The 144,179-nt window shown below is 38.6% G+C and overlaps 6 protein-coding genes and 1 non-coding gene across 13 annotated transcripts; 4 read left to right on the top strand and 3 right to left on the bottom strand.

The window, feature by feature from the left end:
- Positions 1 to 49,603: 49,603 nt before the first annotated feature.
- trnai-uau lies at positions 49,604 to 49,697 on the bottom strand. Its single transcript has 2 exons — positions 49,660 to 49,697; positions 49,604 to 49,639 (listed from the first exon to the last, which is right to left on the bottom strand). It is a non-coding gene; the product is annotated as a tRNA-Ile (tRNA).
- Positions 49,698 to 55,388: 5,691 nt separating this feature from the next.
- On the bottom strand, positions 55,389 to 58,512 carry hcar1-3 (hydroxycarboxylic acid receptor 1-3). The gene is made up of 2 exons (XM_042010589.1): positions 58,448 to 58,512; positions 55,389 to 56,781 (listed from the first exon to the last, which is right to left on the bottom strand). Exon 2 carries the CDS (start codon positions 56,759 to 56,761, stop codon positions 55,805 to 55,807), a length of 957 nt encoding a protein of 318 aa, XP_041866523.1. The 5' UTR covers positions 56,762 to 56,781; positions 58,448 to 58,512; the 3' UTR covers positions 55,389 to 55,804.
- A 3,704-nt stretch (positions 58,513 to 62,216) lies between these two features.
- On the top strand, positions 62,217 to 65,599 carry LOC121655918 (transmembrane protein 229B-like). The gene is made up of 2 exons (XM_042010846.1): positions 62,217 to 62,275; positions 65,046 to 65,599. The coding sequence occupies exons 1-2, from the start codon at positions 62,227 to 62,229 to the stop codon at positions 65,528 to 65,530; spliced, it is 534 nt and encodes a 177-aa protein (XP_041866780.1). The 5' UTR covers positions 62,217 to 62,226; the 3' UTR covers positions 65,531 to 65,599.
- Positions 65,600 to 65,741: 142 nt separating this feature from the next.
- haao (3-hydroxyanthranilate 3,4-dioxygenase) lies at positions 65,742 to 79,230 on the bottom strand. The gene is made up of 10 exons (XM_042010845.1): positions 79,063 to 79,230; positions 78,806 to 78,884; positions 75,078 to 75,161; positions 74,741 to 74,847; positions 72,610 to 72,699; positions 72,464 to 72,507; positions 72,225 to 72,370; positions 67,575 to 67,643; positions 67,400 to 67,482; positions 65,742 to 66,380 (listed from the first exon to the last, which is right to left on the bottom strand). Exons 1-10 carry the CDS (start codon positions 79,149 to 79,151, stop codon positions 66,308 to 66,310), a joined length of 864 nt encoding a protein of 287 aa, XP_041866779.1. The 5' UTR covers positions 79,152 to 79,230; the 3' UTR covers positions 65,742 to 66,307.
- Positions 79,231 to 89,268: 10,038 nt separating this feature from the next.
- papolg (poly(A) polymerase gamma) lies at positions 89,269 to 111,099 on the top strand. 6 transcript variants are annotated; one of them, XM_042010839.1, is made up of 24 exons: positions 89,272 to 89,652; positions 90,374 to 90,532; positions 92,324 to 92,390; positions 92,527 to 92,608; positions 94,813 to 94,922; positions 95,016 to 95,069; positions 95,350 to 95,461; positions 99,136 to 99,225; positions 99,720 to 99,858; positions 99,955 to 100,027; positions 101,604 to 101,724; positions 101,860 to 101,944; positions 102,575 to 102,628; positions 102,722 to 102,841; positions 102,937 to 103,046; positions 104,009 to 104,130; positions 104,217 to 104,374; positions 104,484 to 104,557; positions 104,714 to 104,916; positions 105,006 to 105,089; positions 105,177 to 105,236; positions 105,354 to 105,457; positions 105,546 to 105,646; positions 108,892 to 111,099. In XM_042010839.1, the coding sequence occupies exons 1-24, from the start codon at positions 89,636 to 89,638 to the stop codon at positions 109,065 to 109,067; spliced, it is 2,475 nt and encodes an 824-aa protein (XP_041866773.1). In that variant the 5' UTR covers positions 89,272 to 89,635; the 3' UTR covers positions 109,068 to 111,099. The 6 variants fall into 6 exon arrangements, with proteins under 6 accessions (XP_041866778.1, XP_041866775.1, XP_041866773.1 ...); XM_042010838.1 differs by having other exon boundaries at positions 104,484 to 104,584; XM_042010842.1 differs by lacking the exons at positions 101,604 to 101,724; positions 101,860 to 101,944; positions 102,575 to 102,628; ... (9 more) ...; positions 105,546 to 105,646; positions 108,892 to 111,099 and adding an exon at positions 100,240 to 100,932.
- A 718-nt stretch (positions 111,100 to 111,817) lies between these two features.
- On the top strand, positions 111,818 to 128,002 carry rel (v-rel avian reticuloendotheliosis viral oncogene homolog). The gene is made up of 11 exons (XM_042011033.1): positions 111,818 to 112,046; positions 112,479 to 112,517; positions 113,483 to 113,622; positions 113,706 to 113,854; positions 114,578 to 114,669; positions 123,395 to 123,535; positions 124,144 to 124,248; positions 124,438 to 124,656; positions 124,741 to 124,806; positions 124,901 to 124,963; positions 125,758 to 128,002. Exons 1-11 carry the CDS (start codon positions 112,040 to 112,042, stop codon positions 126,627 to 126,629), a joined length of 1,893 nt encoding a protein of 630 aa, XP_041866967.1. The 5' UTR covers positions 111,818 to 112,039; the 3' UTR covers positions 126,630 to 128,002.
- A 12,600-nt stretch (positions 128,003 to 140,602) lies between these two features.
- Positions 140,603 to 143,465, top strand: pex13 (peroxisomal biogenesis factor 13). Of its 2 annotated transcripts, XM_042010960.1 has the most exons (5): positions 140,603 to 140,777; positions 141,310 to 142,016; positions 142,394 to 142,516; positions 142,625 to 142,986; positions 143,021 to 143,465. In XM_042010960.1, the coding sequence occupies exons 1-4, from the start codon at positions 140,704 to 140,706 to the stop codon at positions 142,978 to 142,980; spliced, it is 1,260 nt and encodes a 419-aa protein (XP_041866894.1). In that variant the 5' UTR covers positions 140,603 to 140,703; the 3' UTR covers positions 142,981 to 142,986; positions 143,021 to 143,465. The 2 variants fall into 2 exon arrangements, with proteins under 2 accessions (XP_041866894.1, XP_041866893.1); XM_042010959.1 differs by having other exon boundaries at positions 142,625 to 143,465.
- Positions 143,466 to 144,179: the final 714 nt, after the last annotated feature.

The raw sequence follows: 144,179 nt of genomic DNA, 5'->3' as shown, positions 1-144,179 counted from the left end.
AGCACCTTAAACCACCTTCAGTTTTACAAACAGACACAAATTCTGCCTGGTTACCCATGTTCAGATCTGTTACAAGTGTACAATCAGCTAAGGTCATTCACACAAAAGTAGGATTGGGAACACGCCCCTATGATTGTCTTTGCTTTTCATGTGGGTCTGGAGGAAGACTCTTTAGGCTCAACACGAACCAACAAGAAAGTCCAGTTCAAGTCAAACAGTGAGAAACACATATTTGGCAGGCTCTGCATCAACCTTGAAGAAGGACAGTTTCCTCCTGTTGCAGTAAAAAGCGAGTCTGGACCAAGTCCTGACTGCTTTAAACATGTCTGACATTTGTAAAGCTCAACGCTTGAATGCTTGAACTTTTATCTGCAGCTTTTTCTATACAAACTGAAGCCATGGTCAAAAAGAGTCAGTCTCCATTTTACTTGTGCACCCATTCCTCGTGTCAAACAGGTCAACCAGAACTAGCTTCAGTTGTAACATCTTCTTGTCTGGAGAGAGCTGTAATTGAGGACCTGTAGGCTCTCTGTGACCAGTGTTGAATTTCAAACACTCAGCGGTCATAAACTGTGTTTTTTTCCAGGACCCAACTCTGGCGAAATCCCAAGAGGCGACTTGAGACAGGACACGAGTCCAACCAGTGCACCTGATTTGTTTCAGAGGAAGATGGTTAAAGGAATAGCAGTCACTTTAAGTCATGTGCATTACTGTCTGCATTTGAAGAGACCACAGGGAGCTTCTGGCACTCCAACAGAGCACAGCAATGAGAAACAGACTAGATTTGGGGTAGACTGGTGGTACACAAAGAAAAGAAAATGTGGTGGTGGGGGGATGTACAAGAAAAAATTTAATTTCTGACAAGATTTCATGGTTGTAATATAACACCGTGTACAACCTATAAAAATGCCTCATGCTTAACAAAGCACCACTGCAGCCAGAAGCAGAGTGAAATGACAGATTAAACTGAAGTTAAGGCATGAAGAAGAAAAAAAAATGTGAGTAAAACAGCAGAGCAAAAGGCTTTTAAATCAAGCTCAGCTATGCTGTAACTCATTTTGTTGGCTCAGTGGCTGCTTTGACAGCACTTGCTTGGAAGATCCCAGAGAACTTGGAGTTCAGCTTAATTTCCAATGGGTGGATCTGCACCCAAGGGGGACACATTCATGTCCCAGTCTCCCTTATAGGTTTGATTTCCTGCTGTCCAAGCAAAATGAATGGAGTGTGAAAAGACCATCTGGAAAAATGAGAGATGATCCAGAAGGGGAAGAGAAAGGACACAGGGGAGAAAGATGCAAAGTAAAAAGGAGGAATCTTGGGATGTTTATAGCTTCTGTCAGACTCAGAAAGAACTGTCAAGCTGCTGGACTTAAAGGCTACTTTGCAAACTTTAGCTAATAATCCCCAGAGATTCCAGAGGCTCCAAGAGATGGTAACTGTGAACACCTATCCATGACAACATGAGAAATGTCAGTAAATTTTCTGCTTTATTGTGTTTTAATGATGATGTTAACTGGGTACTTTTTGCCAATGCTAGATGTTAACGATGGAGGTCTAAATATTGCTGCATTTTGCTGGCACTTGATGGCAGAGTCAGAAACATGTGGAACAATCCAAGATGTGCGGTTCTTGTGACTGTGTTGGTGCGGTTGTTGGTGTTGTGACTTTTTGATGGAAACATAGAAAAACGCTGCTAAAATAAATTGTCCTGCTCAGGTTAATTTTCAACTAATCAGCATTCAGCCGTTTTGTAGCACCCTCTTCACACAAGTCAGTCTGTGTTAGTTAAATACTCATACCCCTTGCTCTTTATTGGGTGAGACTGATGCAGACTAATATGTAAATGTCATCACAAACATACATTAACTGAGGTAATGAGCTGAGTTATGCAGCTGTTGCATTTGTTACTCATGCAGAAGGATAACTGAAACAATAAAAATATTGAGCAGTTCCCTGTGCATCATAAAGTGATGGTAAAGGAGTACCTTGTGCATTAAAAACAGATGCAAGAGACTTATTACGGAATGAGAATGTGTAGACATTTTTTTTAAATTAGCCAACACAATACTGAGTAGAGATTAACCATGTCCTAAAGGGTGGAATCCACCCAAGATGATATGGTTGTACACTGTTATACATTTTGCTTTACATTCATGCCAATATTATTTTTTTAGTTATATAAGGCCACAGATACATTGTGTGCTGTATAAAAAATTATTGTGATTAATTTAATATGAAACATGATTAGTCACTGGGAAAACACAATCTTTCGTTAAAGAGAATTTTGTGTTGTTTTGGTGAAAATATTGATCAGTAGTTGGGTCACCCATCTGCTATTGATTTATTATAGAAGCATCTACTTTCACAAATAAAGTCTTAAGTAATTGGATGGTAGTAAAATGTGACTGTAAAATGCAAAAAGGGAAGAAAGGCCAAAGGAAGGAGAAAAAATGGGATATATATGAAAACAGACAGAACAAATAGAAGTGTTGGAGCCAGATCATTCCTGAACATTTACTTTAACCTGCTTAGTGTATGAGCAAGTTAGATGGGGTTCACACCATTTAGACAAGATAAATAGTGTTGAGTCAAGTTGCCAGAAAAGTACAGAAAAGTTCAACAAACTGACTTTTAAAAACCTTCAAATAATTGTTCTGGCACTGTTTTTATTATTCTAAGTGGCAAATCCCACCAATCTGGCACCACAGCAGAGCCAACACAAACCACGAAAATTATTGTCAAAATTCACTTGGCTCCATTTTTTGGGCCCCTGGCAGAAAGAAAAGGAAAGGAGGGTGAAAAAGTGGAAAACTTAACCAGTCCTCCCTGAGTTTTGAGCTCCATCTGAAGAGTCTCTAAAGACTTCTGCGTTCATTTGTCATGTTCTTATCTGACATCCATTAAAACATAATGAGGAGCAGATGCCCTGGAGATGGGTTGCTCACCATGACACCCACCCACACACTACTACACACATAGAGTGTGTGTTGTTGTGTGTGCAGCATCGATAGTAAAAGATTTGATTACATAACACTTGTCCTACTCGCTGTGGACCACTGGCAGCTACTCCAGACCATCCTACGTCAAGAGATAGTTGGGCGATAAGTGCATAATGTGCATAAATATACAAATGATTAACTAAATTTGCACTCAAAATGGTATACAAGCGAACTGTTACAAATATACAAATAAGATCAGCAATCAGAATGAAATACTTGCACGCACTCAGTCAGTCACACATTCAGATGCAGTGATGTAGCTTTGGGGGAACGGAATAGCAAATTAGCCCGAGGCTTTGGGAGAGCAACGCCTATAAACTGCTGAGGACGCAGAGTCATCGGCCAAGAATAGATCGTTAGAGAAAAGACGGAAGATGAGAAGAGGGAGAAAGAGGGGAAAATGTGCAGTGTCATTGGGAACAATCTACCATCATGTCTCCTCACCTGCCAAGAAAAACAGCCATCAGCACCAGGGAGACAGAGCAAGAGAAAGAGCGAAACAGACAGAGAGTAATGGAAAAAGAGGAAAAGGACAAATGAAGAGAAACGGGGTCAAACAGACAACGAAAGAAATGGAAAACAAAAAGAGGCAAGAATGAAATGGATGGGATACTGTCAGGGTGATGATGATGTTTACTGAAGGTGAAGGACAGACACTGTGGGGACAGGGCCAAAGAGGCAGCCCGTTTACGTGGAAACCAACTTTGTTATGAGTACAGTTTGTCCTCTGATGTCATTGTGCTGCTTCTCACAGCTGGGCCTTCAGCCACATCACCAGCCTGCTCATAAAATGTACATACAGTGACACACTAACACAGAAACACTATGAAGCTCAGTGAGCAGAAAACACGTGTTCACAGATAATAAAGATATATTTACTTAAACATCTAAAAGAGTGATACTACAACTAAGGCCTCATTAATATATCACCTCACTGCCATCCACCAGTTGCAACACTACCATGAATCCACACAGTGATGATGATGATGAGGGTGATGATGCAACAGGCTCAGTTTATGGAAAGGTAGAGGATCAGCTGCTAAAAAAGCATTGAGAACTACGCCCTTTTCCAAACAGAAATTACAGAGGGTAAGTAAGCTGGATGTCTCTCTCATTCCTGACTCAGCCAACACCGACTGATTCTATCTCCTTCTGGGTTTGGCGACTGCTGACGGATCCTGTCACCGCTGGCAAAGTGGGTCTCCACATGCACATGCACACAGTCACTGACCTGCAACTGCCTGAAGACACACACAAAACCATTGTTTTTTACATCTTTGGATATTGGTGTTTTTTTTTTTTTTTGTTTGTTTTTTTTGCTGCCACAATATGTTTTCTTTCAAAGTGGTTTAAGAAAAAAGGATTTTTCTTCAAAAAACAGCCTTCAGTTCTTTTTTTAGCATATCTTGTATAACAGATATGTATGCCAATATTCAGAGATTTAGTTAAAAAATTTCTGCTTTGCATAGTTCAAACTCCCATTTCCCCCTAAAACCTGAGCAGCTAAGTTGCCATGAGCAATCAGGACCTAGCTAATAGCTACACCTGCTAGCCAAGGCTCTTATGGTCTTTAAGATTATCGTACAAGGTTTTAAGAGCTCAAAATTAATGTTCTATATTTGTATTTATGGTGCATTCCATTTGACTCTGAGGTCAGAAGTCAGATCTGGGAATTAGCAGCCATCTTTACAGGGTGAAGTCAGAGCAAGTGAGTCTTCTCAATTCTCTCTAAGTTGGATATCCAACTTGTTGCATTTCCTACTGGGAACTTGGAAAATCCAACTTCAAAGGACAAACCGAAAACACCACTATATCTCATTTACACCTTGATTCATCTGTTTACCTAAAAAACTAAATGGCTTAATCTGTAAGGAGATGGCATTGCCTCACATTTACTCTGACTGCCATGTTGTGTTATAGCTAGCATTTATATTGGGTTAGTAATTCATGTTTTAGCCATAGAGAGATTCTTTAGAAGAAAAATCTAAATTTTTAAAAGTTCCTGTTGACCTATGGAATAATCAGAACAAAAAATCAACAAAGTCATAATTGCATTGCTCTTTGGTCAGTCAGAGCCACGATCACTAGCAGCTAAGTCAGCCCCTTGTGTGCTGATAAGCTATTAACTAGCCTAGCTGCTAACACCCACAGATATGCCAGGCAAACTAGTTGCTAGGCCACCATGAGTAGCCATGACTTAGCCAATAGCTATGGCTGCTAGCCATCGCTTTTTATCATCTTTTTGACTCTACTGACAATGTTTTTAAGACTGTTGTGTTCATTCATAGCCTGATTCTTTCATAGCTGATTTTTTCTAGGAGGTGACAGACTGTTGTCCTAAAGAAAACAAAAGAAATCCAGAACTGACCCTGTACAAACCTTTTATTCAAAATGTCATCAAAATATTATAAGAATTATGATCTAGAGCTGTTTTTTATGAAAAATTATGTAAAATAGTGCTTATTGTACAACTAAAATTATTACCTTGTTTAAGTTTAGTAATATAAATACATATATAAAAAAAAAAATATTCATAATCTAAATTAATCTCTGGGTCTAGTTCATCCATAAAACTCATTTTGTTTAACATCTAAGAACCAGTTTTTAGTTCATTTTTAAGGAGAAATAACTATACGAAGGGCTGTACTCATATTTCTTTTGCTGGTCCTGGGCTGGTGCAAGTGCCAATTCAATGCTCGGTCATCCTTACAACCCTCTTAGAAACTGGTTTGTTTTTCCATGAGCTAGAGAGCCTCTCCAGACCCACATCATTACATCACTGTTAAAAGTTTGTTCCAGCACTAGTTGTATGTTGTTTGATCTCCCTCCAATGTATTCTGAATGCCTGAGCATGTTGAAGAGCGAAGCTTGTCCTCTCCATGGATTGCAGTGTTTGTTGGAATTTTCTTTCTACTCAGTACCTTATTATTTACCAGACTGCATGTATATACAGAAAGCTGCTTATTTTTATTTATTTATTCATTAACTTTTTTACTGTTGCTGGTTGTAATAAATGTGGTTCTGTGCTACTTGAGCTCTAGTTTTCCTAGCCGGGAACTTTGACTAAAATTGCCTCAGTCTTAAAGGTCTATGGGGTGTGGACCATTCTCACTGACATCACACTGTTCGTTTACGTCGCCACATTAGGTGGCAAAAAGCTAACTGGGACCTGCTCCCACTATAGTGGTAATTAACTGTTTCTCATCAGGGATGGCGTTAGCGGCCTAAACACCTTCCAAACCAGTTCAGCACTTATGAGGTCAGACAGCGATATTTTGCAAAAAACATGCATTTGTTGGTGCTCAAAATCTGTATGAATTTTTCAAATTCCTGGGTAAAAAAACTCCAAAACATCCAACTGACGGCTATATTGCTACCTGATTTACCTTACCTTGACATACTACCTAGGCAATAGACAGTTGCGCTTCACAGGAGCAGAATTAAAAGCAGTAAAAGTCAGATTAGAGGCTTATAAATATTTCATGGCAGGATGGAAATCAGACCTTCAGCTGTGCAAAGTGCCCCAAACAAAGTATTTCCTCTTCATGCCAAAGCCGAGTAAGAAAACAGCAGATGCAGAGAGCGTTAACGAGATGTAAAAATGAGGGATGTCCCAGTGAGTTAAAGTTACTAACAATTACTGTGAGAAAACATTCCTATTTAAACACTGTTTCCTTTATTGAAACCATAAAGGAAAATACATGTCCAACTTTTCATTAAAACTGAAAACTGCCGTCACCGTGGTGATCCATGGTGGAGGCTGAATTTGTCAAATATCCAACCAGCTTCACCGCGGTCACATTTACACTGAGAAACTGGAGAATGTTTTGTTCATTTGCTGCTTCACATAAAACATGAGTTACATATAAACTTATGATTTGACTGTCCTCCCGGTTAAACATTAAAAACGTTTTTGTATTTCTTGTTGAATGAACAAGAATATTTGTTCAAGAATTAAACAAATGAACAAGACCATTTTAAAAAACTTTAATGTAATTTGTAGTCTTCTCTTGTTTGCTTGCTGTCATCTTTCAAGCTTTTTCCAGATTATCTTTCTGCCTTCTTTTCTCAGGAGTGCAGACAAACACAAAGATGGTTGGGACATAGGCTTGTTTTTTACCTAAAAGAAGACTAGATTAACATCAATTACATCTCTGTTAACAACAGACTAAACTGAAGTGTCTGGTCCCGGGGTGCAATAACGTTAAGCCACTGCAGTTTGCTGCATTTTAGTAATGCACTGCCTTAATTTTTCATAGATAAATATATTCAAGATTAGAGCAGCCCACCATAAGTAGACTTGGAAAGTGTAGGAAACAAAAATTTTCAATAAACTTCCCACCGACAAAGTGCTTACTACACAGCTGAGAGCTCTCTGATTTTTCTTGTTTGACAGCAGCAACACATTTAGTCGCTGTTTAGGGTCAGCAGGCAGTCTGGAAAATAAAATCCCATTCTGTCGATGTCGATTGGGGCATCCACAGGAACAGGATGTACCATTATTACCCATAGCAGTATGCCTGCTTTGTTTATCTTTTCACCACCCAAGCACACTGCTGATGGGCAAGTCACATGATCAGTGACAAACCGTAAGAATGGTCCATAAAAGGGTAAGTGTTAGCACAGCACTGCATATGCCATGGTACACATGACAAAATTTATCCTTCTTTGTCCATGTAGAACACCTGTTTTCCTAATATTATCGAGCATAATAATCACTGTTGTGCATCAGTGAGATTTACATTGATAAAACATTGTAATCAATTCTGCCTATTGTATTACAATTTATTAGTCAAAAGCATGATCTTATATGATCTCTGAAGGTACCCTGTGAAATCTGACATGAAAACAAGTACATCCAACTTCATGGTTTGTTTCTCCTCCTTGCAGTTGGGTACAACTGCTGCACAGGAGCATTCAACTTTTACCATGCTTAAGATATTCCAGCATTAATGCAAAGACCAAAGAATATGTCCCTTAATAAAATAATCCCAGACCTGGATGTGCAGCATTGTTACATGATCAAATGGCCATAAACGTGTATATAATAACAGACAAAGATTCAGCAAACTTCATGCTTTTTTAGAAGCTTCATAGCATGCCGTAGTTCTGGTTATTAGCTGTCTCTGTCAGTCAGCAGCCAATGGATAAAATTTACATTAAAGACAACAATCTGATTTATGAAAGCCTAAATAATTCAATAAATTGGATTTATTAATGCTTAAGTTTTACATGTTTTTCCACATGTCTTTCACACACATTCATCACATCTATGATACCAGTCCCAGAAGAAGGCACACTACACTTCTCCACACATCACTTTTACTTATTTTTGGCATCAAAGGACATTAAAATCTGACTACTATAAATATAGACTACCACCTGATCTGCTTCCAATACATCTGTGAGATGTCTGCTTTTCTTTAAAAGACTCGTGTTGAAATATTTTGTACTCCCACAAAAAAAAATAAAAAATAGAAAAATGAAGAAGAAAGAAAAGGGAATCCAAGTCTCCACAGAAAAGCAGGTGAGTCTGCTGTAGGTAAGGCCAGACAAGACTAGGCCTGCTCCAGACATGTATAATATATACTTGACTGGATTTGTTCTTGTTTAATTAGACTGTATGATGTGCAAACAATTAGAGCAGGTTTATTTTGGCTAGTGTGGCACCACTGGCTGAGTCATTTCATGGAAGATGAGGTGAGAGAGATCTTGTGATAATCAGATGTACTGATTGTGTTATTTGAAGTGAAGCGTAAGATCTACAGCCTACTCAAAAACTCAGTGACTGATCTTGGAATAAACTAGTAACTAATAAATAAACTGGTTGTTGTGGCGATGAAAAAGATGATTGTCCTTTTAGGATTCCAGTAACAGCATTTGTAAGGCACTTTGCTCTGACTGCCAATTAGAAGTAAAAATACACACAATAATTTTGGAGTAAATGATATTAAAATAACCTCAACCAAACACTGCGTGGGTACTTTCTACAGGAAACTGAGATATTATGAGTTCTCTCATAAATTCAAAGCCCTCCAGGCTGAATGTTCTTTGAGCAGCAGTGATTGACTGCCGCTCCAAGGGTCATTATTTTCTGGGTGAATGGCTACATCTTTGGGGAGACAGCAAGTAACTCATGCCTCTAGGACCAGGGTTATAAATCTGCATGTGTTTGTGAGTGCATACAATATGTGTGTATGTCTGGGTGTCTGCATTTGGCCTTGGGGCTCACTTGACGCTGATGCGGAGCTCACTCCTGCTTTACCATCAATCATCAATTTCACTTTATAACCACTGGGACTCACCACACAGAGAGAACTGCGGGTCAAGTGAGTTACATCAGTGATTGCTAAAGTTAAACCTCTGAATTCTGCAGCCACTAAATGTTGTTTTCAGCTCTGCCTGTAAAACATACAGTAGGGCTATAAATCAGGTACCAATTTTGATATACACAGGGTATACCAAAACTCTGAACTATGAGCGAGCATACATTATAAATTAATGTATTTAATTAATCAGTGAGGAATATGTACATTTATTATTAATTTAATTTTTCTTTTAAATTGCATTAATTCACAACAGTTATCTCAAAGGACTTTTACACAGTGCTATCATAGTTCAGATATAATCCAGCAAATCTACGATATTATAAATATTAGTCCAATTTATAATAACTGTATCATATAAGCCAGTTAATAAAAATTTTTTTTACTGATATGGAAACCAACAGGTTGGCACTAAATCTGCTCCTTGTCTCAATCCCCCTTCCAGAGCATACATTGGGCAAGAGTAGACAGGAAAAACTCCCTCCCTTTCAGTCCTATAACTGTCACCTACAATTTTTCCTCTTTATTAATAATGTTTGTAAGCCTGAAACTAATCTAGTTCTGGTTTAACAAAAAAAAAAAAAAAAAAAAGACTAAAATATGCCTCAGATAGTTGTTTTTGTATTCATCCAGATGTTTTCTGTGTAAACTTGTTTTTGATCCTGTTCGCTAGCTTAATCTTTCTGTTAGCCTGGCATCTTGTAGCTAGCTAGCTAGGAAACATAAGAAAGTCGGTAACAACTTGTGTGTCTTTTAAAAAGGTTTTCACAGCCACATTTCAGAACGGCTTGAACGACACTTTGTACTTTCACCTCTGTTTTACCCATGCTCATATTGCGTGTGCATAACTGTCACATCACGTGAACATAACTAACTTTACTGGTTCCCACTGATTGTTTAAGACATGAGCAGGCTTGCGGTTTGGGCAAAGAGGATGACTCACTTACCCATAATAACACCCTTTGCTGTGATTTGCCTTAATCAATCAAACCTCAAAAACAACAGGCACTCTTCTCTGACCTTATAAAACTAAGATTTGAGCTTAGTGTTGTTTATTGTATAATGTGTCTGCACAAAAACTAGAGAATTTAATGTCAATGACAGACTTAGCATCAAACTCAGCCTCAATATTTATTTGGATATATATTTTGTTGTTCTAAAGAATCAGAACCTGTTTTTGCTGTCTAAGGTATTTCTTTAAAATGTTTTAGTTCATCAGGGTGTAGGGTGACTCACTGCTCTGCTTCTTTTGAGGTTGGTATTACTCAATAACCCTTGAAGCACATTACTAACATGAGGGAGCATATAACAAATAGATCAAGAACAAACACTACCAAACCAAGCTTGGACCACATTTTTTGCAAATGTGCAAAACAATAAAAAATAAAAGAAACAAGCACTGAAAAGTGACCTTAATTTAAAGTATCACACGATGCCACAATAGTTCATGTAGTGAGGCATGTGCTATTTGGACAGCAATGTATTTCTATAATGTAGCTGATCTAAGTTGACGTTTGACCAATAACCATTCAGATGCATGCTTCTTTATTTTCCATAACTGCACGATCCAATTCAGGGTTGCAGAAGGACTGCCGCCTATCCCAGCTGCCATCAGGTGAGAGGAAGGGTCCATCACAGAGCCAACACAAAGATAAGCTATCACACCCTCAATCACACTGTGTGGAGCTGTGGGAAGAAGCCAGAGTACCTGGAGAAAACATATGATAGCACAAGAATAACATGCAAACGCCACACAAAAAAGCTCCCCATGCCTGATCTTGCTGGGAGCCGAGAGTGCAAACTCATCTGAACATGCCTGTTCAACTAGGAATAAAGATAATATGGCCCAAAACAAACAAATCATAGGCCTATTTTACTTTTCGTCACACTATCATGATAGCCCTTGAGGAAGTTTTTTAATATATAACAAGAAAAACGAAGTTAAACCCATGACCGACAGTAAAACTTTCTGCCGATTAGTAATGTTGTCCAACAACGTAATCCAGGAAACATTAGTTCAGTCTGGGTTCTTGTATTCCAGCTTCCCTTCTGCTTCTCATAGATTTCTACAAAAAGCAGGAAGAGACTAAATCATTGTGACGTTAGCAGAAAGCAAGGCCCCGCTTTGAATGGCTCAATGAAAACCGGTAACAGCAACATCTCTCCATGAATATGAGAGACTTGGGATGGAGGAAAAGCATTGTGACAAGCTCTTGTTATTGTTACGATACAGCAAGAAAAAAGTGAAACATTTTTCTCTTTGCAATGGAAAACTGCTTGGCTGAGTGAACTCCAGCTGTTTTGGTTTCCTCCCTCACCAGGCTCACCCTGCAAGAAATCTTTCATGCAAATTGTGGATGTGGTACACTGGAAACACAATGAACCAAAACTACACTTCCCCTAGCACTGGGACTCCATTGTGGGATCACTTGGGAGGAGATGATGGGTCAGGGGAAACAAACTGAGAGCTAAGGGTATAGAGTTGATAAACAAAGGGCAGTGGCGTCTTGAATAAAGTGTACTACCTTTGCAGCTACTTCAACCACTACTCATCTTAATAAGAAGGGTTCTTCAGATCCTTTAATAAGCATTTCCAGATCAAAGCAAACATTATTCACAAGTCATCAAGTCGTTCTTTTAACAAGCTGCACAATCCTCATAAGAAGATAGTAAGTAAACTTTTATTTATTTAGTACCTATCATGATAAAAATCACAGTGTGTCAAAATGAAATACAAGAAAAAGGGAAATATTAAGCGTAAAAAGTTTAAAAAGATGGGTCCTTAGCTGCTTTTTAAAAGAGAACACTAAGTCGATGGATCTCAGGCTCAGAGGAAGGGCGTTCCAGAGATTAGTAGCAATTGTTCCAAAGGCTCTGTCAACTTTAGTTTTGAACCGGGTTTGCTGCAAAACCAGCAGACACACAAACTTAACACAAACTCTGGGACCTGCTGCAGACATATACCTGCAAAAGTTCCCTGATAAGGTTGGTGCTTGATCGTGTAAAGCTCTACAAGTTAAAACCAAAACTGTGAAAACAACTCTGGTGTGTGTGAGGGGCCAGTGCAGCTGAATGAACAACAGGGTAACATGACAACAATGTTTGTTAGGAGTCTTGCAGTATCGTTCTGTATAATTTGAAGATGATCCAGGAATTGTCTTTACCCAGACAAGTAAACAATGGATTGCAGAAATCCAGGTGGGATGAAATAAAAGCATGTAGGATCATTTCCAATTCATGGTGAAACAGTGTGACTCAGCTTGGCAATACTTTTTAAATGCTAAAAACAAGAGTGAAGCAGAAATTTAACATGAGCATCCAGAGACCAGGCTGAGTCCAGAGTTACACTGAGGTTACTAACATAAGGTTCAACATAAGATGCAAGAGAATTTACTATCTTAGACAGAACTGTATTAGAGGCACACACTAGGGATGGACAATACCAAAACAATTTTCCTGTCAATACAATACTGAAACTTTATGGTACTTTATCGTTGATACCAATACCTCATAAAGTAAATTAAAGTTGTACAGTGTGCATTCATATCTTTAAGACAAGGGCAATAAGGAATATAAAATAATGATGTGTTTGATATGTACTCGGAAGTCGGATTATCCGAGTTCACAGTCAGAAATGCAATGCAAACAACCCATGAAGTCAGAAATCTGACTCAGAAAGTCGGGACAAACTCACCAACCCCGACTTCACCCAGTAAAGATGACTGCTCAAAATCAACAGTTTATACCTGCACAAACTTTATCTACACTAAACAAAAACAAGTTGAAAACACAGTCACAATTTTTCTTATGTGAAGTCATGGTTTATCTTCAATGTCTTTCATATTCTTCTGTGATAATTTCCACTTTTGTAAAGAGACAAGGCAAGCAAATCAAAGAGCTCCCTGGCTCTTCCTGGCAGCGTACATGTTTTGCGAATTTTACAACTTTGTCAACAAGAGTTCTCTTAGCTGGGATGTGATATCATTCCCAAATCCGGCTTCTGAGCTCCGACTCAATCAAACACACCATAAAACATGAGAGCATCAGTTCTTGAAATAAATGCTTTTAAACAAAAATAAATAAGATAAAATACATCTTTTTAAAATAAAAAAAAACATATTAATATAATTATTCACATTTATTAAATGGAAAAAATATGTAAAAGTAATATGATCAATATAATAAAATAAAATGTGCAATAACCTCATTAAACCAGTAAAATATCAAAACAAAATCTCATCATCACTAACAGTAGCAGCATCATCATGACATCTGATTGGCTACCATAATCATGTGACACAGAAGGAATATACTGTTGCTGGTCTTCGCACACAATTTTATTGCCTAAAATTCTCGGAAGTGAAAACAAATGGCATGCTTTGTATCAGCAGTGGTATTTCAATATTCAAAAATTGATCAAATTTAATATTTTGACTGGCAAATATCAAAGTATAGTATTGATACCCCCATCCCTAGCACAGACAAGGACTTCAGTTTTCTGATTGTTTAACTGAATAACATTTTTAGCCATCCACTTTCTAACAGAGTCCAAGCACCTGAGCAACATCTAAACCCTAATAACATCCTGTGGGTTTAAAAGAAATATACAACTAAATATCATCAGTGTAGCAATGATAAGAAATGTGATTAAAATAGTTTAAAATACGCTGAAAAGGGAGCAGACATAAAAGAAACAATAAATGCTCCAAAACAGACCCGTGTGGGACACCATTAATAAAAGATGAGGAAGAGGATCTGAATTTTGTTGCAGAAATGATACCTAGTCAGACAGGAGGAAAACCATTCCAAACTGGATCCTGATGTACCAACCCAGTATTTCAGCCTGTTGAACATAATGTGGTGGTATACACAGTATCAAAGACTGAGGTCCAGTCCAACATCAGTAACACAGAACATTCTCCTGCATCACTACGCATCAGGATGTCATTATGAAACCCCACAAAGCCGAGACTGGAACTTATCAAGAATGCTGTGCTTTTCTAAAACATCTGCAAGTTGCTCTGCCACAAACTTTCCAAAGTCTGAGCAACACATGGTATTTTTTAAATGAGTCTGTAGCTGCAAAAAAAAGAAGCATTAAGTATGGTTTTTATGTTCTGTTTTTTTTTTTGTTTTTTTTTTTTTGTTTTTTTTTTAAGAGGGTAGATAACAACATTTTTTTTAATAAACGGGGACTTGACTGGACACCAGGGAGGAGTTAATTATGCTGAGCATGCAGGGACCAATAGATTGATAAACCTCTTTGAATGAGAATGTCAGTAACACCGACATTCTTAAAAAATAAATAAATACAATAAATAAATTAAAAAAATTTTTAAAAAAATGTCGATAACACATCAAGGATGATGCTTTCACAGAGCCAACTAAACTGACCTGCTCAGATAAAGAAACGGCCTTTCAATGAAGCAAATGAACATGCAGCCAGTTTTCTCCAGCATTCAACTCTTTTACAAGAGAGTGAACACTGTCATTTATCCAGGGGTTTAACTTTAAAACAGGAGGTAGCATGGCTTTGACTGGACAGACTTTATTTAAGATGGACAGACAATAATTATCAAACGGATGTGTCGCAAAGTGAGCATCAGCATAAGAAGATTAAAACCAAATCAAAAGCATCAGAAAAAATAGCAGCAGCAGAGGAACTTAGGATGCAAGAGCTAACGGAAAAAGACAAGTTACAGCAATGATCAGAGATAAAAATGTCCTCAGAGCCAGTGCAGTCAATATTCAAACCTACAGTAAAAACTAGGTCCAGGTGACCTTGGTATGTGTGGGCCCAGACACATGTTGAGTAAAATTAAAACTGAATAAACTGATAAAAACCTCGAGCAAAGAGATCAGTCATCATCAACATATATATTGAAGTCGCCAACTATAATCATATTGGACAGCTTCATGGTGGAAGATAAAAAAGCAGCCTTCTTAAAGAACAGGCTGCTTGGGCCAGATGGACAGTATAACATAGCACAGTACAAAAGATTCTTATTCCCAACTTTACTCCGCTGTAGTTCAAATGTTGAGAGGTGACCGACGTTTGCTGAGCGACATGAGAGACCACCTCCTGAAGACCACAACAACATCTCCACGACCAGATGCCCGAGTCAGGCCGCTGAAGGAGTAGCCATCTGGGCAGAGTTAAGGACGAGTGGTGCTGCCATGTTTCACTGAGAAACAGGAAATCCAGGTTTTTGGAACAAAAAAGTTGATTTGGTCACAGATCGTGCATTAAACAGAGCCATGCTCACTGGGGAGGAAGAGTGTTTTTTTTAGCTTGATTTCTAAGAAAAATATTCACACTGATGAGTCATGCACCATGTTATTTACCAAGATGGGTTTATGTCAGTATAGTAGAAATTACAACAGGGATGTTTCAGCAGGAAGATGACTTTCAAATACTTTGAATTTTCAATAATCAGGTCAGTAGCAGAAGTGGCTCAGGAGGAGTCAGAACAATGTGTAGCAGATGTCAATCACATGGGTAGGTCAGCACAGCATGCTGCAAGTTAGCGACTAACAATCAACAGCTGAATTCTCCCACCTCGACATTCGTTAGGTAAAGCCTCAGAATTAAATGGGCCTTATATTTCCCACCTTGTGACACACCTTACCTGCTGCTCTTCTGGATACACGTTATTTCCTGAAGATACATGCCCTAGTCTAAATCTGTCTGTTTGTTCCTCAATAAATGTGTTAAAATTGCCCTCTGCTTGTTTCTGGTTAAGAGCCTTCTTCTTACCAAAGCAGAACAAGCTGCTCAAAATGCTTTAGTTTTTCAAGACTTGATTCATCCACTAAACTGCAAAGATACTTGTGTATTACATCAAGTCTAAATGTGGTAAACAAAACAAGTATGATGGTTTTGGATTGTTAATGACTGAAATTTTATGTTGTATACTAACAATGAGCAGCCTATAGTTCTTATAGTTGTGGCCAAATGAGAAGTTAAACTGGTTTGAGGCCTGCAAGTTTTTAAGCTGTGAAGTTCTGTTTATTTAATTTATTACTTAAGTACCTGCCAACAATTACCATGGGAAAAGACATCTGAAATATGACCATTCATATTTATACAAGCAGTGATGTATAAAGAAGGAGACTGTTTTAGATCTTCCCAAGACAACAAGCATAGAATCAGCAGGTCATTTTTCATCCAGAATTCATGAGCCAAGAGGTTTAGCGGCCATTATGTTGGTTTATTTACAGAAACACCCTCAAGCTCACCTGCAACGCCCATTTACTGCACATATCATGACCTCACCCTGGGGGGCTCTATAGGTAGCAATTACAGCCACCGCCCATTTGAACCCATCACACAAAAACACAAACAAGCCCGAAACCTTCTTTCTCCTGACAATGACCCCAATACTCACCTCCTGTATCTTCTATTATCAGCCAGGTCTGTATCAGATTACAGATAGTATTCAGGTTAAATGCTGGACTGGGCCTGTGTGTGTATTTGTGTGCAATATGTGTGTTTATTGTCATGATGGGGACCAAAACTTGACTGGATACCAGCATATAGGGACTTCCTGTACATTTAAAAGAATCAAAAGACAAAAAACAAATTGGGGGTCTGTTACATTATAGGGCCTAGAATCAAAATAAATCAAATTTTATTTATAGAGTGCTTTTCATCCATAAAGCAACACAAAGTGCTTTACATAATAAAATCAAATTATGCATGTTAACTCCCATCCCTAGTTACTGGCTCTTAACTGAATGTAGGTATAACTATATCAATAGAATGAAAACATCTGGCTTGAAGCTGCTGTGAGGAAACTGTGTTTTGGGTATTCAGTCACATGACCACAGAGGGTGCCACCACAGGAACCACCCAGGTCAGGGCAGACAGGGGCCCACACCACAACCACAGCACTGCAGTGCAGGAGGGCCAGCCACCCAGACAAAGGCAGTCACCATGGCAACAACCCTGCAGACAGAGCAGGCAGAGCCACCGGTGTGAAGGATCCCCAGATGGAAACACTGGAGTTAAAAAGTAAAAACAAGATTAAATAAACTTATAAACAATAAGGACTGATAAGAGCGACAAGAATAAAAATACAGATAAAGCAGTTCAGGAAAATGATCAAATAAAGTTCATAAAAAACGGTACTTAGGTAAAAAATAAAATAAAACAGAGAATCACATGAAAAGGTGGTATTTAAAATAAATAGAAAAATATGTGATTAAATAAGTGGAAATCAAAACAAAATCTAATAAAACTCAGCTATAAGCTCAGCTAAAAAGAAAGAACCTGTTTTTAAAAAAAGCAACAGTCTCTCCAGCCCTGAGGTTCTCTGGCAGGCTATTCCCCGTAGTGACCATAATTTTCGTTCTGACTTTGGAAGTGGGCTTGGGTCTGGAAAACCCGAGTTCAGGTCCCTGGAGTGCCAACACAGGACCCCTGTGGAGCACGGCCTTTAACCTGGCCTTCCCAACTAGGTGCGAAACATGGCAGCCCCCTGCTCTCTGGTACATGTAGCGATGGGCTAAATGCAGAGCTGAATTTTCCAGTCAGGATAATACATATAAATATGCAGTAAAAATTATTATTATCAATTGTTATTCTAATTATCATTCAAAGTGTAGCTTCTACTAAATAAAATATTTTAACAGTTTTAAGCAGCGTAGTTTTAGCTTATCATGAAAAGAATTACTAGAATAACTTATATTAACTTAAGAATCTGCACAGAAAACAACACGATTCTTATGGATTCAGTTTGTAAATTACTTCTAGTTACTAGTCCAGAACAGACGGGGCAATAGTGTGCAGATCCCTAAGTAGGAGTGTCTCTCTCTAAGGTCAAATATTTGTCCCTGGCAAAGAGCGGCCATTTGGAGATATTTGTTCTTTGCAGTCAGTTTCCAGCATGTTCTGCCATTAACATTTTAATCAGCACTGATTTGTATTTTGGTATCAGAAAGATATCAATTTAAACACATATTTTTAATTCATTGTTAACTCTGACAACATGTTGGTAAACGTATGCTGCAGAGTTGAGTTTTTATGGTTGCCCAGTCAGTCAATCTAGTCTTTAAAAATAATGGTTCAAAGGTGTCTAGCAGGATGCCTGCCTGAGTTTCATATTTATTTATTTTATATATATATATATATATTTTTTTTTTATAAACATTTATAAGTTTTTGTCTCCTTATTGTGTTTTCATGCAGTTACTAACTTAGTGCTGTCTTTCTGGTACGTTTGGTTCCAACAAATCCAGCTTGCTCCGTGTATTCCTTTTCCAATCTTTATCAGTACAATTAATTTATGTAAGTGTACTATTTTGTTAAGTACTTGTAACAATCCACTTAAATTAAGTACCTCACACTCCTGTCATACAGGTTTAAATGATACAAGAAAATCAAGTCAGAACCTTTTATATTTATTTTTACAGATCTATTAATAATTAATTAGATTTATATAGCACTTTTCAAGGCACCCAAAGCGCTTTACATTGTATCCATTATTGGTCCACTCCTCACTCATACCTGGTGATTCTAAGCTACCATGTAGCCACAGCTGCCTTGGGCAGATTGACGGAAACGTGGCAGCTAACCCGCGCCTACACCACCAAACATTCAAATCCATATTCATACACCGCTGATACCAACACTGGAGTCAAAGAGGGTGCCCAAGGACACAACAACAGATGACTGGGGGAGTTGGAATTGAACCTCCAACCTTCCAGTTATGGGATGACTCGCTCTTCCACCTGAGCCACAACTAGATCCGTCAAGATCAAGATGGACTAAACTATGGTAACTAACTAATAATAACCCAAATACAGTACATACAGTTGACATAGAATATTTACATTTAGTTCAGTCAAAACAAATTCTTTCTCAGCTAATTAAAGCTTTTGAAATGTTCTCTATATTTTTATGATGTTCAGCTCAAGTTCTTTTTTTGAGCGTTAAAGTAGGGGACAAATAACGGGATTTTTTTGGGGGGTTAAGGCTTGGTTTTAAAGTCAAGAGCGGAACTCCTCATGCACATGCAAGCTGATGTATGCATCAGTTCGTATGCACGGGACATTTTTAAATATGGAAATGACCACATCTGTGAGGTTAAGGGTGAAAATTTATATGCAAAAATATTAATGCTTGTGCATTTTATTATGTGTGTGTGTGTAAAGTTATTTCACATGAGTTCATACTGTGTGATGTGTGTGTATTAGGGTTAGAGTTGAGCATTCAGTTGTGATGGTTAGAGTAAGAGGCAGGTTGTGTCAAAAGAGAGTTCAAAGGGGCAATATAAACCAGACATGTGTGTGTGTGCGCGCGCGTGTGTGTGTGTGTGTGTGTGTTGTTATTGATTTGTTAAAGAGCTGGCATTGTTGGTGTATGACAAGAGTTCCCCCAACCCAGCTGTTCTGCTTCACAGGCTATGACACACACTTACATACACAGTCATAATCCTGTTTGTGTTTTAAAGTAGATTATAGGCTACTTTGTTTTGCTCTTCTCCTAAATTTAATTTGCAGTGTGTTTAACTCTATCCTCCGTTAGGTCATAGCCTGCTGTTCTGCCTCTGCAATCGAGCTGGCCAAATACAGTCCTTCTATTGATCCAAAACACACCTATAACTACCTATTACGTTGTTATCTTCAGAAATGACCACTAATAGCGAAGCAGTCTTTCACTACATATGATCATGAATCGCCTCTTAGTGCAGCTTTTGATGATGATGATTGAAGATGACACCCTCCTTTCACACTGAAATCAGATCTTGCTCTGAGTTTTTAAAAATTACTTTGTTTATGGAAAGCTATTTAGTTCACAGGCGAGCTGGATTTATGTTCATGTGCTGGTCTCTATCAGAACAGAAACATCTCCACTAAAAGCCATAAATTGTCAAAGACAGAAAAGAATATATAAAGAGGAATTTGACTTAAAGTGTTTACTCAACAATTTTGTTATCTGTCATGTCAATAAATATTTCCTTACAATAACCTTTTCTGTCCAGCTCTGATGCATGACAGAATAACAGCAGTCCGCTTGCACACCAACCACTTTATTAAGTCCACCCCTTGCTATGACAGCATCACACAGTTGCTGTATCCATGATGAAAATCTCCCGTTCCACCACATCCCAAAGCTGCTCTACTGGACTGAGATCTGGTGGCTGTAGAGGCCGTTGGAGTCCAGTGAACTCATTGTCATGTTCTAGAAAATAGGTGGAGATGATCTGATCTTTGTGACATGGTGCATTGTCCTGCTGGAAGTAGCATCAGAAGATGCTCCACTGTGGACATAAAGGGATGGACATGGTCAGCAACAATACTCAGGTAGGCTGTAATGGTTAAACCAGGCCACGTTGGTACTAAGGGGCCCAAAGTGGGCCAAGAAAATATCCCCTCACACCATTACACCAGCAGCAGCCTGAGCTGCTGATCCAAGGCAGGATGGATCCATGTTTTCATTATGTTTCCACCAAATTGTGACCCTACCATCTGAATGTGGAGCTGAAATGGAGACTCATCCGACCAGGGAATGTTTTTCTATCTTCTATTGTCCAGTTGGTCTTCTGCTGCTGTAGCCCATCTGCTTCAAGCTTGGATGTGTTGTGTGTTCAGAGATGCTGTTCTGCATATCTTGTTGGAACCAGTGATTATTTAACTTCCTGTTGCATTTCTGTCATCTCCAACCAGTCTGCTCATTCTCCTCTGACCTCTGACATCAACAAGACATTCTGGTTCAGACAACTTTAGACCATTCTCTGCAAACCCTAGAGATGGTTGTGTGAAAATCCCAGTAGATCAGCAGTTTCTGAAAAACTCAGACAAACAACCATGCCAAGTCACTTAAATCTCCTTTCTTCGTCATTCTGATGCTCAGTTTGAACTTCAGCAAGCCGTCTTCACCATGTCTACATGACTACATGACTGAATGTACTGAGGTCCTGCTATGTGATTGGCTGATTAGATATTTTTGTTGATAAGTAATTGAACAGGTGGACCTAATAAAGTGGCCAATATATGTTTGTTGCTCTTCTGCTTACCATCTTTCTGACTGTAGTTTGATCCAGTTACATGCATAGTTAGCATGTTCAGTCTGCACAGTTACAGATATTTAGACTCCATGTTGTCGTACGCAAAGGGACCCAGTGCACCTTCAAAGACCAGTGAAAATGACACAGTTTACTCAAGACAGGCCTTGAGCCTGAGCTCAAACTGTGAATTGTCTTTAAGACCTCATGCCAGCCATGGAAAAGGGGTCTTTATGTTTTGCTAGTTTTGCTTGCTCTATTGCTGTTTTCTAGATGTGATTAAATAAACCCCTGTTTAGTGCATATAATCTCAAAATTGAAAAGTTAATAGATGATAAGACATTAACTTCTTTGGGTGAACACTAAAGGACAGTCCGATAGAAGCAGTGATTAAATCTACAAACAAGATAAACACTGGCAGCGCTTTTACGCTGAGTGTTAACAGACAGTCCACATACCAGTGTAACAGGCCTGCTTCCATTGAACAGTAAAGGAGTCCTGTGATCTCCTGCTGCAGACTGGTGGGACTCTCATCTGCTTCTACAAGAGTGTTGAGCGATGGACAGATTGGAAGATTGGGGGCCGGATTCCTTGGATATTATCACACACAATCATGCACCTGAGATCACATCACCTGCAAAAGATGCACACACACACATGCAGATTAGACCTCCCCTTCCTCCATTTGTCTACTCCCACAGCTTCACATTCTTTAATCTGTGTAAATTGCAGACATAAATCCAGTGTTTAAAAAGAGAATACCCTGCAGATTCAAACTAGTCTTGCAGTGTTAGGATTTGTTTCATTGCACATGAATAATACAACTCATGTCAGTAAATAGTGACCTCACATAAAAGTCTATGACTATAGGATTATCAAAATTTCCCTCCTAGCAATTCCAAAGTAAATATATTTTTAAGCCAGGCTTATCCAGATGTTGCATTCAGAGATTTCTCTGCATCTGTTACCAATACCCAAACAGTAAAAAAAATAAATAAATAAAAAATACCCAACTTTCTTTTCAAGCCTTTGAAACTCATATAAACATAGACACACCAGCACCAGAGTCTGGAGGCGGGCATCCCCTTGTAGGCATTTCTGTGGGCAGCTGGAGCTCTTAAGTGGTCAAGGCAGACGCAGACCCAGTCAGAAAGAAAGCTGCATGGAAATCTAAGGCCCTCATTAGCACAGATGATTCAGCCCCTTTTCACAGGACCATGCTGTGTATGTGTGTGGAGAGATGAGGGGGGATGAGAGTAGACACGAGCTGAAGTATTCCTGACAATGGAAAGGTTGTTAACCTCTATACTTTCAAATAGTACTTATGGTTAATTTGTTTCCTGAGTAAGAGCCAGGAGCTAATGGTATTATTATACTTACTGCTACTGATGTCATGTTTTCCTCATCTGGGTTGTTTTCATGTAATCACTGGAACATGAACAGTTTTAATCACAGGTTGAAATTTACATGTGGTTACAAATGGTGTTGAGGTCAGAGTTCAGGGAAGAGGGCTCCAGGTGACCACAAATGTGTTAGAATGGGTGCATGGAGGTGTGTCTTACTGGTAGAAAGGGTCGAAGGGTCAAATATTGTCATTACAGACAGAATAAAAAAAGACAAGGCTGTTTAATTTCCATCCATCCAATTTTTATACCTGTATAATCCAGATCAGGGTCACAGGGGGCTGAACTTTTATCCCACCAGGGCAGAGGTGTGAGACACCCTGGTCTTTGAGAGCTATTAAAACTTAAAGGGGGCACTCTTAAGCCTGGTACACACATAACGATTTTTGGGCTGTTTTTGTCCTGATTTTGCCAAATTCTAGATTATCGTGAGATTTCCCTGTCCAATCATCATTTGGTCTGTGGTGTGTTACGAGCCGATTTGTCCCGATAATTCATTCCGAAATGGGTCGTAGCCGACAATTGGGAACATTGAACATGTTTAATATTTCAAAGCCAATTTCTAAGGGAATGCCGACGACTCGAGCATTGTGACTGTGTGGATGGTGACATGGTACAGAATGTAGCCAATCAGAGAGCGAGCTGGCTGGGGAACAAGGAAGTAAATAAAGTCCATATTCACGCCGTCTCCAGTCTGTTATTTTTTTCAGTTCTGGCTTTTTCTGTTAACAATAGTTCCAAGACCACCATCATTCCCTCGTCCTGTATATCCTCTTCCATGCTGTGTGTTGTGTTTTCCGATTGTTTCTATGTTTCTTCTTCTTCTTCGTTTTTTGTCGGTTGTTGCTATGGTTCTTCTTCTACGTTTGGACGTTTGTTCGGCTCGGAGGACTAGATTGTAGATGAGTTGCTGGACAGCATCGTCATGTGTGTGTTGTTCTGTGATTAGATTTTTAGAGCACAGCACACACAATACGATCAAAACTAATTTTTTTTATCTTCACGATAAAAATCTCATAAGATTAAAAAAATCGTTATATGTGTACCAGGCCTTAAAGCAACACTACTGGACTTCAGTAGATTTTTTGCGCTTTGGCATTCCCTAACGAAGGCTAATTCAGCAGCAATGTTGCATCTTGTCTCTTCTCCTAGCTCTCTCCGGCCAGTTAAAGCCAGTCGGTATTGATTTTTGTCTTTTTATTTTTCCCTGTAAATGTTTCTCTTTCTTGTCCTTGCTTTCTCTGATAATGTCTTCTTGGGTTTCTTTGCTGAGTCAGCCACTGTGCCTGTTCAAAACACCACTGTGTTGACATCCACTTGCTGGTGTGTGACACAGTGCCATAAAGTAAAACATAGCTGTCATGCGATGCCCTGGGTTGGAAAAAAAGGTTGTGAAGTCAGCCTCGGTATGCTGCAGGGCAATAGCGACTCCATTTATGTGCATAATGAATGTCAGTGAGCCATCAAAATAAGCCAAAAGCAGTTTTAAGTTAGGAAAGTTAGGTATAGTTGCATTAATCCTGTTTACCCACCTCAACTTTGCATGGTAGTTTGTAGGTTTAATGTTGGCTGTGTCTTCTTGATATGATTGTTTAAGTTGTTGGATATTTTATAAAAAATATATATATATTTGAGTGTAACAGCACAATACTTAGTCATCTTCAAGGCAGTGCAACAGACTGTACACAACTGTGTACAACAACACAAAGCAGTAGAGAGGAAAAACTATTTTTACCATTAATGAAAAACCCCAGTAGAACCAGACTAAAGAAGAGCAGCAATCTCCCTGGACCAGTTGGGGGTAGAGAGGACAGGAAAAAGGACTCAAAAAGCACCATAGTTCTAAGCCAGGGATATCTGCTGAGAAAAAACAGAGAAACACAAGTTAATGACAATAATATTGCCAACTATTTATACATAGAGAATAAGAGTAAACAGTGAAAAGTGAAAACTACTCACATGCATCATAGGGCATAGTCTAAGCTTTTAGCAGCATAACTAGAGGGGTGGCTGAAGGTTACCGAGGTTAGAGAGGGTATTTACTATGGAATATGGAACTATGACATATTTGATGGTAAATGGTCTGTACTTATATAGTGCTTTTATCCAAAGAGCTTTACATAAACGTCACATTCACCCATTCACACACTGATGGCAGAAGCTGCCATGCAAGGCCCTCAACCACGACCCATCAGGATAGGTAGGGGTTCGGTGTCTTGCTCAGGGACACCTCGACATGAGCCCTCCGGGCCGGGATCAAACCAGCAACTCTTGGGTTACAGGACAACCACTCTACCCACTGAGCCATGCTGCCCATATTTAAAATATTTAAGCTCCAATGGAGCTTGGTCACTAACAGGAAATGTGAGGTATATGAATAGAATTTTAAATCCAATTCTGGATTTAACAGGGTGCCAATAAAGAGAAGATAAATCTGGAGTAATGTGATCACATCAGAACCCTCGCTGCAGCATTTTCAATCAGCTGGAGGCTTTTCAGAACATTAAATCAACTGTTCATCTATACTAATAACTTATTGTTGGACTTGTCAAAAAATTTAATAAATGATGGAATAAATGTTCATTTAACTGGTATGTGGAAAAAATGCATCACTTCAAATCTCCTTAATTCATGTATAGATGCATTGATGGATGTTTCTGTTTTAGCTAGCCTAAACAAGCCCAGCAATGTAAATAAATATCTGATGGTTGAACTTTCCTCAATACATGAAGTTTACCAGTGCCAGTTTTTTCATCTTTTTTCTTTTAAAGCCTCCTTTTCTGCATAAAAGCTGTCAACAGTTCATGAAGTTCATTGTTGAAGCTAGAAAAGCTACTGTAGTGAGGCTGTAGGGACTGTGTTAACCACTTTTTCACTGTATATGTGTTGGCACTTTAAAGGATCCTTTTTTCTGGTACTTCAAAAAGGCAAAAGCTTTATTATCATCCGTGGATAATTGCTGGATGACTATGTCTCTTCTCATAAATCAAGCCATGGAAATCCAGAAGAGAGAGGCTCTTCATCTTGCCCCATCCGTGCTGGAGGAGCCTTACTGACCCTTTAAATTAATGCAGCCCTGGTAACGATGAAAAACAGGGTGCAGCGTCTCAGGTATCTTGAAGCCACACACACCCTCCCTGCCTGCCTGTCTGACCACCTGAAGCATTCCCCACATCTCTTGTTCCCCTCCACCCAAACCTCATTAAAAAAGACTGAACCTTCTAAAGGAAACACCCACTTCCTCTACATTCCTGAAGATTTTCCATACAGAGAATAGTAAACAAACCTGTGAACAAAGAGGGTGGGTGGGGGGCACAGACAAGTTAATGTTATTTCCTCTGCATAGTAAATCAAACTACAGGGCAAAGAGGAGGAGAAGCCGATTTCTTTTGTGAGTGGATGGAGGTGGCGGTGGCAGGAGTAGTGTAGGGAACAAAGGCCTGCATCACTCTCCTCAGCCTCCCACTTACCTTTCCCAGCTGCCTGGTACACACACACACCCCACACAAACACACACCGCATGGCACCACATGGGGAGGAGACAGGAGCTGGCAAGGGGGAGGAAGGCTTCCTTATCAGTTTTCAGCATGGGAACTTCTGTGTTGTTCACTGACTCGTGTCAAAACCCCTGCTTGAACTTGACGCATGAGGAGGGCTTTTGTGCCTGCAAAGGGAGAGAGAAAGCTGCAAATCTGGTGAGACAGGAAGGAAAACAATCTGTTGTTAACTGACAAGCACAAACAGTCAGTCAGAAAATTACCCCCAAGAAACAGATGCTTAAATGAAAAAATAGATGTTTGACTTATTCCCGGTGCATCTGATAGACAAGCAGAGGTCACGTATGTAAAGCATTATGTGTGTGTGTGTGTGTGTGTGTGTGTGTGTGTGTGTGTGTGTGTGTGTGTGTGTGTGTGTGTGTGTGTGTGTGTGTGTGTGTGTGTGTGTGTTTGGCATTTTGCATTTTCCCCAAAAGAACAGGTGAGTTTTTAAATATTTCCAGTACCGAGGAGTCCCCCTGGCTTACAGCCGTTGACTTTTAAAAGTGCGGATTTGTACAGTTGTCAGACACTTCCTGTTGGCGCGCACACACCAACATACAAACTCCTGTTCTGTACAAACCACCGGGGCTCTTAAAAAGTCAGTTTCCTTCTTTAAAGGTCACTCCACTTCGCGTTGGTAGTTTGAGAGGGCATGTAAATTTGACTTCCACAGATCATCCAGAAACAATGAGGCCCTGCTCTTTAACCTTAGACCTCAGATCTGCAGAAAATAACGCCTGCGCTCATATAACACAGAAGGCTTATTAAAATCCTGTTCCAGTGTCATGAAGGCCAGAGCAGGATGTGCAAATGACTCATCCTCTTTCCTGTTATCTAGCAAGGGCCTACCAAATGTGAGTCCTGACCTGCTGCTTGTTCTGATGATGTGTTTTTTCCCCCCTTTTTCTTAACACAATCCCTCTGGCAGAGGCAGGCCTGTAGTTGCAGATCCTGCCTCGGCTTGCACACAGGAATGTACTATTGAGAAAGCGCTGCACCGCAAACCCTCCCAGCCATTCCAACCCGTAATCAGATCCAGCCTGTCATCCCCCATCCCGTCTCCAATCTCTAACTCTCTCTCTCTCTCTCTCTTTTTCTTTCTCTCTCGTCAGTCCATCTCTCTCCCAAAATGACAAGCACACATGCAGGAAAGAAACACCCACAAACAGAACAAGCAGTCAGACACCCACACAGAATCACAGACACCAATTTGTAGACATGTAAGCTTGAGCAAACATGGTTCTAAAGTCACTGGTATATGCTGCTCCACTGGGAAAACAAACACTCTGGGCTAAGAAGACTGAAATAAGAAATCAGTCCTGTAATTTAAAAACAAATAAGCATAATATTGATGACATTTCTGTCATTTTTGGTTGAAATATGATACAAAACACAACAAAACAGACAAAGAAATATTTAATTCAGGTAAATTCAATCTATTCATTCCCAGAGTTGAGTCTCAACATTAGCACAAGTCAAAAAAGTGTCAGTATGTGGAAAATTTGAAATAATAGCAACAAGGAAAATTACATTTGCAGTCCTATTAAAATAAAAACAATACAAGCTGACGTGAGTTCTCAGCTGCCTGGGTACATACAGCCTGGCTCATCATGCCTCTGCACATCCGCAGGGATTGATGCATGACAGAAGCTCGCCCTCATCAGACCAGCACATCAACACACAGGGTCAGAGTTTCAGTCAAAATAAAAGCTGATGTGTAGCTTTCTCTGTCTGTACGGGCTCACACATCATATTGGTGCACAGTGTGCAGCCTTAAACACACACCAGGTGTAAAATAGAGAGACTTTTGGGATGGACTTTGCTATACAGCATCTTTAATTCTAACAGTCCAATTGGCTAAAGAAATCGGGAAACTATTAGCTCAGCTGAGCTAGCGCACTTGCTAGATAAGCTAACTAACACACTTGTAATTTTAATCAGTTGTTAAAGTCTTGTTATCTTCGTTCTTTAAAAATGTCAGTTTCTAGATGGATATACCAGGTTAGAGGAAGGTCAAAGTGGCAATTTCCCACAGCAGACAACAACATATAAGAACACCTACAAATATCCTGAATTTTACTCCCAACTTCCTTTTAATTAAAATCTTAATCATGAACCCTTGTTTGGTCATAACACCAGAAATTATTATATCAACATCTGAAATTATGTTGCTTCCAAAAATGGAACAGTTTATATATCTGATTATCAAAGTGGCAGTTGCCATAGTGACACTGATCATGTTAACATCCTTGATGGTTTTCTTGTAAAGATTAATACCTTCAATCTAACCTACAGTTTTACATTTACCAGTTATTTCAGGGAATTGTAGCAGAAATAAGGCAATGTGCGTGTTTCCACTGTGTATGCGTGGGTTCTTCTTGCGGGTGCTCCAACTTCCTCTCACTGACCAAAAACATGCTTGTTAGGTTAATTGTGTTTTCCTAAATTCTCCCTATGAACATGTGTGAGTATTAGTGGTTGATTGTCTCTGTGTCTCTGCGATGGACTGGCGACCTGTCCAGGGAGTACCCTCTCGCTGCATACTATTATATTAACAGTATAAATTGTTTAGCTTTAAACCCTTCATTAAATTTCTAAACCACTTAGTCCTATTTAGGGTCGCAGGGAAGCTGGAACCTATCCCAGCAATTATCCGGTGGTTATAATTCTTTCAAATATATTCAATAATGTTTTTATTCTATGCAGTCATGTATAACACATTTTATGAGTCACTATATTGATAATTATGTTTTTACATTTAGAAACTGATTAAAGATATGATTTCAAAAATATATTTAACATTTATTTATGAGTGTTAAAACCTGCTATGCAATTTCTGTCCTGTAAAGGAGGCTCATTAGTATCTTTTCAGTAAAACCGGAAGGAGCATGTGCAAGTTAAACACACATGTTTGCTATAACTACAGCACAACCCTGCCTTCAAACAGTGGGCATGTTTTAAATTTTCATTTTATGCGTGGCTACTAAAAAGAAGTACAAATTTTTTGGGGAGACGGATTTCAAATTTTCTTGTGGAGCAAAAGCAAATGAACTCACAAACATAAAGCAACCTGCTGCCTGTCAGACTGCATCTTTTATAAAAATTTGCTACTAAATTTTTCATATGTTTTGAATGTCAAATGTGATTTACATTTCGGTCTGGATCTGACATCTAATGAATGTGCCTGTTTACTTCACCTACTTTTAATATTCCACTGGTTGCCTGCTGAATGGATGGTTGTTGTGGGAAGACTTGTCTTTTTCTGATGGGATATTTCACAGATGATAGTTTTCTAGCTTACATGTCTAAGTTAAAGTCGGTGTAGCAGTTTATTGTTTCTCTCCTTTAATCTGCAACCACCCAATCTCCTCATCTCTTTCTACCTGACTGGATGTGACTGCTGCTTCTGATCCTTCCCTCCTCATCTCCTTAACTCCAGACCTTCCTCTTTTTTCTGCCTCTTTCTGTCTTTTCACTGAGGCGGGATGGGGAGTATTTCTTTAAGCTCCTTCCTCTCTCTTCTTCTCAGGAAACTCTGACTGCTGGGCTGTTTTGTTGGCTTTCAATAAACTCTTGGATCCTGTGCCTCTCTGAAAAACCACAGCTTCGATTACACAAAATGAAGCACCACACAACCCTGGGCAACCGAAAGGTGTTTTCAATAATTACTTATTATGTGTGTTTGGCGAATCAGAAACATCTGCGGCGAATTTGACTGAAAGAGCCCCAAAACATTCCTAAAATAGGAGTGACGCACGCAGGCTCTGAGACACACAAACACTCTGGAAGGTTACACTGCGCCATTGTCAGTATGGGTCTATTTGTGGGCTGTTTTTTTAGCTGGCCACAGCTGAGGAAATGAATATCAAATGTGTTTCTGCTTCTATAAATCAAAACCGTTTGCTGTGTTCTGACTTTCTTTTCCCCGTTTAAAGTCAATTCACTGGGGCAGTGTGGATTACACTTACACCCCACGGCTTAACTCTTTCCTATGATACAGTCACGGAGAAGGCTCGGGAGCTGGAGGTTAATAAGATGCAAGGAGTATATACAGGAGCTGGTACACTCCATATTTTTTTTAGTCATTTGAATGTGTTTCCTGTATGACAGAAAGCCTGAGAGAGAAACATCCAAAACAAATAACATTATGATACAGAAGCATTGATGAGCCCTGCATGCAGACTGCTATTCAACATTCAACATTCTCATGATTGTGCATTTGTGAACATCAACACCAGCCAATATGAGAGAGGCCTTTAGCTTCTCAGAAATTAGTCTCTATGAGTCTTTATGACTTTGTTGACTAGAGCGTTATCATGCTGGAAAGGATAAAAGTGATCTTAATTTTCAATCATTTTGTCTGATTGTATTGGTTGTCAAACTTTGGATTCTTCTTTAAAATAGATAAATGAAAACTTTTTCAACTTCACTAATATAAAGTTCTTACAAATGTGCTTTGTTCATGTCATGAAAAGTGGCGAGACAGGTCTCCGTTCCTAACCCTTTAACACCTAAATTTCTTAACAAATATATAAAAACAAAATAACTACAGTAAAAAGAGAAAAAAATCAGGAAAATATTAAAAAAGAAAGACTAAATTAATTGAAAAAAATTTTTAAATATATAATATAAAAAGAAATATATAAATACTAGTTTAAAAAAAACTCCAATAACAAATAAAATTAGTTAATAAGATAAAAAGAAATAAATTTTTTAAAAAATCCACAAATGCTTGATTGGAAAATTGTAACACGTGTGTCAAAAGGCTCATATAAAACTGTTTTTCCATCATTTCAAACCTTAAACTGTTAGGACATTAAATTGTTTTACCAGCAGAACTTAGTGTGGTGGTTAGAACCTCACAGCAAGAAGGTTACTGATTTGAATCTTAACCAAGCAGCAACTTCCAGAGGTAAAATGTGAAGCCTATGCGCAAGTGCAAAAAAATTGCAGTTCACCCCTCATCCGCTAGGGGCTGGCTCCAAAACCGAGTCAATCCCCATAGACTCCCATGTTAAAAAGACTTCACAGCAGAATGAAACATGTTTAAAGCCTGGTACAAAAATCCATTTTACCTTCATGACAACTGTGAGGGGATTAATTTTTTTCTAACTCATCTGTTTGGACGTTATTTAATCTTGAAATTCAGCATAAGTAGGGGCGTGTCCTTTTGATTGACAGGTATCCAATATCCACGGCAAGAAGGGAGAGTGCAGCTCAAACAGGTTTTTAGCTGGCTAACAGTGCGCCTTAGCTTTAGCCCACCTACCTTCATTAGTCAGTTAGCTCACGTTAGATCTGAGTTGGCTCAGTTAACTCTTAGCTACAGGCAGCTCAGCGTTTGATGGGTGTCAGTCATGCACCCCCACCTTCACAGTCCCCCTCTCAGCTACACCTCTTTGCCCATTTTTGGAATTTCTGGGAATGAAGACACGTGTGACGCTGCCAAGGTGGCGACGGTGGGATCTGCCCAATGAGCTTCAATTCAGCTCTTCAAAAACTTACGGGTGATGTCACAGAGGCGCTGTCCATCTTTTTTTTATACAGTTTATGATCTTAACTGAGCTCTGAGAGGGAAACATGCTTGTACATGCGGGTACTGAAAATGGATGCAGATAAGTAGTTTTTTTTTTCAATAAATAAATAGAAAAATGTGATAGTTTTGTCTCTTTTCATGTAATCCTCTTTAGCTGTTCCGGTGATGTATGGAAATGTTATATTTCATGCCTAACAGTGAAAATTACTCTAGATTATATTTAATATGAATAATATAAATCTTTAAGGTAGCACTACTGAGCTTTGACAGATTTCAACATGTTGGCACCCCCTAACGACGGCTAATTCAGCAGCCATCTTGTATTCTGTCTTTTCTCTCGGATTTCTCTACCCAGTAAAAGTCAGTCTGATGTGGACTTTGTCTTATCTCTTGCTCTGTCACTTTCCCCTTTTTCTTTTCTTCACTTACTCCAAAAATGTCCTTGGGTTTCTTTATTGAATCAGCCATTGTGCACACCCAAAACAGCCAGTATGTTGATATCCAGTTGCTGGCATGTGATACTGTGCTGCAAAGCAAAATGCACTCATCACGTGATGCACTTGACTGGAATGTAAAGTTTTGAAGTGCATTTTTTTCAGCCCCATGATGCTGCAGGGCAACAACGTGCATAAACAATGTAACTGTGGCATCAAAACAAGTCAAAAGCATGGCGTTTTTATGTTGGAAACGTATGTTGTGTTGCTTTACTTTAAAAAAATGTTGTTTGTTTTTATTTATTTATTTATTTTATTTTTTGCAAAGAACAGAATTTCAGCTGTTGATAAATCATTTCTGGTGTTATGCCATAAGACATAACGCCAGAAATTATTTATCTCATGTTAAGATTTACAGATTTCTGAGTATATTTTAATGTTTCTTATTAACTGTGTACCCATGTTAGCTCAAAATCAATGCAGTCAATGGATTCTTCTGCAAGAACAAACTAAGTTAAATTGTGGCCGTTAATTGGATTGTGAGAGACCGAGGCCAAGAAAGTAGAGAGCAAAGGAGGTTTTTTAAGAAAAAGTCTTTGACATTTAATTTTACAAAAAAATAAATAAATGAATAAAAATACAATTCCTAAGTAAAAGTTCTGGGCCCATAAAAGAGGTCAAATAAACAGAATGTCAACATAAGGAACTGAAAACTAACTGACACACAAGGGAAACTATATACTCTGGCTGATCAGACCATTTTGACACAAGAGGGAAATACATAACATAACTATCTTCAGTTAACTTAATAAACTTAATTAATTCACAACAGAACTTAAATAATTTAGACTCATAACTCATCAGGGAAACAGAAATCTAAATAATCATAATTCTACATAAAGAATAAAGTAATACAAAACAATAGAAAATCTTGTTGTGAGGTGGATGAGTCCAATTACAGTAGGCTGCAGCCTCATCAAAGGAGCTCCACCTCAACTGGGACTCTCTTAGCAGGCTTGGGCCTCCCACACAGCAACTTCCCCAGGAACTGGTAACTCAAAGAAAAAGCATATTAACTGAAAATAAACCAAATTAACAAGGTGACAAGAACAAAAAGTGTGCACCCAATTAGTTAACCACCCTGCCAAACTTGCTAAGAAAAATGTGAAATATAAAAGAAATGGTAAGTATTACAAATAAAATGTGTATTGAATTAACTGAAAAGAAACAAAAGGTTACCAGACTGGGCTCAATGTGTGTGGCTGCCTAAGCGGCCATCACATGGATATTGCCAATATTAACCTTTAATTAAAAATACTCTAAACTGAAAGAATTTATTGCAGGTTTTTCTTTTCTTTTTCTTTTTTTCTTTGATTTGTTCATATTTCTTGGAGTGTCAACAGCTTTAGAGAGGAACATGTGTTAGAAGAATGTAGATGCTAATCTAGAAAGCTTTAGAGTAAGCTAACATCATAAAGCCAAGAGGCTAACACTGCAAAGCTAACAAACTTGCTAACTTTCAACTTGCTAGCCTTAGATGTCTCTTTTCTCTTTGAATAAGATAATGCATCACCATGTGTTAAAATATGAGAAAGAAAGATGAAAGAAACCTGATAAGCCATAGACAGAGTAAAGCTAGTTGAAAGTTAAGAGTCAGAGAATCCAGTTTTTGCAGGAATAGATGGATGAACATCACAATGCCACTTTCTTTTGTTATGAAGCCATTAATGGTTAATAGAAGACATAATTGCTGATCTTACGGGGCCCATTGTGGCAATGAAATACTATATTTGCACACACATGCAGGTAAAGGAGGGTGGAGCACAGAAAGTGCCGGAGGTCCTCCTGCTCACAGCTTTACCACAGCCTTTCTGGGATTAGAGGGGATTCAACATTGTCCAAATCTTATTCTAACCTACCATCCAGGCCAAACCAACACACACACTCCAGATCAAGCTGCAGGACAAAAGACCTGGCTATCTGTTGGTTTAACAGGTCTGGATGCTTGCTAAAGAGGGATTGGGAAGGCCTGCTCTGATGTCCAGAGGCCTGGGAGGGTGAGGGAGGGAGGAGCGAGTGAAGCAATGCCAAAGGGGAATGTGTGTGATTGTGTACGCCTGTGTGTGTTTAAGTAGGGCAGGGTGGAGAGGGGTCACATAAGGCTACGTATGTCAGTGTGTATGTTTGGGACAGTGGAATGTGAGGGAGGAAAGGGGGGACATTCAGCAAGGGACATCCCATTAATACCAGAGTTAATCTCCACCCTAGGCACTGAGTATGTACACACACCCGGGCATACAGACCGACAAACACACAGACAGCCAGACAGACAGTAGGCGGAGGTGGGGGTGAGAGTGTGTAAGTTCAATGTTTTCATTTCAAACTGAAATGGAAAGGAAGAGGAAATGTTTTCATTCCACGTGAAATAACTAACACCTACAGTAGAGCTGCACTGACAGAAATTAAGCTTACGCACACTAATCAGCATAAGTGGCAGCAGCTGTGGATGCTGGTGATCACTGTCAGCCAGTAATGATGCATGGTCGCAATACTGGCTCAATGAAATTAATGTCTTTTTTGTTTGTTTGTTCTTTTTTTATCCAGTACACAGTGCAATGAATTATAGGATGTGTGTGTGTGTGTCTTCCTTCTGATGGTTCTTGGAAATATTATTTTCCTAACAACTCCTGATATTTTTCTTTATATTTTCTTAACTTCTTTAAAGCACCTCTAATAAACTTTAGCATTTTGGCATTTAGCATTTTAACTTTAGATTTTAGTACAAACTACAGGGGGATCACACTCCTCAGCCTCCCCAGTAAGGTCTATTCAGGGATGCTTGAGAGGAGGGTCCGTGGGATAGTCGAACCTCAGATTGAGGAGGAGCAGTGTGGTTTCGTCCTGGTCATGGAACAGTGGACCAGCTCTAAACCCTCTTCAGGGTATTTAAGGGGGCATGGGAGTTTGCCCAACCAATCTACATGTGCTTTGTGGACTTGGAGAAGGTATTCGACCATGTCCCCCGGGGACTCCTGTGGGGGGTACTCCGGGAGTATGGAGTGCCAGACTCGCTTGTACGAGCTGTCCGGTCCCTGTACGACCGGTGTCAGAGCTTGGTCCGCATTGCTGGCAGTAAATCAGAATTGTTTCCAGTGCGGGTTGGACTCCGCCAAGGCTGCCCTTTGTCACCAATTCTGTTCATAACCTTTATGGACAGAATTTCTAGGCGCAGCAGAGGTGTTAAGGGGATCCGGTTCGGTGACCGCAGGATTGGGTCTCTGCTCTTTGCAGATGATGTGGTTCTGTTGGCTTCATCGGGCCGTGATCTTCAGCTCTCACTGGAGCGATTCGCAGCCGAGTGTGAAGCTGCTGGGATGAGAATCAGCACCTTCAAGTCCAAGACCATGGTCCTCAGCCGGAAAAGGGTGGATTGCTCTCTCCGGGTCTGTGATAGGGTCCTGCCCCAAGTGGAGGAGTTCACGTATCTCGGGGTCTTGTTCACGAGTGAGGGAAGGATGGAGCGGGAGATCGACAGGCGGATCGGTGCGGCGTCTGCAGTGATGCGGACTCTGCATCGGTCTGTCGTGGTGAAGAGGGAGCTGAGCCAAAAGGCAAAGCTCTCGATTTACTGGTCGATCTACGTTCCTACCCTCACCTAGGGTCATGAGCTGTGGGTAGTGACCGAAAGAACAAGATCGCGAGTGCAAGCGGCCGAAATAAGTTTTCTCCGCAGGGTGTCTGGGCTCTCCCTTAGAGATAGGGTGAGAAGCTCGGCGATCCAGGAGGGGCTCAGAGTAGGGTCGCTTCTCCTCCGCATTGAGAGGAACCAGATGAGGTGGCTCGGGCATCTGGTCAGGATGTCTCCTGGACGCCACCCTGGTGAGGTGTTCCGGGCACGTCCCACCAGAAAGAGGCCCTGGGGAAGACCCAGGACACTCTGGACGGACTACATCTCTTGGCTGGCCTGGGAATGCCTCGGGATCTGTCCGGATGAGATGGTGAATGTGGCCAGGGAGAGGGAAGTCTGGGTGTCATGGTGTATAGCTGGCGCTGAGATTTCCCAGCCGTCCCTGAAGGCATTCTCCCTCCAGCACAGCTCTGATTGCTGATGTGCTCCACCTGAGCTATGCACTTTAAATACCAGTGTGTGACAACTCTTCCCTGCCAGATCGTCTTGGTTTATCCTTGCACGTTTCCAGCCCTGATATTCTGCCTGACAACCTGTTCCTGATCTCCGACGCGTTTTGACCTGGATTTCCTGACTGCCCCAGTCTGGTACCTCTGTTGTTTGGATCTTTCTGGAACTCTGATCTGTGGACTGCCTTTAAGGATAGGATTTGAATTACGGAACTTGTTACTCCCCTTTCTGGATTAAACTGGAGGATTTGTCTGGACCCTTCTGAAGGTTTTAACCTCAGTGGAAAACACAGTGCTATTTTACCGTCAGTCCAAACTAACACTGTTTTCTAGTTCAACAGTTCCAACAGCCCCCCGTGGAGTTCCAATCGCAGCCCTCTCTGTTCTGTTGGCTTCCACCTCCTCTGCTGGTTAGCGGACTTCCCTGTTGGCTCCCATCTCCTCTGCTGGTACGTGATCACTATACCTCGCACATTCCTCCTGATCACTCTGGTTCTCACCTTGGTTCTCCTACCCTCACAGGCAAGCGGACTGATTATCCAGATTCTCCACCCCGGGAAATATTCTCATCTCTATAATAAATCTTATTCACCCAGTCCTCAGTTCTGACTTTTATTGTGGTCCAGTTTGCTGATTCGTGACACTGGGTTTCCTTGCTTAGGCAGCTGTCCCCGCGACCCGACTCTGGATAAGCAGCGGAAAATGGATGGATGGACTTTAGATTTTAGCACTTTGCTGCCCCCTAACAAAGGCCAATTTAGCATCCTTCTTGCATCCTGTCTCTTCTCTGAGATCTCTCCACCCAATAAAAGTCAGTCTGATGTTGACTCTTATCTCTTGCTCTGTCACTTTCTCTTTTTTTTTACCCTTTCTCTTCCCCTTATAATGTTCTCATTGGTTTCTTTACTGAATCACGCGTGATTCAGTACAGACTCATCACGTAATCATGGCGCAATGATTGCGTCTGTATTGATTTCCAGTTTCTGGAAGACAATAAAAAATAATACGGTAAGTGCATCAAAGATCTGTTGGTACTCTCTGTTCATCATTTGTACCGAGTTACAATAATTGAACAAAGTTTTATGGAGGGCTCATTTACCATAAGCCATTTCCCAAACTCAAAACTTTTAAATGCATATGTGAGTGCGGACAGTCAAATAAATTCCAGATTCCACCTTTAAACTGCTTCAACCACACTGTTGTCAGATCTCATAAATTTCCCCTAAAACATGTTCTTTGCATGATGCCTAATGTGTTTAAGCCTCGGGTCTGGCTAACATGTGCAAGCGAGCATCTACTTGTGCTGTACACCCCAAACCAAACCCTCTCAGCCTTCATTTATTAGGATGGGCATATTTACAGCTAATGTTGAGCTGTAATTGGTGGCTTCACCACAACTGATAATACACACCATCAGCTCATTGCTCAGTAATTAAACTGGAAATTATCTGCTGTTGTGTGCCACTGTGTGAAGTGTGTTGGTTATTTCTCATTATTGGGTATGTTGTGAGAATGTTTATGCAAGTCTGTGTTTGTTTTTGTGTGTATATAGTAGGAAAGGACAGAGCCTCTGTGATTCAAGGCCCCATGCTCGCTATAGCCCCAGCTCCTCAAAGCCCAGAATGGCAACATTAACAACCCCCTCAGCACTGGAAGGAGTGATGTCAGCCTCTCCCCTCCCTTCACACACCCTCACACAAACAACTGGCACCCCCTGGGTTGTTCACATGAGACACTGGTGCAGCATACTGGCCAACCTTAGCCGCACACACACTCAGACACAGCTTCCTTCACTTTGCACTCCAGCCCTTCCTCCACTGAATAGTTACATTCATAGCAGTCTGCATTGAAACATAAAACACTATTAATAAAACAGCAAGGCCCTGCTGAGTGACACCTGCCCAGCCCTGCCAATGTACACTTAGGCCTGCTCCAGCAAGTGTTATCATAGTCTGCCCCTAAGAGCAGTGTCATTAAAAAAAAAACATTAAGGTTAAGACATTTGGGAGAAATAAAGATGGCTGGCTAGCTGTACTGTACTGCAGCTTTAAGGCAGAGCAACAAGTAGGATAGTATTTACAGCCAGGTGTGAGAGCATAGACTGCAGGCTTTAAACACCCAGTGTGGAGCATCAAAAGGTGATAGCCAGCCTGTTTAAAGGGCAGAGAAGAATGGTGCTACATAGCAAGCCAGTGGAATAATACCAGTGGGAGCACTTTAGGAAGCTGCTGCAGCATGTAGCTGGTGGAAAATAAAACTCTGCCAGGCTACTGGACGTGCCAGAGTAAGAAGAAATAGAAGAAAGAAGAATAAGATAATGAGGATGAGAACAAAAACCAGACTAATAAAAGAAAAATGGCAAAAGTCATTCATCTCTGTTTAACTGTGTTAGCCTGATGAGTACAGATGCATGAAATGATAGCTATTAGTTACCATTGGTCAGGTTACATCTCATCCCCCAGATCAGCTACAAAATCCTGGTTCTAGCCTTTAAAAAGCCATTTTAGAACACATTTTCATTTGAATATAACCCCTTTGAACAAAAACACTCCAACACAGACAAACATGGAGCCATAGTTGTATGTTTTAGATTGCACAAGTCTTAGCAGTAAGTGATAAGCAGAGGTTGCATAAACAAAAATGCTAATAAAATGCCATCCTGCTAAACCCATTCACTTAAAAGGCAATTCAATTTCTGCATCTCCTTATGTGTGAGTCCTGAGGGAAGTCTGAAGGGTCCATCGGGTCACTTTGTGGTTGACTGCAGGAGGCCATCAGTTCCCATTCAGACAAAAACAATTGAAGAAGATGACATTGACATTTGTTTTGAGGAGGGATTGTGCAGGAGAATGGCCTGCAGACATACCTTTTGCACATGCATGGGAAGCTTCGGGAAAGCTGACCCAGAAAGTAGTATAAAAAGAATGAAGTACACATCCATTTAGTTTAGTACAACCTTATATGTATAGCTCCAATTGTCGACAACATAGTCTCAAAGCTCATCTATAGACACAGACTATATATATACATATTTCCGACCAACAGTTAGGGTCACATTAAAAAAATATATTTTTTAGAGACTTCAAGAATAAAGTTGTAATATTATGAGGCATGGATACCGGCTTAGAAATAAGATGTGAAGCACAGGTTAATAACAGCGTCATGCATCTATACATGAAGAATAACAATAAAAGAGGAAAATGTGCAGGAAGGGGCTCAGTGTATCATGGCATGCCCACCACCAGGCTAAGCTTATAGTAGCATTCAACAAGGTTAAAAGGATAGTTTTAAGGTTGAGTTGGTGACAAAGTACAAAACTCTATATAACACATTATAAGGCACAGAAAGACATGGACACTACCCTGCTGTGGACACGAATTCTCATGAAGTATGAAGTAACCGGACCAGAATGAACTTCTTGTGTTTGCCAACTTAAAGACACACTACATAACTTTTCCTTAAACCCGACATTCCGGACTCGATTGCTAGTACAGTGACATCTACTATGTGCATTTCTGGAACTGTCGCAGCCCAGCAGCGTCCAAAGGATGTGGAACTACACTAAACAACTTTTTCCTCAAGAATGTTAAGTGATATTGCTGCTAAGTACTGTTTACGCACCGCGTCACGTGATAGCAAGCAGACATCAACACACCGGCTCTTTTGAACTCAGATCACGACTGTTTGACTCTTTGCTGAAAAAATATGACATCATCAAAGAAGAAAGGAAAAGAAAGTGAGAAAGGTACAGAGCAAGAAATAGGACAACAGTCAACATCAGACTGACTTTTACTGGCCGGAGTTTCCAGTACAAAAGATGGATGCCGAATTAGCCATCACAAATCTGCAAAACTTATGTACTGCATCTCTAAGGAAACAAACAAATTTCTCTGTTCTTGCGAGGTATGTCACAGAACTAAAGATAGTCTTAACTAAGCAGCGTGGCTCAGTGGGTAGAGTGGTCGTCTTGTAGCCTGAGGGTTGCCGATTCGATCCTCGGCCTGGAGAGCTCATGTCGAGGTCGCCCTGAGCAAGACATTGAATCCAAATTGCTCCTGATGGGTCATGGTTAGCTCCTTGCATGGCAGCTTCTGTCATCAGTGTGTGAGTGTGTGTGTGAATGGGTGAATGTAATGTATGATGTAAAGCACTTTGGGTATTATTACAGGAACAGTAAATAGACCATTTATCATTTCTAATGGAAATATTCCATTCCATTAACTAATTCTGCATTAAAATATTTTGGTAGGCTTAAACCTGCATAATACTCATAATTTCCTCTGTAGATCAATGAGGTGAATCTGGGAATTCAGTCCGATATCCGATCCATAAATCCAGTCAATATGGCAGCCCAATACCAATATTGAATTGGATCTGTCCAAGCTTAATTAAAAAAAGAATGTTTAAAGCCTAATCTGAAAATCAAAAAAGATGTCTGCTTCCTGAACCCAATCTAGGAGCTAGTTCCAAAGAGACAAGCCTGATAACTTAAGGTTCTGCCTCCCATTAGACTTTTAGAAACTCTCCAAAATCTTTCATTTGTTTCACTCTCAGTGATGCAAAAACCATGTACTTAGTCGTACAAGTGTTAAAAGTGTTTTTGTTTTTGTGCTAATAGAGTACAGTAGCAGGATCAGTGACATTGTAATAATATGACTATGTGTAATTTTGTTAACTGATATATATACTATGCTTATTGAAATCATGCCCCCTGAAAATATGATATTACTGTATCAGTCTAAAATACTAAAAATAAGTACTGGTTGGATGGATCCTGAATGATAGCTGTCATCTCTAGTAATGTTGACTTTATCATTTCAATAATGACATACCAAAATTCTCAAATTTATCAAAACATTTGCATTGTATTAAGACAAAACTTAAACAAAGCTCCTGAAATCTTGATAGCCATGGTCAAATCTTTGACTCGTTCTTTTAGAAAAGTAAAATAAGCAAACAAATGGCAAAAGAAGAGCTCTGTTATTAAATGGATGGAGCCTGACTCTTAAGCCTTAACTTCGGTGGGAAACTAAATCACTTTTTCAATCATTTCAAGGCTGGCTTACAGTATTTTCACACACCGCACGTCACTCTTCCATCCATCAGCACATAGCTTTCATTGAAATACATGGGATATTGTGAGGTTTTCTTTTTTTTTTCAGATCACAGATTTTGGCATATTACAGAGGCTGAGCAGCACTATGCAGCACCTGTAAATCCACTTGCTTCCCTGCCTCTAACCACAGGCGAGGACAGGGGGTGGTAGGGCTACAGAGTTTTCCCAGGCTCAGCCAAGGTGAGCATAAAGGCCGCTGTGTTCCCCTTCTCACTGCATCTCCTGCTCGATCTCTTTGAACTGGGCGGTCATGTCAGCGGCTCCCAGCCCCCGGCCACCATACCGCCCTTTATGTGCCCATGGGGGCCGATAGGCCGGGCGCCGACAGATCCAAACAACATACAGGACTAACGCTCGCACACAGACACTCATGCTAAGTTGTAGGCAGACAGACTATACAGACCAGGACGCTGATACTGGCATGTGTGGAGCATATGAGATTAAAAGAGGCAAGTGAAAAATGGAGCACTGCATGTATTTTTTTCTGTAAGTAAAGCCCAGCAATACAACAAAATCTCAAAAAGTGACCATTTAAAATCCCCAGACAGTGTGCTAGTCAAAAACAAGCTACTGCTAACATACTGCTGCATTAGCTGCTGTAGATTTTAAAACAATAATTCCTGCTGTGCAGTATTTAGGGAAACCTTGCAGTTCAAATGTTCATCAATAAATGTCATATGACAATTAATGCAGACAGATGTAGTGTTTTAATCTTTTCTAAGAAACCATGGCTGTTTTCAATGGCAGTGTCAACTACTGCGGGTAGTGGTTATTTCCCTTCGTGAGGTCACAAAGGGAAAGATCTCAGACTCGCCCGTTTGAGCACACAGTCACTAAAAAGTGGAGCAAGCAAGTGAGAGAGGTGACAGAATTATCTCATTTTTGGGCCTCATGCACAGACTATGAGGACACATATGACTGTTGGTAAACCTTTAGAAAGTGACTTTTGCATAATATGGGACCTTTAACAAGTATTTAAACAGGTGGACATATTAAAGTTAATAACTTCTGTCTTATATTAAGATAATAATCATTGAAACTTAAGTTTAGCTTTCTAGTGATGTAGATTTACCACTAAATGAAATCTTGACCAAATAGGGTTTCTCTTCGTACTAAAGAACTTGAAGTTCTATGATGTTAACTTCAAGCTAATATCTAATTGTTTACAGGGTATTAGTTATACTGAAAATGTTCTTGCTCCAAACATTTTGCAGCTTTTACAATCTGATAGTGAAGAGACCACCTGACAAAATGCTAATAGACACTTTTTACAAACATGAAATGTTCAAGTTGTATTCCTGAATGAAAGAGACAATAACAGAAAACTTCACCTGAACATCAAAGTGGAAATCATACATTCAGTCAGGTATGTTAATATATGCGTAGTCACGGCAAGCGCCTCCGTAGAGTCAAATGTATACACAGTTCAAATACACACTTTCCCTCTCCCACACACGAACAGTAAACACAATAATCAGTTTTCTTCCCTTCTTTTCCGGCCACAATGACGTGAAGCTGGCAGCGCAGGTAAAGTAAACACTTACACTGGCACAGGATCAGACAGCCTGCTCCCTCTATCAAAGGTCATCGTTCTGCTATTTATACCATCCATATCTGACTCACAGCGTGATTGTTACACAGCAAAAACAGGCACAATGGCAGCTTATAAATCATTGGGTAAATAGTAGGAATTTTCTAAACTGATTAAACACACCTGTCTCCTGCCATATTGAAGATTATGGTGTTTGTCATGGCAACAAAGCAGGAAAAACACAGGTCACGGTGACTGGGGTTTTCTAGAGGGGGAGAAGTATGTGTGAGGAAGAATATGTGGCAGAAGCAGATGTTCTTAAGAATTTTGAAATCACAATTATGTGTGTCTACACATGGAAGATGTTGATGGGAAAAGACACATAAACAGTCACAGAAACAACTCGGCAAAGAAAAACTGTTCCCTCTTTTTATGTGATAAGTTCAGGCCGAAGAGCATTGCTTGGCTCCAGATCCAGGTCCTCCATCAGGCCACACACTCTTCACTCGTCTTCCACAGGGGCTCTGTGCGAACATAAATCAAACTCCCAGGCCTTCCCCCCTCTTCGCTCTTTGTGACATCTATCTGGATGGGTAGGCGCGTCGTACAGGATGTGGTCTCTCACCAGGCACCACCGGCCAGGATGATAATACTCCCTATGCACTTTTTTTTCTCCCCCTATTTGACAAATGAGAGCCTTAAGCCTTACGGGAAGGCATAGGAAGTTGCAGAACTTAAGGAGTCTCAAGTTTTCTGGAAGTTATGGGACAGTGAAATATTTTCCTGGATATAAAACAAGGGAGTGAGAGCATTCATGTGCACCCCTGACACTGATTCATACAACATGTTGCATGTCTAACCCAAGACGCCATAAATGAAGAGTGAAGTGCTGCAAATCCTTTAACTCCACTGTAATTTCCAGGAAGAGGATGTTTGTGAGCATGTGGGTGACTGGAGTTGCCAAAGCTACCAAGATGCTGAACGGAAGTTTAATTAGGCCAAGAAGGTGCTGTAGGGAAGAGAGCAACTAACACATGGACACTATAAGTGTCTGATTTCTCACGGCTTAGCACAGAGTCCAGTCCACTTATAACTTGGACTGCTGGGTAAGTTATTTCCCCTCAACTCCTGTTGTTGTTGGGGTTTTTTGTTGTTGTTGTTGTTGTTTGTTTGTTTTTGTTTTTGTTTTTTAATTTCCCATCACACAAAGTATATCAAGTATTTGGGCTGCACGGTGGTGTGGTGGTTAGCACCAGCCTCACAACAAGAAGGTAGCTGGTTCGAATCTCGGCTGGGGGGGGGGGTTCAAACCTTGAGGGCGGTGGCCTTTCTGTGTGGAGTTTGCATGTTCTCCCCCTGTATACGTGGGGTCTCTCCGGGTACTCCGGCTTCCTCCCACTGTCCAAAGACATGCATGTTAGGTTAATTGATTACTCCAAATTCTCCCTGTGAGTGTGAATGGTTGTTTATTCCCTTTGTGTTGGCCCTGCGATGGACTGGTGACCTGTCCAGGGTGAACCCTGCCTCTCACCTGTTAATGCTGGGATAGGATCCAGCTTACCCGCGACCCGTAATGGACCAAGCGGTACAAAGAAATGAATGAATGAAAACAAAGTATATCTAGAAATTAAGAAGTTTGTTCTTTTAGGACTGAGGTTTAATAACCTGCTGGAAATTACGTAACCACATATAAAAAAGCAAGCATGTGAGAGAGGTGACAGAATTATCTCATTTTTGGGCCTCATACACAGGCTATGAGGACACATATGACTGTTGGTAAACCTTTAGAAAGTGACTTTTGCATAATATGGGACCTTTAACAAGTATTTGAACAGGTGGACATATTAAAGTTAATAACTTCTGTCTTATATAAAGATAATAATCATTAAAACTTAAGTACAAATCAAACTTTATTTATAAAGGCAACACAAAGTGCTTTACATGATTAAAAATATTTATGCATATAAAACAAAACAAAGTAGGAATACATAATGGAATTAATGGAAGTAGGAAAAACCCAGATCAATTCAGCTAAAATATTTTGTCATCTGAAGGTAAGTAGACTTTCAACATTTTATATAAACCTCACCAGGTTTTGTTTATAAACCTAACTGCGTGCCATACGTAGTGAGCTCTACTGGCACATTCAATAAGTGTGCAGTAACCACTTTATGAGGTCCACCTTGCTAGTGGACTGTTTTTCCATCAGAATGCCTTCATTCTTGGTGTCATAGATTCAACAAGGTGTTGATAACATTCCTCAGAGGTTTGATATGACAGTTGCTGCTGATTTGTCGGCTCCACATCCATGATGAGAATCTCCCGTTCCACCAAAAAAAACAAAAAAAAAAACATCTCCCACGCCATTACACCACCAGCAGCCTGAATTGTTTATACAAGGCAGGATGGATCCATGCTTTCATGATGTTTCCACCAAATCTGAGCGTACTATCCGAATGTGGAGCTGAAATGGAGACTCATCAGCCCAGGAAACATTTTTCCATCTTCTACTGGCCAGTTTTGATGAATGTGTGAATTGTTACATGACAGCGTAACACAGTTGCTCAGTTTGAACTTCATCAGGTCATCTTCATCATGTCTACATGAGTAAATAAGTTGAGTTAACATGTGATTGGCTGATTAGAGACTTGTATTGCATGGGTGTACATAATAAAATGCACAATGACTGCAAAGTGCTGCTTTGCTGCAGTTTTACTTTCAGTCAGTAGATGCTCTGTTCCCACAAACTCAGACTTATCAGTTGCTGCTAAAGATAGTAATTAAATGTAAGAGAAGTTCAGGGTTTACCTTTGGAAAGGGAGTTTAAAACTGTAAATGGCACATCTGGGAATTCCTCTCCAGATGACCCCCTCCCCTTCTCCTTCATAAACTTTGCCTGAAAAGAGCAGTCACATACATAATTAACTTCACCGGAACAAAACATCTGACATATTCCTAAAAAAGCATATTCACCCTTCCTGTCTGTAGGTTATATTCCACCCAATCACACATCTTCCCAACGGACAACACACACCTCTGACCTGAAAGTTTTACTGGCATGTGGTCGAACTAAATTGGTATCATTTCCTTTCCGCAACTTGATAGACATGGCATCAATGAAGTAGCTCCAGGCTTGAGAAAGAAGTGAAGCACCAAAAAAATAAAAGAGAAACAATAATGATAATAATTATACCTTCACACGTAATGAGCAGCAGAGCCCCAGGGCCACAATACATAACAGCTGGGCCTGGGAGCTGTCAGACAGCTAGATAGCGAGTGTATGCTCAGTGCTAACCAAACACAGATGTAAATTACAGCCTGTGACACATAGCTGTGCGGTTAGTAACAAGCTGGGGGCGGCCTTGGATCTTAAGATGAGAATACTGCTTCTTTTAAAATTGAAATGCTTCCCCAAAGTCTTATGTTGCAACTTCAAGAGAATTTGAATGTTTGTACATCTTCTCGTAACGCTTTCGGCACTTGTGGGTAGCAATTATTCAGTTGGCATTGCATTCATGATGAGTTTATTTATCATTAATTTAAGAGCCTTGGCGGTTAATATAATAAGTCAACCTGAGAAGACCTCACAGACCTTGATTTCCTTAAAATGGTTTTTGCTCATGAAGGTAAATTAATGCTGCAGGCCAGATCAAGGCACAGTTATGAGAACAGGTATGGTGCCTTCAGGTTCTACTAACCATCATGTCACCCCATCATACTCACATATTACCACACACTCTCTCACTCTTCCTGTTCCTTCAACCATTTCATCCACTTATTTTTCTCATAAACACAACTAACATCCATGCAAACACACTCCAGCAAGTGCTATATTGAAATCATAACCAACTGAAGGTGTTGCACACAAAACAAAATGAAGAGACTTGTACCTAACAAACACTACGTAACAATGATTTACAGGTTCTGACAGAAAGGAAATTAGACAAAAAAGTTTGGTAGTAGCCCACAAATTGCGGCCCTGTTATGAATTGTAATATTTTGAATGGCCAACATGATCTGGCAAAATATTCACTAACAGTACTACAGCAGCATTCCTCTTTCTATCTGTGTCTCAATTCCTCTAATGTAATAACAAGGCTAACAATTTATCTATTGCTAAATGACAGATGGCAATACTTCAGATGACTGAAGCTGAAATCTGTAGCTTTATATCTTTATGTATCTCTGTATTGTCCTAAATTGAGTGGATATATGCTACCCTTTAAAACTTCAGTACCAGTCAAAACTTTGGACACACTTTCCAATTAAATTCTACAGGAAAGTGTGTCCAAACTTTTGACTGCTGGTGTACATTGTGTTTTAATGGGTGGAAATATGTTTTGGACATTCTAACAGTTATTTAAGATTCAATTTAAGCTGATTTCAGTTAGCTTTAATCCATCATTTCCTTATTATTTCAGCATCACAATTTTTAAAGCCCAATTGGAAGGCCAAAATTTTAGCTGTTGCTAAGTGTCAAAAGGCAACATGCAAATACTTTAGATGAGTAACTGTAGCTTTTCTTTTAGCATGCTAGCTTATGTAAAGTTGACTAAGAACAGACTCCATACTATACTAACACATCAGCTAATTATTTTAGAGGTAGTCTACTTGTTGCATGAAAGTGGCATGAGATTTAACACTTCTGACAATCATGTTTGAGCTAAGTTGAGTGCGTCTGGACTCAATACTAAAAAATCTAAGTTAAGTTGAATGATGGTAGGCTCCAAAAAGGTACTGTGTTAAATGCAGTGTCAACAAGCTCAACAATGAAACTTATAAGCTTAGCGATGGCAAGTTCCATCCAAGCAGCCTTGCTGGTAGTTATCTTGATAAGACCAGGTCTCATGCTGACTTTTTAACAAATGATAGTGGCGTTCAGCGTGAACTCTATAATGTGCTTAGTTTAACTTCAAGTTACTCATTTAATTCTATCTGCATCTCAATTCCTGTTACCCAATGATATACATAGTTATAAGTCATTAGTTGGCATTTTAAATGTTAAGAATAGTTAATTCTTTTCTCAACCTAAACTGTACTTTACCAACTTACACAAGTATGTATTTTCACACTCATTCAAAAATGTACACAAATAAAGCATGTGATTATAGAAGAAAGCAGGGTTCATATTGGGGGCTGAGTGAAGAAATCAGCCATGAGAGCAGGGAGAGAAAACACAACACTGGTCAGATTAAAAGACTCTAATGTTTGGACAAATAGGTAAAAGCCAATGATGGTAGAAAAGGCAATGAAAACAAAAAAAAACTGGATTGAAAGAGACTGGATAATGTGTTGTAAGCTCTCCATCCCATATTTAAGACTTTCATTTTACAAAACAGTGATCTCATGCTCATTGCATCTGGTCTCAAGTGGCCATAATATTGTCATTTTTCAGCAGACCATGTTTTCTACATTAGCTCTATCTGGAGCTTTGACAGTCATCGCAGCTATACAATATCTAGCCTTCCTGTTGAGGTTAAAACTCTTGTCTTTGTTGGAGCATATCCTGTCTACCCCTGTCTAAATACTTTCAGTTTATGCATAAAATATAATATTCCCACAACTGTACTCTTGCACAGTTCATGCATTTTAATGTGCATAAGGGCAAAATGAAAAAAAACGCAGACATGATGGCTTCTTCATTATTATTCTTATATATTCATATTCTGTATGGGAGAGCTTAAATAAAGTAAGATGACAACACATTCACACAGATTACAGAAGAAGAGAGAGGGGGGGAGAGAGAAAAGGCTGAGTCGTTGACTGTTTTCGTTCAAATAACCTCTACAGCCAGTAAGATTCAAGCGCCTGACCAGCTCGTCCAAACTGTGGACAACATCAGCCTCTAGTGGCAGAATAATTAAATACATCTGAAGAAGTTATCTGTTTTACTAATTAAATTCTTTCCACAAACACTACTTAAAACCAATCCAGTAACTTGCGAGGGAATTAGTTTTCAATCCCAACAATAAGCTTTAAATTGCAATATAATGCACATAAGTCTGGTCTTATGCTATAGATTTAAATGAAAACAATATCCAAAGATATCCCTCTTAAAGATGATCAATGAATTTATAAGCATCAAAATTAGACTTTTTAAAGTTATGTAAATACATATTAAATTTCACATAACTAAAGATGTGAGAATATTACACATTCATAAATTAATTTTTATTGATTTATTTATTTATTTATGACAACTAGGTGTGATTGTTTACTTTCCTTTCAGAAAGTGTGTGTGTGTGTATTGAGATAGAGTATTGCTGCCCCCTGCTGTTATGGTACTGAAATTCCATTTAATTTACTCCTCAAAAAATAAATAATGTAGACTGAATATACTACGACATGATTAAAAGTCTTTCAGAAAATTTTGTCTACAAATAAATGACAGAAAGCATTTTTTTTTCTCTTTATTATTGTTGTTAAAACGCAGTCTGACTTGACTGTAATCAGTTAAAGGCCATTATACGCATCGGTTTAGATTTTGTTTTAAGGAAAAGCGCTTTAAAATTACTTGTTAGGTCACAAAGACTTTTATATTTGCCAAACAGCAGCTACTGATAAATCAAAAGAAGTGCTCCAGGTGAGGCTCGAACTCACAACCTCGGCATTGCTCTACAGTGTACTGTCATATAAGTACCGCGCGCTAACCGATTGCGCCACTGGAGCTCACTACATACTGCACGCAGTTGGGTTTATGAACAAAACATGGCGAGGTTTACATTAAAATATGTTTTAGTTTGTTTTTTTTATTATTATTATTATTTATTCTATTGTTATTACGATACAGATAGTTTTACATTTCTCAATAACATATTAATGAAGCGCGAATCACCAGTGTATCCAGCGCTGTTAAAACCAGTCAAAGTAGGCGAGAATTTACAATGCACATGGAAATGTGAGCCCGTAACTCAACTAGATAATAATCTAATCTAACCCACACCCTTTTTTATTTTTTATTTTTTTCTGACCGAGCGGCTTTCGGGGAAAAGAATGGCGAGTTTGTGAAGTCAGATGTGAAAGGAGGAAGTAATTCCTTATGTTTCTACTTTCATCAGTTGAATGTCATTGTCCGTCATTGTAGCCCACAATAAAAACCTACAAGCGACATGAATACCACATGCATATCCTCTAAGACCGTTCACGTTACATCACAGTCTCTCTGCAGGCTGAAAAGATCAAGATGGACTGTCATGTGGTGTATAATTATATCATAGCAATTATTATTATTAGTTGATTACACAATTAATGCAAATTGTATTAAACTTATGGCTGTGATTGAGGCCATAATCATGACTGTTACTGCATCAAATCACTTTGCATATCAGTCATTATTGCACACTCCACACTGTACATTTTGAATATTTGCTCTTCATATGTTGTACACTTCATTTAATTTTCAAAATATGAAATAGTTATATATAAATATGCTATATATAATATTATTATCAAATTTAATGACAATTTATTTATTAATCCCAGAGGGAAATTTTATTGTAGTTTGTTTTTTCACAAAATAAAATAGTAACAATAATAGTAATTAATACTAATAATTAAGAATATATTGTCTTATTTCAGAGGGAGAAGGCTGTTGGCAGGAATAATCCCCTGTATCTTTTTGTGAACACACACTTTACTGTGTAGAGAAGGAATATTCAACTAAAAAGGTCTAGTTAGAAAAAAACCTTTTGGAGCCAAGGTGCGGGAGATCATATATATATATATATATATATATATATAGTCTGTATGTACAATTAAAACATTGATTAAACTGAACTTTAAAACATTAATCAAAATAAGACACATGACTTGTCTCAATAAGACCAGAGGTAAGACCTACAACAAATAAAAACATTCTCCTCCTCATGTTGAGCTTGTGTAGCGTTCTTCTATGAACAATCAGCTTCTGCGGCTCCATTCATCCCCAGCACATAACCAGTAGGGGTGTTGAATTTAATCATACCTATGATGTATCGTGATGTGGACGTGGATGATTCAACATCGATGCAGCAACAGAACATAATCGATTATAATAATATAATATTCTGCTGCTACTTGCCTGTGTGGCGTGATCTAGCTGCAGCAAGAGCCGAGCCTGAATCCATTTTGATACCTTAACTTAGAAAAACTGTAAAACTAAGCAAATATACAGCCAAAAAAACACCAGTATTCCACTGGAAATACTTTCATTGTCTCAGGAAAATCACATAAGACTACACATGAAAATAAAAACCAATAAGTTAGCTGAAGGCTAACATTAAGGAAAATATTATTGGCTAGCTAGCAGTGAGCATGTGTGAACTGACTAAAGGTATTAAAACAACTTTGTCCATCAACAAATGTTTACCTCAACAGTATTCTCTGTGTTCAAATACAAATTGACTAGAATACTTTCAGACAAATGTTTTCTGGACATAAAGGAAAACATGAAACAATTATAAACAAACAGGGAGTTCATGATTATCTGACTGCCTGTATTGATGAAGAAAGCAGCAATGTGCAGTGATAAACAAAACGGAGGATGCAGCACGTAGTGATACATTGTGGAGCATCACTGAATCGAATCGAATTGACAAAATAATAATAATCCAATCAAATCGAATCATGAGACCAGTGAAGATGTTATTTTTTTTTTTTTTTATCAGATTGCTCATGTTCTTTAGGTCTCTTTAGGACTCTAATTCTGTTGACCCAACAGCTTCTCTACTGTTGTGACTTCCCACAACAGACTTACAGAAGATATGCATCATCTTGGTGCAGACTCTTCTTGGTGAAGAATCTCAGCTTCCTTAAGAAGTAGAGACTGATCTGTCCCTTCTTCTAGATGCCTCTGTGTTGCATTTTCAGTCCAGTCAGTTGTCTAGCTGAACTCCAAGGTACTTCCTGCTTCCTGCTCCACCACCTCAACTTATTCTCCCAGGATGTAACATTGTTTTGTTTTCTCTTGTTCCTCCTAAAGTTAACAATTTTCTTTTGTGTGTTCCAAGATGAGGTGATTGTTTCTGCACCATCTTACAAATTGACTGTTACAGTACTCTGTACTCAGCTTCTTGTCCAGTCCCTGATACTCCACACAGCTGCAGAGTAACAGAGTATTTCTACAGATGTCAGGACTCAGGTGTCAGGATTAGAAGTGTGAGGTGTAAAGTGTGAAGAGAAATGGTGAGAGTGCAGTCCCTTGTGGTGTCATAAGTCATGGTTTCTGTTCTGGCTTCTTGTGTTTGGTTTGTCATGTTTTTGGTTTGATCTTGGTTTCTTGTATTTAGGGTCATGTTCTGTGTTTTTTGGTTTCTGCTCATTAGTTCACCTAGTCTAATTTGTTCATTCACCTCACCTGTGTCTCGTTAGTTCCTCAATGTATTTAAGCCACTGGTTTCAGTTCCTCCCTTGCCAGTTCATTGTTTGACTTCTGCTTTCTGTTACTGGTGTTAGTTTGGTTTGTCCACAGGGACGGTTTTTTTGCCATGGGGTGCAATCTATTTGGGGGTGCACGAGCTCCCTCAAAAAAGATAATAAATAAATAAAAATAGCCAGTTTTCTAGACTAACACCTCTCATTTCCACGTCAAGTTAATGGTAGCTGGGGCGGCCCTACTATCGTGTCAACTTGCTGCTGAGAGTCACGTATACAGGTTGTGTGTGTGTTAGAAGAAAAGCCAGGGGTGAGACAGGTGGGGGATCAACTCGCAACTGCAGAGCTTGAGAGCAGATTGAGTCTCACTCTCCGAGCAGAAGCAAGGAGGGGCCTGATCCCAGGCCACACACAGCACAAACTGCCGCTTCCAAATAAATTGTATTTCATTCCTAAAATTAACACATATGTATTATTAAATTTATTGGGTTACAAGAAAATGGAAAGAAAGAAAGAAAGAAAGAAAGAAAGAAAGAAAGAAAGAAAGAAAGAAAGAAAGAAAGAAAGAAAAGATAACAGGAAGCTGCCTGCATCAACGGGAATTTGTTCACATCACTTGACGTCAATCTTGACTCTGGGTTTTTGATGAACGGAAAAGGTGATGATGGTACATCGAGTCAAGAGTGTATCACGGACAAAAGACCAAAGAAACCATCAGGTGCCCAGAAAGAGAAGAAAAAGAAGAAGAGGAGAAACCCTAAAAAGATAGAGGTATGCAGGTCTCTATGAGTGACGTTAATTGTGCATGAAACAGTAGCCTATACACTATTTATCCTCTTGCTAATATGTTGCCACTTAGCCACAGAAGACGACTCTATTTGGTTTTTAGCTTTACTTAAGCAACTAATAAAACTTGAGGCATGAAGTCATGCAGTTAATTTCACCAATAAGCTAGTTTGTGTTTGCAACACAACAAGTGCGAGTTCACATGGGCCTGTTAGTCTGGGAAGTTGGTAAACAATCGTATGATTGTGGAATTTTTAATGCTATTCGTGGGTCTATGCTAACTTAAATAACTTATATAACATTCATGTCAATATACATTGACATGACATTTTGTAAGCTTTATGTCATATATATATATATTTTTTAATAATTTGTAGTGTTTATAGGATGTTAACAATTGATAATAATTTGTGCATTATTATAGTTTATTTTAATTGGGTAACTGATGCATGTGAAGTGTGATCTAACTTACATATTGTATCTTACTTGTAAATTCAGGGTCTGTGCGAGCTCCAGGCCACCCTCCTGAACTATGTCACCTGGATTGTTGGCTTGGGCCTGGTCCCTTCTCTTGGCCCCACACGGCTTTAACCTGTGTTTTTCTTTGGACTTGGTGGGCTGTCTGGTAGGCAGCTCTTGAGGGTTGGGGGCATACTGTCGTGAGTCATGGTTTCTGTTCTGGCTTCTTGTGTTTGGTTAGTCATGTTTTTGGTTTTGTCTTGGTTTCTTGTATTTAGGGCCATGTTCTGTGTTTTTTTTTTTTTTTTTTTTTTTGGTTTCTGCTCATTAGTTCACCTGGTCTGATCTTCTTATTCACCTTATCTGTGTCTCGTTAGTTCCTCAGTGTATTTAAGCCATTGATTTCAGTTCCTCTCTTGCCAGTTCATTGTTTGACTTCTGCTTTCTGTTAGCGTAGTTACTTTTGTTTGTCCATGCCATGCCAGGTTCAGGTTTTTGCCTCCAGTTTTTGTTTTATGTAGTTTAAGTTTAACTTAAACCTTTTACCCGCACCGGTCTGCCTCCCACCTCTTAAGCCTGCATTTGGGTCTTCACGTCCACGGCTCCTGATGTGGCTCTCCATTGCTGCTGACCACCATCTCAGACACACAACCTTTCAGTCTCACAAACTGGTCTGTTTGTTAGTTAGTCAAAAATCCAGGTGGTGGTGGAGGAATCCACTTGGAATTTATGAAGCTTCTCACGTAACAGAGTAGCTGAATTGTAATAACATTACTTGAGGAAATCAAAAAAACATGATCCTCAAATTGCTGCCTGAGTGGTAAAGATGAGGGTGGGCTCTCTAAAGCAGGTAGATGGCATCTTCAACCTCAAGCCCATTAAGATAAGTAAGTTGCAATGGATGAGCCAATAACCATCTCTAAAGGACTGCCATGATGTGAGATATTAGGGCAACTGACTCAGGCTGGTGTTGAAAACGTGCTGAAGAATTCAGCTGAATTCAGTTGTTCTGAGCAGGTTTTCAGAAGCCTAAGGGTTCAGTTTCTCCAGTTGCTTCCTCACCTGCAGGAGACAGGCTGGAGGTAGAGACAGAGGAGGTCTCAGTATGTTCTGTTGTGGAGGTGGATGAGACTGTGTTAAGGTCAATGACTGAGCTGCAGGGTGACAGGTAAGCTGTAGGGAGCAACGAAAGGTGTCTGCAATTATTATGTGCAATAGATTGCAATATTACCATTACCATTGCAACCCGTGTGTAAATTACAGCCATGTGTGCAATAGTCTGTTTACATCTTAAATATCTACACTACCAGTCAAATGTTTGGACACTCTTTCAAAGCGTGTCCAAACACTTATACACAACCTGTAAATCCACAACTTCCAATTATTTTATCTTTCTTTACAATATCAGTCTTTTTTCTGGCCCTGCAAGGGACTGTGACCCTGTCCAGGGTGCACCCTGCATCTCACCTTTCACCTGAGATAGACTCTAGTACATTGGAATAAACAGGTATAGACACTGGATTGGAGATTCTTTATCTCCTTAAAGTCCTGAAGGGCTGCATCTGTAAATGATTAGCCAAAGCCAGTTAGGAAATACTCAATAATTATTTATATTTCACAAGCCACATTTTCTTTTTCCTCCTTTAACAACTAAATTTTGTGGCAGACATTTCCTTTTTAAGATAGTAATTTTCCCTGTCCCAAGTTGTCATAAACATGAGCAAACATGTTCTATAGAAAGAAACACATAGTTAATGACACTTATTGATTTTAGTAATGTTTATATTTATTGAAACAATAACTCCACTTTAGCGTATCTTTTTGCAGTATACAATATAAGGGTTATACTGATAACGTACAACTATGCAAAAGAATCAACAAAAACAAAGAGCATAGGCTCTTTCATTTGTAAGGTTTTAAGGATCTGAAGAGAAAAAAAACATGAATTTGTCTATGCCAGGTTGTAAACTTGCATAAAAAAGCAGGTTGTGAAAAGCTAAGCAAGACATCCACTGGTTCCATAGGAAATAATGAGGGTAACTGTTGCTGTTCATCAATCTAAGAAGGGTTACACAAGCATTTCCAAACATCTCAGACTCCACAGGCCTCAGTTAGCTTGTTAAATGAAGTACCGCATCCTTCTTAAAATACATAATATTACATTCTAATACTTTCAGCTGTTATGGACTCTTGGCTGCTCTGACAATCCTCTTGAACCTAAAAGAAGTTATCAGAGCATCATAAAAATTGGAGCTAGAGAAAACATAGATGACAGGGTCCAAAGCACTGTTCAGATAAGTGAAGCCAATACACACCATGAAGGCCTGAGTCCACAGTTTGTAGGATGTTTCCATTTTGGGATAAAATATTTTGATTTGCCACCCAACCATACCTGTAAAGACACTTGGCATGAAGCAGATAGTGAACACCAAAGTGATCACCATTACAGCTCGGATAGCCCTCCTCACCTTCTTGTGTCTGTCCATGCGTCGTTTTCGGAGATGGCAGGTGATGCCGACCGAGCAGAAGATCAGCAAGGACCATGGCAGGAAAAACTCTGCAATATAAGCAATGTAGTGCACAAGTACTGGTCCAGGGATTTCGTTATAGGAGTGGAAGCTGTGGCACAAAGAGATGTTGCAGTTGGGATCTTGGTGGAGGAGGTTGATGGTCAATAGGGGAATCCGAACCGCAACAACAGCAGTCCATATCAGACCGGCAAGAAGGCTTGTTTGATTAACAGTCAGTCGGCTGATGCAGTGATGCGGATGAACCACCTTGAAGTAACGGTCCATAGCCACAACGGTCATGAAAGCAATACTGGCAGAGCGATTGACAGTCAGCATGAAAAGGTTAATGCGGCACCAGATCGGTCCGTACGCCCAGTGGTCCAAATCTCCTCGTAGGTGGGTGTCAATGCGGAAAGGCACACTCAAGAGGAGCAAAAAGTCAGCCAGAAGCATGTTAAAAAGGAAGATGATGTGGGATTTCCAGCGCTTGATTCGGAAACAGAAAACCCACAATGCCACCATGCTTCCAGGCAGGCCCACGATCATCTCAATTATCAGGACAATCTGAAGGAAGACATTTCCTGTGTGGTTGTTGGCGGACTGGCAGGAAGTCACGTTAGCAATCATTTCTGTAAACTTTGTTGAAGCTTTGAAAGATGAAAAAACAGACAAAGGGGGTTACTTAAACCATCATATTGTATGTAGCAACTAGATAAATGATGCCTCATTCATTTACAAAATGTCTTTTAGAAGCATCCGCTAGCTAAGCATATCCATATGTTATGGAAATGTATTGCATGCATATAATAATAATAATAATAATAATAATTAGGCAAGGTAAATTGTTTTGTATAGCACAATTCATATACAAGACAATTCAAAGTGCTTTACATAAAACATTACAGCAGAGTGCAGAAAGCAATACAAGTGCATTTAAAAAAAATAAAATAAATAAATGAAAATGAAAATTAATTAAATTGATTAAATAAAACAGAAAGAAAAAGATAAAATAAAATAGATAAAATGAAAGAACTAAAGAGTTCCAGTGTGGGGAAAGACAGTATTAAAACATGATCCAGTTTAAAGATTCCGGCTTAACAGAACCAGATGCAGACCTGGCCTCTAAATGAAAACTAGAGAAATGCAGCAGAGAACAGGTGGGTCTTTAATCTGGATTTAAATAAACTGAGTGTTTCAGCTGATCTGAGGCTTTCTGGGAGTTTGTTCCAGACATGTGGAGCATAGAAGCTGAATGCAGCTTCTCCATGTCTGGTTTCTGACTCTGAGAACTGATAAGAAACTGGATCCAGATGACCTGAGGGTTCTGGTAGGTTCATACTGGGTCAAGAGGTCACTGATGTATTTTGGTCCTAAACCATTCAGAGCTTTATAGACCAGCAGCAGAACTTTAAAGTCTATTCTCTGACGAACAGGCAGCCAATGTAAAGACCTCAGAGCTGGACTGATGTGGTCCACTTTCTGGGTCTTAGTGAGGACTCGAGCAGCAGAGTTCTGAATAAGCTGCAGGTGTCTAATTGATTTTTAGGTAGAACCTGTGAAAACACTGTTACAATAATAAAGTAATAATAATAATAATAATAATAAAATGTATGTTTTTCTGGATTTACCAGGTATTTCAAAATCAAAAGGTCAACTAGAATAAAGTGAAGCAAAACAAAGTTAGACAGTGTAGGTGACTTCTCCAAAATGTCAGTTTTGGCTGAGTTTCATTCTTTTCTTAGAGTCCCCAACCTCAGGTTTTAAAAGGTTTAAAAACACTTTCTTTTCTTTCCTTCTTTGCACAGTAAAAACACAGGGAAAATATTAGTTTGCTTAATCCAGAAGCAAACTAACCAGAAGTAATATGATCCAACTTAAATAAACTTTGAAGCATACAAATACACATGTTTACATTTCAGGACTTCATTAGCTGTGTTGACAAGTTTAAAAACCCAGAGTGAAATCTGCCAAACCAGGTAGTCTAGAAATGTTGCACTTCAGGTATTTTCCCAGGCTAAGTTAACCAACTACTGTTGCACCCTTATGTTTAACAAACAGGACAATCTTTATATCTTACTGTGCAAAAAAAAAAAGTACAAGTAGTGTTTGTAACAAAAGCAACTTGCATATAACGTGTTTTCTCAGTCTTTATGTTGAGTCAAAAAAGTATATCTATATCTAGCAAGAGTGTCTACACCTTTTAGAACGCTCCATAGTTCAATTTCTTCTCTAAAATACTAAGATGCAGTTTAGGAAGCAGCAGTAATTTTTAAGATCTAAACTCACATAATGTATGTGGAGTTTGGTACTTACCAGAAGTACCGGATCAGTTAGTGCTCTCAGCAAGTTAAGACAACGTGTGCAAGCTCAGAGTGAATGTGATCTGGTGTGATGAGAGTATGAGGTTCCTATAAAAGCAGGTTTTCTTTGGGCATGTTTCAACAGGAGGGTGATAAGAATAAAGGAAAAAACCTGAGCCGGAAATATTTATTCTATGTGCAACTTTTTGACACTGTTATTTAATATTTGTTATGACCAATTTCCCATAATATAAGATGCAACGTGTCAAAACCATAAAAATTTATCAATGCGAGGGATTTGTACCTAATTTTCTTGCTAAGCATATAAGTGTATTTATTTGCTCATTTAAATGATGAACTTTCACTGATGTATAAACATTTATTGTCATACTGAGGAGACTCATAGGACAATAGGTTAGCACTTATTTCCATCACTGAATCCAGCTCCTCTATCTCAGATCATGCCCAAATCATTTCCCATTAACTTGTTGAGCTATTTATGGTACTCAGATGGTATCGCCTCTTCTAATTAATTGAAATTTCATGTCATCTTATCTTTCTGCATCTTGTCTAATCTCTTTGCATTTAATTTAATCTTGATGCATTTCGTCTCAGCACAAGCGTGACAAAACTAGATATGGTTTCAGCGGCCACATTTGAGACTGAGTGAATGCTAATTTTCTTCATTGACCTTCTTTGGAGGCAGCCCAGTACATAACAAAGCAAAGAACCAACCCTGTTCAGCGCCACCCGACCTTTGTCGGCTCGATAATCTTATGGTCACTGACTCACTGACAACAGTTCAGTCCCCTTTGATTAGCCTAAAGGTGTGTTTGCTAGAATCACTGGACTCTGATCGAGATGTCTACTAATCAACCAACTGTTTTATGGTAGTGCACAAAACAAACACAAACAGCCAACAGTGGTACCATCAGGACTGACATCTGGTCTTAGAAAAACTTTATGGTTATACTGTGTGAAACTGCATGGGTAGAGCACTAAAGCTACTTTTATGGTGTGTGTGTGTGTGTGTTTGTGTGTGAGCATGTGTTTAGTTATATGCAGTCTCCTTCCCTATTTCTGTATTTAGAAACTTGGAGAGAAAGAAGAAAGTTTATTATGTCTGATCATTTAAAACATACTATGACCTAATAAAACATAATAATGAAGTTGTACTTGGACTAAATTAAAAAATCATGGATATTGTATCAGCTTTACTATGCTACTTCAATTCCAGCTATATGCAAATTTTAGCTCAGATACAGCTGCAGTTTAGCATGTGTATTGTTTGCTCTGCTCACTATGTTGTTAGCATAACATGCTAATGTAAACTGTTTAGCTAAAACACATAGTACAAATGAGACACTACATCCATCCATTCATCGATTTTTTTCCACTTATCCAGGATCGGATTGTGGAAGCAGCAGCCTTAGGGCCCATTTGTGCTCGACACAGAAGACATATACGCAGATGGACGGACAGTTTTGTCCATCTTTTGTGTCAGTTATGCAGGTAATTTGGTCCTTTTTCAGGGAGCTGAGCTATTCGTCGCTCGACACAGAAGACGGAGCAATACCACCGGAAATCGCGGGGGCAGTGCTGAGCAAAATAACTGACATGCGACCAGCAAAACAAACAAACTGGAAAAGATGAAGAGAATCAGGAAGGGAAAAAAAGCAGAAGAATGAAGATGAACACAACAAAATGGTAAATGGTTTGTATTTATATAGCGCTTTACTGTACCTGGGATGATACCCAAAGCGATTTACATACATCATACATCACATTCACCCACTCACACAGACATTCAAGCACTGATGGCGGAAGCTGCCATGCAAGGCTCTCAACCACGACCCATCAGGAGCAATTTTTCAACCAGCTGTAGAAATTGTGCAAGCTTTTGAAGAAAGACCATATGCGAATGTTTAGGGCTTGTTGGGTGGTTGGGAACAACTTTGTAGCAATGCCTTACTGCTGCCAAAAGGGGTCTGAAACTGAAATCGTCTCACAGGAGTGAACTCTGAACTCAACACTGCCCACTAGTGGAGAAATTGACTTAACAACTATGGCAACACAAAACACGGATGGATGGCAACGTATGACATTTGAAATGGACGTCGCTATTTACATATGTAAGAGAGCATAAATGGGCCATTAAATGGACCGCCTGACTGCAGAAGCCGCACTGATCCACATGTTAATCTCCCGCTCCATCCTTCCCTCACATGTGAACAAGACCCTGAGATTGCTGAGCTCATCCACTTGGGGCAGGGCCTCATTTTTGGCCTGGAGAGGACACTCCACCATTTTCCAGTTGAAGACCATTGTCTTGGATTTGGAGGTGCTGATTGTAATCCCAACCGCTTCACACTCTGTTGCAAATCACTCCAGTGAGAGTGAAAGATAATGGCCTGATGAAGCTATCAGAAACAGAGACACAGTCCTAAGGCAACCAAACCGGATCCCCTCAACACCTCGACTGCACCGACAAATTCTGTACATAAAAGATTTGAACAGAATCAGTGATAAAGGGCAGCCTTAGCGGAGTCCAACCCTCAACTAACACAACTTATTACCAGCAATGTGACTGCGGTCATACAGACCAAACAGCTCGTACAAGGTGGTCTGGCACTTCATGTCCCCAGCATTCACCACAAGGTTCATTTCACTCTTTAAGGGATAGCAAAGTAAATTGTGCAGTGATTTTAAAACTTCCTCTTAATCTAAAAACACTTAGAGACTAAATTTCTTATCATAGATGTAATAGAGGGTTAATGTCAGCTGAGAAAAGCAGGAGACATTTCATGTGTTTTGCAGCTTTTTAATGGACTTACTGGGTCAAGGAGAAATAGACAATAAACAAAGATGTTCCTTTTGTCAGATTAGTGTTTTTAATGTCGAGATAAGACAAGATGACGCTTGTAGTTGTTTCAGACTTCTAAAAGGTCTGTTGCTGTATTGATCCAGTCATGACTACTTCACAATGTAGTATTTTAAACCAGTATAAAGTCAATTTAAAACAGATCAAGGTGGAGAGTCATAGCTGGCACATCCATCTATTATAAGGAGGATTTAGGATGTTTGAGGGCTCTGTCCTTGATTGTGTCACAACATGGATACACCCTTGCTCTGTTGCCAGTAATGTTGTGACTGTGTTCTCACATTTGGTTTATCAAAATGACCTAAATGACTTGATTCTCCTTATCAAAGTGGATAAATGATGCTTTGTACAATGATATAGAGTCAGTTTCCTCATGTAAGCTTGACCTTCAGCTTGACCTCTTGATCAGAAATATAACTTATACAATGCAAATATCATTTTGTGCTCCACATCTCTTCTTTTTACAGAAATCTCAGGCTATTTAGCTATCAATACGTGTGCATGTCAGCTCCTCTGACACACCCAGCTCTGGCTCAGAGATAACCCCTAATATTATTTACATTATTACATACTGTACAAACATTTGTTCTAGACACACTGTCCAGTTTGCCTTTGAAAACACACCAGTAAAAGTATTAGCACTTTACTGTAGGCATAAAAGCACATTCATGCAGTCAGTGAGAGATCAATACTGCCGTTACATTCCACACACACAAAACACACACTTTTTCCTCTGCTGGTTCAAGTTTGGTACCTGAGTTTCTTCCTCAGTCCATGGCTTCAGCCTGTGACAGAGACATCACTGTCTCACTGATAACATGGAGCAGCTTAATGTTTAGCCACACACACATGCACACACAAAAGGAAGCGGCGGGATTACAAACGCACAGAGACCCACACACTGTCCAGGGATGAAGGGGAGAAAACTAACAGGGGGAGCACAAGGGAGTAATGACAGAGGTGAGAGTGATAACTGTTAATGGTATTTTAATGCTCTTCATAATGAATACACTTTTTAAGGTTTCAGGTGCAATTTGTTATCTTTGCATCTTTATTTTGTTGCACTTTAAAAACAACGTGGCGAGGTTGAGGTCAGTGCTATTGTTAAGCTGTTATTCGTTGTGTTATTGAGAAGAAATGTATCTCAGTGGCTGCCATGGCTGATAACCTTTAATAAATGGTTTTGTTTGCCAGCACAGAGTGAAAACCCGCTGAAGATTTCCCAAGCCTTTAATTAGTTAAGAAGGGCTTTTAGGCTTGTTAATGCACATTAGAACACATACACTGTGTTGTGTGTCCTGTGGACGAGGAACAAGATGGGAATGAACAGTGTACCCCGTAGAGGAATAGTTAATATATATATATATATATATATATACCAGCAGAAAGGATACTGCCTGCCAATATCTGGTTTAGCCAAAATCTGATTAAATTTATATACGATTTTTTGTTTAACATAATGAAAGTCATATCATGATGGGAGTCAAGGCCGATTGTTTTCATTGATTGTTATAGAAAGTTGACATTTTTAAAAACCCTTTTTATTGTGTGTACTGGAAAATTAAGCATTAAGCATTAAGTATTCATTTTTAACCCTTAATCAAGGGTGTCAGGAACAGCTTCCTTTCTGTCAATATATCATATAAATATTCTTTATAATGGATTTGTTGGAATTTGAACTATTTCCTCTTTATAAATGTGAGGTAGTGTGCATTTACAAAACCACAAAAATGAACGAATGAAATGAAGACGTGGTAAGTTACGGATTAAGGTTGAGGTAAAGCCAAACAAAAAGGGAGCAGGTGAGGAGATTACTGAGAAAAACAGAGTAAAAGATGCATGCAAAGGAAACATGCACATACAGGCCATGGGCTGGCAAAAACCAATGTTATTGGAAATGCACATTGGAATTTCATAATTAATTGCTTATTTTCTATATTAATTCCTAATAGTTATCAGACCAGTAGTGGGATGAGTAATTTACTAAGCTGGCAACAGATTGGGTGTAACAGGATTAATGTTCATGAAATAAAACAAAATCTCAATCAGTTGTCATACTTTTACTTTTTCATATATATATATATATATATATATATATATATATATATATATATATATATATATATAAATGATAAAGAACACTGTAGAATGCAACTTAAGCTACATTGAAGCCTTAATGTTTTTACTGTAGAACTACAACTTAGTTGTGTAAGTAAGAAATAACTGCTGGGCAAGGTTGTGAACATGTGTTTGGTTTTGTAGGTAAGCTCATGTTTGTTTTGGGGTCACTGAGAGTCATGAGGTTTCTATAAACATTAAAGGCTGAAGTCTCAAGACAGATATGAGCAATTGTAAAGTCCTCTGGTGCCTGTATGAAGTTGATAAACTAATAACATAAGCTCCAAATGTCTCAAAACCAACTAAATTAAACTGAATTAAACCCAACAAGCAGGACATGTTAAAGCTTTTCTGGCAGAAACAGACAGGCTACTTTTGTTTGGAAGTATTGTTAAAGGTGCAAACCGGAAGATGACGCGCTCTTGTTTAAACATATCAGCTTTTTTTTTTATTATTATCTTATTAATTCAGAAAAAACTTGGGGGTCAACTCTTAGCTAAAATGTCACATTGCTTTATTGAGCATTTGTTCCAATCTACCAGGAAAAAGGTGAAATCATGTTGGACAAATATTAAAAAATATAATATATTTATATAATCTTTTTAAATGCTTAAACAAGCATAAAAAATTAGCAGGAATTTTGAGCAACATATTGTGGCTGAACACCTCATCAGTTACTGTTTACTACTTATCACTTACTACTGACACAGTCAACCTTTCTCTGCTGCCAGTAATATCCATGTCCTTTATTTCTCACCTTGGGTGTGTGATACTTGGTATCTTCTGAAAATGCAGATTCACTAATTGTTTAATGTTGTATATTAGTTTTGCATGAAAACAGCAAGATAAGTATGACAGTTTGTAGAGTTTTGAGCTAAATTTTCAGCCCAGCTTAAATTGTACTAAATTTAAGAACTGATGATGAGGGCTATCTCTGAGGTGAATGACGGCCTATTATCTTTGTTCACTACGAAACAGAGTTGTGTAGAAACAGGTGGCTAATGCTTTCTGTGGAAAGATTTCTGCAGAAATATGTTGCAACTTCAGCAGAACTGCTATTACATGCACTCAACTTCAGCGTTGGTGTATAGCCAGTCTCCTATATTATTAACATGTGGTTCAGTGGAGAACAACTTTATTAACTTCATCTGTATCCAGTGGAGTGGATTAACTTTTTTGATATCTGTAATGCTTTATGCAAATGCTTTTTTTAATGGGTAGTGAAATACACTTTTTGGAAAACCTCCCAAAGTTAATTCACTTATAATCCCCCATGTAAATAAAAATTCTGCTACCTATTAAAAATGTGTTTGTGTCACATTCAAATAAAATATATCAATTTTTAAAAATAGCTTGCAAGCCATGACCTTTCGGGCGGCGTGGCTCAGTGGGTAGAGTGGTCGTCTTGTACCCTGAGGGTTGCTGGTTTGATCCTCGGACTATCAAGCTCATGTTGAGGTGTCACTGAGCAAGGCACCAAACCCCAAATTACTCCTGAGGTCCATTTACCATTTTATTTTGTAACCGGGCCTCATTCACCAAGTACTGAATATTCTGTTTTAAATCATTCTAATGGACCAAAAACATGATAACTTCTGTTTCTTCATGGCAGGGACTGGAGTAGAAGATCCAGTAGAGAAACAACCTCATGGCAGCAGCCCTGCTCGCGCCGCCTCCGTCCTCGTTCGTCTCTATGTGTACGGTCTGCATGGCTGCCTCTGCGAGGTGGCCTTCACTGCCGTGTACGACTGGTGCAGCACCCAGGACCGGAGACTGGCGGGTCACAGCAGCCTGTGGGCCCTTCCAATGTACGCCACTGCTATCTACCTCATGGAGGGCCTGAGGGCCCGGCTGCTGGCTCAGAATCAGCCGCTGCCAGTGCGACTGACTGCCTACATTTTGTTTATCTACATATGGGAGTTCAGCTGGGGTGTAGGACTGAGGCTGATGGGGGCCTGTCCCTGGGATTACTCAGGTTACAGGTACAACCTGGCCGGACTGGTGACTTTGGAGTATTCTGTACCCTGGGCTGCGGCAGCATTCATAGCGGAGCAGTATGTGATCAGGAACACTCTTAGAATAAGACTACACAAATGAACCGAATTATGTGTTTCCAAAATACTTAATGACATGTTTGTAGAAACAATACCCCTCTGCTAAAACATTAAAAACGATACTGCAGCTTTGATTTTTTTTTTTCCTTCACTAAAGTGAACAAATGTGTGGTGAGTTTTTTGTATTTGAACACACTGCATGTCTTATTATATTTCACAGCCAAAAAAGATATGAGTTCATGGGTAGTCTTTGGTGTTTTTCTCTGGAAAAGACCCTTTAATTTACAGATTGCGGGTTAACTAAGAATCTGGGAAGCTGTAGTTGGCATAATATGACTCAGCATAATCTGGCAGAAAAGCAGCGTTCTTGATACAAGTTCAAACTTGCCTTTTTCCTTGGATTTTTGCACCAGGATAGCAAAGTCTGTGGGAGAAAGTCTGTATTTGAAATTTCCTGACAGAGAAAACAAACGCTTGAATCACAGGTTTTTTGTTTTTTTTTTTCCATTTCCTCTATACGGTCATCATGACTAAATTAATGTGAGCTCAGTTTCACAAACTGCTGATTAATACTGAAAACACAAACTTTGCACCAATTCATTAAGTCCTGTCTGCGAAATACCACAGTGCTGATGACTCGTACTTATTTTGAGGAAAATAAAACAAAAAAGTAAGGCTATATGTTAATTAAAGGAAAGGAGTCAGCCAGTCAGGTGGGGGGTCCACAGCTTTTTGGTAGTGGTATGAAGGGGTTCCTCGGGTAAAATAGGTAGGGAACCACTGTTCTGTTTCATTGTGTCTGGGGTTTGGCAGACGAGGATTAGGGTCTCTTTCGCTCTGGATTTTGGACAATAAAGAAGGCAACAGTCCCTTCATCTCTCTGCCACTGATACCTGCAAAAGAAAAAGCCAAATAAAGTGATAATTTTGTTAGGAAATAATCAATTTAAATATTGAATGCAGCATAATGGAGGTTACTGTCATATCACCCCCTTTAAAGGTCTCATATTATGCAAAATTTACTTTCTAAAGTTTTCTAACAGTCATATGTGTAGCCTGTGTATGAGGCCCAAAAATTTGAAAATTCTACCACCTCTCTCATTTGCTTGCACCACATTTTAACAAATGTGTGCTCAAATGGGTGAGTCAGATATCTTTTCTTTTGTGACCTCACAATGGGAAAAAAAAACATTCCCCCTATGAGTGGATACTGTCATTGACCGCTGTAATACATACTACAAAGCTGTCGGGGGAGGGGAGGCACTATGATGATTAAAGAATAACACTCCAGAGCTAGAACAGGACGTAGTGCATGCGCAGATAATGACGTATCTGCTTGCTCCCGCTGTTGATGGTACAGTAGCACCACGTTGTAAAAGCCGTGCATTTTGGTGCTAAAGCTGTACATAAGCCAGGACTGTCTGGAGCAGCACCACAACACACTTGGTCACGGATGCTGTTATTGTTGTTATTTTAGGAGCGTGTTCATCAAACTGACGTCATATCCTCCAGTGGTGCAGTTACGCTGTCTTCATAGTACCACAGATGGTAGAGGTCTCAAATCTATTCACCTTGGTACCTGGTTTCAGACAAGATAGGTTTCATGGAAGCTAATCCCTGGTTTCGTAGGGATGAAAGGGTGGATTGCATCGTGGGGACAGCCCCACAAAAACAGCCCGTTCTCAGTAGAGCTCACTAGAGACACTTTTGGCATGTCTGCAATTAAGGGCCAAGGCTGGATTTGGGGTAAAACACTTTGAAAACAATGTCATTGGACCTCTAATACGCATATAAAATTGTTAAAAAGGTATAATATGGGACCTTTTACATATTTGGCAAGTTAACTTTTTCCTCTAATCATTTGTACATCAAACAGAGGAGTTTCTCATGAGTTGATGGAGTAATGGACTCACTGGCTCTGCTCAGGGATCAGTAAACTGTCTCCTTCAGAGAGAGTGAACTCCTGCTCGGCCACAGTTACTCTTGAAGAGCCCTCCTGAGAAAAAGACAAAGAAAACAACAAAATTTAGCTATGAGGGATCATATAACAGCAATGATGGATTGTTTGACAGAGCAGTATCTACGCACCAGTTGCCAAATCCAGGCATCAGTTTGCTGCACCGATGACTCAGAGAGTCCAGGCCCAAACACCATTACCTGTTGGCACCACAATATTCTTTATACATGTTGTCAGCTGTCAGCATATTTTATCTACTCATGCTGTTTCATGGGAAATATTATAGAATATTTACATAACCATTTCCTGGAGGGAATTTCCACTGGAAAGTGGGGGCATGTGAATATGATTACTTTTAGTTTGATTTTATCAAAATTCTTGAAGTGAGTTGAAGTTGAGTGCTGAAATTAGCAAGTAGGCCTCTTAGGAGTTTCTGCAACTATTAACACCATAGCAATATAGTAGAGGTGCTGTGTATAAAGCAGTATTTCTCAAACTTTTTGAGCCACAACCTTCAAGATAACATGCATTGGTGTTCGCGACCCCCACCCCATGCAGTGATTAAATGTGACATTTCAGATGGGTCATCTTGCAGCCATCCTCTAAATGTAAGGCTGGAAAACTGTCAGAATCATCATAAATAAGGAAGATAAAGTGATTTTTTTGGTGGATTCAGTTCACTGCTGTGACAAAGTAATGCCCAAAATTGGCTTTTTCCCCTGAGATAATGTCAAATTCAGATTTTTAATATGACATGAGAAATAAATTAGTTGTTTATGTGTTAAAAAGTGAAGGTGCTAATGTCAAAGATTTATCTCTTTGTTAGTCTGACAGCCCTGGTAAATATCCCAAATTTATTTGATGAATGTAGGCTATGAATTTTTTACAAATATCTGGTGACCCCCTGAAATTATCTGGCGACCTCCAGTTTGAGAACCACTGGTATAAAGTAAACACTATGTTAATAAGAAGCACTAGGAAAAATTTAAACACCCATGTAGGAATCCCCTGTCAACATTTAAGGGCTCATTTATCCTCATTTTAAATAGACACATTCATGTAAAACATCACTGCCCACATGCATGCGTTACATTGGCATGCTTGTGGGCATCAGATCTTGCTAGAGAGCAGTCCTGAGTTCAGAGTTCACTTCTGAGTTCTCATGTCAGTTTTAATAGCAAACATGAGCCGTTACTCAATACCCAAGTAAGCGAAGTACAAACTTGTTTACTTGCTAGTATGGACTTGGCAAGTACAAAAGATATAAGTACATCATTCTGCATTTGCATTGCAGCTGATGACATCAAGGCCATTGCCCCAGAAAAAACTTTGTTTGTACAAAAAATTGCAGAAAGATACAGAAAGTTTACAGCTGGCATGCTCCATTTGAAACTGAGGAGGAAGAAGTGAAACCGAGGAGCTGGGTACCATACAATGTGATAAAAAAAATAAAAACAATGTGTAAAAATCAAGCTCAAACTACCTGAAATAAAAAGGTAATACTTCAAAACAGAACTTAAAGTTATGAGTCATCTCTTCTACCATCTTTCCATTTAATACATGTACAGACAAGTGCACATATTAAGAGATTCTCAAAAAGCGACATAATAAGAAACCATGCGTCAGTGTGTGGACCTTAAAACTTTGAGGTTTCTTCTTTTTCTTTATTCCTATGCTGGTTGTGTATGAGCTATAATACTCAACGCTGTCCCCACGGTTCATGATGGGACTTCTCTGTTTATTGCGTTTGGCTACGCAGCCTCAAGCTTTCTGAAAACGTAACTAAATACACCCAAAATTTAGAGTGCATATAGAAGCTGAGTATGCATATTTAACATAGATCTTAAATGAGCCGTAAGTGTAAAGTTTAGGTTAGCCCTTCATTAGGGAAAGAACAATTTATTGGACATACAACATGCCTCACAAGCATGAAATCATAGAACCACAATGAGTTCTCCACACCAGTCGTCAAAGATCCGGCTATGTTATTGAGATCGGTCTCAGTTCTGACCACTTATTCCTGTATAACTTTTGTTATTTTAGAAAAACAATGTTCACGTTTTAAAGTCTTGTAATATCCTCTAATATTATTATACACTTTTTTTTCTATGGTTAGAAATTTAGATTTTCAAGTATTTCAATGACTTCCCGATAAAGGGTTAACAGTTTTTAAAAGACAGAAGAAATACGTAAAAAGTAGGAACAAAGGGAAAGAATTTAGTGAACAAAAAACAAACTGAGACCATCCTTTTTAGACTTCTAAATTTCAGCCACATCACACGTTGGAATCTGTGGAAGGATCTTTGTTTGAGGAGATTTGTGTTCTTAATATGTCTGAATGTTTTTTTTCACAGCCCAAAGAAAGGCATAACGGGTTAAATTATCCAAATAGGTTCTTCATATATTATCAGTCCATGGAGTTGACAAATTACTTATCAGGGCGCACCTATTGCTCCATAAATGCCAACTGGCTTTCTGACAAATCGAGCATTTTCCTGGTGGGCTGACGAGGTTTGTTGGACCAACACAATACATTTCTTGGTCTGACTGGTCCATATAACTTGGCAGATCAGTGGCCCAACGCCCACTCAGGTATTTAAACGCCTCACCTTTTATCTGTGGCCCCTGTGTCTGAGTAATTCATTAATCCAAAACCAGTAACTGTATTCCTCCATGTTGTCCATGCCACATGATTATAATAGTGACCAGATGTCTTAAGGCGTTAATCCTCATTTTACGTACGTATGTGTGTGTTTTTAATATTTTATTGGTTTAATGCCGGTTCTTAATTATGTTTTATTAAATGTATTTTAATATTATTATATATTATTATTATTATATTATATATTAATTTTAAATATGTGGTCTAATTAGATTAATTTATTTTAATTGTTTGCTCATTTTAAAAATAAAACAAGTTTTTGTCTTGTTTTTAATAACTTATTTATTGTATATATAGTTTATTATTATTTAATATGCATTTCTTTTTATTCATATTTCATTTGTCTTTACTATAATGATGTTAGGGCACACTGGGAAATTATGTCATTTCCTTTAACTCCTGAAGGCCTGGATTTATTTAAAGTTTGTTAACTTCCGGTTGAGTGAACGCTGGCGTGTCTGTCGTCGCTGCTCACTGGTAAAAATTTAAAATTATTGTCCAACAAATTCCGTTCCATTTTGTTTTGTATGTATTGTTTTTTAACTATTTTAATGTTCTTTTGTACAGTGTCCTTGGGTGTTTTGAAAGGCTCTTTTAAATAAAATGTATTATTATTATTATTATTTAAAAATAAATAATACAGGTGAAAAGATATATAAAAATATAAAGGAAAAAACTGGAACAAAATAATGTAAGTAATTAATATTAGGTAAATTAATAACAGTAAATAAATACAGATTAATAAAAAATAAATACATATAATTACATTAATTTAAAAATGAATAAATGTGAATTAATAAATATTACAAAATAAGTAGATACCAAGAAATAAAATCAAGCAAAGGCCAGAAGTGGTTTCATGCAAATTTGCAATACCAGGCGGTGAAGGATTAAAGGGCCAAAAGTATGAGCATCAAGCTCAGTGAAAGAGTAACATAAACTGATTGTAACGTATCAACAGGAAAAATGTCGATATTGTTCATCACGTGAAGCAAAACAAAGCCTGGTACACACAAAACGATTTTTGGGCTGTTTTTGTCCTGATGTTGCCTCTTCCCGACAATCGCAAACACCCGATCATCGCGAGATTTCCCTGTCCAATAATCACTTGGTCTGAGGTGTGTTACGAGCCGATTTGTCCTGATAATCCACCCTGAAACAGGTCATAGCCGACAGTTGGGAATATTGAACATGTTCAATATTTCAGAGCCGATTTCTGGGGAACGCTGATGACTCGAGCATTGTGACTGTGTGGATGGTGACGTGGTAGAGAATGTAGCCAATCAGAGAGCGAGCTGGCTGGGGAACAAGGAAGTAAACAAAGTCTGTATTCACACCGTCTCCAGTCTGTTATTTTTTTCAGTTCTGCCTTTTTCTGTTAACAATAGTACCAAGACCACCATCATTCCCTCGTCCTATATATCCCCTTCTGTGTGTTGTGTTTTCCAATTGTTACTATGTTTCTTCTTCTTTGTTTTTTGCCAGTTGTTGCTATGGTTCTTCTTCTACATTTTAACGTTTGTCTGGCTCGGCGGACTAGACTGTAGATGAGTTGCAAGACAGCATCGTCATGTGTGTTGTTCTTTGATTAGATTATCGGCACACACCACACACATTATGATCAAAACTGTTTAATGCCTTATTTTTTATCTCCACGTGTGAGGTTTCGAACCGATAAAAAATCTCACAAGATTAAAAAAAATCGTTGTGTGTGTACCAGGCTTAAGTGTTAAGCTGATGTGAAACAGATGACATGTCTGGTTAAGGCTGCATCATCTATGAGCAGATACCTGACACAGGCTTATCTTTTTTCATGTCACCCATTGTGGGCTTTTGGAGTTTTGAACTTGCCATGAGTTCTGCTTATATTCCTCAAGCCGACCTGGTCAGCTGGTTATACGATCACTTAGAAACCTTATAAATCTGTATCAAGCGCCGGCTGATCAGAGCACTTTTAGTATAAACATAGATGTTATCCAGTATCTAAATGCTAACGTTTGCCTAAACAAGCCACTGTATATACATTTTATCCTGGATGTCTGTGTATAAAACTCTTTGTCAAATGTACAAATGTGTTAAACTGAGAACTTCTTTCATTAAGAAACACAACACAGAGCACCTCAGTCTCAAACTGGGCTCCAAACATGTCAATGGTCCTGCCATCGGCGAGGGATGGCCTCTGTTTTTCCAGCCAGTCTTTGACGGAGAATGGCGACATTACATTCATCGTGTTGAGCTGGAACGGAGGCTCTCTGAAAACTTCATCTGTTCATCCAAACATAAACATGGCAACAGTTAAATGTTGAAAGGCCTGCAGAGAAAATCGAAAACTCTCAAATACATTTCGGAACAACCCACTTGGATCAGGTTTTCCTGTTTTGCACTGCTTTGATGCCATAAATCTGCAAATAAAAAACAGAAAACAATGCAAGTAACTTTATGAAAACAAATATCTGAATACAATGGACACTAGGTGTGAAAGAGGGGGTATTGTAGTATCCTACTCTTTGATTATTGGCACCAGCTGGGTTCCCAGATCCTGGCAGTAGAACCACCTCTCAAACAGGGTGTCGGTGCTGTTGTCCACAAAATACCTGAAAGAAGCAACATAAAAGAAGCTAATGCTGATGCTGCCTTCAGTTTTTTAAGAATGAGTCCGTTTGTTTACACAGTGAGTTTTATTGTTGTCTTTGGTCTTAGATGTGAAACTGAAAATCTTTGTACGCAGACACTGACTCAAGATCCTCATGTTAAATCTCTGGTCTGCTTTTGTTTAAACAAAATATTGTTAAGCTAAGTCCCATTGTGTCTCACCCTGAGATGGAAATGATCCTACAAGCTTTTATTTCATCACATATCAATTCTTGCAATTCTATGTACACTTATTTGAGGAAAAAAAACACTGGATCATCTTCAAGTTGTACAGAACTCTGTTACAAGGCTCCTAACAAAATCTACAAAGTATTTTCATGTCACTCCATTAATTCAGCTGCACTGGCTTCCCATCTTCTTCAAGGTTCCTTTCAAAATGTTGGTCTTTACTTACAGAGCTTAATATGGTCAACTACCTATTTATGTCACAACTTCTGCAGCCATATGTCCCCAGAGGTCCCTGAGGTCATGTGATCACAGTCTACTGGCTGTGCAGCAAACACTGCTTAATGGTCGAACTTAAGTACGTTTTTCAGGTTTCTTTATTTTACTGAAGTAGATTTAGTTGTGGATACTTTTACTTCACTACATTTTACAGCAAATATCTCTACTTTCTACTTTACTACATTTCTGCAGTGCATTGTTCTACACGTTACAGTCACATTGCAGGTTTTGTTGTTGGTTTGTCTTAAATTAAATTATTATATAGTTGCTCAGAGCACTGCAGAAAATTCTATCAAATGAAATGGGCCATCCAATCGGAAACTATTCTCTAAACCAATCAAAGTTAGACCCTCCTTCAACGCACCTGCAGCGAGGAGCATGGTGATTAGTAAAAATCACGTCGCATCAGGCTTTGTTGGTGTGGCTGACTGGTCTGCCACACTGATAACTGCACAGACAAAATTATATGTGTTTATCAGCAGTGTTGCCAAGTCTGCTTCTTACAAGTGACATTTGGGCTTGTTTTTCTGTGAAATCTCTTGCAGCTATCATCAGTTGTGGGTTTATGGGCTTTTCTTTTTCAGTGTAGTTACTTATTTGGGCTTCCTCTGCTTCCTTTGTGAAGTGTTCTTGATCACATAATACCATAATAATCACATAATACCACCACATAATTGCAGATTGATGCATTTTGGTAGTTTATTTTGCCATATTGAGGTTTTTTCTTAATATCTTTTATGTTTTTATGTCAGAATTGGATTTTAAAGATCATATTAAGACATTCAGGACTGAACGTTTCTCTATGTCGTGTTCTCAGCAGCTTCCGCAAATGTGTGACAATCTGTTTTAGCTTTGCACTGCCACGTGGAGGCAGTTTTTGGAGAGCAGCAACGAGGCGTTTTTGGGACTCTTCTGACACGCACCGCGGCATGCATGGTGTGGATTAAACCATTAACTAAAACAGCCATAAACAGCTCCGGAGGCAGCAATGCAGCCGGTACGAGGCGCACACACACCCAGTGAAAATTAGCTGTGATAGATGCTGCGCCCCTACTTTGTGCCATTTTACGACTTTGCCAGGCGAAAGAAAATGTAGTTCCTGCCAACTGGGTATAATTTAGAGAATATTCTGATATTATAGTAACTTTCCACCATATTCCAGTTTGTGATAGACTGCATATTAACCCAGATCAGTAAAATATTGATATTTTTTAACATAAAAATGGTATCGATCTGCACATCACTAGTCAATTCTCCTCGTTCATTACAAAAAACGGCTCATTCGCAAATGTCACGTCACTATTTGTTACCCACTCTACAGTGCCTCCCTAAATCTGACACAGTCCTCCTCATTTGTTTTCTCCAGATCTTTGTAGTTACTTTTTCTGTCACTTTCATTTCTTGCCGTATCTCAGAAAAACTACAATTAAGTCATAACTTCACATAACTTTATTACTGTACATGTACTGCCCTTAATTTTCTGCTATTGTCTACAAAAGAGGAAGAAAGGAGGAGCAGAGTGGAGGTATAGTGGGTAACCTCAGGCAGTCAGTCTCTGTCAGCAGCCGTCTCCTCTCCACCACCAGCCCAACAGTGTTCGCTTGTCTCTGTGGGGAGTGGGGGATCCGAGCTGGAAGCAGGAACATCTGCAAGTGGAGAAGACAACGATCTGTCACAGACTGTCATTAAGAAACAAACTGAGGGAGCAACTTTGTCACACAGACATGCAAACAAACATTGAATTATTTTCATAAATAAAGATATCTTTATCTTCATGAGCAGGAACCATTTAAAGTAACAGGCAAAGCTAATGCTTTAAAAGAAAGATTCTGTAAAAATGTGGAAGTATTGGTTAAAAAGAAATACATAAGCTCACCTCTCCCTCTTTGATGTGCACATCCTTGTGTTTCCCATTTTCAATCACCTTCAGACACATGTCCCCCTTCAGCTGGTAGAACAACTACATAAAACAATAAACGAGCCCTGGTTTACATACTATTATTCAAACATGTTGAACAACTTGGAAAAAGTTGTATAAATTTATTACTTTAAGCATGATGTATTACTTATAAGCACCAGAAATAATGTGTAATCAATGGAAAATCTGCCTTGGAGAAATGACCCTTATGACACGTCATAGGTGGGCTTTACCATCAGGCAAAGGCTGGCAATCATTCTGGACCTCAAGCTATCAATGGTAATTTAAAAGTATTTAATCAGTTTATTGCAGGATTATTTTATGTTTCTGAGAAAAAAAAACATACAATCTAAAATGGCAAAATTGTGTTTCATGAACCAAAGATTATAATAGTTCACAGTCCACGAAAATTCAAAGGTGAGCTGTTAAAGTACGATGACGACAAAGGAATTTATCCATCTATCAATACAAGGGTCAATTTTCAGAAAAAACAAGAGAAGTGTATATTTATAAGCAATCGCAAATAATTCAGATGAAGAATGTAGAAAGAAACTAACAGATCCGGGTTAACTTGAAAAATAAAGTGTTTTGTGTTTTTTGGGGGGGTTTTTTCTACATGGAAGCCAAGAAAAAATGTTTTAGCCCACTTCAGACAGCATAAAAAGTTTGCTAAACACATTATTAAAATAGATATCTGACACAATCTGTCACAGAAACAAGAAATGTCAAACATTCAAGGCTTTATATGAAGTGAACCATGGTCACTGCAAAGAATATGGAAAGGATAAACGGCTGGGGCTACTGTGAACCACCAGGCAGGGAGAAAGGTTGTTTCTAGTGTGGATGAGGGAAAACAATTCAAAAGAGAAAGCTGCAAGTCGGTATTAGCTAGATAAGGGTTGAAAAATCGTGAATAGTGAGGTAGTGGAGGGTCCCATGATTTGCACTGGATCCCAAAATGATGAAATCCCCCCCTTTTGACACGCAGACTACCAAAACTGAGAGGATTAAAACATATTTGGACACTCGTCCATGAATTATTATTAGTATGTGCTGCATTTCTGCTCACTGACTTGGCGGTACAGTGCAAGATAGCAGCTTCATTTAAGGTCAACAGTCAGCCTTATCTAAGTATAAATACTTCCAAGCAGCTTCTCAGACTATTTAGTGTCATGAATGTGTTGCTATGACGACTGGGCTCACTAACTTCTTCTCCTCAACTGGCCGAGGCAGACGTCTGGTTTGGCTGGACATTTTCCTTCCTGTTTAAAGAAGTTTTTACTTTCCTCTGCCGCCTGCTACCTCAAGCATGCTGACCAAAAAGGGTTGAACTGAAGAAAAGATTCAACACAATCTACTGGTTTGCTTAGCAAGGTAATTATGTTTTATGAATTAGCTTGTATGAATACATTTATTGTAAATTTGAATAATGTGGATCATATGATGGATTTGTTTTATTTGGATATAATTGGACTGCAATGAACTGGACTGAGATGACTGTCGTAAATTGGAAATATACAAATAAAACTGAATTGAATTTTCTATATTTTTACAGCAAGGAAACACTAGCTTGTTTTGCAAAGATTACCAGGCCATGCATTAGGTCAAGCTAATAATACAGCACCCTCTGCTGGATCACAAGGTAAACCACTTCTAAATGTCTGATGCATAATACTGCCTTTGCTCTGAAGCGTTTAACAAAACTTCTTTATTATTATTATTATTATTTGATTACTGATTTTTGACGTTATCTACATACAAAAAGATAAATAATCTGAATAAAAGTAGCAACACTGATGTCTGTTATACGACTCTAAATGCTCATGGGCAGGGCCAGAGGGTTGGTCTGAGGGGCACAGGCCACCCTCAAAATACTACCCCGAACAAATTAAATATTTGGTGTAAGCAAATCTTTATCTGGGTAAAGTTCAAATGTCCAAGTGCAAGTGAATGCAGCATGTAATTTTAATTATCTCTGTTGTTTTACATCATCACTACTGTTCTTGATCATAATGCAGCATTTATACAGCATCATCTCACCAGCCGTAGGTGATAATGTTTATGTAAAACTCAACATTTTTTGAAGAGGATGTAAAATTCATAAAATGGTAATTTCGTTAGCATCATAGCATAATTTCCTAAGTCATATTTTGGATAAAATGTTATATCTGTCTAATTACACTCACCTAACTCAATTTGCATCATTGCCTAATTAACCTTAAAATATGACTGAGGCAATTAAACTATGAGGCTAATGATATGTGACAACTGTGTCAAGTTAAAAAGCCAATAATGCCGAATAATCATTGATAAAACAATTATGGTCATCAATTAAGTATACGTGATTCTGAAAGCATGATTAAAGCAGTTAAGTGCAGGATTATCCTGAGTAAACAACTGTTGATTACTTTAATATGACTAGCTGTTTGCTTTTACACATTTTGCTTAACTTTTTATATCTGCAATAACTAAATTTAAACAAAAGATGTTAGCATTTATTATTACTCGAACACAGAGACCATATAAGGATCAGATCTCATTTAGTATGATGATGCTAGTGACTGTAATTCAGTAGAAGAAGTAGTTGTTCTTAGTGGGAGACAAACTTTGATGGAAGAAAAAAATAAATTACAAACTATGGTGGACATTCACAAATGGAAAATGAAGAGAGCACTCCTTCAGGAATTACTTTGATCTCTGTGAACATCTGGATTTTCATTCAGCTACATGAGTTTTATTGTTTTCCAGCTCAGTCCATTAACAGCTGTTCACAGTATTTTAATATTTTCCACATAGATTCTCAAAGTTGTTCACACTTCCATCATTGTTTATAAAAGGTTCTTTAAAACAAGCAAAACATCACCTCCGGCAAGCATGTTAACTTTTTTCCCTGTACAGGCTTTTTTGTTTTGTTTTGTTTTTTACAGTCACCTGTTAATCTAAAGCTGCTGTGGAAACCAAGCCAATGAGTGTGTGGCTGATGAGCGAACACTTCACAGTTCACTAACATCCTTCGGTTAGCAACCAGCATCCCTACATATTCCAGTTAAGAGGTGCATCTTCTCTGGCAGACATAGGGGTTTAGTCATGGTTTGAACCTCTATGGTTGCCGGTGGAACTGAATCTCTGGCATGTATTGATAATTTTACTGCTGATGGGGAAAAAATGGAAGAGGAAAGCATCCCTATAAGTGACACATCTGCTCATGTTTACTTATTCTGAAGGATTTTCAACGTAATAATAAATCTGATTATATTGTTGGTGTGCATGTGTATAATCCAGTCCATTTTGTTATATAATCCATATAATTATTGAATTAAAATTCTTGGGACTTCAACATATTACTTAGAAGATCGGACTTTACAAATGGACTGTCCTGAAAAATACAATGAGCAACTCCTAAAAAAGTTCATTATTGATTAATCCTGTTTCATGTGGCTTTCAGCAAATATTGCAAATACTTGGCACTGTAAACTTTAAAGGTCCTGATAGTGATGTAAAAAAATCAGGACCCAAGACAAACTAATAGTGGCAACCAAAATAATTTAACTAAGAGTTGCAACACTGTCATAGACTTTGACCTGGTTACAAGAGGATTGGGTAATCATGTGGGGAAGTGTTTGGGAAGATAATCAGAGTGTAGATGTGCTGAAATTAAGATGAAGTAATAAATATTTCTCTCTCACCTCCTCTCCTTCCTCTATATGATAGTCCTTCCTGGTATTAGGACCTCCAACAAACATAATAAGTAACTGGGAAAAGTGCCTGAGAAGAACAGAAATCAGTAAACCGTGTGGTCACTGCATGTCCAAATACTCTGATTCATTTTTTCATAGCAAAAAAGTTTTTTCAAGTTGAGTTTGTTAAACTGTAAACTGTTGTATAAAGTACTTTGTATTGTTCTCATTAGCAGAGAAATGTGAAAGGAAACCATGTTACTCACATGAGCTTGTTGCACACTGGTGGGAGAAAAGCATTCTTGTTCTCTTGAATCCAGTTTTCCACGTTCACCTGAAGAGGCTGGCTGCTCATTGTCGAAACTTACTGAGATTTGTGCTGCAGTAAACATCTGTAACCGGCTTATTCTTCTGCTGTCTGACTGTGTTAATAATGAAAGTTCAAAATGCAGAAGTTGCGTAACCCATAGAGGGAGGAGCTATTTTCTCTTATACAGGGGAAGGGTTGGCTGTTATAATGAGTAACAGAGTGTTACTCTGCAGACTTCATGCAATCTGTTCAAATACTGATGAAGTCAAGATTTATGATAATTGTGTTAAAGTAAACTGTTCAACCAGGCCGCCTTCGTTTATACATTGTTAGTCTCATAGTATAAGTCATATTTTAAGGTTTTATAGGTAATGATGGACAGTGAATCAGCAGTGTTAGGTAGAATTATGCAGATATCAATATTTGGCCAAAAAATGACTTGGGTTTTTTTTATTGATTAATAATGCTTTAATTCATACAAAAATTAACACAAATTAATCAACAGATTAAAAAAAAAAAAGTAACTAGGGCTGTCAAATGATTAAAATTTTTAATCAGATTATTCACAACTTTCAAAATAATTACAACTTTCAAATAATTTAAAAATTATTAATCACCATTTGCAAGTGTTTTTTGCCTGAAATTAACCAATTTTACTGTATTGTATCAACAGAATAAGTCGATGCTACAAATATATATATATATATCATCTCACCAACCGTTTCCATGGTGATCATTTCTTTCATAAAACCAGCAGATGTGACAACTGAAGTTAAACAGCCAACATTGATGACGAACTCTGATGATCTGGATAAAAACATGTTTTCCCTTTAATCATTGAAGTGTGAGTGTTTGTGCAGCAGTGATAAAAGTCAGCATCACCCAAAGTAAACACCTGCTGGTAAAATAGATCATTGGCTGTTTGTTTTACAAGTTTTTCTTCAAAACTTTTCTAGACCCGCCCCTGCATAGCTGAAGTATAATTTCTTTCTACATCCTTTTGCCAGCTACTGTTAGAGAAAGCCCTACCAAAAACAAAACTTTGGGGTAAAAATGTGATGGCATGAACCATGAACCGCTAGTTTCCACCTTCTCAGCTGAACCATAAACAAACTCAACAAAAGAGAAAAGCTGATCAGCTGATCACCAACAGCCATCGCTGCACAAACGGAGTCGACCAGAGATTAACTAGAGTATACGCGTTGGTGCAAAACACAGCTGGGCTGTCACACGTTTATAAAAAGGAAAAGTGCAGGTGTGGAGCCCTCTCACCGTGAGTGTGTGTTAAAACACCTCCATTCTCCACAGAGGCGACGTCCATGGGTTGCTCTATTAACGCTGTGTTTATTCTCAAATCCATCCATAGGACCACCTGGATGATCTTTCCCATCGTCCATCCTGCCATCATAACAGAGAAATGCCGGATGTAGGGGGCTTGTCATTAAAAATTTTAAGCAATTAATTACATAAATTAATTAATGGCGTTAACACGTTATTTTTGACAGCCCTAAAAGTAACAGTTACTATGAAGTCCAAAAAGGAGCAGGATGAAGTAAAAACTTATTTATTCCTGCCGCCCTTTATGATCCTAATTTTATCTTCCTTACAGTTGTTACATTAACCCCTTAACTGTCAGTTTTCAAAGAATATTTTTAGAAAAACAGTAAATAAATACAGAAAAATATATAGACATGTACGCATACATACTCATGTACTGTCTGCAAAAATACGTACACGTGTATACACACACACACGCACACACACCCACATACATTCACAGAGACAAGGTAATTACATATATACCTCTTTATGTAGTCATGTACCTATCTATATGTTTATACTCACATACCTGCGTATGCACATATATTTTTAGCACATATACATGCACCCATGCATGTACTCATAAACATACGTCTACATATACATTTACATTTCTGCATACTCACACACATGTGCATATACTCACACATACCGATACATTCATATTTGTTTACAGGAATAGCTTTATGTACAGATTTAATTGTATTTGTTTATATACTTTCTTTTTTTTATACTTTTTAAATAATATTTCTTTTAACTTTTTCTTAAACTGAATAATGTTTGGACATTGTTTGAGTACTGAAGATTATTCCATAATTTTACACCCCACACTCTAAGGCACATGTTTTTCATAGTTGTTCTCATACTTCCTCAGATTTTTTCCCCCTTCACGATTAAAAAACATTTTTTATATGTGGTCAGGCAGTGAATTATTTCCAGCTTTATACATTATTATTGCTGTTTGTAACTTCACCAAACCACTGAACTTTAGTGTTTTTAACATTCAAAATATTAGATTTGTATGTTCCTTATATCCGTCTTTACAGACAACCCTTGTTGCTTTTTTCTGTTGTATATTTAACGGTTGCAGAGAACTCTTGTGTTTCCCCAAAGCTCAACACAATAATTCAAATATGGTACAATCAGTGAACAGTGCAGAATATAAAGTTTAGATCCAAATAATGTTTAGATTTAATCAACACTGCAATATTTCTTGCCATTTCTGTCAACAAACTTAATATGTGACTTCCAGCATATTTTGTGGTTGATAATCAAACCAAGAAAATTGTAATTATATACCCTTTTAATTAGTGCATTTCCTATTTTTACTTGTTTCCCAATATCTGTTCTACAGTTTCCAAATAATATAATTTTTGTTTAATTTAAATTCACTGATCATTTATTTCCTTCAAACCATCTTTTTACTTGCTTTATTTCCTGTGTGATTTTTCCCAGAACCTGCTGCATGTCTTCTCCAGTACATAGACTGTTGGTATCATCTGCAAATAGGATGAGTTTCAATGTATCAGAAACTTTCTAAATATCATTTATGTAGAGATTAAAGAGTTTTGACCATCCCGCTGATCCCTGGAGGACTCCAAAAACAATGTCCAAACAACCTGACTTGTGTTCACCAATCGTCACATATTGTTGCCTTTTTGTTAAACAGCTCTGTATCGATTTCAGCACAAGCCCTCTTATCCCATACCACTCCAATTTATTCATCAAAATACCATGATCAACAGTGTCAAAGGCTTTTTTGAGGTCAATAAATACACCGGCTGCAAATAGTTTCTGATCTATATAGTTATTTCCTCTATTAAAGGCATTATTGCCAAGGTGCTAACCTGTTATTCCTAAATCTGTACTGATAATCTGATAAGATATTATGTTTTAAGTCTTAACAGATATTTTTTCCATCAGCAGGACTAAGATCTTGATTCTGTCTGGGGACATTTTGTTGCTTCGCTCTCCCTTCTGCTTGCATTTTTTTTTGCCAATATTCTTATTTTTCTATTCAAGAAATTTATGAGCAATGGCTCCTGGATACTCATTAATCACTGGGACTGTATTTTGTAGTAGATTTGATTGGATACTACTATTTTTTAATATTCTTACAATCCTGTCAGTGTCATGTCATCGTGGCCTACAAATAGCAGAAGCATTTTCTACAGTTCCTCAGGAGCTAAAGCTAACTAGCCGCAAGATGTCTCCCTTCTCTACATATAACTATTACAAACCTCTACAGAAGATCAACATGCTGGAAACAAAGATTCAACGGCTCGAGGTGATTATGGAAGTAAATGGATTGTGTGGAAATTAAACAGCCTTGCCTTTAATAAAAAACAGCAGACAAGATCTTGATAAGACACAGCTTATTAGCACAAACATGGCTGCAGTGAGACAGGAGGACAGTGTACAAGGTAATAACTCTTTTACTGATAATCCTCCCTGGAATGCTCTTGGTGCAAAGCCAAAGAGTAAATCATCTCACAAGGAAATGGGAGGATGAGTAACAGGCAGAGCCCAGTTTGCTGAGATTAGCGATGCAACCAGCTGGCCTGCACTGCAATCCAGACCAAGTACCTCCTCCACCCCTCTCCCTAAAAAGACACAGTCATGGCCAGTTGTCAAAAGGAAAACTAACAAATCCTCTCCCCAACAACCAGACATGCAACTACAGAATGGGTTTGCACCACTGCTGCAGGATTCTGGATCTACATCTGATGACCGGGAATCATGCTACACACCAGAGTAAGGTCAAAAAACAAGTCAGAAAGTAACAGGCGGCAAGAAAAGCAAACAGCTGGGCCTCAGACTCTGATTGTTGGTGACGTTGGTGTGAAAGACGTGAAAAATATGTGTGGAAAACACAGAAAAGTACTGTGCTTTCCCAAGGATATAGTATCAGATGTGAGACAAAATTACGCAAATTTTGGCTGCACACCCAACTGTGAAAACTGCATACTGCATATGGGATCGACTCAGAGACATGAACACCACGAATCGTTTTTCTCCATTCAGTCCTAAAAACCTGGATGAGCTCATTGGCCATCTGAAAACCACCACTTGTTGTCTTGACACCCTGCTAACTGGGTTTTTTAAAAATGTTTTAGGATGCATGGCCTTAGATATCTTACAGATTTTAAACACATTTCTGCTTTCAGGTGTCTTCCCACAGATCCTAAGAACAGCCGTCATTAAGCCACTACTGAAAAAGAAAAACCTAGACTTGTCACTCTTGATCAGCTACAGACCGATATCAAACCTCCCCTTTCTTAGTAAGATTATAGAACAAGCTGTCTTTCAACAGCTACACAACTTCCTGACACTAAATAACTGTTTTGATGTCTACCAGTCAGGTTTTCGGCCACACCACAACACTGAGACTGCTCTAGTTAAGGTCCTTAATGACATCCGCCTGAGCACAGATAGCGGAAACATTTCAGTCCTGGTACTACTAGATCTCAGTGCTGCATTTGACACTGTCGACCATAACATATTACATAACCTAAAGAGAAAACTGGGTTGCACTTTCTGGCACTGCAATTAATTGATTTGAGTCCTATTTAAAAGACAGGGACTACTTTGTGTCCATAGGTAACTATTAATCGGAATGAACCAAAATAACCTGTGGAGTTCCCCAAGACTCCACCCTGGGGCCACTGCTGTTCACCAGCTACATGCTGCCACTCGTTCAAATTATGAAAAACAAAACAAACAAAACAAAAAATGTTACCACAGTTATGCTGATGACATACAAATCTACATAACCATCTCACTAGGAGACTACAGTCCGATCCAACCTCTGATCAACTGCAGCAATCAAATTAAAGATTGGATGTGCCAGAACTTCCTTCAGTTAAATGAAGACAAAACTGAAATAATAGTTTTTGGAGCCAAAGGAAGAAAGATTAAAAGTCAGTACTCAGTTTCAAACAGCTAAGTTCAAAACTAACAACCAAGCTAGAAAACTGAGAGTTGTGATGGACTTAGACCTGAGTTTTAGCTGTTATATTAAGACAGTTGTGAAGTTGGCCTATTATCACTTAAAGAACATATCAAGGATTAAAGGACTGATGACTCAGCAGGATTTAGAGAAACTTGTCCATGCATTTTTCTTTAGTAGACTGGACTACTGTAATGCTGTCCTCACAGGTCTCCCTAAAAAGTCCATCAGACAGCTGCAGTTAGTCCAGAACTCTGCTGGTTGAGTCCTCACTAAGGCCAGGAAAGTGGATCATATAACTCCAGTCCTCAGATATTTACACTGGCTTCCTGTTAGTTTACAAAGCACTGAATGGTTCAGGACCAAATTATATTCAGGATTTTCTGGTTCATTATGAACCAACCAGATCCCTCAGGTCATCAGGGTCAAGTCTACTTTCTGTTTCTAGAGCCAGAACTAAACCTGGAGAGGCAGCGTTCAGCTTTTATGCTCCTCACATGTGGAACAAACTCCCAGAAAACTGCAGGTCTGCTGAAACTCTCAGCAGTTTTAAATCGGGGTTAAAAACTTTTTTATTTGGTTCCTTTTATCAGAAAGCCTGTTAAATTCCCCACACTGGAACTTTATTTTGTGCTTTTTTTTATCTTTTTTTATCTATTTTATTCTTGTTCTTATTTAATATATTTTATTTCTTTTGAAGTTTGGTTTTAATGCACTTGCTTCTTGCACCCCACTGTAATGCTTTTAATGTTTTTTGTAAAGCACTTTGAATTGTCTTGTACATGAAATGTGCTATACAAATAAAATTGCCTTGCCTTGCCTTGCCTTACCTAACAAAATAGGTAATTATGCTATGAGGCTAACATCATTATAAAAGAGCTACACTTAAAAGGTCAGGCAATTTAATTATATAACACATTTAAATTTGCTTTAATTGAAAAGTAATTAATTCTGCTTTACATAATAGAAAACATTAAGAGAAATAGAAACCATACAGAAACTATAAAAAAAAACATGTTAAAACTTAATTTAAAAGGGTGCAAGTCATAATATTATGTATATATATATATATATATATATATATATATATATATATATATATATATATATATATATATATATATATATATATATATATTGATATATATATTGATTTATATATATATATTTATATATATATATAAAATTATATAAAATAGCTCAATTTCAATGTTCAAACACAAATAGCAGTCTAGATGAGTTAAATGATACAGTGCAGATTTCATGCATAGACACATGAGAAAAGAAATGTTATAAACCTGGATTTAAACATGTCAACATTTGGTGAAAATTTGATCTCCACTGGTAGTTTGTTCCACTTGTTTGCAACATAACAGCTTAATGCTGCTTTTAAATGTTTAGTCTGTACTCTAGTTTGGACTAGTTGACCTAAGTCCTTGGATTTAAATTCTCGTTTCAGGTTAGATACAGTACGGGTCAGTACACTTTTTTTAATGTGTGTGTGTTTGTGTGTTTCAACAGGTAAAACAGGAAAAAGTACAAGAATATCCGAACTGTCCCACTTTTGGGGGCCTTTCCGTTGGGGTCTCAATCTTACCAGTCTGACCCAAAACAGTGGAGCTTGACATGAAGCCATCTGTTGACTGGTCACTTCCTTTGCAACTCGGCACTAAAAACAAAGGGACAACAGCTTTATGTTTAAATATATGGTGGAGTTTTTTTTTTTTTTTTGTTTAAAGCCACATGCCAAAAAAAAAAAAAAGAAAGAACACAAACTGCTGGATGTCCACCATTCTCCTCCTTTATTTCTGGGTCACATTCTTCTTTGTTATAGTTCCAGGAAGGCGTCACACAGCTATTATGTCATGCTGTTATGCAGTTGACACATCTATTGCTGTCTGGCCGATATGCTGCCTACCGGTTAAAGGTACAGTTGGCTGTGGAAGTGAAGCAGAAATCAGGATTCACCTAACCAAAACATACTGACCTTGATCCACTGGTGGAAATGGCTATAGAGCCCTACTAAGTTTGTATTCCCTGAACATACCACAGATGTATTCTGGGCCTAACCCGGGCTGTGATTGGTCTTGTAGAGCAGGAGTATTTCACTTTGTTCCACAAGAGGCCGCAGCCCTGCAGGTTATTGACGTTTACCTGCTCCAACACACATGACTCAAATTAATAATTTATTTTGCAGAAATTCATAGGCTGTTCGATCCATTTCGTTTGAATTATGTGTGTTCGAGCTGGGAAATATCAAAAACCTGTAGGACTGAGGTCCTCATGGCACCGAGTTGAATAGCACTGTCGTAGACAATCAGCAAGGTTTTAAATGTACAGTGTGTAAGAATTACTGATATCCAGTGATAACAATGGGCATAACAATTACTTGAAATACCAAGAACAGTTGTGGCCGTCAGTGGTAAAAATTCTTCCAGACATAAACATGTTTACATATGTGAGTGAGTATCCAGTGGGCTCAGTGCAGCGATGACTGCACTATAGGTAACTACTTCAACATTGTGTACATGTGTACTTTACTCTTCTGCATGCTTTTTAAGACATTATTTGGATGACAGGCTGTCCTTTGACCTTCATGTGGATGCTGTGTGCAGGACGCCTCACCAGCACATGCAGTTTTATTGGAAGCTTTGTAGTTTTAATGTTGACAGGACTTTTATGCGAGTGTTTTACTCTTGTTTCATTAAATCCCTTTTAACTTTCTCTTTTATCCGTTGGTATGGCTCCCTTTCCCTTAAAAAACAAGAACAGACTGCAGGGGATTGTAAGACTGAGTGGGAAAATTGCCCTGAATGATCTCTCAGCCCTGTATCAAACCATGTGCTAAACAAGGCTCGTTCAACCCTTGCAGATCAAAGCCACCCATTGGCTCGTGAGTTTCGCTGCTTTCATCAGGGCGCAGGTACATCCTACCAAGAAACAGGACTAACAGACAATTATTCTTCTGTCCCTGCTGCCATTGCCCTGTTGAATAAGTAGCTCTTTTTTTTAACCTATCATAGTCCTTTTGGATATTTATTGTTGCTTGTGTGGTTGTGCACTGACTGATTGTTTTGACTGCTTGCTGTACAACAAATTACCCTCACGGGATAATGAAGAGTCCTTGAACCTTATCCCAAACGATGCTAGCACCTATCAAATGAAGCAGTTGCTGCAGTGTTAAAACTCAAAGAGTTCTCACTTCACACACAGGGTTGTTTCTCCATTCAGACACGGTAGCAAAAATGGTGCCACATAAAGAGGTCTTTCTTTGTTAGAGTTCAGGAAAGTCTTTGTTTGACCAGAGCTTGTAAGAAAAATTTAACCATTATGTCAAGAAAGCAATCATTGTTTTCTTGAGATGCTGTGTTAACTACCTTGTTATCTTGACAAAATGCATACGTTTTTTTTCATGGCCACTTTGGGGTTCTGCACCTAATAAACAATTTTAAACAAATCAAATCTGGTTTGTTCTCCCATATAAGTAAATTGTTCAACAACCATCAATGGTTTTATTGCCATAACGCAATAAAACAATTGCCTGAAAAAAAAAAAACAAAAGCAAAACTGGACAAAATTAGAATGCTAGAATTTAAACTGTCTTCCAGAGAGAGCTGTTTTACATTGGTAGAAGGTCCTTCCACAAACAGCCACAACCAAGCCTGTCCCCTTCAAATACACAGAAAAAGACTAGACATTTAGCTAAGCTGCCTGGAATCCAGGAAATGTTACACAAAATTTAATAATGCCTCACATTTCCTAACCAACTAATTAATAGCGTGCAGATGCTTACAGCTGATGCTTGGCTATATTAATATTTAAAACCTTTTCTCATTTTTACAAACACTGACCTATTTCACTTTGACTTATCTTTACTTTGAAGTGTAATTATTGTTCTTATGAGAGCAACAATGGGTAAGGCATTAACTGGCAGCAAATCAACTTCAAAAAAGACAGCTTCATGAGTTGCACCTAGATTTTATTTTACATATACAGCTGTTTGGACATATTCAAATAATGTAGAAATTATAAGAATATTAGATAGTGTTTGGGTCACCAGGATAATTTTGACATTTTTTTAGTACTGAAATTATAGTTCAGTTCCCTTTTTCTTGAGGCATTCACAACTCTATGTAATGAAACACATGAGCATGCTTCTGTAATTTCACTTCTTAATTTCACTTCTCCTTTAATAAGATGAAAAATAAGGTCTAAAACAATTACATTTCCTTTGAGCAAAACTGTTAATTTAGCCTATATTGTTCTTTTCAGTTTCTACAGTTGCAATAATTTGTGTAATTAGTGGTAACACTAATTCAGATCACTGGCAATTCAGTGTGGCAACATCTATCATATAATCTATTCATTTTAATATAATATCTCTACATTTTCTCAGCTCATCTTATTTTTCATTGAGATGTACTACAGGAAATTACATAACATAAGTTGAAATGGAAGCATTATTATGCTTAGCAAACTTTTTAATTAACTAATAAGATTAAAACATAAATATAACTGTATAATATAAATGTGACATTTAGCTTTGAATATTTTTTTAAATAATGCAAGGACAATATATATATATATATATATATATATATATATATATATATATATATATATATATATATATATATAAATATCGTGTAGATCAAATACAAAATTAGAACCTTTTGGAAACATCTGGGCAACAGCCAACTTAAAGCTTGTGTTAGCGCGCATATACAACTTAGCTGTTATGCTCCATAATTTTTACTCTATGTATCGACATGCCCCTTACTTAAGCCCCTAATAACCCAGTTCGCGTGGCAGGTGTTGCTAATAGCATTTCAAGCTAGCATTCAGAGTTGTGTTTTGCCACAGGCCTCCCTGATCACGTGATTTGGCCTCGGCGAGGCGGTGCCTTTGACGATGGTTGTTCAACGTGGTGCAGACAGACGTTGTTCAACAAACACCTTTCCATTTGTAGTTTAGCGCCTTAATACTCCTATTAAAGAAATTAAATGCGTGTTTAACTGCTATTATCCAAAAGCCTTTTACGTTTTGGGAATTAGTTAGATATGAATATTATTTCAGGACTACAAGCTGATTCGTTATCTTATGAGTAGTGATTCCGGTTCAGTGGGAAGGTTTGAACGGCTCTCTGGAAAGTGACCATTGTTGTAATCAGGTCGAGGCTGTTATCATTCCCACTTGCCGACTTTTCTTAGTTTTTTTTACAGGTTTGCAGCAGAAATTATTGCAAGCTTTTTAGAGTGTCATGAAAGAAATGTCAAGGTAAGTCATGCACGTGGCACTTTTGTCACTTATAAGTATTTTTGTTCGCGTTTAAGACGGTCCTGAAGAATAGGCTAACAGCTAATGTTAGCCAACTGTCACAACAAGGCCTGCAGCCACCGTTCGTTGGCTAGCTTGGTTGTCGTTGTGTAAGTGTCTAAGATTTGTTTTTCCGGATTTAACTGGTTTCACTTGTTGTTTTTTGTTTTGGAAAATGTCAACACTCAAAACCTAAAACCAGAAAAGGGAGTCATTAGTTGAGCAATTCTTCCGTGGCAGCCCGCTAACATTTGCTAACTTGCTAAATTAGCTAATTTGTTAGCGCTTCCAACCTGTTTGTAGCATCACAGCTAATGTTCTCTTGCCTCCTGTTGAGTTTGTATTTTAGTCTGTGTTGATGACATTTGTGAAAATGTATGCAAATTACGTTTAAAATGAAAAATGGTACTGACCTATGATTTCAAAGCTTGTTGATAAAGATAATTCAAACGTTCGCGGTAGTTGAAAAACATGTGAAACTTGTTATTTAAATAAAGATTTATTATATTCATATATATTTGTAAATTGCTTTTTAAATCAAAACTTAGTGAACATTCAGTTTATGTGCACAATTTGACACAAATGCTAGAAATGTCATTAAGCGAACTCAGTAAAGTGATGTTTCAACGTGTAGTTTATTTTTTATGTATTGCCTCTTCTTCTCATGTCATGTTCCTCATAGCACCATGCCTGGTGGGCAACAGCCTCAGAAACACTATGGTATCACCTCTGCCATTAGCCTTGCACCCCCACGAGAAATAGACCATGAATACACCGATAAGCTTTGTGAAGCTATGAAACCTTTTGGGGTGTTTGAAGATGAAGAGGAATTGAACCACAGGTGAGGAACAGAAATGTTTAAATTACTTGTTGTAGCACATAAGACTTTTCATTAAAACTCTGTCAGCAGCACCTGCAAGACACATATGCAAAAATATGAGTACCCATATGAAGTGGGCATCATGTATTTAAATGCCATCTTGTATTCCTGCCTGCTCTAAGGGGGGCTTTTGTATGCACAGACTCCAACTTCAAGACAGTGTCTCTATTTTCAAGGTGTAAGATAAGCCTCTAAGGTCAAATCTCAGTTGATTTCTACTCCTCCTAGCTAAATGCTAAACATATCTGTCCTATCCTATCACTTAAGATTATGTGGAGGTATTTGAATTTTGCAGAGGAATCATATTTGGCTTACTCATAAGCAGATATTGTGCTTTAATAGTGTGACTTTGATTATACCCAGTAATGTCCCATCTTCATAGTAGATTTTTCCCCTTTCTCCACCTCTTACCCTTTCCTGTAGATTTGGCCATTTGTAGCCAAGAGGAAAAAGAAGCAATAACTGCCCAGATAACAGTGGCAATGGGTAGAGGTAATGAGAAAGTAATCCTTTCAAGATGGTGTTGTCCAAGCATGCAACCACCTTGACTACGTCAAGTGCTGAACCAAAACTTAATTTTCTGAAACACAGATGACCTGCCAGCAGGCTGTTAGTAGTTGTCTACACAGCTCTGTTGGGTTCATACGTTTTGTATATAAGTGGGTAAATATGAAACTGTTGCTGAAGAGCAAATAGTCTTGGGATTTGAATTGATTCAGGGCATTTTACAATACAATGAAACAGTAAGTATTCTCAGTGCTTAATACAAAAATTCCAATATTGAGTCAACTTGGCAAAAATACATCCTGATTCCACTGATCTGTATTTTTATGTTTTAAAATATTGGTCTTTATTTATGTATTTATTTCCCTATTCAGGTGTGACCAGATAGTCCACTTCTGTCAGACATTTAGCACAAAAATAATTTCTCAAATATCTTAACAGTGAGGCAGAAGCTGTGCTCAGTCTTTGACACATCCTCTCTTGTAAGAATGATTGGCATTATTAGCTTTTGATTTATATCTGGCATTAAGTGCTTTTTAAAATATAAACTCAAGAAAATGTTAAATGTCTTTAAAACAGCTCATGTTTATTTCTATAAATTGTCAGTGCTTTTATCACTTATATTAAGAGTGGTGAAATAAAGGAATGTGTTGGAAATTTATTGTATTTTAAATCCTGATGTGTCAATACACCTTTTTTTGTACTGATAAGTATAAACTGTTGACTTAATTGAATGGCAGCTCATTGGCGGCAAAACTATTTGAATTTTAGTTATTTTAGCCTTCATAGATTTGTAACTTCAAAGTTCAGCTGGCACACTGTGACTTCATCAGTGGACGTGTCTGTATACTTCATGCTGTTATGATTTAAATGTTTCGTGTTTAGTTCTGCTCAAGTTGATAAATGACTTTTTGTGGTACATCGAGTGCAGTTTACAGTCCCTGGTGTCCCTTTCCTTGAAATAGCTCAGCCTCATAGACTGAACTATTTTTGTCTACCAGAGAAGGTCTTAAACTGCATTTCAACTACAGGAAACCTTTTCCAGTAATTGGTCCCATGTTGCTTGTACAGTAACCAGATCCTTGTATTAACTCTTGTTTTTCCCTCATGCTGACACATGCACATGATTTAATTGCACTATATTGATATAGCTGCAGTCTGTCAAACTTCAGTCTGGATTCTTATAAAAATGTTTATGACTCTGAATTAAAGGATTTGGAGGTTAAACTTTTTGTTTTTACTTTTCAGACTTGCTGTTCTTGGAAAGTTGAATAACCTTGTTAAGGAGTGGATTGCAGAGATCAGTGAATTGAAGGTAGGCTCATCTGTGATGGTAGATGTTGTCTTCAGAAAGCCCTGATTTGATATCCTGTGAAGTCATAAACAGAGACACTGAAGCAACTTGAATGCTGTCCTATGATAGGCCTGTAATGACTATTTTTCTCTTACAGAACCTCCCACCATCAGCAATCAGCTGTGTTGGAGGAAAGATATTTACATTTGGTTCATACAGACTGGGAGTACACACAAAAGGTATGTAGTCATTACTGAAGTTTTTTAATCTGACTCAAACAGATTTAAACTGCAGTGAATGCTGCTTTTACTGTGTTTTGGATTGTATTGGAATAATGATGATGCTGGAGGTGTACATTGTCAGTGTTTTGAAAAGCTCAGTTTACCCTGACATTAAAACACATGGTTGCTATTGTTGTAGCCTTCTGCTGTTGTGTTTTTGAAAAGATCAGTTTTGGGGTCAGAGAGCTGGGTAACCTCTGGCTGACCATTAACAGAAGGCTTTAGTGCCCTGAAAACGCCGTTGTTGTAAACAACACTGCAACACTTACAATCAAGCCGCCCTCAATTAACTTAAATTATGCCATTTGCATTTTGGCATTTATCCATTCAAGAAAGGATGTTAAAAGTAAATCTAAAATACCATCAATCTGTCAGCTCAAACGTTTAATCACATCCACACGGCACTGTTTACAAAAGAAATTTGTCCACATGAAAACACACAAAGTGTGGATGCAATTTTTCTGACAGGACTGGTAACTTTAAGAACAGCAAGAGTTTTCTCGCTGTTTTTCTGTGAACCCACCTCATTCTCAAAGTTGTCTGACTCTTTCTGGCTCAAATTTGGCAATGATGTCAGTTTCATTTCTTCAGCGACAGGAGATTGGTGCATTTTGGGACATAAAATAAAAGGGATAGCAGTGCACAAAACCCAGATTTTACTATCTATAAGTGAATATTACAGTTAAAGTTAGTGAAACATTTCTCACTGAAAGGCACCTTCTAAAATCTTTTATTTCAGAGACACATGTGGACAGTAGTTGCTAGAACATAGAGATCCCTATTTTTATGAACATAGCGGTGTTCACGTGGGTAAGCCTTAGGGCTGCTCGATTATGGGAAAAATGATAATCATGATTAGTGTTGATGAGTTTCTTAAATTCGGGTTGTTCACTGTGTTAATTGAGAAAAAAAGTTATGTTTGTTTATAACATTTGTCTCTCTGTGTCTCTGGAAGCTGGTGGATTATTTAGTCGCGACTCACAAAAATTGAAAATTTTTCTGTTTTCTTGTGTCACGTCGGCCCCGTGTGCTCGTCTGCGTGAACGAGCGCAACATTTCATTGGCTGGAGGAGGGCAGCGATTTTCACCTCATTGCACAAGTATCATAGAAAATGATGGTGAAGGAGCCATCTCGTGAGTTGGTGAAGGAGCAACTCACTCTGAATAAAACTGAAGCAATCGGGGCTGTGGGAGGAGTCTGCAGCAGAGCGCTGCAATGCCAGTGGCACTCGATTTCCAACTGAAAACAGCACAAGAGGAAACTGCAAGGGACAAAAATAATCGGATCCTTTCATTTTTATGATCGTTGAAAACCCAGATCGTAATTGTGACTAAAATTCAATTAATCGCCCAGTCCTAGTAAGCCATATGTTTGGAGCTGGAAACTACATTTAATTGTCACTATATTACTAGACATAAAGCAAAGATGTTCAAGTCCTTTCAAGAAGATCGCAGATGTCCACTTAGTTTCTAAACACGTCCATAAATATCACAGCTATACTACAGCCTGATAAATGAGATGGTTCTCGTTGAAAGAAGTGTACCACAGAGAATCAGAACAGTAGTACCAAAAGAGCTGAAATACTGGGTGTGACTTCCTGCATTTTGGAAATTTTATTTCTAACGTTATTTTAACAAGCTGAAAACTATGTATTGTGACTGGTTCATTTTAAAAACCTAATTTTAAGCACATTAAAGGCTAAAATAAAGACTTGTCCATACTTGTACCATACTGGCATTTCCATTGACCTTAAAATCTGCAATGTTTAATTATGAACAACCAGGTTAAAAACAGCTGGGCTTATGTTAGTCAGAGTATTAATCTTGGTATTTATTGGGAAAAAGAGACATATAATAATGTCAAGAGGTTACATCTGTTCAAGTATTTCATAAACAATCAGAATTTGTTGCGTTCATATGAATCGCCATGGCGACATGTTTTAAGGAAAGTCTGAACTTCTCAAACGTGTGGTCAGCCATGCTTTGGCAACTGTTCCTTTACTGTTGTGGATATGTCTACTTGAACAACGTCTAAAACACATTGAGGCCATTAACCCCATGTTTCCATAACTTCACAAGCAGTTAAATATCGTCAGTGAGACGTTGAAGATCTTTGTCACACCAGAAAACTGCTAACACTGATGTAAATTGCTGTTTTGCAGGAGCTGATATCGATGCCTTATGTGTAGCTCCACGCCACGTAGAGAGAGCTGACTTTTTCCAGTCTTTCTTTGAGAAATTGAAACAGCACGAAGAGATAAAAGATCTCAGGGTAAGTTTATCTCCATGTGCTAGAACACAGACTTAACTTTTCTCAGTCTTGCAGCGGACCAGTCGTTGATATTGTTTTTCTTCCCTCTTTAAGGCGGTCGAGGATGCTTTTGTACCAGTGATTAAATTCAAATTTGATGGAATTGAGGTGAGCTTTGTATATTTAAAGTAGCATTTACCTACATACACACAAATGTTGTAAACGACATGTTTCATTTTAGGCTTTGATTTCATTTTCAGATAAAAGAAACTATATACAGTATCAGTCAAAAGTTTGGACACACTTTTTTTAAATTCAATAGGAAAATGTGTCCAAACTTTTGGCTGATACTGTATATTTATTGATTAGGTCCCTGCAAACAGAACGAGCTGACACAGGTTTTTCATGTTACTTTTGTAACCCCCCACTCTTTTCCCCGTCCGAGCAGATCGACCTGCTTTTTGCCAGACTGGCCTTACAGTCCATTCCAGACAACCTGGACCTGAGGGGGGACTCCATCCTGAAAAACTTGGACATTCGATGTATTCGCAGCCTTAACGGTAAATTAACTAGGTTTTATTGAAATAATTAATGAGCAGGTGTTTCTACTGTCTCAAGGCCAGACCTTTACCTCCTAGGCGGTCTATGGTAGGGATGTCATAACAGATTTTCTTATGTTTACTGACAATCCAGATTTTACGTATCACGAATATTTTCCGTTTAATTTATGGCGTTACATCGCTGCCAAATACCTTGATGAGCGTACCAAATGGGGCGGCAGTGGCTCAGGCAGTGGCTCAGGCGGTAGAGCAGGTCGTCCAATGATCGGAAGGTCGGCGGTTCGATTCCCGCTCCCGCAGTCATCTGTCGTTGTGTCCTTGGGCAAGACACTTAACCCTCCTTGCCTCCAGTGTTGGCATCGCTGGTGTATGAATGTGTGGATGAATGTTCGGTGATGGTCGGAGAGGCCGTAGGCGCAGAATGGCAGCCACGTTTCCGTCAGCTTGCCCCAGGGCAGCTGTGGCTACACAAGTAGCTTACCATCACCAGGTATGAGTGAGGAGTGGATGAATAATGGATTCACACAATGTAAAGCGCTTTGGGTGCCTTGAAAAGCGCTATATAAATCTAATCCATTATTATTATTATTATTATTAAATATCCTGGTGAGTGTATTTATCAATTCAGCAGCACATTTCTTAATCGAGCGAGCGCATTGCTCTGATCACTGGAGTTTTTAATTGCTCGCGGGGCCGTGAACGCAGCACAGTGAGCGTAAAACACGCCCACCACACTCACCATTACGCTCTCGTCGGAAAACTCTGCTCGCTCTCTCTGTTCAGCGGGCGTATTTGTCAGTCGGGGGCGGTAACCTTCTGATTAATCTGATTGGCCAGAATTTTCAGTTCCAATTCGGTGACAGCACGGGATGTCAGTGTTGCTGCCTGCTGCTCCTGAATAAAGATATTTTTTTTAAAATGACTAGTAATGAGTAATGGCTAAACTAGCTACAGAACGTAAATGTAGAGCAGCTGTAACATGAGCTAATATCAATGAGTGTTACCAAAGAAGTCAACAAGTATGAGTGAAAGAGTAATACAAGAATAAAGAGGGAAGATAAAAGAGTGATAGTGAATAGAGATGCACAGGGAATCTGTGAAATATAAGTTAATTAGGAATCAAATTTAGGTGATTATTACTCAGTTACTGGTGGAACATGGAAAACAAAAGGGACAAAGCAGTTTTCATAAATATTTAAACAGTTTAAATAAAATTTAATGGAGAAAAGCCAGTAAGCTCTGGATAATTACCTAACAAGTCATCTGCTCTGTGATTTTCTATTATATGTAATAGAGAATTCATGAAAAGCATTACAAACTCCAGAGGTTTCCCTGCTACTACACATTAAAATCCCCAGTACATGAAAAAACTGTTCACCTTAAAATACAACACAGGACCCCGAAATGTCATCTCCAGGCTAAACATAACCAGCAATATGAGAACAAGGTGATAATACGTTTCCACTAACCAAAGTCATATTACACATCAAATTCCATGAATCAATGAATAACAATGCACTTGATCAGTACACTGAAATAAATAATATGAGACCGTGACCACACTTTGTTTTTTTTAACTAAAACAAAAAGGCTGTGAGGACATGGTGTAAAAGCACAATAGCTATAACATACAAAGGCAAAATATATTTAAACAAAATTGTATCACATTTAACAGACGCAAATATGTTAATGCAGGACGTCGACAGAATGTACAGGCATTTTCGTGACTTATAAGACTGATATTGCATTGATTTACCTCTGGAAACTAAAGGAATGTATTGGTGATGATCCCAGTCTGATCTGGTGTTTGGAACTATTGAATGTCTAGTAACATTTTTTGTATACGGGAGTGAAAGTGTCACCACTCTTAGTATATCGAAGCAGAGCCGTCCATACTGCTGGGACATTATATACTACCACACGGGTTTAATAATTAGATGAAAGTAAGCCGTAACAACCTAATCATTTAACCTTACAGAAGTGGTTATCAGTAAGAAATATGGAGGCTAATGAGGACCATCATGTCTGATCTTTAATAAATGCTAGCTTGTTGGTTGAGATGAATATTTCCCTCCAGAAATGTATGAAATTATTGTGTTTACACTTATTTCAACATTAACATAATAATGCATTCATTGACAAACATATGTGCAGTATTAATATGTTTATTTAGTTTTAACCCTCAGTAATCCGATTGCTTTTACCTGTCTGTATTATATTTGTTTTCTAAACTGTCATTTAGAATCTTCCTGGTGCTCCAACAGGATTTTCTGCTTACTTTCAGGTTAAACTGTCGTGTTTGTAAATGTTTCCCTACTATTGGGGCAATAAAGTTGCACCAAGCTATTAAAAAAGAAAAAAAAAATGAAAACAGACAAGTCCCGTGCTGTCACCGAATTGGAAATGAAAGTCCTGGCCAGTCAGATTAATCAGAAGGTTACTGCCCGCTGAACAGAGAGAGCGAGCAGAGTTTTCCGACGAGAGCGTAATGGTGAGTGTGGTGGGCGTGTTTTACGCTCACTGTGCTGCGTTCGCGGCCCCGCGAGCAATTAAAAACTCCAGCGATCAGAGCAAAGCGCTCGCTCGATTAAGAAATGCGCAGCTGAATTGATAAATACGCTCACCAGGATATTTGGTACGCTCATCAAGGTATTTGGCAGCGATGTAACGCCACATTAATTCCCTAACATTATAAATGTGTCAAATCACATGAACACTCCTTGTAGTTTTTTTATTTTAACTGGGTCTGTATAAAGATTAATCTATGGAAATAACACGTTTTGTTTTCTTTTCCTTCGCATTAAGCCATAAACAATGTTATTACCGTATTTTCCAGACTGTAAGTCACTCCGGAGTACAAGTCGCATCAGTCATAAAATGCGTCATGAAGACGGAAAACAAGTTGCACTGGACTATAAGTCGCATTTATTTAGAAATTTATTTCACAAAATCCAAGACCAAGAGCAAACATTTAGTCTGAAAAGTTATTCAACTACACAAAAACACACAAAACAGAAGTTCTGTGTGAAAAGCTTACGAGCTTGTAGACGATAATGTTTAGTCCTTGGTTCATGTCAGTTGGTATGAGTTAACATATAAACATGTTATATGTATAAGTCGCACCTGACAATAAGTCACAGGACCAGTGAAACTATAGAAAGTGTGACTTATAGTCCGGACAATACGGTACCCGGGCCATAGTAAAAATTTGAATTTGGCATTATCTCGCCGAGAGAAGATGCCTTGTCACAGCGGTGAACCAACTCCACCAAAGGCCACTTTATCCTCCTCATTTATGAGGTTTCTGAAAGTTTTCAAGCCTTACATTTAGAGGATGCTCTGATCTACCGTTATTGTTCACACATGATCTTTTATAGGCGTGAAAATATTGAGAAATGGAAAAATATTCAAAACATGGGTTCAAGAATTTTCTTTTTAATCAGGAGATGTCTATAAAGGCAGAATTAAAAGTATTTAATGGCCAAAAGAGACTCGGACGTTTAAGGGTTAAAGTGATTCTGCGTGATGTTTTCCTCGGTTGGTTGTCGGAGCTACAGGATTCCAAATAAGTTTTTTCCATCAGGGAAATGTTTTGTCACAGATTTTCCAGAACTGTTAAAGTGAAATTACTCATGTTGACAGTGTTTAAGGAAACTGTTGGTTCCTTTTTCCAGGTTGTCGAGTTACAGATGAAATTTTGTACCTGGTGCCAAACAAAGAAAACTTCAGGCTGACCTTGAGAGCCATCAAACTGTGGGCGAAACGTAAGTGATGTCCAGATGTCTAATGCGTTGTTACTTATTTTTATATGTTAAAACAGTTTTTCCCCCAACTCTGAAAGTTTGACGTTTTCAGGTGCTACATGTTAGACCACAGATGAGAACTGAAGGAACATTTAGCCCTTGAATTGCCCTCTGCTTTCATAAAAATAATAATTATTACTGGTGTGCATCATAATCTGTTCTTGACATGCTCTTAACATAATTTGATTTCTACTGTATATGTTCTGTACCACTATGGAGTATTTTTTTGTGTTTATGTGGTTAAAATTAGTCTCTTCGTTTTTTTTTTAAGCTTTCTGTTGGCTCCACTCGTCATGTTTATTATTCGTGCATGTAAATATTTGTAGCTCAATCATTTGTACTGCCACCAAAAATGGCCCTTCACGTGTAGTGGACTGATGATGTGCTCGTTTTATGAATAAAGTAAACATCTTAAAGAGGTTTCCGTCTTGCTGAAATGTGTCCTGTGGCTGCAGGTCGAGGGATTTACTCCAACATGCTGGGCTTTCTGGGTGGAGTGTCATGGGCCATGCTGGTGGCCAGGACCTGCCAGCTCTATCCCAACGCCGTGGCTGCCACACTTGTCCATAAGTTCTTTTTAGTTTTCTCTAAATGGTAAGAATTCAGCTTTCTTCTTCCACATGATATTAGCATTTGCCATGTCTGAGATGTCCATGTTCATTTAATACATTTGTCATTTCCTTCCTGAAGGGAGTGGCCGAATCCAGTTCTATTGAAACAGCCTGAGGACAGTAATCTGAATTTACCAGTGTGGGATCCTAGAGTGAGTATGACCTGTGATTTATCCCCATGTTTAAATGATGGTGCCCCCCATTTTTTCATGATTGTTGCTGTGTTGACACAGTAACTGCTATCTGTACAGGCTTGGAAAAGGTTTGTTACAGTTAGGTTATAGGTCCAATCCATGTCTCTTATTTCTTACTTCTCATCCTTTTGCCCTCATGTGACACTGCCCTTAACTCCGCTGGGAGGAAGCTTCCCAAAGCAGCTTGAAGCAAGGAAGACTTCCTAAATGGATGTTTTATCATATAGACACTCCCCTTCAATGCAAAATGTATCAGTAACTGAACAGCATAAGTGAACATGTGCTTAAAAACATCTTGAAATGCAATTTGTCCTGTAACTGTAGCATTAGCTACCTCCTTCCAATTTGACCTTTAAATACTCAGACTTCTAATGAAAACATTACAGAAACCACAACATAAATTACCTTTTGGAAAAAGGGAAACATCACACTTTAGGATAAAACAAATTTCAAACATTACTGTTAGTGATATTAAATGATTTTTTTAGGGTGCCTTGTTAATGGCCTGTAATATAAACACGGTGCAGTCAGTACTGAAACAGAAGGGAGTTACATAAGCTCATAATCATGCTGAGTTACACTGGTATTAGGCCATGTTTTGATTTTGGTTAATGAGCAACTTTTTTTCTAACCTGTACACAAATTGTAGATGCTGGCATCCACACACCAGGGGGCGCTGTAGGTCATGTTCTTATTGAATCAGAGCAGAAGTAAATGTAAATGTTTCCCCTTGACTACTACTGTATATATAAATGAGTTAAGTCAATAAATCCATTTATCCCAAACGAATTGTCCCATTGCCTCAAGTTAAAACTGCTCTTTTATGTTTGTTTTCCATTAGCAATAAACACATTTTAATTGTCTGTTTGTGTTTATTTCTATTCAGTGACTATAAGCATGGCTGAGAGACTGTTTCTTTTCCAGAATGTACATGAATAATAATCTAGTCTGTCAAAGTTACAATGAGTTATTGCAAATAAAGTATGTGGAACAATAGTGATGCCCACTTTTAAATTGTGGAAAGCTAATACCCTTTAAAATATGATTAAGCATTACCGGTGTCACTTCAAACATTATTCGGGCTTGAACTGCTTATGATTTCAAGGTAATTTATCATATAGGGAAGTATTATATTTGAATCAAATAAGCTGCCTAATTTACAGCAGTTCCACACAACATGCCAATAGATCCAGCTGTGTAACATTTATCTGTAGCAGCCGAATTACTTCACAGGATGAAAACCACAGTTATTAAAGAGTTCTCTTGATTCCTCTTTTTTTTTTTCATGTTTGTGGGGACAAAAATGTAAATAAGGGAAACATGACGCAAATTAGTGTGGGTGTGTTTGTGTTTGTGTTTTTGTGCGTGCTTCTGGATTTATGAATCCTTTCTGTGGATGCTGGTGGAGTGGGGGTTTGGTGGGTGGTGTGTGTGTAGGTGTGTTTGCATAGGTTATCATTCATTTCTAAAGGAAAGCCAAGTTTGTCTTGTTCCTCTTTTGTTTTTGTTTTTTTTTTTTGTTTTTTTTTTTTAGGTGAACCCATCAGACAGATACCACCTGATGCCTATCATCACACCTGCTTATCCCCAGCAGAACTCCACGTACAACGTCTCTACATCAACACGCACCATCATGAGCGAGGAGTTCAAACACGGTACACAGAGCTGCTTAATACTACAGAGCTGAATAAAGCTTTCTTAAATCTCTAAATCCATTGTGCTTCGTGTTTTGAGTGACTGTTACTTTGAATGGCATAATGGTTGTTATCCCTCTGACTCGTCATAAACAGGTCTTAACGTCACAGACGAGATTCTTCAAGGCAAAGCAGAATGGTCCAAGCTCTTTGAGCCACCAAACTTTTTCCAAAAGTACAAGTAGGTGTTGATGGTTTTACGTTGTTGTAGACAAAGGATATTGCAGTTATCAAAATATTGTGGTGACATTATGGCGGGGCTGCATAAATGCTGTAGGAAGGTTTCAGTTTGGGCAAGTTTGAGTCATCTTCGCTGTGGTCAGTACCTCTGGTTGGCTTACTGTGAAAGCTCTTCCTACGTTTTAAACACCACAACAGAGCTTGATGCCAGGTTTTGTTAAATCTACCGTTGCAACTCAGGAGCTGCGTTAGTCACCTGCACGCTTCTGGGACAACTTCTGGTTCTGAAGTTTCAGTGTTTTTTTATATTTTTTTGGGGGGGGGGCATTCTTACATGTGGATTTTATGATTCTTGTTTAAATAGATTGTTATAGATGCTGTTTTTGTCCTGTCTGTGATGATTCTTGACTTGGTGTTGCAGTACAATTTTTAGTATTATCTTAATGTTCTCCTGTATGGCTTGCAGAAACTGAGTTTTCTATTTTAATGAGTAAATTGATTAAAACCAGTTTTGTTGAGCAGAAGCACAAAGTTTAGACTTTTCGATTATTAAAATTACTACCAGTCTCTATATAAGAGTATTGTAAATTATTCTACAGCTTTATGGATGCAGTTTCTTTTTATTCTGCAGGCATTATATTGTTTTAACAGCCAGTGCATCAACAGAAGAAAACCACCTAGAATGGTGAGTGTAAAAGTCCAGGAGTTTAAAGTTGTTACCAATAAATCCACTTTCATCAGTAGATGTTAACCTTCCAACCGGCTTGCCCTCCCGCAGGATCGGCCTTGTAGAGTCAAAGATCCGCGTCCTGGTGGGAAACCTCGAGAGGAACGAGTACATCACGCTGGCTCATGTCAACCCTCAGTCTTTTCCTGGGTCCAAAGAGAACCGCAACGAGTGAGTCCAGCTTTATCCTCCACACAGCTACTAACGTCAGGACTGTTCTACTAACCATTTAACCAAATGTTGTGATGTTTGTGTTTCTCCAACAGGAGCGACTTTGTTTCCATGTGGTTCATTGGGATCATCTTCAAGAAGGTGGAGAATGCAGAGAGTGTCAACATTGACCTGACGTACGACATCCAGTCCTTCACAGACACCGGTAGGTCACTGGGAAGCTTTTGAAAGTGGAAAGAAAACCAATTCCAGTCAGTCAGACTTTCTATGACATAAAATGAACCAAATCTGGTTTCATTCACCAACATCTCGACACACTGCACCACACACTTAATTACCTGTGAAAAATGTTGCTAATCAATAAGTTGGAGATATAAATGTAAAACCTGTTTAGTAAAACAGTTATTGGCTTTTATTAAACCAAAACAACTGTTGTCTTACGTTTTAATCTGATGATAGTGACTGTTTCAAGGCAAAAAGTAATCAGGCTTTATACTACTTTAAAACTGAAAAGGTTCGTGGGTGTGTAGCAAAACAAAATGCTCAATTGTAGTGTTAGCTGTAGTCCAAGCAACCAGTCTTTTATTTAGATTTTGCTTTCAAGAACCCAGAAAGTTTCTCAAACTAATTAACATTTGCTGCTTTTTCACTTAATTTTCAATTCCATCTTTACACATGAGCATTTTCAGATGACTGTGTGTAAGGATGTGCACATCACTGAACAAGAATTTATTTACATAAGTTAACAAACCATCACACAGTTTCGGTCAGATAGCCTTTTTTTCTTAGAATGCTTCCAAACTAAGAGACATAAGAAAGTTTTTAAGTGATTAAAGTTGTTGGAATTCTTTAAATGTTCAGAATCTTCAGAGCTTCCAACAGTGTCTCATTTAGTATATAAACCACTGAACATCCTTTATGGGATTAGTTTAGTAAAAGTAATACTCACACTCTTTCTGTCCTACTAACTGTGATACGTGTAAATAAATAAGTGCTTGATGCAGTTTCATTACTACAGACTCCACATCACATTTCAGTGTGGTGGCATTCTCACTACAGCACAGTCTTCCTGAGTTCTAACAAAATCAATCTTTAGCCTCATTTGTATTTTCCAATAAGGTGGTGATGTTTTGGAAAGTCCTATCTACTTAACATTGTTCTTTACAGTCTACAGACAAGCAAACAACATCAACATGCTGAAGGACGGGATGAAGATCGAAGCAACGCATGTGAAGAAGAAACAGCTTCATCAGTATCTCCCCCCTGAACTGGTGCAGAGGAAGAAGAGGGTCAGATGTCTTCTTTGCATGTGATTTTACTATTATACTGTCTTTTGTTTTTGTTTCTGTGTTTATTGACTCCTCGGTCTCTACAGAGCATAGCGGAGTTGAACCGCAGCTCTAACGGCGGGAGCTCGAAGCGCATCTCTCTGGACAGCAGTCAGCTGGACAGCTCCAGAGACACAGACTTGGGGACTCCCTTCAGCTCCCCAACAAGCAACCCTCCTAAACCTGCATCGGACCCAGATGACGGGTATGATACTTTTTCTTTTTTTTTCCCTTTAACTTTTGACAACAACAAGGTTTAAATCCACAAGATGACGCTCAGTAAATGTGTGCTTCCTCTTGTTTTTTTTTTCCAGTGTCAGCCCTCCGAAACAGCCTCATTTGGAGAGCTCCCCAGCACCCAGTGCAGCACCAGCTGTTCAAGACCAAGGCATGTCCATCCCTGTTATAGGGTCAAGTGAGTTCAAATGTCTAAGATTGAATATATTATAGGGGAAAAAAAGTTATCTCATTATGAAGTAAAATATTCATATCTAGAACCTAAAATTATTATAAAATTACCTATGCTTGTTTTCTTATTTTGCAGAGTCTTCAGTTAAAGCAAAGCCTCCTTCTCCACCAGCCAGCAGCTCCATCAGCACAGCGCCGAGCGAGAACATGAAGCCCAACGCTACCAGCAGCCCCAAAGAGGAGCCCAACGGTCTGGAGGACCCCATCAATGGAGCGCCTTCCAAGAGACCACACTCACCCACACAAGAAGACCCAGCCAAGAGGCAAAAAGAGTCAGATGTAAGGAAAGAGCTGTGTTTACACAGACAGGATTCTGGACTGTTTAGGCTCTATTTCAGATTGAATAGAAATGTTTTGTTTGGCTGCAGGTGGTGTCCAACAGTGACTCTGCATTCAAAGAACCATATCCACCATCCTCTGACTCCAGTCCACACGGAGAAGCACCCAGTACTGTGAGTGTTACTTTTACTACTTCTGTCAAGTGGTCACGTGAAGCCAGCACTCACAAAATAAACACTTTGTTGTCTATTTGCTGTTAGCCACCCCCTTCTGGATCAAAGGCAAAGCCCATTCCAACCATTGATACTACAAGGACACAGGTAACCCAGTTATTTTATACTTTGATTAGTTTCTTGTGACTGGGTTTTTAAAGTAGTTAACAGGTTTTATTAATTACAATGGGGTCATTTTTATTGTGCTACTGTTTCTTACTTCAGAGACTTCCCAGCATGGAGCTACCAGACGCCTCCTCACCTCTCCCAGCCAGTAATAGCTGCCGTGTGGTGAAAAATTCCATTAAACTGGCTCTCAACCGACACAAGTCAGTTTTATTGTACTCTATCTTCAAATGACTGAGCTCCTGTCATGTTACGGTTGTATGATCGGACTGTTCCAACATCTGTATGCAGCATCACACCTCCCAAGCCCCCAGTGTTCGACAGCACCCTCAGTCCAGAAGCTGCTCCTACCAGTGAAGAGAAGGGCATGTCTATTCCTGTCATTGGCTCGAGTGAGTATCATCTTGTTCAACATCGGCACCAACAGTATAAACGTTAATAATTTTTTTCTTAAGGAAAATGATCCAACAGTCCATCCAACATCAGCTTCTCTCGTAATGTCAGATTTTGATTTTTAAAGTAGAAACCGTAATAACTTTGTTTCTGAACACCCGATTCTAAAAATTCTAAATGCAAGGCTGGCTTGACATTGTTGTGGTTGAAAAGGGGGCTTTGCAGAAACATTTAGGAACTGCTGAAGTAAAACATTCACCTGTAAACTATTTAGCAGCTTTACCTCTCACATTAGCAGCTAACGCTAAGACTGCCAGTGCCACCGTGTTAAATTAAAAACAGAATCTTTAATAAAAACAAAACAAACGAATGTGACATCACCACACATGTGCATACTCCGAAATATATCCAATAATGGACTGGTAAATTTAGACAACAACCTTTCGAATATGGTATTTTACAATTGCATGTAGACGCTTTAGATCAGATTGTTACAGTAATCTGATTACTCCCAGATATCTGATTTTGATGGTCACGTAAACGGGCTCAATTGGTTAGATTTGTATAGTGGTTTTTAACATTGAATCCAGTTTTCATTTACTCCACATTTGCTCTCTGCTGGTGGCAAGCTACATGTGCAGCCACAGCTGCCCTGAGGCAGCGTGGTTGGTCATAGCTGCCAGTCCGCCCCACCACCAAAAATTTATTCACATTCATACACCAATTCTAACGCTGAAGGCAAAGGTGAGTAGTGTCCTGTTCGACAACACCGTGGCAGAGTAACAAAATAATCGACGACGACATGCTGTGCTGCTTTAGCCACTGCTGCCCCGGGTAAATTGCTCAGTCTTTTAAAAATCTGCAATAGATTTGGGTTTTTTTTAAATCGACTAAATTGTTCATCAGGATTCGAATTAATCATACAAATCACAATTTCATTTTCCCAAAGGACCAATAACCTTAACCAGCAATAGAGATTTGAACTGAAGCAAGAAAAAGTCATAAATATGTGTTTTTGGAGATGTTTAGAAATCCGTGTAAAGCATTCATTAATGTGCTCTCATGTCACTAACCTGATGTACTTCATCTTTATTGTTTTAAAGGAAAATGTGCAGTTCTAGCTGTTTGTTTTCGTTTTCAGGGAAGACGGATTTGCAAGAAAACGACGGCTTACTGGTAAACTGTAGGCTGTAGTTGGTGAAATGGCGTGAGATCAACCAGGAGAACCTCTGGTCGTTACGTGTACTGCTAGTGGGGCTCCAGTGGGTCAACAAGATCGATCATCCTGCTCAACATCTATCATTCAGTTCAGCTTTATTTGTTTAGCACCAATTCATAAGTTATCTCAAGCCACTTTGACAGATGCAATACAGTTAATTGTAGTCCAGTTATAATCCAGTTAAAACAAATCCATTAAATGATCAACATCAGTCCAGTTTATGATAGACAACAGATTGCATCAAATCTTCTCATTGATTCAATCCCTCATCCTGAGCATGCACAAGCTGACAGTGGAGGGGAAAACCTCTAATACAACAGGATTCAGGAAGAGCGTCCATCTGCCCGGACTGTTTGAGGGTGGAGAAAACCGGAAAGATGGGCTCACAAGCACCATAACTCTAAGCCAGGGATACCTGCTGAGGGGGGAAAGAAACACAAGTTAATGTCTATTATAATGTAATAGAATAACGAGTCAGATAAAAATGGATTGAGGTGCTCGGTGCATCATAGGATGTTCCCCAACAGTTTAAGCCTAAAGTATTATAAACTAAAGGAATGGCTAAGGGTCACCAAGCCAGCCTGAACTATAAACTTTATCAAAAAGAAAAGTTTGAAGCCTAATTTTAAAGCTGGAGAAGGTGTCTGCTTCCTGAAGCCAAACTGGGAGCTGGTTTCAGATAGGGGTCTGATAACCGAAGGTTCTGCCTCCCATTCTACGTTGAGAACATCTAGGAATCACTTGCAAACTTGCAGTCTGAGAGTAACGTGCTCTGCTGGAACAATATGTACCCATGAGACCTTTAAGATCGAACTGAGCTTGGTCACTAAGAGCTTTATATGTGAGGAGAATAATTATATTCTATTCTGGATTGAAGTCCTCTGCAGGGAAAATAAACTAATTGTGTTTTTTGTTTTTAGTAATGGGCATCCATAGGCCTGTCATGATAACAAATTTTGCTGTGCGATGAATTTTCTCAGAAATAACATTGCGCAAAGCGATAATGTTATTATGAGACAATTTTCAACTAATATGACAATGCCAAAATAATGCAAGTACACCCTTTCAAAGGGTGTACTTTATAAATAGAACGGACTCTGTCTCATAAACAATGAATGAAAACCAAACACAACCAAAAACAATAAGTATGACGATAATAAAGTCTCTGTTCTATAAACAAAATTGCCCTTCAAAAAATATGTAATGTAATGCCAGTTACCGGCTTGTACAGGTTAACTGGTTCACCACGGGCTCGTGGTGCAACATGCTGCTGTAAAGTACGACACGAGAGCGGTCACTCCGCAAGAAACGAAGCATTCAGTCGAGGTACTCCACAGTAAAACCTGTTGTCATACACAGTCTGTGGTTAATCAGAATTTAAAAAAAAAACAAAAACGAATGAAAATTATCACAGCCAGCAAACTTGTCACGCTCATTCTTTCTTACCGTGCAATTTATTGACTTATTGCTTATCGCAACAGGCCTCGGCATCCATCTGATATGTGATTCAAGTTGGTTTTACTGTCATTAACAAACTGTGTTGGTACCAACTGTAAGTAAAGATAACAGTCTGTGTTTTTGAAATGATGAGCTCACTGGTCCCATATCAGTTTTGTTGTCTTCTCCAGCTCACCATAGCCGTTTGTAGAGTCCCCAGATTGCACAGAATATGTTTGGTAGAATGGACCAGTGTTATCTGAGATTGGCGCTGCTGATGGAGTTGTATTATATGCTTGATTAGCCTCCTGACAGGAAAACAATCCCACCTGCTCTGATCTCAGAAACTCCTCTTTGTGTTGCTGTGGAGCCGAGTGATCCAATAACTGAATCAGTCGGCTTTCTGCCATAAATGAGTAATCTACCTTTTAATAATTAACTACTATGGGAGCTGTTTCATAGTGATAGCATTAGAAAAGCAAAATGAGTCAAGGTTAAAATGACAGTGATGAGAAATAGACTTTAATCAAATGACTAACATGTGGTTACAGTGGAGACTAAATTAAAATCTCGTCTTTAATTCTTTAGAACATGAAGCATCCAAGCAAGTGGTGCCCACCGTCGGCAGCTCCATCCCCACTCTAGTTAGCCGAGTCGCCGACCCCCTGAACGGAGCAGCCTCAAAAAGACCCCACTCCCCCCCTCTGGAAGAACAGGCCAAGAGGCTGAAAGAAACAGAAAAGGCCAGAATCCACATAGCTTGAAGACCCTACCCCCGTAGAGGCGGGGGCTACACAGTCAAGTCACACAGCAGGAGGACGAGTGCGCCCACGGACAGGGAGCGTGTTCAGGTCGGAAACGTGACGCTGCTGCAGGAAAGACACCTCACCTCAGATCTTTCATAGAGTTCAGATTTGCCAGTGGATAACGGATTCGGTCAATACTGTCACACTCGGAGCCAGAGTTTGTTCAACCCCTGAGTCACGGAGATACGACATGAGAGCTAGAGCTGCAGTTTTTTACTCCTCCTTCTCTTTCTGTGTTTCAAATGTACACACGGACAGTAATTTCTTTTCTTTTTTTTCCATTTCACATGTTTTTTAAAAAAAATAGAAAAAGCTCAGAACAGATATTCATGCTTGCTATACACTTCCCCCCCAACAGAAACCTGTACAGTAAATGTTGATGTACATAACTTTTTGTCTTAAAAAAAAGCAAAAGATTACTGTTAAGTCTTTTGATCATTCTATTGTAGTTTTATCTAAAAAGGAAAAAAGTTAAAAAAAAAAAATTTTTCTTCTCTTTATTCTTTCTTTCTCTACTGCTTGTCAGAAACAAAATGTCTCCAGCCCAGGGTATTTTGTAGACACCGTATAGGTTTGATTACAGTTGCAGAGAGCATTTATTGAGGTTTTGCTTGGATATGATTGAAAACACAACCACAACTCTTTGGACCTGCTCGACGACCCAAAAAGGACTCCAGGACACTTGCAGTGTGTAGGTGATCATGATGCTCAGTGACATCAGAGCTGCTCAGGCGATAAGAGCAAGAAAATCATTCTCAATGGGAGCGGTTGTGCACTTTCTGGTAGTGGTGAGTTTGTTTTTTTGTGTCATTGTTCTTTGTGGGATTAATGTTGAACAGGAACAACCATACAAAACTATTCATACGATAGTATCTGTTCATTTGAGCTTCAATGTCCCTATCTCTTCATATTCATATGTCTACCCACTTGTCATGTGCAGGTAAGGTAAGGCTGACAGTAAAGTGAGTACCAAACACTTCAGTCACACAAAACTGTGATTGAAGATTTCTGACACCCTATGTCAACCTGAACAATAAATAATACAGAATGCATTTAAATCAGGACACTTCTTAATTGACCCCACCCCACTGTCCTCGCTACATATTTATACACCACTCATCCACCCTCACTTGGCCTGTTTTCTGTTAGGATTACTTCTGGTAAAACTAGGCCTCAGTTGTCAGCACATTTCATGCCCATTGGAAAGATTGTGTTTTGTGGAAGAGAAAACAAATGGTTAGAAGCTTTTTGAGGAGTTGCACTGGTTTGTGTGTATGCATGCATTTATGGTTGACAGTGTGTGAGCATGCATAGGTGGCTGTGTTTGTGTTAGAGAGAGAATTCCCTTTGTTTTGGGTGTTAACCCTCTGTGCCTCCTGTGGAGGTTCTTAAAGCATCTTCTGGGTCCACGAATTGTGTGTGTGTGTGTGTGTGTGGGGGGGGGGGGGGGGGGGGGGGGGGGTCAGGAAATTAGCTTTTCTTTTGTTTTTTTTTTTGTTTTTTTCTTGTTTTGGGCCTTAACACTGCACATCGAAGCTGGGTGTCCAGCACAGAGGATATATGTGTACAACGTTGTGTAAAGTGATGATAATGAGGCATCCTCTTCATTGGAGCAGTTGGGACTCAGGCATTTTTTCCCAGCATCAGTTTCCCTAAATGTGCTGAGGGCAAGTTTTTCAAAAGGCATATTCTTCATTATTGGGGGTTTTCTTATCACTTTATTTATATTTGCATATTTGTACCATGTGACCTCTGAATTCTCTTTTTTGTTCTTTGTTTTTTTTTGTTTTTTTTTAAGCATTCATAGCAGGTAGGTCTTTTTGAATAAAAATCTGCACCACTCTTTCAGACAACTCGTTTTGCTGTTCAGAAAACAGTTAACAGGTCATTTAGATGTTTGTTTCTAAAATGTATTGAAAGGGTATTTTTGTATGTGTTTATCACCTCCTTTAAATGAATCCATAAGTCCATTAAACCCCTAAAAACTTAAGATGTGTCTGTGGTTTTATTTTGTTTATATCAGTTGTGTCTTAAGTTTGTCCTGAAAGTAACAGCAAGAAATTTAATCACATATACACCATATACGTGTTCCTGGAAAATAATGCTAAATCAGACTCAGAACTTGGAAGTTGCCTCTTATCAGTTTTGAATGGGCCAAAATAGTAACCAGAGTACTTGTCTTCTTGTAGGTGCTCTTGATGCTTCTGTTTTTTACAAAGGCATTACATTTAATTGACAGCCTATTTGTCCAGGTTAGGCTAGTTTCGTATTGGGGATAACCAGGTCAAAAATGGGGGTGGTTATTGTCCTCAGCACTACAGAAGCTCTTCAGAACGGACTAACACCAGCAATGATACTGGAGTGCACTGGTGTCCGAGGATTACCTAAACACTTGCAAATTATTCTATTTTTTATATTTATTTGTAAGGCATCCTTTAACCTTAATACTATAAAAACAAATTAACATATATATATATATATATATATATATATATATGAATTTCACATTTGAACTTGATTTTGTCCTGTGTGGGTGACACGTCGCAGGTAGCGGGCCCCGTGCTTACATCAGTTAATGACGGTTGTACGCTTTTGCGTGCCTTTACTGTGTCGCTCCCCTTTGTGTGGCTTATCTCAAGTCTTAAGAAGGTCCTCGGGGGCGGAATGCTTTCATTAGCTCCGCGGATGCTGGCGAAGCGGCGCTGCGCGTTCAGGGAGGAGGGAGTGGGTTTTCGCTCAGTCTACTGAGATCCCTGAGCCTCGACGCTTCTGATTGGCCAATTCAGACGAAGGCACGAGTGACGGAGGGGAATTCCCCCGCCAACCTCTAGATAAAAAATACTTACAAAGCTCACTGACACTCATTCAGTTCCAGGTTCTTCACGAGACAATAAACTGCGACACTGCTGAGAGTGCCCGGTGTGTGTATCATGGATGGTGAGTTGCGGCATATTTGTTTACTATATGACAACAACGAGAACTTGTAGAAGAAGGGGTGAAGAGATTGTAGTAACCGTATACCAAATCTGCTCAGCTAAACACCCATTATTTATACAGATTTATTATATCTCCTATATCTAAATATAAAATTGTCACAGGATCTGAAGTTTTTAACTAAACTGGCACTTAGTAGCAGTATCATATGTGTTTAACAGCACTGAACTTCCTCCTTGTTGCAATGTTAGATTTAGTGGTTGAACAGATTTGGTAAAAGCCTGATGAAATTTGCCTTATAAAAAGCAGAAGACCAGTTTGAGTGAACTGGCACTGTTTTGGCAGGGTATCACAACCACTCAGTGCAGCCTCTGTATGTGATTTGCTCCAAAATTATCCCTAATTTGTGGGTAAATTTCACATTTTTCTCCTCAGTTCTTATGCCCTCCATGCTAGACGATGATCCGCATATCAGTAAGTCCATTTTAAAACCAACTGGTGTGAAAATAACTGCTTGTTTTCACATTTCTTTTTATAAGTAAAAAAAAAAAAACTGCATTTCACTTCCTCTTTTTCTGTTTCTCTATTTAAATGTTAAGCGTTTATTCTTTAAACATAAGTTTTGAACACGGGTGATGACCTTAGGTTCTCATAACCTGCAGTTAGTGATGTATGCAATCATATAAATGTGTTTGGATGAGGTGTATGATCAGTTTTCACGTCCTCGGCTGAAATACCTGCAGAAAGAGGAAGACAGAACATGGTCGAGTCACTTCTTTTTTTTTTTTTCTTCTGGCAAATGTTTGTTGTAGATATGTTAGAAATGCTACTTTGCTTGTTTTATACTAGCTTAGGGGACATCTGTTGCACTTAAAAAAAGAAATCGTCCATCACAGGTGTCATCTCATACTAAAAAACAATTTGGCATTGTTAAATCAGTCGAAATATTGCAAAGCATCTTAGATCAGTTTTAGTTCCTCTATCACAAGGGTGTCATGTGTGGCCAGTTTTGTTTCATGCAAAAGGATTAATGTGGGACTTGTAAGCTCTCTTTATGCTTTTTTTTAAATGCAGGTTGAAGCTCCCCTTGTTAGTAATCCTCAATTTTACGATTTGTAGTTTGCTTGTGTCTAAATTATGCAAAATTTGTATCTTCTTCATGATGTGGATCATCATCATCATCACTCACACCCCGAGTTAAATTTAGTAACCAGAATGAAAAACTTTAACAGAAGCTGAAGTTTCTGTTCTGTTCTGATGTTTGACTTTAAATCATTTAAATCAAGATTTTCATAGCAGCAAAAATGCAGTTATGTTATGAACTTAACTTTTCTAAAAGAAAACCACCTCAACGGGACAAACAAAAAACAAAAGTAATAGCAGCAGACATCCTTTCACACTTTCCTCTCTCCTCTGCCCACCCCACCCCCACCCAATAGTGGCTGAGCCAGCTGTCCAGATTTTCGAGCAGCCCAAGCAGAGGGGGATGCGCTTCAGGTATAAGTGCGAAGGTCGTTCTGCAGGAAGCATCCCTGGCGAGAAGAGCTCCGACAACAACAGGACGTACCCCAGCTTGCAGGTCTTTATAATTACATGGATTTATATGCATTTCTTAGGAGAATAGTTTAATAAATGGCATACATGTGTACAACTTCTCCACAGATCTTGAATTACAGCGGGAAGGGGAAGGTGCGCGTTTACTTGGTGACAAAAAATGAGCCATATCGTCCACATCCGCACGACTTGGTGGGGAAGGACTGCAAAGATGGATTCTATGAGGCAGAGTTTGGTCCAGACCGCAGAGTGATCGCGTGAGTTCTCTTCCTACTGCCATCTCTGTCCAAACACACTCTGTAGCAACAGATTCACTATCAACTGTCGCCAAGAATGATAGCAGCATAACTCGAGTCTCACTTTTATTCAACGCACACTTAGCGAAATAAGTAATCATCTCTTTGTCACTCGTAACCTTGCAGCATCACTTAATCAATCTGCTCTCTATTAACAATATTTCATGTTTCGTTTGATGGTTTCGGAAGGCAGCGAGCGTAAACCGATGACCTCTCAAACACAGAGCAAATCCCACACACACACACACATACACAATCTCACACAAAGCATATTTGTAAAAACCATGTCTGTGATGAGGATGGCAATATGGGAATTCCCCAAGTGACATCACTCGTATTTGGTGTGTTTGAGAGAGAAAACACAGTTTGTGTTTGAGTATTGGAGTGTGAATGAGTCATTTTTTTTATTTAGTATGTACAACTTGCAGACTTTTGTAGTAAATTTAGAATAATTTAATCATTTTGGATTTTGTGTGACTGGAAAACTCCATACTAAGTAATGTGTTAGTACTGAAATACTGACCAATCTGAATAGGTAAAAAGAAATGACATCATTGGCTTATTTGCATTGTTTTATAGGTCTTTCCTCACTCAGATGTGGGCTGCTGTGTGATGCTTATTTAAATCAGGCTTGTTGCAGCAGTCTCGCTTTCTCACATTTTTTTTATGTTGCTGTTGACACAGTTTCCAGAATCTGGGCATCCAGTGCGTGAGGAGGAGGGAAGTGAAAGATGCTATCGTTCAGAGGATCACCAGAGGGATCAACCCCTTCAACGGTGAGTCCTCCTACTATGATTTTCCACACTGCCTGTTTCTTTTTACTGCTCTGTCAATGGGAAGATACATCAAACTGACTCTGGTTTCAGTAAAATTTCACCTTTATCATAACCTTTGGGTACTACAACTACACTAATGAGGCCATAAACTATATAAATAATTTGCAACACTGGACTTTCTGTGAAATCACCCTTTGCTTTATTAACTACCATTTGAAGCTTGGTGTCTGGCAATTGGCCACCTAAAAATGTAAGTCCCTTTTAACTGGAAATCCCTTCCTTCCAGCTTAGAGCAGGCTAAAGTTATACATAAGGTAAAAACCCTCAAACCAATAGAGGAAGAATACCAGAGCCATTCTTGCTCTGATTTAATATGTTTTATTTGATTTTTTTGTTTGGGATATAGGTTACATCCACACAGAATTGATTTCCTTTTAAAAAAGCTTTTTCATGAACACAAAACCACAGAAATTGCAGAAGAATGTATGTCCAGCATGTAAGTGGTGCCGTAACGCTGCTGTAAAAGTACACCACAATCAGAGAGTAAAACCTGGAACATGCACATAAACTGCATACACTATAGCACAAACACATCATTGTAGTCCATCATTGTTGTACTTGTTTGGGCATCAGTGTAGGAAAGACCTGCATAGGTTGTAATCAAGAAAATTGCATTTTCAGATTTATTCACTTTGGACCCAGTTTCAAAAACAAGTATTTTTAGGCTCCCCAAACACTGGCTAAATGTGGACAAAGCATCCAAATTATTAAAAAAGAAAATTTAAATAAAAATAAAAACTTTGTAGCGGATACACCTAAACCCATCTCTGTGTGAACATGGCCCTAGATGCTGCCTCTCTCTGCATAAGTTGTGAATGGGACTTTGAACTGCTAGATTAGCGCATATCTCCTTGAATGCTGTTCTTGTAGCAAACGCTAGCATACCAGCTAAAAGCACCCAGCATTCAAATATGGTAGCAGAGTAATGCTAAAGTTCTGGTGGCTACTGACCAGAAATGTGAAATAGCTTTATTTTAATCAGTAACTAGTATACAATTACATGAAGAGTTGTAATTGTGTGTACAATTTTAATTGCAGTCCCAAACATTGTTGCTTTAACATGGTTATCATTAGCCATGTTGCTAATGTTAGCCTCGTTCTTCAAGACCACTTATTTTAAAGCAATACTTTGTAACTTAAACATGAAAATAAAAGCTATCTCTTGCTGGATATTGAAGTTATTTTATGAGAACATATAGGTAAACTTAAGCTCAGTAAATGCTTGCATATTTTTTCTTATCTGCTGCTACTTGTTTGGTGGCTAATGTTAGCTAACGGCCAATTAACTTGTTAAACTCTTTTTTATATTTTAACTATATTTCTTATTTCATTAACCTGTCAGAGCTAACAAAGTTGTTTTGAACATGATTGATAGACTGACTTACCTTTTTACCTTTTGGTGATAATATATCATTTATAAGTCACAAGCATGTCATATCATCTCATCAATTTAGAAATAATACTCTAATTAGTTCAAAACAAACAGTGGTGTTGAATATTCATAAATGACTAAGAAACTTTAATCCTGGTGCTATACCTCAACTTTCCCAGCTGTTTTTTACTGTTAAACAAGTTCAAAACAATTCACAAGAATTGTTTTCTAATGTTGGTTGACCCAGTTCTCAAGCAGCAGAGCAGATTTTCCTTACATCAAGTCAAAAACCCGCTCTCTTGCGGCACAATCTACAGTTTAGCCATTTCCTTTATGTGCTTTCATTTTGCGGTCCTCCTGAGCAGACACACAGCAGTTCTCGTGTACAAACAGGCGATGAGCTACTTCCCCATTCTTCGTCACAGTTGCTCAATTGAGCGCAGTGCAGGAGGCCACGTGAGAGATGGGAATGCAGGATTCATTAAAAGGGGGAGGGTTAGACCTAGGGGGTTCCCCAGCTCTCAGATATGATGATAAAAGTAGGGTAGGGAGCTTTTCAGGTCTGTGAAACTTGCAGGAATGAAAGGTTTATGATCAAGTTTGCTTTAGACATGCAGACTAGGTTTTTAATTTTTGCATGCTCTTATCTTATGTTTATGTATTTGTATGTTCAGACATATATTTGTTTTTTCATTGCTAAATGGATCTTATTTTCCATTGCTTGTTGATAAGAAGAAATGAGATCTAATTTGCCTGTTGATAAGTGGAAATAAGTGGCAGTGTGAATTAACTTCGTTTGTCAAATTTCTAGATACAGAGTCCACAGTGAAACTGCACATATTTCGCATGTTTGTGGTTTGCTCTTTTGCTTTGATTTGTTGCTTTATGCAGTTGTAAAGGTCTTCACACTCGATGTGTGACTTTGTCCATGCACAGCACAGTCTAACAGACTGATAAGGCATATAAGGTCAGAAGGAAAACAATAAAAGAGTGAAACAGATGCCTCCTGTGTGAAAATATTTCGCCTTGAGCGCTGCTAGCTGAGGGTCACCAGTTATGACCAAATCTGTTCTCCTTACATATATAATGAGAACTGTGGGGGCTAATCTATGTCTTAGAAATAATGAATTGTTTTGTTCCTTCTTTTTCATCTGTAAATACATTTCCTTAGAAATCCTTGTTGTAATTGGTCTGGTTGTAAGTTGCCATAGCAACATTTTAGTTTAATATAACAAACCCCGGACGCGTTCAGTGGGCAGTGGATGTCAGACCTTTGTCTCTCTTCTTCTCTCTTTTTCTCTCTTCTGCTATGAAACTCAGCTGCTTCCTGTGTCGTGAGGAGATAAATGGTCCCCCTCCCTCAGGCCCCACACAGTTGCTCAACCACCTATACGCAAAAAAAAACATGCAAACACAAACCTGCTGACATGACTTCATCTCACACAGCTGCAGCTGAATGCAGTGTTATAGTTTCTGATTGCAACCCATAGTTTTGTCACACTCATCATGCAGTGGTGATTAAACCTACTGAACCACATATGTTTTTCAAGTAATATTCTTTAGTACCCACCTTATTTGTTAATCACTTTTCATGGAAAGAATTAGGTCACAGTCTGTCACCTGTACTAGAGATGACACATGTGGCACTAATGATGAAACAGCTATGTGTGTGACGTAGTAATATGTTTCTGTATTACTGTTTGCTCAAGTTGTGGTTATGCGGTGGTACACCTGGTACATGTTTAACACAGGACAGAAATCTGCCTTAAAGCTCAGCCCATAGTGATTTAAAGTGATCAATAACCACTAGCATTTTATTTTACTCAGAAAAACAGATCAGCTGAAGTTTTTGATAAAATCAGCATGTTCACAACATTTATTTTGATCAAACCTTGGAAAAAACAAAAGACTTTGGCTATAATAACACATGTGGCTTATCTCTACCATTCATAAATCTCACGAATCAATGACAAAAGTTGTAGAATCAGGTCTGTAGCTCGTCCTTAAAGCTGCACTACAGAACTTTGGCAGACTTTTGCATTTTTGGCGCCCCTAACAAAGGCTAGTTTACATGAATTTCCCTGCAAGGGATTAATAAAGTATTTCTGATTTCTGATTTGGTATCCATCTTACATCCTGTCTCTTCTCTGAGCTCTTTCCAGCCAGTAGAAGTCAGTCTGATGTTAACTCTGTTCTTATTTATTGCTCTTTGCCTTTCTCTCTTTCATTCTCTCTTTCATTTCTTCAGTAAGTTGATATCTAGTTGCTAGCATATGATGCGCCAAAATAGGAGAAAAAAGTCTTGTGAAGGGTGGTTTCTCAGCCTTGGGATGCTGTGGGACGTTCCAGGAATGTACATTGTAAATGCCAGTAAGCCATCACAACAAGTCAGAGGCATGGAGTTTTGGATTTTGAAAATTACATGGTGCAATTTTAACACCTGTACAAGATTTTCTCAGTGACACCTGGGTTGTGTGCAGGACATGAAATCTCATGGGTTTTTTGTTTCAAGGATAGAAACAAGGCTACTGATTTCATAATTCGAATTCGTAATTATAAGGGCTTTAAAAATACATTGAGTCAATGGTCCAAAAGCATCCATCAATCAATCAAATGTCAAGATTACTCAGATATCTAATGGTGTTCTGTATAACAGACAGTCCAGTTCAATCCAGTACGTGGTTGTCCATTTATAATCCAATTAATGCAAACCCATTATATGAGCCATAATTGTCTAATTTAAAATAACTGTGTTCAAATAAGACAATTAATTAAAAAAAAAAAAATGAAATGTATTTATTTTGTATGCATTATGTGAACATTTTAAAGCTCAGTATTTAGAAAATGGCACATTTTTGCCAATTATATTTTTATATTTAAGTTTCCTTTTTTATTTGATTTGAATCGAGGCAGTTGTGTTAAATGAGCATGTGATATCATCTCATATCGACTGCTGCCACCTGAATCAAACCTAATTCATTCATAGTAGAATTTCTGATATGTACAAACATAAAATCATTATGCACTGAATTGAAATTTTCTCATGATCCAGCTTCACTGGTAACTGGTAATTACTGATGTTTTTGCATTGAAATCAATGCTGTAAGTGTGTGGAGGTTACATAGTGGAAAGCAACGTACAGCTAAGCATCATCACCATCACTGGGCTGTAAATCTACATATTAAACATCTTCCAATAATGTGTGCTTAGTTATGCCTTGTGATGGATCCTGGTTGAAGTCTTTAACTGCAATTGCAGCCTTTAACCTAAATCACAAGCACAGTGCTGCATTAAAAAATGGTGAAATTGTGAGTCATGGAGAAGCTTTTTGTGGTGGAGCTTGGCACCTGCCACCTCTTCTTTCTCACTCTCACATTCAGCTCCCACAGTCATGTTAACCGCTCACTCTGCACCCAATCTAACACCCTCCCCCTCTTCATAGCCCCCTCCAAACCCCCTGCCGCTGCACAACTTACCCCTCTGCATGAAATCTACAAGCTTCATGAAGCCCGGCATGCACAACAACCCGGCGCCACTTTCTTTCCACCTTAAGAACACCAACACACACCACTGCTACCACCTTCTACCCACTTTCCTGCACCTGTCCGTCCAGCGGCTGCCTCGATCCGCAACATGCTCCACCAACACTGGAGCGAATGTGCAGATCTGTGCAGCATGTTCCACCAGTATTTGCTCTGATAGTTCCATAGTCATTTCATTTCTCCCTCCTTCAGTTTCTCCACTGCAGATATATGTGTGTGTGTATATATATATATGCGTGTGCCCCCTGTTGCAGGCAAACTCAATGACCCATAATTAGAGACAGCGAGGCGTTATTTCAGACCACTTAGCTTGCAGAAAGTGATGATAATTTAAAGATATAAATACCTAAACCTGAAATATGTTGGCTTTAGTAGCTGTTTATTCCAGTTTAGCTTTGGAGAAAGGCAAAATAATATGAATTTTCTTCTAAAAATCTCCACAATTCCTCCTAAAATGTCAAACAGGAAGATTTATAGTCATCTCATGTAGATTGTTGTTATAAAAGTTAGAGGTTTTGTCTGATTCTGATGTCTGACATCAGAGTTTTTTAAGAGAGGACTAATCTTTATATCATGTCTGTCGTGTTTGGTGTTTTATGTGTCACTAAAGAGGCTCACACAGCTATGAGACATGTTAGCAGTCATCTTTTTCATTTTCTGTGCTTTATTCTGCAACTGTGCCCAAACAGACTGAAAGTATTGAGAAGAGTAACGGTCGGTGCTAGCACTGCGTGCAGAGGTAGAGCTGGAACAATAACTAGCTCTGTGAACAAGTCAAGCAGTGATGAGAACTTTCGCTTCACTTTGGGTTTAACTTCAGTCTGGTTCTTTTGTTTTTTGTTTTGTTTTGTTTTTTATTTTATGCTGTTGCCTTTAGTCTGATAAGAGAAGCTCTGTGTGAGTACCATTTTGTGTTTGAGTGTTACAAAAAGACAACATGAAAGACAAAAGAAAAAAGTTGAAGTAACTGTCTCGTATCCCACAACTTTCACACACGTCAACACCTACAGTGGTCACTCATGCAGGGAGTCTCATCTTTTGCCTCTGTGACATGCAGCCACTTCTTTCCACTCTGAGGTGACGTTGCACAGCGTCACCATGGTGACAGATTGTAGGCGGGATGGCCTTGTCGTGAGCGCAAACGATAGAAATTGAGAGACGGGGGAAGAGAAAGTAGGCAGATGTGAAAGCCTGGTGTCTGTGGGCGTCTCTCAGTAAGAACTGTCCCTGCAAGGTGTGTGTTTGCATGTTGATTGTGAAGGCAAGGCAAATTTATTTGCATGGCACATTTCATGTACAAGACAATTAAAAGTGCTTTACAAAAAAACATTAAAAGCATTTCAGCGGGTGCAGAAAGCAATAGCAAGTGCGTTAAAAAGAAATCAAAGAAATGAATTAAAAACAGAAAGAAAAAAGCTAAAATAAAATAGATAAAATGCAAGAAATAAAGTTCCAGTGTGGGGAATTTACCTGTTGTTTTAATAGAAAAGTTTTAAACCCAGATTTAAAACTGCTGAGTCAGCAGACCTGCAGTTTTCTGGGAGTTTGTTCCACATGTGAGGAGCATAAAAGCTGAACGCTGCCTCTCCATGTTTAGTTCTGACTCTGGAACAGATAGTAGACCTGACCCTGATGACCTGAGGGATCTGGTTGGTTCATAACGAAGCACAAGATCCTGCATGTATTTTGGTCCTAAACCACTCAGTGCTTTGTAAACTAACAGGAAGCCAGTGTAAAGATCTGAGGACTGGTGTTCTACGATCTACTTTCCTGGTCTTGGTGAGGACTCGAGCAGCAGCGTTCTGGACTAACTGCAGCTGTCTGATGGACTTTTTTGGGACACCTGAGGACAGCATTACAGTAGTCCAGTCTACCAAAGATAAATGCATGGACCAGTTCTTCTAAATCCTGCTGAGCCATCAGTCCTTTAATCCTCGATATGTTTTTTAAGTGATAATCGGCCGACTTCACAACTGTCTTAATCTAACTGCTAAAATTCAGGTCTGAGTCCAGATTTCTGGCTTGGTTGTTAGTTTTGAACTTGATGCTGAGGAGGCGGGATGTGTGACGCTTGCATGTAGAGAGAAAGATGTAGAAAACTCTATCTATCTATCTATCTATCTATCTATCTATCTATCTATCTATCTATCTATCTGTCTATCTGTCTGTCTGTCTGTCTGTCTGTCTGTCTGTCTGTCTGTCTGTCTGCCTGCCTGTCTGTCTGTCTGTCTGTCTGTCTGTCTGTCTATCTCTCTATCTATCTATCTGTCTGTCTGTCTGTCTGTCTGTCTGTCTATCTATCTATCTATCTATCTATCTATCTATCTATCTGTCCATCTATCTATCTATCTATCTGTCTGTCTGTCTGTCTGTCTGTCTGCCTGTCTGTCTGTCTGTCTGTCTGTCTATCTCTCTATCTATAGATGTTGTAGAAGGTAAATATAACCACCAGCATGCATCTACAAATAACTGTTCTTTAAAGACTGTCATGCACAGACTTTGTTTGCTGACTGTTTGAAACAACCTCACTTCAGAAATTCAGACTGGTCAGACTGGTATGTTGTATCCAGTGATAAAAGCATTTAAAACGCAAACATGAAAGTACATGTATTTGCATAACCTTGTACAAGTATATACCACCAATTACATTTGATAATTCTTGTTCATTTAAAGTTGAGATTTTACATGCAAATCCAAAGATGAGTTATAAAAGACTGTGGCTGTGTGGCTTGAACAGTATGGAAACGGGTGGCCATGATGACCAGTCAGGCTAGCAACAATTAAAAGGATTACAAACAATACTTTCAAACCCCCACCCAACTTTTGCATGCCCCAACAACTATTTTCTTTTTCAAACAGAAAAGCCTCAATAATAAAAATAATAATACATATTACATATTAAATATTTTACAAAAATAAACATTCAGTAATGAACTAATAAACTGAGGAAATCTTCTTGCACGCAGTTTTAAAAATCTGTAGATTTGCAGTGATTAAAAAATGAAGACAACAATACATTTTTACATTAAGTTAAAAAAGATGACTATCAAACTATAAGCATTAATAAAGTAAAACTAAATAAAATATGACAAAAATATTTAATCTACAAGTCACATTAGATATAAAAACATAATCCACACATTAAAGACAAAGGAATATAAATAGATCAATAAATACCAGATTAAAAGTACACTAAAAAAGTAAATCCATATACATAAAGATTAGGCTAAAATTAACCCAGCACGAAATAACTTAAACTGTGGTTCTGATCTTAGTTAACCAATCTGGAGTTATATATGGTGTAGAGTCATGCCTGCAATTGTAAAGAATAAAAAAAATCTACATATGGTACCCTAAAGCTTTGTGTTTCACAGGAAAAGCTATAATGAGGCATCAGTTTCGGTGTTACCCACATGACATCAGTGTTCTCAGTTTGGCCACCTCTATAAAACGTTTCTGACTCAACTACTGCATATAAAGCATATAAAGCATTTAAATTAGCTCAAACCCCATGCACATCACTGCTATCTAAACCCCAGAAAACAAGTAGAAGCTGAGCTGGCCTCTTAAAACTTGCTGTGTAGAAAGTGATTATAGCTTTTTATAGATTATTGATGCATAGTTGGGTTACAGCTACATAAATGTCAGAGGCCCATTGAGTCCGAGCAGGATAAATAAAATGGTCAGTCACTCCACTGGTCATAGTAGTGATATTTGGCTGATTGATGTGTGTCTTTTTGTTTGAATTCAGTTTCTCGGGAGCAGCTGCTGCAGACGGAGGAGTACGACTTAAATGTGGTCCGCCTTTGCATCCAGGTTTTTCTTCAGGATGAGAATGGCCACTACACCCGAGCGCTCAACCCGATCGTCACAAACCCCATCTACGATAACCGTGAGTGGCCACACAGACGTCTCATTAGGCAACATGTTAGTGCAGACTGTTGCTGAGACCAGGTGTATCGACCCTGAGTTTCAGCTCATTTCAAGTGCTAATAATAACATGAGTTCAACATACACATTATTCACAGTTGTGCTCATGTGGATTCATAACCACATCTAAATTAAGATCAGAGTTACAATTGTGTGCAAGAACTGAGAAGTTGCACGTTTGCTGCGTGTACCAGAAGCTGCAAAGTCCATGTTTGTTGCAAGACCTGTCCAGTTCATATTCTCTCAACACTGTTTCACATGCAGAAAAGGGGAAGTTGTTTGTACATACCAACCCTCAAACAAGTGTGTTACCATGGAGCACTTCCTCTTCTGACACCAGGCATGTGACATGTGACTCAACCTGCAGAGACCTCAACTGTAGACTTGATGTTTCTTTTTGCTTAGAGCTGAGGCAGACATGGAAACAGTTATACACACTTTATTTTTTGCAATCTTTATCAATAATTAAATAAATTCACAGCAGATCTTGGTGTAATCCTTGCAGGACACAGTGTGATTCATTAGATTCATTGGCTTGCGTGTTCATATCTGTTGTTTATGTGTCATCAGGGGCTCCAAACACAGCAGAGCTGAGGATTTGTCGGGTCAACAGGAACAGTGGAAGCGTTAAAGGAGGGGATGAGATCTTCTTACTGTGTGACAAAGTACAAAAAGGTACGTATGGCTATCAGTGTTCAGGAGTGGGCTTGACACTTTCCTGTGTTTTTTTACCTAGTTTGCATCTCTTTTCTCTTCACTCATCTTTCAAATCCATCAGTCTACATCGATTTTCCACATTGTAGCCATCTTTTTCAAGCTCAGTCAGATTTCTACTCCTGTCATCCCATCACCCCTTTCACACAGATGACATTGAGGTCCGTTTCTTCTCCTCCGACGGCTGGGAGGCCAGAGGCTCCTTCTCCCAGGCGGATGTTCATCGCCAAGTGGCCATCGTGTTCAAGACCCCACCGTACTATAACACCTCCATCATAGAATCGGTCACCGTGCACATGCAGCTGCGCCGACCCTCCGATCAGGAAGTCAGTGAACCCATGGACTTCAGATACCTACCTGATGACAAAGGTGAGCATCTATCTTCTTCTTTCTTTAAATGCTTTTTAATGTGGTTTTGCCAAAGAACTGAGTCTCTATTTTCTTCTTGTATAGATCCTTACGGCTATAATGAGAAGAAACGCAAACCAGATTACCTGATGAAAATATCAGGATTGAAGAGTAAGAAAAGTGGTTCTATAGTTTTAGAGCAATCCATCTGCTATGCTTAAACATTTAATATTTGCTCCTAACTAAGGATTCTTGACTATTTTAGGTCGTCTGGCACTGAATCGGTCAAAGCCTGTCCTGCAGAATACTATGGGTCACTTGCGGAGAGGTAACTAGTTTTCTTCCAATAACAATGATGAGACATTAACCTCTTCCTCTATGCAAACAATTTATGCACACACAAGGAAGCAGCAATCCTAACATGCGGCATACCAAAATGCTGGGGAGAAACTCAGCCAAAAGACTCTTCCAACTATTGCTCTTCAAACAAAATAAAATTAATTATAGCAATTATATGGGAATGTAACAAAACACAAAAACAGCTCGCCTTCACTGTAGAACGTTATTGGTGTTTCTTTGGTGAATTTGGGCGTGATTGCTTTATTCTCTGGACTGTGATTGGTCGATAAAGGTGTCATAGAATTAGTTTTCCAGTGTAACACCTGACAAAGCTCAAAGGTCACATTTAGGTGGACATAACTGTGTTAAAACGTCTGTAAAACTGCTCAAGTTCACTTTTTAAGCTTCTACTTTTGCACAGTTACTCATAAGTTAATACTTTACTAATTCCTAATTAAAATGGCCTGCTATCTGATTTAAAGGTTATTTTTACTCTAAATAGGCTGAGATAAAAGTTTTAATTTTCTACTGTGTTTCAGATTAATTTACTCTGAATATTTGTCAAGACAATATAAAATGTCTTGATTCTGACACTTCATTTTCTTTTGAGACCAAGAGCATACATGTAACCCTTGTAGGTGTAAAGACAGAATTAATTTATTTGAGGTATGTCATTTTAGATAGGAGGCAGAAAAACTGGGCCTTATTATTAAGAGCTTAAATTAACTACACCCGTGTCTGAATAATACAGCCCTGCTAACAAATTTCTGCTCTTCTTTGCAGATGCAAGCAACATGTATCTGATGCAACAACAGCCCAATGTTTTCAATCAGCCCTGCCAATCAGGCCTTCAGGGTGTCATTACGACACCACAAGGTACCGGTTTACAAATCAGTAATCAATGGGGAAATCCCAACCCAGCCCTCTCAATGGACACAGTCACCATAAACCCATCTGGATCCATGAGCAATCGTCCAATAAATGGCAGGCAACAGCAGCCAAACCGCGAAGTTAGTTACCCCTCTAGAGTGGAGCACAACAGCTGTGAGAGCAACGCCCTCCCTCAGCTCTCCATGCGGGATCTGCAGTACTTGGATACAGATCCCCAGGCCCCTGTGATGAGCCAGGCAGAGTCCCAGCTGCTCTTCCACCAGCAGCATCAAAGGGAGAATCTTGCCTCTGAGACTCAGGCCTACTTGAGCAACCAGAATCAAGGTCTCCAAACCATGTGGCCCAACTTCAGTACACTCAATACAGTACAGAATAACTTTAATGGGTCAGTACCTGGAGGTGGAGGGGGGTCGCAGGGTCTTACGCCTTTTCCCTTTCTGGAAGAGATGGAAGACAATGAATTTCTGAAGGGCCTGGTTGGAGGACCGTCTCAGGCTGGCTTCCGGCTGAAGCAGGAGCCCCACACAGTTGGACCAAATAGTAGCTCCTCTCTCATGCTGTCCCCAAGAGAGAACCAAGGAAATACTTACATCAACTTGCTCCCTCGTCCCACAAGCAATGACACCAACATAAATCTCACGAGGCAAGATGGCAGCCGCATCTCGCAGTCCTTTCCAAATCCTTATCCAAACAACAGCATGGCCTCAGATGGCCATTTCGCCACGGTGGCTGACTGGCTCAAAGCTTCTCAGCAAAACGACTAAAACAAGCTTCTTTTTTTTTTTTTAATATCAACACATGAACAGAAGCAGCTCAGTGGGGATCATAGGTCTTGTTTAGCCTTGCTAAACCAGAAATTCTGCTTCACCTATGCTAGCCCAACAAGGCTCAGAAGCTAAAAGCTTGGGTTATTACATCAGAGGGCATAAGACCAAACATTGCTGGCAGCCAGATGAGTCCAAACCCAGACAGTGTGCCAAGGAAGCACAATTTATAACTTATTGGTTTCTTATTAATGAAAGATTTCACCAAGAATGTCATCTGTTTAGCATAAAATGACATTTGTCAGAATGTATATGTTCTTTCCTTCCCAGATGTTATCAAGCAAATTTACTATAACACGATAAAAAAAAAAAAAATAGGCCAAACCATTTATGTCTGAAATTTCTTTAATAATGTGTTACAAAATAAATTCAAACCTGTCACTTTGGATTGAGTACATCTACTGTTAATGTTCTGCAGACTGATCAGCACAACTTAGGACTTGCAAGTGGGTGAGCCATGCTTTAGGCTGAATGAATGACCTAAGCAAACAGCAAGCTAATGGTTTCCAAGCCTAAGTTAAATCTCTAAGGAAGTGAATGTACTACTTTTCTTACTTTGTTTTTTGTTTTTAAAAGTAGATTTCGGAGTCACTGTCAATGTAATGTATACAAAATGTTTTATTGTGAGGTGGTTTGATTTAAAGAAAAGCATGCGCTTTTTTTTCTTTTATGTATAAAAGAAGCGGCTGTTTAATGTTATAGGTTGACTTTTTATTTCTTTGTAAAGTTTATTTTTACATGTCAGTGAAAGTATGTTGCTCTTGTTTTGTTGTTGTTTGGTTTGTTTGTTTGTTTGTTTGGTTTTTATAACCTGAGCATTTGTTGTTAAGTGCACTCTGTATATGTTAGCCACAGTTGAGCGTGAAAGCGGTTATCATACTTAAACACTCACAAACTGGCAAGGTACTGAAATTTCCATAGAGGAAGTAGGAGGAAGCACAGTGGTGCCTTTCCTATGTAATGACTATGTCATACCAGTGATCCCGTGTTATCCAGAGTTCCCAAACATCTTTTCTTTTTTTTAAACAGAGCTTATATAGATCCAGATGTTAATTTTATGTTTTATTGTTTGATTTGTTCTTAGAAACACCTTTTGAAAGCTTCTTGTTTATTGATGATTGGTTGCAAATGCCTGACAATTCAGGAACGCTGGTTCTTTGTCGGGCAGCTTTCAACCTATTTTTTTTATTACTTTTTGACTTACAGAGGCTTTTTGGGCTTAAATGAAAGGTATTCATTTGAAGACCAGTTTGTACAACTTGCTCTTTTTTTTCTACATGATCAATTCTTAATAAAAAGAGAAATTATTTCTACATGTTTTGTCATTCACCATGATTTTTATATCATATTTGAACAAACAATTGAAACTTTCTAACACAATGCAAATACATAATATGATAATAAGTGATATTTATTTTATAAATATACATAAAGGCCTATACTTTGACCTAAAAGTCATGAGGCTTCTAGGATTTGGCAACAGGAAGAAACACATTGAAAGAGGTCAGTAAAGGTTGCTACAGCGTGTGGAAAATAAAAAAAAACCACATCAATTGAAGACATAAAGGACTTCAGACTGAACAAAAACCATATAGAGTGGTGGCTCTGATTTTTTTAAATTTTTGACAACAATGAGTCAATCTTATTAAAAATAATCCTTAAAAAAATTTTTAAATCAGCCGTTGCATAAATTTACTCCTGACAACTTAAAGGGAGTTTGAACACAAATAGAAGCTACTTGCAGAAAAATGCAATTAGATTTAAGATGTCAGCAAGAAATGTTTAAGAGGGTATTTTTGTTGCCCATGATTGTGAATATTAGTCAAAAGTGCCAGTAAAAATGTACTTGGACAGAAGTGTGGAAAATTACAGAGTATTATCTAGTTGGCTTAATTCTATGACTGTAAATGTTACAGTAATGGCCAAAGCTGGGTGTTGATAAGTGCTGATTGATAGGCTAACAATGAGTTGGTCTTCCTGCCACTGACTAAACAAAAAGTAAATGCAGCCAAATAAATTTGCACTTTCAGTTAAAGCTGCTGTACACTGAACCTAGCATGCTAATGTTCCTCGTGTTTTGGCAATGGGTGAAACATTTCCTTCCCTATTAGTCAGACAAAAAAGCAGCAGAAATTCTGAAATGAAAGTCAGCAGCTTAAGCAGTGAAACTGATTTTTGAGTCCTAATTTAAACCTTGAAATGGTTGTGTTCAAGTGCAAATGTAAATGTTGCTTTCAACTTCATCAAGACAAAGTAACCATTTAAATAAAAAATAATCAAGAAAAAAATAATTTGACAGGAGTTTAATTGTGTTAATTACCATTTTCATATCTGTAAGGTACATATAATGCTACTGTTAGATGGTTTTTAGCCTAGCTTAACATTAAGGCTGGGAAGAGTAAAACAGTAACACAACACAATATTATATGCCAATTTTTCTACAGTTATACTGAGACCCTCCTCTGGTTTAACAGTGATTAACAATCAATAAATGAAAAATTATTTTAACAAACAGTTGTTTAGCAAAAGAGTGTCTTAAGTCTTTCCTGCCAGCCATTCTAGCCTTAATGTTAGCTTCGAAAGATCACATCGGTTCCTTTGCTGTTTGAATAGGACAAACAGCAAACGACACATCAAATAGTCACATACAAATCCTTCTACAGTTATAATGACAAACTCCCTCATGTTTAACAATGATTAACAATCATTAAATGAACAATGATTTTACAAAAAGGAGGGTCCACCACCTTATGCTAAATTATGCTAAGTTAGCATGACGGTTGAACGAAACTTATCCAATCAAAGAACCAAATACAAATTCTTCCACATTCAACTGACAAGCTCATGTTAAACCAATGTTTCTCAGTCCAGGTCCTCAGGACCCACTGCCCTTAGACGTGTTCTTACTCCAACACAGCAGATTCAAATTATTAAACTTCCTCATTAAGTTCTTTGCATCCTGTTAATTTAATTCAGGTGTGAAAGTAGGGTTACTTCTTAAACATGCAGGGTAGGGGGTCCTGAGGACCAGGATTGAGAAACACTGTGTTAAACAATGAATAACAATCATGACATTACAGTAACAGTGCTTTAACAAAGGATTGTCTTCAGTCAGAGGCTACTTCAGGTCTGCTGTAATAATACCTGATACATGAGGTCATTCCTACATACTTTAATAACCTTACTCATTAACTCTTCATAATAAGTCACTTTTAAAGAGTTATTGTCGTTATTACTATGAATTATTTATCCTTATTGCAGCAATTTATTTTCCTAAAGGTGATTAATTAAATTTAATTTAACTGAAAAGACAGTTAATCAGTGACTGTAAATTGAGTTTAGGAGTCAGTTTGGTCGATGTCAGCTAGATGATTGGTGTACCCACCCTTCCTAATTACTTACTACATTAAAATGATGTTTGAAAGAAAAATCACGTTTTTACTGGAAATGACAATATCAGCTAATTTTTCCAAATGGAGGTCTCAAGTTTCAGAGGACCTCAAGTTTCCAGATTTCAAGATGACTGCACCCAGTAACACCTGTAGTACACTAAATTTATAGTATAAATAGCACTGAGTTGTTATCGATAATTACATCATGGTTGCATCAATATGTGTGGTTTATTAATTATCATCACTCAACCATCGTATCATTGGCTGGTGTTCTCATGGTGCACAATTTTACAATGGGGTTGTGATTTTCAAGTTGTATAGGCATAATTGTAAATGTTCACAAATTGAGTATTTTGAACGTGTCCATTTTTTCTGAGTTGGTGCAACGAGAATTACGTAACTTACTCTCGGACACTCGGAATTCTGACACCACTGGACACCACTTAGTCAAACTTGAATGGGACTTTTAAAACATGTTAATCTAAGGATAAACTCAGGCAGACATGGGAAACTGAACTGAATACATAACCTGACTTTGTATAACTCTTCAGCTGCTAATTACTGTTCTTTCACTCATGCTGGATGGAAAAAATGCAAGCTACCTTTGTTCTACTGTACTTTATAAAAATGGGAACTTGCTGGGAATAGTTCATAAAATTGAAACTATGCTCCTAACATGAAGTAATTGGATGATGAGACTGTGTGTACATATACATGTATCTAAACTGGTAACAATGTGGACACAGAGAGTAAAGGAATCTTCAGGGACCAGATGTTGAACTGACTTGAGGGTTGCCTGATATATTTGAGGGAATTGGATTTCAGTAGATTTGTGTACCAATACATTTGTAAAAATGACAGAGTTAGAAAATGTCCACTTAAATGCTATTTCCAAATAAAAATAAAAATGAAATAAAAATAAAAAGCTAATCTGGTACTAGGGTATATTGAGTAAAGGTATATTTTTATTTTTTATTTATTTATTTTTTTTGTAAATTAAAATAAATTAAATTAAATTAAATTAAATTAAATTATCCAATTCAGTTTGCAATATAGTGCCAATTTGCTGACAAATAAATAGTTTGTTAGTTGTTTTTTGTGATGCAATAGGTCAAGTGAAAAATTAAAATTATTTACTATACCTGATAGCACTGATAGCATTCAAAGAGAATAATAAACTCTTGCCATAATTAGTTAAAGAAAAATCAAGCATAAATTTTGTCAATAAAACTCTCTTGCTTTTTCCTCTATTACTAGTTTTCAAGCTACACTGACTTTTAAAACACCTAGTCATTCATTTTGAATGGTAAGCTACAGTATCTGAGTTATTACCTCACAGAATGTAAAATTTGTTCAATATAACTCATTTAGACATTCATTTAGACAAAATAAATAATACTGTAAGTAATTCTGTTCTTTTTCTTTTTTTTTTTTTTACCCAGTTTCACACAATTTCATGCAGCCATTATTATTTAGTTTACCTTAAAAGAAATTCTCTGATCTAGACAGTAAGTATTTTACATATTATACAGCACAGGGGATGCACTTAGAATACTATGTGTCTGAGGATACTCATTTCTATAGTCCTTCTAATGATGTTTTACGTCATGATTTGATCAAAATGTTGCATAATAAAGGAAATGTAAGCATGCCACTTGAGAACAATCCTGACAATATGAAACAGTCCTGTCTCAATTCAACTTTTAGTTTCAATTTCTAAGTAAGTAATCTAAACAAAACCATCATGTGATATGTGACTGCATGACCACCAGTCCACTGGTTTTTATTTCTATTTCTAAACGTTTTCTAATCCTTTTTCAAATAAATTAGTAAAGCAGTGTTTCTTTTTTGTTTAAAACTAATATAAGTTTTAGAGATGGTGCAGTTTTACTCATGCTAGAAAATGTAAGCTACCTTTATTTACCTTTTTGTTGTTTGCAGTCTGTTTTCAGTTACAAACTAAAATCAAAAGAAAATTTGATTGTTCTTAAATGAGTAAAAGATTAAAAAGGAGAAATCACTGTGCCATCTCCTGAGGTGAACCGTAGACTATTGCAGTGACTTTGGGATTTACCCGTATGACGTACATTTCTGACACATGTGAAACTGCACACCTCAGTTAACGCAGTTATCTTTAGTCAGAGTGGTGCTTGGTAATAATCACAATAATCTGACTGGTCAATAATTCAGCCGGTCAGATACTTAGATTCAGGATAGCAGACCTACAATATACTGACCATATTGTGAATCAAATCAATCAAGTTTTCAGCTATTAGCAAGCAGGCTGATATCTTGTTGGTTAGTTATAATATTTACATCCGTCTTAGCTCAGAATTCTTCTTCTTCTTCTTCTTCTACTACTTCTTCTTTCACCCTTGTGTAAAACAGGGTGTAAAACCAGTGATCAGACATCTGACTAATTTTCGATGATGCAATGCTAATTATACCTGATGCTATTTAAGAGAAGAAGGGGATGTTTTAACAGTGCTGTTCATATTTGCATCACAATAAATAAGTTAAAGCTGATAGGGGAAAAATACAAGTTTTGATTATAATCTCATTTCTTGAAAAATTCTGACAACAATAATCGGTGCGTCCTGCAGCGTCATTACCATGGAACCCAGGATGTACTACACTGGAGATGTTTGTTTCACATGTATTGGGAGACTGAGAAGAAATGCTGCATGTGGCTTCCTTCCTGTCTCATTGTGAGGAACCACAGCAAACCCTGATTTAACCTCATCGTACAGGGTAATGGCTACAGTCTGTTATTGGTTTTGTTATAACAATTAGCAGTTTGCTAATCTGCAGAAAGCATCTGTAATTTAACTTTTCCATCCAACTTAGAGCCACCTGGGATTTAACTTTAAAGCTACATTACTCTGCTCAGCTCAATTTGTTTACAGCAGTTCAATTCTCCACTGTGTGTACCAGCTTGTGTAAAGAGGACATTTTTATCCAGACATTTTGCAGTTAAATTTACATTTTCTGTATTTTGTTGAATCCACTACCATTTTTTTTTTATTATTATTATTATTTTTATTTGTTTGTTTTGTTTTTTAAACTTAATTTTGTTGGGTATGAACATCCGACAATGTAAAACAACTGTCAGTGGTTACATGTCTTTTGTTATAACATAATGTCTTTGACTTCATGGTGTCTCTAGTGAGACGTGTTTGTTGTCTATTTGTCCTTTTCAGCATTAAATTCAATTTATTTTAGTCTCAATATATTTATGAGTCGTTCCATGTTGAAAGTCTCAACTGTGTCCATCCAGTTCCTGAGAGTGGGAGAGTCTTCTTTACACTGTTTCCTGGTGACTGCTTTCTTGGCCACTGACAGCTAACTTTATTTTAACCAGATACCTGTCCTAAAACTGTACATTTTCCATTGACAGTTTACATAGGGTACATCTCACATGACTTTGGTCATTTATAACCCAGTATCTTTTCCATTGCAATACATCATCCCAGTACTTTGATCTGCATTATGCTACCGACACCGTCTCCAGCATGTTTGCTGTAATAAGAACAACATCCTGCAGCTGGTGGTGGTTTGCTGAGCATCACATATGTTAAACTCGTCTTTGGTTAGTGGTATTTTACAATTTTACCTGTCTGTCTTGTACATACAGTGTAGAAGTTCCTCTGTGATGCAGTCACTTTATTCAGCTCCTCAGAAAGATCTAGTTTAATTTCTTTCTCAAAGAAATCTCTAACTTGAAAGTAACCAAACTGGTCGGGATCCTCTAAGCCACATTCTTTCTTCAGATTATGAAAGGTTTTCATTCAGCCCCCATCAATGTTTATTATTATTGATTGTCCCTGATTGAAATTCATAGTCATAACCTACTTAAGTCAAAATTTTAATTTCACACTCCAAACTGCATTTCCTAATAACTAAAAACAATATTTCCAGAGTGAATCTAGTGATTAAATCAAGCAAACTAACAAATGTAATTTGTTTTTGCTCCACCAATCTAGTCTACAATCCCAAACTCAACTGGTTTTATATAATTACTATCATGTTTACTGTATTTTTGTATGACTCCTTAAATATATATATATCTGTGTGCGTTAAATTGTGTCACAGGTAATGGGAATATAAGGTTTCCAGAAAGACCCTGCTAATGACCAGAGGTAAAGCTGCTATTTTTGTTCCTAAGTTTTAACTAACTCCATTCAGAAATTACGTGTGTAAGAATTTTCAGTCTTGCACTTTTTCATCCAGACTTGGATGACGAACTGTGTTTTGAAACAAAATATTACATCATATCCAGGTAAATGGTAAGAGGACAGAACATCCAAACATGATGTACTGAAATGTTTCATCAAGATATTTCACTTCTGCAATGAGCAGCATTGTCTTTGTCAATGTGAAAGAGTGTGTGACTTTTATAGATGCACGTGCAATATATCTTCTGTCTGTGTGCGCAGGGTTGCTTCGGTTAAATAGTGACATGTATTGTAGACGCTCCCTGCGTCTCATTTAGTATTTCCTACCCATGTCCTGGAAAAGGCAAGCTAAACCTGTTTAGCCACCTATTTCCAGTAAAGCCCCTCCTCTGCTGCTCTGTCTCCTCCCTTTCCCCCTCCCTCCTTTACCACTCCTTCCTTTTGCAAACTGCAAATTCTTGATGACAACACCACACTGTTGCACTCCACCTGAATGAACATGCTGTTATCTCACAAAATTAGGGAGGAGTTACAACACAGCAGGGCTTTTTCTCAGTGTGAAGGGTAGCCTATGGCTGAAAATATAAGACTTTAGTATTCATTCACTTACCCATTTTGAATATTTCAGTAATAACATTTTGAACAATGTTATTACTGAATAGGTGCACTGGTTATTATAAAGTGTACACGTCTATAAAGTGATATACTATTACCTAATTTTGGCTTATTTTTAAGTAATATCCAACTGTAAATGTTACAGATTAGTAAGTCAGTCTCCAGTTCCATTCCCTTTCATCTGAATGAGCTCAACAATGCCCAAACCCTTTTCACTGAGCTAAAACCTTACTGTTCAAGATAAAGAATGATTATTACTTCCATGCTCTGCTCCTACAATTTACAAACTTCCTGCAGGACATTTTAATTATAGGTATTATGCCTTATGTAATGCTAAAATGGCTCCTCATGCAAGATCTAACTCATAGAGCAGGGAAAATCCCTCGTCTCTCAGATTTCACTGTGAATATCTGACCAGCAATTGTATATTCCCGTGTTACAGGGTCTTTAACAGTTTTGCATGGGTTCATTGTTCAAAGCATTAACCCATTCCAATATAATGTATGCTGATTAAAAGAGCAGAAGCAGAAGTAGAATAAGCTGAAGTAACAGTATGTATTTGATCCAAACAGAGTTGACTTTTTTAACCTTTGGGTTACCAAACGGAAAAGCAATGTACCATCCAACTCTCCAAAGCTCTGGTGTACATTCACATGGATCCAGTACCTTATCAAGTTCTGCACAGTGACTCATTCATTTGAATTAGGAGTGCTGGAGCAGTTAAGCATCTAAAATTTGCATAACTGCGGCCCTTAACAACTGGGTTTCCCACCCCTGATTTAGACTGGTCTATTAATGGAAACAGGCTAAAATATTAATAAAATATAATTTATTAATATAAAATTGCATAGAAAATAAGTATAGTTGTGTTTTCATTGCCTACAGTTAATTGTTAAGCACTTTGGTCAGATTGAGTGCTTTTGTAAGGTGCTATAGAAATAAACTTATTTAACTGATAGAGCAAGTCATTTATCAAAAAACAGCAATTTTGAGAGATGGCTTACTCTGACAACGGATATATGTGGCTAGCCGCAAGTTATTGTTTGCTAGCCATAAGTAGCCTATTTCCAATCACAAGCATTTTTCTGGACTTTTCAACATGTTTGTTGTGATGAAAATTTCTTTGTCATGTGAAATATATGAGGATGAGACTTAGAAAATGACCAAGATTTAATAAGAGTTCTTTTAAAAGCTAACAAACCTAGCTTGTGTTAGCTTGTTTACCAGCTTAAGGGTTGTTCCCTTTCTGTCTACTGTATCTTTGTCTCTACTTCCTTTTTTCCACTTTCCTTTTTACTTCTCTTTATTATTCTCTTTTTTTTCTGTCTCCTCTGGGCAGGTCCAGCAAGATTACATCAATCCAAATAAATAAGATAAAACAATATATTTAAATAAATAAAGAAAAAAGAGATCATCAAGAGGAGCCTTATACCTATAAAGCTCCTCTTGGCAAAGGAAAATTGTTCAGCACAAAACAGCAGACCGACCATCTGTTGCTATCAAAAAAAAAAGCTAACAAGCTTAGCTTGTGTTAGCTTGTTAACCAGTTGTGTTAAAAGCTAACAAGCTTAGCTTGTGTTAGCTTGTTAGCCTGTTGTGTTAAAAGCTAACAAGCTTAGCTTGTGTTAGCTTGTTAGCCTGTTGTGTTAAAAGCTAACAAGCTTAGCTTGTGTTAACTTGTTAACCAGTTGTGTTAAAAGCTAACAAGCTTAGCTTGTGTTAGCTTGTTAACCAGTTGTGTTAAAAGCTAACAAGCTTAGCTTAGTCCTAAACATAAGTTACTTTGAGCACTTCCAAAATTTTTCTTTAAATTTGCTGTATTGGATACTTGAGGATGAGACTCAAATATTATTATTGCCAAGATAAAAATAATAATTATACTGATGTTGTTTTTAAACCAAGCTTGTTTGCTTGTTAACCAGTTACATTAAAAGCTAACAAGTCTAGTTTTGTTGTTTCTTATGAACAAAGACTGAATCCAGTGTCTTATAAAGGTATAAAACTAACTCTTTAGGACTTCATAGGCAACATTTATTTCAAACTTCAGATTTTCTGTATTTTTAATTATTGATTATTGGCCTCTGAGTTGCAAAACTTCTCTCATACTTATCATGCTTGTGTTTACATTACATACTGCAGTGTGACTCTTTGGTCTTTTGCCGTATCCCCTTTTGTGAGTAGCTGCCACACAACAATGCCAACATATTGTGACAACCACAAGTACAGTGTTGTGTACTATCCACCAATATTTTACTTTTGACAGTTCCACTTTTGTAAAAGCTTCCATCTTCCTCCTCTGGTATGTTTGCAATGCTTTAACACACACACACACACACACACAACGAAAGGAAGAGGGAACCAGTGTGTAAAATTACCCACATCACTTTCAGGCCAATCCAACGTGCTGCCCAGCAAAAATACAGCAGAAATACTGGAACTTCAGAGCTGCAGAAGGAATGCCATGTTAGAGAGAAGGCTGGTCTGGTTGGACCAGTATAGGCTTTATATGTGTTCAGAAATAGAAAGAGATAAAGATCTTGGGAAAGCTTTGGAATTTTTAAATTATTTTACAGCCTTTTCTGATCATCCCTTACCAAACCCTTGCAGAGACTTCTAAAGGGGAAGGTGTTCAAAGTCGAGAAAGGGGCACATCAATCCTGATATTAAAAAAGTATTGTGTGAGGCAGGAATCTGGTAACGACACAGCTGTTACTGTTTCAGTGAACTACATATATGTAACATAATATTATACACTTTAACACAGATAGATTTTATTTTGACATGGACATCACAATTACAAACCAGATGCAAATTGAAGCAGGGAAAGAACGAGGATGCTCATGGCAGGAAAAGTGAAAGAAAAATGTGAATATGAAAATCTATGTGGAGGGGCCCATTATATAACTGCTTTTAGTGAACTTTAATAAAGGCCCTACTAACAAATGATCTGATGAATGATGAATAATCTTCATCAGTCAGTCATCCTCCCTTAGGCCAGTGGTTCCCAACCTGGGGTCTACTAACAATGAAAAAGAGCTATAAAAAATCTAACCGTGTCATTTCATTCATCCTCCAATGAGCTCTTTCTGCCTACATGACACATCACGTCTAGTAATTAATAGCCGGGAAGTCAAAAAGTAAGAACAACATGCATATCAAAGTTTTTGCCCTCATTTGGCAGGCTGTCAAGTTAACATACTTTAGTCTTGCAAAATACACGAAAGAACATACACCATATTTATTTCACCAATTTTACGATTCTTTGTCTTCATTTATTTGGTTATTCTGAAATACAGACTGAGGACAACCGCTCTCTGGTCTGCTCTGCTGCAGCTTGCCTGCTTGTCTTATGCTTCTTAAGGGCATACAGCCTCCCACTGCACCAGTGTTACATCAGGTCCTACAGCATTCCCATTGCTCAGGGCTTCACATGTGGTGACATATGATGATGACCTGGTGGCAGGTCATTTATTTCACTTTACTAATAACAAGAATTGTTCTCCTGAAAGGCCAAAGAAAGCCTGGCCACAAAAGAAAAAAAATGCCCTCGAGGAAAAGACACTTTGACGTCAAAGAGCAAAAAGGACAGGTGCTCCAGTCCCTCCCATGCATGTTCCTGTCACTTACTCTGATTGCACAACACAGAAACATAAAAGGAAGATTTGTGACTACCTACGCATTTGTATATAAATGGTCATTATTACTCACACTTCAAAATAGAAAACACGGTTACAAATTATTTATTAATGAATATTTTTTTGGTTCATTTTAGTTTTTGGAGTTTATGCTCGTCTATCAATGAGTAACTGGGATGCTTGTCAAACAGGTTCAAGATTTTGACAAACATTTTCTAGTCTTTCATTGATATCCACAGCTGTTACCTACATCCACTTTGGCCAGAGACTTTTTTAAGTCTCATTGGACGAGCAAATCGGTCTTATGTGTCCATTCTCGCCACCATGCATGTCCTGTTAAAACATGTTTTGCTCTCTTGTTCCGCTCATGTCATCTCAGTTTGTTTCCTTAGAATTATTCAGCAACTCCTTCTGGGTGCCTTATCACTATTTTGTGATTTTGTAAACCACTTTCTAACATGACTTTGACTCCATGCAGGACCAAAAATAAACACTTTTCCCAGAATGTCGTAGAAGACATACCTCACACCCAAACCCCTCAGCGGACTCTTTAGGGACTGACTGGAAAGGCGCCTGTGATAAAGCTGCATATCTCTGCAGTAAAGCTATAAAATCCAGTATTTGCTTATGAGTGTCATATTTGTGTGTCTGTATATGTTTTTTATTTTGTGACTCATTTCTATAGATATGCTTAGATGTAATGATCTTTCACGCCTTTTGACCCTTGAATATGTCACATTACAAAAGGTTACATCTGTATAGTGCAAAACCTAAATACAAGGACCATTATCAGTTCAGCATCCTCCCACACTAAGTAGGATTCTCACCTTTGGCATGGGATCCTGTCACCAATGACAGTGTTTGACTCTCCCGCCCACACTGTGGGGATGACACAGGCATCCACTGTTCTACAACCCCCAGGAGAGCGTAATGCGACAGGTCTGCATAAACCATCTGACACCCCCACATAACACTTGACATCACAGGACTCCCTCCAATAACCACACAATACACCTCTGTACTAACTTGATGTTCTCACGAACAGCTTTCCTCACACTCGCAACATTGTAATCACAAGCCGCCCCCTCACTTACCGAACAAGACTGACGTTGGTGACAAAACGTGAACAGTCAGAGAGGAGTGTTCACTAGCACGGAAGATTCATACATGTCAGTGTAAGTCAAATCTAAACGCTGCTTTGTCAGCCATAAAACAAAGATAAATTATGTATTCAAAAGCATTCTGATTCACAAACAAGTACCCTGTCAGTGTCACTTGTTGGAAATGAAGGACTAGATAGGTGTGGAATGCATGTGTTTCTTCCTTACAACAAAACTTTAAAAAAGATTCATTATCAGATCTTTGCACCTGTATAGTAATGTGTTGACAGCCAAACTTATAGCATATAGCTACTTTCTAAGGGTGAACAGGTTATTGTGTTCACATTCTGCATTTAATCTTCCTCATTCAGGGTTAACAAGTTGGCTATGTGTTCAAATTCAAACTTCTGCCTGGACATTGTTTGTGTATTTGTAAAATTTAAGAAGTTTTGGTAAAATGAATAAATATAAAATAGTGAGATGTTAATTGATGTATGTGTTGTTTAGTTTAAAATGTATTTTTAATGGTACGGTTCCCTCTTATGTACTTTGCTAGGTGGCTATAATTATTTAATGATCAAGTCGGTATTTTCTGATGAATTGTAGCACCCTCTGGTGGACAAAAAATGGAACTGTTTTAAGGAACAGGCTAAATAAATCGAGTACCTAGTTAATAGATTTAAAAATTATTGAAAAATAAACTGAAATAAAAAGCATCGAATTATAATTAAGTCAATTAAACACAACTTTTATCATTTTCAGACAGATTTTGTTGCAGGATGACTTTCTACGATGATGTCGTGGAAAGTCATTTGGGTGATTTGGGGATATTTTAAATTACAAATATTCCTTTACATCTTTGGAGAGTAAGTGTCGTGAAGGTAGTGCTGACGTTTAATAAATTACATTTAATAATATAATACAAATGAAATGATTTATATATTTTGTGAACATTTTCATGACACATGGATAATCTGAACATGAGTTTAAAATTCGGATACAGACAGTTACGAGGAGCAAGAAAAGGCAGCACGGGGCACAGTCAGGCTACAGGGACAGGCTTCGCAATATTTTTTATTTAAAGGACATATTTTACGATGGATTCACAACCTCCTCTAAAACCATGGGAACGGCGGATTCCCGGAGCTATGAGTGCACCTATAAATTACAGGTAAAGCAGGGTTAGTTTTGTTACAGACGTGTGATTGATGTTTACGGCACGACCGAAGCTATTGCTAGCTAGATAGCTAATGCTAAAGTTGTTTGCAGACACTAGAAGGGACTTTTTAAACATTGGCAATAATAAAGAATGAGTTATTCGCGCTTCACACTGAAGAATAAGATGCCAATTGAGAACCATTAAACAAGAATTCATCCTACTGTACAAATATGGCTAACAAGCTAGCAAGCGAAGTCCATTGAGGCCCTTTCTAATATTGGATTGGCACAAGCCTTTTTGGCCCGATCTCCAGCGCAAAGCCACAAGTTTTTTTTAGTGTTTTTTTCTTTCTTTCTTTTAATTAATGAAAACGCAATATTAGGAATTTGCTGAAAATATAGATTTGATCTTATCTTTGAATATCTTACAAGAATCTCGATTACTTGTGATCTTCAGGTTGTACTGTTTTCAAGCAGTGACTGTTGTTGTAAATGTCACATCTTGGATGACCTTCCCTATGCTCTCCACTCACCCTCCTAAACAGGTCTACAGACTTTGTAGCAGCCCCAGGCCTCTCAACACCTGCTGGTCCGCCTGTCTTGACCAGGGTGGCTCCTCCAGTGCCTCCTCGCACCGTCCAGCAGTCCTACCGTCCATCCTACAGCTCTTTCACCTCGTCTTACAGCCCCTACGGGAGCTCCATCTACGGTGGCTACAGCCCCTATAGTTATGGTGGCGGCTATGGCCTGGGAGGGTACAGCCGCCTCCCTCACACAGAAGAAATTGCTCCCAGTCGGTTTGTGCAGCAGGCGGAGGAGAGCAGCCGTGGTGCCTTTCAGTCCATCGAGAGCATCGTCCAGGCATTTGCTTCCGTTAGCATGATGCTGGACGCCACCTTTTCAGCTGTGTATAACAGTTTCCGAGCTGTGCTGGATGTAGCCAACCATCTAACACGGCTCCGCGCTCACCTCACCAGAGTTTTGTCAGCATTTGCTCTAGTGCGCACACTACGTTACCTTTACCGACGGTTGCAGCGGCTGCTGGGGAGGGCATCGGATGCTGATGTTGAAGACCTGTGGGCTGACGGTACGAGTGATGGTCTGGCTACAACTTCATCCAGAGGGTATGGAGCAGGAAACGAGGATCAGAGTGTTAAGTCCTGGCCAATTTTCCTGTTTTTTGCTGTAGTCCTGGGTGGACCATATCTTATCTGGAAGCTGCTAAGCTCCAGTCCTAACTCTGAAGAAAATGGTAAGGCTTACTTTGTATTGTCACATTGCCTTTTTTTTTTTTTTTAAGCCTCAGTTGTCATGATGTGATACTAAAACCAAAGACTTGCATAAATACTTTGCAAGACAATAACAAAAAAAAAACCACCTTCGATTTGAAAATTATTTTAAGTGACAAGTTCTCACCAGTCACATAGTTCATTAAGCAGGCATATTGGTGTCCATGCCCCGGATTAAATGATACTGTGATTAACATTGGTTTTATTGAGGGCAGCAAATTTGTTGTATTTTGAACCTCCAAACACATGTGAGGGATGTAGACGGAGTCCTTACTGTAATCTGTGCTCTCTGTCTTCCATTCCCAGCTGTTATCAGTGAAAATGTTGTTTCTTTGTGTAGCAACTAACTGGGCCAGTGGGGAGGATGACCATGTTGTGGCCAGAGCCGAGTATGATTTTTCTGCTGCTTCTGAGGAGGAGATTTCTCTGCGGGCTGGAGACATGCTTAACCTCGCTCCTAAAGGTGAGGACTCTTTCATGCCAGATAAAAGTTAAATATAGTTTTCCCCTAGAGAGTGATTGCTTTCAAATCGGCCCCGGGTACCACATTGTATTCTCCACTGTGTTTTAGATCAACAGCCCCGGGTGCGCGGCTGGCTGCTGGCCAGCGTGGACGGTCAGACCACAGGACTTGTCCCAGCCAACTATGTGAAAGTCCTTGGCAAGCGAAGGGGCCGTAAGCACGCAGAGATGGAGAGGCTCGCTCAGGTCCAGCAAGGGAACACACCGGCCTCTCAAACAGCCACGGCTGCTCAACCACAGTCAACCTCAGCCCCAGGTTATCCCCCAGATGTCCCCACAGCCTCCACCTCCACCTCTGCAGAGCAGCTGCTGGAGTCCGTGTACACAAAAACTCCATCTTCCTTCAGTCTGGGAAGATCCAGCTCCAGCACAGTGCTAAACATCCCTGAAAAGACGGATCTGTGATGATTGTGCCTGTATGCTTAGGGGTTCATTTACACCAGTGGTTAGCTTGACTCATAATCACCAGACAGTTTGTGTTTGGACTGGAAAGCAAAGGGTGTTCTCTGAACCTTCTGTTAGGATGACAAATGGTTTTTAACCACATGTTCACTGCGTGTGTCTGGTATCTTTAGCTTGCTGTTGTCAGACTAGTAAGAAAGAAAGCAGCTTAGTTTGTTTTCTTAATGTCAGTCAGTGAGGTCGAGTATTTACTGACAGAATAAGAACAACAGTATTTTGTTGGACAGTGTGATTGTGTAACCCTGTGTGTGGTTTTTGCCGTCAACTGAAGGCCGCTTCGTCTTCTGTGTTGCTTTCTGTCTGAAGAAAATAAGATCAGATTAATTCAGAATTAGATGAGTTTAACTTTGCACATTTTCAGTGGTTTATTAGCCACATAAGGTAATTTTGTAAATATTTAATATAAATATTTTGAAAATAAATAATTTCTATTCTAATAATGGCTGTTCTGATTAATAAATAAACCGTGTCAGTCATGAAGAACCCAGAGAAACTCGTCATGAAACAGCTCTGACTTACCAGTTCTGGACCCAATACAATACAGTACAGAAGGACTAAATAAAGAAATGGTTGTGGATTATGGTGGATTAATGGACTGGAGCTAAAAAACTGGCCATGCTAAGAACAGAATTCATTCCAAGGCAAAACATTCGCAAAGTAGGAAGACAAAATAAGTCTTGAGAAAACACCACATTTCTGATGTGACGGACAAGGCGGCTGCCAGGTCTGCGTCAGTCAGAAAGGGTGTACTGAATCTTCATACGTGTAAACATATTTGTTAGCCACGATGTAAAACATAAGAGCCTGTCACAGAGCTGAAGAGCCGGCGTGTGTGAGGAAGAATAACGGTGGATATCTGGATAAATTTCTATTATATGCTGATGAAAAAAGCTATTCTACACCCGAAGATCCTGAGCTTGAGGCAGGACCAGAAATGAAGTTCCAACACTGTTTACACTTACTGCATACAGGTGAAACAGAGGGAATTCATTTCAGTTTGGACTTTGAAAATGTGAACAATGAATGACTTTAAAATAAATACGTAGAAGCCTGGAAATGAAGCAGGATTTAAGCCCCGTAGGGTCACCACAAAACCTCCACACCAAGGTCATCTGCCCAGGTACCCTGATATGAAAAGTGGA

Source organism: Melanotaenia boesemani, chromosome 16 (genome assembly GCF_017639745.1).
Source record: "Melanotaenia boesemani isolate fMelBoe1 chromosome 16, fMelBoe1.pri, whole genome shotgun sequence".
NCBI lineage: Eukaryota > Metazoa > Chordata > Actinopteri > Atheriniformes > Melanotaeniidae > Melanotaenia > Melanotaenia boesemani.
Note: the sequence above shows the minus strand (reverse complement) of the source record. Positions and strands in the feature narration are given on the sequence as shown.

Excerpts from the sequence above, each read along its gene's own strand:
- rel (XM_042011033.1), top strand. Across the intron at positions 113,623-113,705 it reads GGACGTACCCCAGCTTGCAG|ATCTTGAATTACAGCGGGAA; the intron begins GTCTTTATAATT and ends ACTTCTCCACAG. Across the intron at positions 124,807-124,900 it reads GAAAATATCAGGATTGAAGA|GTCGTCTGGCACTGAATCGG; the intron begins GTAAGAAAAGTG and ends TGACTATTTTAG.
- haao (XM_042010845.1), bottom strand. The coding sequence starts at position 79,151 with ATGAGCAGCCAGCCTCTTCAGGTGAACGTGGAAAACTGGATTCAAGAG. Across the intron at positions 74,848-75,077 it reads TGCACATCAAAGAGGGAGAG|ATGTTCCTGCTTCCAGCTCG; the intron begins GTGAGCTTATGT and ends CTCCACTTGCAG. Across the intron at positions 67,644-72,224 it reads GAGCCCAGTTTGAGACTGAG|GTAATGGTGTTTGGGCCTGG; the intron begins GTGCTCTGTGTT and ends TGGTGCCAACAG.
- papolg (XM_042010838.1), top strand. Across the intron at positions 90,533-92,323 it reads GAAGAGGAATTGAACCACAG|ACTTGCTGTTCTTGGAAAGT; the intron begins GTGAGGAACAGA and ends TTTACTTTTCAG. Across the intron at positions 99,226-99,719 it reads CATCAAACTGTGGGCGAAAC|GTCGAGGGATTTACTCCAAC; the intron begins GTAAGTGATGTC and ends CTGTGGCTGCAG.
- hcar1-3 (XM_042010589.1), bottom strand. The coding sequence starts at position 56,761 with ATGATTGCTAACGTGACTTCCTGCCAGTCCGCCAACAACCACACAGGA.
- LOC121655918 (XM_042010846.1), top strand. The coding sequence starts at position 62,227 with ATGAAGGGGAGAAAACTAACAGGGGGAGCACAAGGGAGTAATGACAGA. Across the intron at positions 62,276-65,045 it reads ACAAGGGAGTAATGACAGAG|GGACTGGAGTAGAAGATCCA; the intron begins GTGAGAGTGATA and ends TCTTCATGGCAG.
- pex13 (XM_042010960.1), top strand. The coding sequence starts at position 140,704 with ATGGATTCACAACCTCCTCTAAAACCATGGGAACGGCGGATTCCCGGA. Across the intron at positions 140,778-141,309 it reads AGTGCACCTATAAATTACAG|GTCTACAGACTTTGTAGCAG; the intron begins GTAAAGCAGGGT and ends CCTCCTAAACAG. Across the intron at positions 142,017-142,393 it reads TCCTAACTCTGAAGAAAATG|CAACTAACTGGGCCAGTGGG; the intron begins GTAAGGCTTACT and ends TTCTTTGTGTAG.